This window comes from Myxocyprinus asiaticus, chromosome 50 (assembly GCF_019703515.2).
Source record: "Myxocyprinus asiaticus isolate MX2 ecotype Aquarium Trade chromosome 50, UBuf_Myxa_2, whole genome shotgun sequence".
Classification (NCBI taxonomy): domain Eukaryota; kingdom Metazoa; phylum Chordata; class Actinopteri; order Cypriniformes; family Catostomidae; genus Myxocyprinus; species Myxocyprinus asiaticus.
The window spans coordinates 11,640,511-11,784,689 of NC_059393.1; the positions used below are offsets into that span (position 1 = coordinate 11,640,511).

Consider the following 144,179-nt stretch of genomic DNA (forward strand, 5'->3'; position numbering starts at 1 on the left):
AAGAGCACCTATTATGGTTTTTTAAATATTACCTTTCATGTAGTGTGTTATATAGCTGTTTGTGAATGTTAAAATGTCTGCAAAGTTTCAAAAATCAAAGGGCATGACAAATGGAGTTATTGGCTATGTCTCGTTTGGAAGGATGCGTCCTCCGGAGGTCGCATTTGTCAGCCACATACGTCATCGAGGCTGTCTCATTTCAGAAAAACAAGTAGGAGGCTTCGAATGTGACCTTCTTTCATGGGAATTCGGAGGATGCATGAGATGTATCCTTCGTGGGCACTCAAAACCCACAATTCTTTGCTTCAACGGAAATGTCTAAAATAAAATGATGCCAATTTGCCCGTAAATATGATGTTCAAACGCAAGAAATGTTAATTCCCAAGTTGAAGTACCTCAGTAGATGGGTGCAGAGTATATAATATGTATAATTATATTAATATATAATTAAAATAAAGTATTAGACTAAAAGTACACCTGTAAAATCTATTTCCTTTTCTCTTTACATCATTATAAATCTCCTAAAATGTATCTCATGCATTCCCTTCTAAAGGGACTTTGTTCCCTTCTCACTCAAAGCGATCCCGCATGTTAAAGAGTGGCGTGCTGTCATAGCAACCATGTTCCGTTCCGTTTCCGTTTGTCCACTCCAGGACACTCGGTATACTGCAGCCTTCAAAGGACGCATCCTACCTAGCATGCAGCCTTCCAAACGAGACACAGCCATTGATTTCCAAAAGAAAGAACCGATTCTGAACACCTGAAACGAGTCGTTAGTAATTCCAGACTTACTTTCTATACTAACTTATGTAATTTGGTAACAAAAAACCTGCCTCTGGTCTTCATTGGCTGCTCGCGAACAGCTTTGACCCGCCATCAAACGCTACATTAATCGGTAGGCCAATCACAACAGACTGGGACATCTGACCAATCAGAGCAGAGTAGGCTCTCTGAAAGGAGGAGTTTAGAATGAATCCTTTAGAACGGATCATTGAACGAGTCGTTTTTGACACTGGGGAAAAAAGGTAATGCTGCAATTTAAATTATGAGCAAATTAAAGTGTTTTTTTGACATTGGTTGCATGTAAATCTATTGTATAAGACCTTTAAAACATAATTAGGCATGTTTAAAAACCATAATAGGTGCTCTTTAATGTTAAAAATCTCTGTTTTGGAGAAAACTGAACTCTCTTTTAGCACCACTCAGTGGGCATTTCACCTTAGAACCACGATGCGTGCAATGAACCATGTGTTATTGTGCTAAAATGTTGCACCAGTCATGTTTTTTTTTTTTTGTTGAGTTCAGGCTTCTTTTAATAGTCTCATCTGGATATCATTTATAAATAAATTTGCCATTAAACAAAAATTTTTTCTCGGAAAACATTCTTGAATGTACTGATTGAGAATCATAATGTGTAGATATCAGATTGTTGTACAAGTGGTCATGCTAATTATTTTAGGAAACTTTTGTTGCAATAGAAGGTTTTTGATATTTTTAGTATTTTTTATTTATCTGATTCATCAAAGTCTTTAAAATGAGAAAATTATTTCTCTCCTTTGTTTGTTGTGTTTTCAGTCTCAGTCGGAGTAAAGAGTGTTTGACATGCTGATGTATTGGCCCCCTTTGGGAACAGACACACAAAAATCCTGTTTCACGCAGTCCTTCAAAACTCCCCTGGTGGAATTGCTTTTTCATTTGAAATATACAATTAGTTTTTCTTGTTTGGCACAAACAGGAAAGACTTCATTGGCTACACACTCAAAAACAAGAAGCCTTTGGCAGTAGCATACGGCGGGTGGGATCCTTTCTCTCCACTTGTCCTTCCTATGCACATCCCTTGGGTACACCTATATGGTCCTGTTTAGATCCATCTCATTTTGGTTATTGCTGTGTAAATTGTGCATATATGCCAAATAAACATTTTCTATAAGCCCTACTCCATTTTGTGACAGTCAGTGGCTGTATAAGGGCACTTTATTAAATCGCTAGGGCTAGTGGTGCGCTGTAAACCCAGTCGTAAAAGCACGTTGTACAACCTGCTTATAGCAGTTACCCCTGCTGCACCCTCACCGTGTGTAATCTACAAAGACATAAGCATAGGCCAAGCAGACAGGCAAAACGGCTATTAGTGGGCCTTTTTTCATCTAGCTAAGTGTTCCGCTGGCAAATGGAAACGTCTTTTCTTTCATTATTTTCCTGCAAAAGGATTACATTTTTTTTGCTTGCTATGTTAAACAGGCTAAAATGAAACTAAACTCTGTGCCCTGAATTTGGGTTTATTGACTTAGCAATTGCCTTATTTTTGTCCCCTCAAATCCACAAGGATTAGCAAAAAAACAAGGGAGGAAAGACACGGCTGTGCTTGTTGGTTCACATGCTTCACTACCTTCCATCAATATGTTATCATCACTTTATAAACCTAAGGAACTAATCGAGTGAGAAGATAAATCAGTAATTAACATCAGCTGTGTCTGTTTTGTTTGTGCATTTTCTATTTTTATTTTTATTTACACGTATTTACATATGGGTGGTTGCCATGAATTTCAGTATTGTCAGTTTTTTCCCCCCACACAATTCTTCTATAATTATTATTTATATTATATTTACTACACTGCAGGACAGTGTAAACAGTGTTAAAATGAACAAGTGAAGGCAAAAATGGAGACGAACATGAAAAATGTATAATTCTGTTTAATGGACATGCTACATATCAGCTAGCCATGTGTCATTTAAATGTCTCATACAACAATACCAAATACATAAATATAAATGCAAAATATTTCGTATTCTCTCTTCTGTCCATACCACTACACTCATGACGTTATATATTTCTTGTGTACTGTTCTGTATGTTTATTGCATGCTGTGCGTCCTTGGAAGCAAATAGTCTTGGCATATAATCTTGATTCTGATAAAAGTGACCATCTCTGTACATCTTTTCGTTAGTGCAGTTTCATTGCCATAGCATGAAACACTATTTGCCTTTGCCTTTTGCCTGGCTATCTGGGACAAAGCCCAAACAACATAGTGTAGCACATTCACCAGCTGTGTTCTGTGCAGAAACTGCCGAACCAGTACTGCTAAAATCCAATGGCCCTGTTCCTTGTTTTGGTTGAAGTTATAGAGAGACAAGATGGTCTTGAGTGACACGGTTTCAACACCTCCATGCTGTATTCTCATAAGTTCCCTGATCATTTCAGCAGTTCCAGTAATATACAGCCTGATAGATAATACTTTATAGCATTGTTCGAAAGCTTCCATATATACTGAAAGGAACACAAAAATCAATTCGGTTTTATTGGATCATTTATTTGGTCTTTAGAGTGGCCATTTAAGAGTCTGGAGTCTTAAATGGATTTTGATGTTTTATGCCTGCTTGGACCGCAGTCTCTCAGCCAGTGTTGGGGAAACAACTTTCAAACAAAATGTATGTTTAAATGTTACAGATATTAACGTACAGTTAGCTACATATATAGACCTTTTTAATGGGAATGACAACGAGGCTGTGAGGGATAGACTTACAGTCTCTTCAATGGGCTGTACTGCAGTTTATAGTGTTTTTGGATCATTATGTGGACAAAACATTAATAAAATATCTGTCCAAGAACATTCAGTATACAAAGAACTCAGGACAACATGAGTTGTGGAAAATCAGATGTGATCAAGCTTTATACAGCTTTATACCATTCGTGCCATTGAAGAGACGGTAAGTATATCTCTCACAGCCTCATTGTCATTCCCATAAAAATCAAAGATGGCGCTAGTGTGAATAAGATATATTAATGAGATCAGGCTGAGATTCCAGTTACTTAATTTAAACTCATTCAACTACAGTCAAGCTACCCTTTGAAAAGATAGTTAGCTACACTTTTAGCCTACCAACAAAACACAGCTAACTACACTGAACCAAAAATTTCTTTAAATATATAACTCAGATGATATAATTTATTTAGCAATCAGAGCAGTACAGCAGCAAAGCCCAAGCAACCATCCAGAAAACCATAGCAACCACCTAGCAACACCCTAGCAACCACCATGGTGTCTGATTGATTGTCTTTATAACTGTAAAACTTTTTAAACTTTGAGGCAAGGCTTTGTCAAACCAACAGCAAATTTCAGCTTAATACATTTATTTTGCTAGTTTTGAATGTCGCTACAAAACTTATATGATGTAAAATACTGCACAGATGTCTGAGCATTGACTTAACGGGTTAGTTCACCCAAAAATAAAAATTCTCTGATCATTTACTCACCCTCGTGATATTCAAGGTGTGTATGACTTTCTTTCTTCAGCCGAACACGTTTGAAGAAAAATAAAAAAAATATCTCAGCTCAGTAGGACCTTAAAATGCAAGTTGATGCTGATCAGACATTTGAAGCTCCAAAAATCACAGACAGTCAGCATAAACATCATCCGTACGACTCCAGCTGTTAAATTAATGTCTTCTAAAGCGATACGAATGCTTTAGGTGCGAAAAAGATAAATATTTAGGTACTTTTTAACTCTAAATCATTCCTTCTTGTCAGCAGCAGTATGCGCGTGTGGCATAATCTCATTGGCACGTGAGACATGCAAGAACTGAGGCAAGTGCGTCTCAGCCGGAAGAGCAGCACTGTTTACAAGTGAGTAGGAGGAACACACAAAAGCTTCATTGGTTTTGGTTTAGATCTGTATTTGTATCTGTTTCTTTACTTACAATGGTGCATTTGTGTGCTTATTCTGGATGACTCAATCCAGTGAAGAATGAGAGATTATGTCTGTAACATGCCAACACGAATATGTCACACGAGAAACCGCTTGAACTCATCCCTCTCGTGAAGCTTACCAGAAGCATTGGCTTATAGTTAAAAAGTGCTTAAAGATTGATCTTTTTCGCACCAGAAGTGATCATTTAGCTTTAAAAGACATTAATTTAACCACTGGAGTCGTATGGATGACGTTTATGCTGGCTGTCTTCTTTTTGGAGCTTCAAAAGTCTTATCACCATCAACTTGCATTTTAAGAACCTACTGAGATGAGATATTTTACTATTTTTTCTACTAATGTGTTTGGCTGAAGAAAGAAAGTCATACACACCTGGAATATCATGAAGGTGAGTAAATAATGAGAGAATTTTCATTTTTGAGTAAACTAACCCTTTAATGAATCAGTTTTTTGAACTGGTTCATTTAAATGAACCACCTAAACTAACTGATTTGCTAAAATGAATCAGACTTCCTAACTGTTAATATGAGAGAGTGGATATTTTAAGTGAGCCTGTTTATGACTAGCTGTAACCAGCTGTAAATCTGTGTGCACAGTACGTGACAAAAAACATCAATGTAGCGTTTTATCATGCTACACAGCCATTCGTTGAAAAAAGTAGCTAGAAAAACTACTTTGTTTGAACAGAGCTACTGTCATGCTACTGAAAAAAGTCAATAAAGTTAGTAGGATACATTCCAACAACTTTGGATAATGTTACGTAAAGGTTAGAAACAAATGTTAAAGCAATGTTAATGAAATGAAGCAATGTTGATAAATGTTCTCACAATGTTAGGTGAAAATGTTATTAGTACAAAATTGTCCTAAAAAATCTACACAGTTTGAACAGAGCTATTAAAATTTGTAGTTAAGTTAGTAGCATCACTACTTTATTTAGTTCCCACCTAACTGAGAATGGTTCGCAAGTTTGTAAATTACGTTTTCAGGTAGTTTTTTCATTTTTAGGAAAGTTATGCTAACCTTTAAATGATGTTGTCCTCACATAAACAAATCTAGACATTTTCATGTTACCACAACCACAATGTATTGTTTGGAAACATACCAAGCTACTGTTGCATTACTGAAAATGAAGTTAGTAGCTTCACTACTTCATGTAGTTCCCACCTAATAGGGAACGTTCCAACAACTTTGGCTAACTTTATGTAAAGTTTCTTACAAATGTTGTTAAAATAATGTTAATTAAACATTTTAATGACAATATTAGCATTCGATTAAAGTTCTCACAATGTTAAACGCTTTTCTTACAACATTGTTATTATGTCCTTAAAACTAGATCTCTTTTTCCTCTGAAAGTGGAAACCTATGAATTTCACAAATTAAGTTTTCAAGAAGTTTTCAAATTTTTAGGAAAATTTATGCTAGTCGTTAAATAACGCTCTACTGTAGTTACTAAACATGACATCACCTTACCATACAAACAATGTAACATTTGTAAAACATTTTAAGAACATACAGTACTGTGCAAAAGTTTTAGGCACTTGTGAAAAATGTTGCATAGTGAGGATTTCTTCAAATATAATGCCATAAATAGTTTTCATTTATCAATTAACGTCATACAAAGTTTAGTAAACATAAAAAAGCTAAATCAATATTTGGTGTGGCCACCTTTGCCTTTAAAACAGCCCCAATTCACCACAGTTCTTCTATCTATTTAGGCTGTTTCAGTTGCTTCTGTCTCTTCATGTAATCCCAGACTGACTCGATGTTCAGTGGGGGGCTTTGTGGGGGCCATGACATCTGTTGCAGAGTGCCCTTTTCTTCTATTCTAATCTTTTCTATTTACAAAAATAATGTTTGGGAGTCTAAAATTTATTTTTCCTGTTGACTCACTAAAGCTGAAGATATAAATAACCATCTTAAGACAAATGTTTTAGTGAAACATCTTAAGTGCCTAAAACTTTTGCGCAGTACTGTATTTGTCAGATGGGTTACTGCACCACCGAATTCCGCCCCAGTGCTTTCACAATACGACTAGTCGAATGCTTCTGTCCACTGTCCTAGCTCCTTGCTAATACATCAAGAAACACTCAAGCCACCCCGTTTAGCATCAGTGATGTTTTTTTTGTTTTTTTTTATCTACTTTTTCTCCCCAATTTGGAATGCCCAATTCCCATTACTTAGTAGGTCCTTGTGGTGGCACAGTTACTCACCTCAATCCGGGTGGTGGAGGACAAGTCCTAGTTGCTTCCGCTTCTGAGACCGTCAATCCGCGCTCATGCTACTCTTCGCCATCCACGTACAACTTACCACGCACCTCATTGAGATCGAGAACCACTAACCGCGACCACAAGGAAGTTACCCCATGTGACTCTACCCTCCCTAGCAACCGGGACAATTTGGTTGCTTAGGAGACCTGGTTAGAGTCACTCAGCACGCCCTGGATTCGAACTTGTGACTCCAGGTGTGGTAATCAGTGTCAATACTCGCTGAGCTACCCAGGCACCCTTGCATCAGTTATGTTTAACAAGTTAAGATAAGGTCAATGTCTGGCCCAAAAATTTTCTGGGCCCTGTGATTTGCTCCAAGGACCATATGTCAGGGAGTAATAGTGATTTTTTTCTAGCATAATGAGCTTGCATAGCACGAAGAGCCACAGAGGGAAAACAGATACTGAAAGTCTCTCTTACAGCACAGTTACTTCTAGAAAGGCAGACAGCAAAGAGATCTACAGTTGGTGAGAGCTTGAAAGGGCACATGCTCTGAAGCTGCCACATGCCTCACATTAATGAATTAAAGATGAAAAAGGAGCCCATCTCTCTCTCTCTCAGTCTCTCTTACTCACGCTCGCTCATTTTTTCTAAAGGCATATTTTCTTAATTGGACCTTTTACAACCAGCAAGGGCTCCTCTCGTCTGCTTTCATTTTATCTGAGGTCTGTTCAGACTGACTGCACCAGCAGTGAAGACCAATCTAATTCAAGCATTTGTGTGGAAGTACAGTAATTCTGTGATCACTGTAATGCTATCAAAGGTGAGAGTCACATTCCCACATAGCAATTTTTGTCTGGCCCAGCTCCAGTTCACGTAATCTGTTTTCCCTCAGCCCACATACAACAATGAATGACGGCCCTGCAGTGGCCCAGATCTGGATTTTCAGACAAGGGCCATACATGGGCCATGACTGGCCCAAATCTCAGCTGATCAGTAGCCCATAACTGGCCCTGCACTGGGCCAGAACATGTATAATATCAGTACCAAATCTCAGCCGTATGTATACCAGCCTTATGTTATCAACACCAGCATTTAACCAGAAACCTCATAACTGAGCCACACCCAAGCCTCATCAAACCCAATTTCTGCACAGAATCTCTTCTCAGCCATAATATCCCCAAATCATATACATGTAGAATAAACCACAAAACAATTATTGCATGAAAATGTTTTATTTTTGTATATACACTACCGGTCAAAAATTTTGAAACACTTGACTGAAATGTTTCTCATGATCTTAAAAATCTTTTGATCTGAAGGCGTATGCTTAAATGTTTGAAATTAGTTTTGTAGACAAAAATATAATTGTGCCAACATATTAACTCCTTCAATACTGTTAAAAAGCATCCCAGGGTGATACCTCAAGAAGTTGGTTGAGAAAATGTCAACAGTACATGTCTGTAAATTCTAGGCAAAGGGTGACTACTTTGAAGATGCTAAAATATAGCACAGTTTTGGTTTATTTTGGATTTTGTTTAGTCACAACATAATTCCCATAGTTCCATTTATGTTATTCCATAGTTTTGATGACTTTACTATTATTCTAAAATGTGAAGAAAAAATTAATTTGTATATATATATATATATATATATATATATATATAAATTAGGTCCTTTTGACAAATTACAATTTTGTACATTTTTTTACAGTGCACATACAACACTTCCAATGAACTAAAAGTACAATAAAATAAACTAAATTGAACTAAAATAAATACAATTAACAATTAAAATGCAATTAATTCAATTTTTTCCAATTATCACAGTTATACATTTTGTAGAGGGGACAAAAGGAAGGCCTTGCATTAATGCAATATGCATGCATATTCTAAACAAATTAAATGGATCAAACAACAGATAAAAAACAACACATTTGTATGATCACAATAGTTATTTTATTGCACTACCCTAATAGCTGCATTTGTTTTTCTCTCTCTGTGTATGTGTGTGTGAGAGAGCGAGAGAGAGAGAGCCTAGTCAGAATTGTCCTAAACAAGTGAGTTAAGAGTGTCCTGCCCTTCTTTTCTCCTCAACCTCTTTCTCCTTCCTCAGTCTCTTTCAGGGGCAAACTGAAGCCATCTCTGTACATTAACTTCAGTCTCCTGGTCGGTGGGGTTGCATGTCAGGTGATTTTTTAACTCACAGCAGCTAAGGACACAAAATTAAAAAAGAAATATATACAAATCATTAAAACACAGGCATTGCTAAATACTACTTAGGAGTGCCTCAGCAGGGTCGAGTGCAGGACGAGCAAAGATCAGGATCTGCTGACCGACTGAACAAGAGAAGACGGCATGTCGTTCTTTTAGTTCGGCAATCTTGTTTAACAAGAGAAAGGGGCTGGATAAATTATGAGTAAAAGTAACTTATAACATTACAATGACATCAGGATGTAATTGAAACTTATAATAATTTTTGGGCAAATATTGTTGTCTTTTTTGTATAGCTTGACAGTCATGCACAGCAGTTCACAAAATGAAAGATATGCTTTGTTGTGATTTGTGGGGAAAACTTTTAATGCTTAAACACTGCTAAATTATCTTGGTAGATTTGTAGACAGGCAAATATAGATAAAATATAATTACACTTGTTTCGGTCATGAACAACTCGTTAAATGTTGTCAATGGTTTAAATGCATAGTTGGTTAGAAAAATGAAAATTCTCACATCATTTACTCACCCTAATGCCATCCCAGATGTGTGTGACTTTCTTCTGCTGAACACAAATGAAGGTTTTTGGAAGAATATTTAATCTCTGTAGGTCCATACAATGTAAGTGGATGGTGACCAGATCTCTGAAGGTCCAAAAAGTACATAAAGGCAGCATAAAAGTAATCCATATGACTCCAGTGGTTAAATCCATGTTTTCAGAAGCGATATGATAGGTGTGGGTGAGAAACAGATCAAAATGTAAGTTCTTTTTTACAATAAATCTCCACCTTTGACCAGCCCCGACCTGTATTTGGCTGAATGTGTGGAAGTCACTTCCACACAGAATGTGAAAGTGTAGATTTACAGTAAAAATTGACATAAATATTGATCTGTTTCTCACCCTCACATATCATATCGCTTCTGAAGACATGGATTTAACAACTGGAGTCATATAGATTACTTTTATGATGCCATTATGTCCTTTTTGGACCTTCAAGGTTCTCATCATCATTCACTTGCATTGTATGGACATACAGAAAGACATACACATCTGGGATGACATGAGGGTGAGTAAATGATGAGAGAATTTTCATTTTGGGTAACCATTCCCTTAAAGACTCTTTTTACAAAAACAGTCACATAACGAATCAGTGAATCAATGTTTTTGGTGAACAAATTCAAAAGAATAGAGTTGCGAGTTAATGACAGACAAATCGACATTATCTGAAGTTAATTCACACTAATAAATATATATGACTGGACTTGTTTGCAGAAAACAAAACAAAGAATATCAGAACATTTTACAGGTTGAATAAATTATTAATTGCAAATTAACAAATTCTTACGTTTTCCTTGGTTTTGCCAAGATGTTCTTCTCAGTGGTGACAGCCCCTTGAGAGTTAGGAAGAGATGAGTGAAAAATCTGCTGTCCACTAGGCAGTTCTTTTGGTCCACACACAAACAAGAGAGAGAGAGAGAGAGAGAGAGAGAGAGAAATTTATTTGACAGTTTATAAACTGATTATAGAAAAACAAACTTATAGCAACTGAAACTTACGCTTTTCTTAGCTTTGGTATCTTCTTAATGAAGAAATCACCTTGGAAGTCAGGAACCAATGTGTGTTAAATCATTGGTAATTAGAATACAGTTACATTCAAAAAGTATTTTGATTACTGAAGAGATTACTTTGCATTTTATTGTCATTTGTTTCATTTAATATTTAGTTCTTTCAGATGGAAAACATTTATACATATAAATGATGCGATCCAAAGTGCATTTGAACAGCAGTGAAACACTTTCTTATGATGTGTTACATTCATACGAGCAGACAGAGAAGTAAGTTTGAAGTAAGTTTGGAGCAGAAGAAATAGAAATAAACCTTGTGTAAATTGTCAGCTTTACACTAAGCTAAAATACAATTTCTTGCCATTTTACATGCACATGTTACCAGGCATGATCATATTTTTTTATCAAGAAAATTCACGTTGGATCATAATTTCTTTTTTTCTAGTAAGACCTTTGATATTAGGGCAAAAATCATATTCTTGATAATAATTTTTTTATTGTTTTCCTGTAAAAATATCTAAAAATCCTTAAAACAAGATCAATTTGATTTATCTTGTTTTAGAAACAACACTGCATAAGATATTTAGGTTTTTCAGAGAATGTATTTTTAACGTGTATTTTGTCTTACTGTACTTGGCAGAGTTTTTATAGTCAAAACAAGTGAAAAAATCTACCAGTGTTGAAGAAGTAATCCAAAGTATTTAGAATACGTTACTGACCTTGAGTAATCTAATGAAATATGTTACAAATTACATTTTACAGCATGTATTCTGTAATCTGTAGTGGAATATATTTCAAAAGTAACCCTCCCAACCCTGGTGATCTGTATACAGAGAGAGAGAGAGAGAGATAAGCAAATATAATATCAATGTTTTTATATTGTTTATAGAAAATTTAACCCAGAAAAGCTACTGAAATTTACATTTTAATTTGATTAGCTTTTGAGAAGTTATTTTCGACTTCATCTTCCCCAGGGAATAGGATGTTCTTTGGTCTAATGAAGCACTTTATTAAATTTTGGTTGGATATCATAACATTTCTTCTTTTTTGACTTCTAGTGGAGAATTCTCTGTCCCGGGGTCTGTGTGTTCAACATCTTCTGGTAGCTTTAACCTTGCTTCATAGTAATTATCTACAAAAAATAAATAAAAACAAAATAAAAATAAAAATGACAGTCCCCATTCAGTTCATTGTTTTGCACAAGCAACATTTCAGATTCATTAACTTGACTGAACTCTGACATAACATTTGAAATTATACAGTATGTCCTCATGATATGTCAAAGTAAAATATTATTCTACATGTGTGGGACATGACATGTTTGCTAATGAATACACAGATACTATATCACTTGATTCGCTCAACATAAACAGAATCTACAAGATTGCTCTAACCTGATGTGAATATTCTAGCATGGTGTGGGATCCATCCTTCTCCAGTTTCTTTGTTATTTAAAAAAAAAAAAAAAAAAAAAATATATATATATATATATATATATATATATATATATATATATATTTAGAAACATGGGTCATGCAGGTGGCTTACGAAAGACAAAACAATGAACTGTCTTGATTATTTTATTATCAATTATTCGAAGCACATTAAAATGTTTATTTCTAAGAAGAATTAAATCTAGGGATCCATTTGTTTGTTTTTTTTTTGTAAAAAAAATATATGTAACTTTTCAAATGTGGCCCATGATCACAGGCCTGACCTGGGACACACACCTCGCACCAGCATTCGGCCCCTATGTTGTTTGCCGTCAAGTATGCAGTGCTATCATTGCCACACTTGGCCTATCTTTGGCTGACAGGACGCATGCCATTGCCGACATGAGGCATCAGTGCCAGCTCGAGGCCACATTCGGGCCAAGATCACCTGCTATGTGGGATGCCCTTAGAGAGGTTCTCAAAAATAATCTATAAGAATAAATTATTCTTTGGAAATGTGAGGTAGACACCCTTTTTCTTTTGAATTGTAAAATTTTTTAAATGTCAAATTTTAAGCCTCTTTCACCGTGCAGACAAACAAAACCTTTGAATCTGCAGAAATTCCCTTTCGAAATTACTATAAGTACCATGCGAACACGAAGCATGTTTGAAATGCTGTTGATATTTCAATGTTGCTAGACATGATTTACACAAGACATGTTCCTGAATCAACATCCTCTGTTTGTTGTTCCTGTTTATTGTTCCCCTCTGACTTAAGGGGTGGGGTGAAGGTGAGGGCTAGAGCTATGATCGGTTGCAACAAATATTAAAGGGGTATTCACATCAAAATGAAAACTTTATTGTAATTTACTCACTGTCATGCTGTTCCAGACCTTGACTAACTTTCTTCTGCGGTATAAGGAGATTTTAGGCAGAATGACAGACTAAGTTACCATTCACTTTCATTGTATGGAAAAAATGCAATGAAAGCAAATGTTGATTGAGGCTGTCAATCTGTCTAATATCTCCTTTGGGAAGAAACAAAGAGATACAGTATGAGGGTGAGTAAATGTTGACAGTTTTATTTATTTTTGGGGGGTGAACAAACTCCTGCAGCTCAAGGATGCAATTCACTGGTTTTTTTTTTTTTTAAATGCATGTTCAATATATTCTCTTTTCAACAAAGGGAACATGAAGATGTTTGAAGTAAGCTCGAGGGCTTTAATCATGAATACATGCATGTGTGCAGCTTTACACGTCATGCCCCAGAAGCCATTGCTTGGCACTTTAATAAATACTGAAATAGCCTGAGACTCTGTAATGTTATCTAGAGATTCAAGAGTTTTTTGGGGCATCCACCCACAGTACACCATTAACTCCATAACACCATAAACTCCAAGTATGATGTGTTTGCTTGGCAAAAATGAACTCTAAAGGCCTTTAGTTTTACCATTGACTGTTATTTCTTGATGATGTGATTGCTCCAGATCATTCGATAACCAACCCAACCTGATTCGTATGCAACCTGGTCATATGGAAATTACGGCAAAAATTATATCACATGGTTCATTACTCATATTGTGGCAGTTCCGAGGTGAAATGTCCACTGTATGGAACTGAAAGAGAGTTACATTGCCCCCCAAAAGATGAGGTTTTTAAGGTTTATGGTCTATCGAGTTTTAAATCAACAAAACGTACCTCCTCAAACTAAACCTTAAACCTAACCGACAGAGTCATAAAAAGCAAATGTGACCTGAAAACGTGATTGTTCAATTAAAAGAATAGTTCACGCAAAAATGTAAATTCTCTCATCAATTACTCACCCTCATACCATCCCAGAAGTGTATGACTTTCTTTCATCTGCTAAACACAAACAAAGATTTTTAGAAGAATATATCAGCTCTGGAGGTCCATACAATGCAAGTGAATGGGTGCCAAAATTTTGAAGCTGCAAAATAAAAGTAACATAAAAGGGCAACATAAAAGTACTCCAGACGACTCTGGTGGTTAAATCCATATGTTCAGAAGCGATAAGATACGTGTGGTGAGAAACAGATCAAATCAATCTTCACTTTCACTTTTACATTCTCCTTCTTATGTTTTTGGTGATTCACATTCTTCATGCATATCGTCCCCCTACTGAGCAGGGAGGAGAATTTATTATAAAAACTGACTTACATATTGATCTGTTTCTCACCCACAGCTATCATATCGTGTCTGAACACATGGATTTAACCACTAGAGTCATATGGATTACTTTTATGCTCCCTTTATGTGGATTTTGGAGCTTCAAAATTTTGTCACACTTTCACTTGCATTGTGTGGACCTACAACTGTGTCATTTTGTGGCATTTCTGTGACACTTTTAGCTCACGTGTCCACTCAAGTGCTCTTCAAGACTCAAACCCCGATATCAGTTAAGCTACCTCACAATATGATCACAGTTAAACAAGCTTATAAATGTGGTTGGCTATGTAATGCAAATGTTTCAATATATCACCATACAAGTAATGCACTATTGTAAAGTGTTTAGATGTGATAAGATTGCATTGTGTGAGAAACAGGGTGAAAAGTAAGTGTTTATGAACTGAAAATAAGCCGTTTTACTCCTGATTTGGGTTCAAGTGAATACAAGTCATTGTTGTGGTGCCTCTAATGATCATTTCACCAGAAAACTGCCACAATACGAGTCACATAAAATAATTTTTAAAAAATGTAGGTAAAGTAATGTGATTTTATGAGACCAGGTTGTTCCTATGGGGAAATGGGAAACATTTAAAAGGCATGCTACTGTATTCTAAAGCCTCACTCATATAGCGGGGTTAGTGTCAGGGCACATGAAAGAACATTTAATGGAAGGGAAATTAGATGCCTTATTATGTGCTGCTCATTACTGCGTAATTGCAATGGCTATCACAAATGGAAAGAAAAACTAAGAGCTCCATAATCATTTAAATGTTTTGGGTAGAGACAGGACATTTTGAAAAGGTTCGAATTGCTTTAAAGTAAAAAAGTTTTTGTCAATAGGAAGCTATTAATCTGAAGCCACTCAAGGTGCAGGAAGGATTTTAGTATAATTTTAGCATGTTCACTTTTTCTATTTTGATGGTTTCACGTTTCATCCATTTGCTGCTCTGACACCAACGAGCATTGATTTTCATCAAGAATTAAGCAGCTTAAAAGGTATAACTCTGTACTGCAATTCTAGCCCACTCTGGCAAGACATCTACATGTCTGTTTGCTTAAAGCCATGCCAGTCTGACTGAAGTCAATTAGACCATTTATACTGTAATGATGACCACAGGCCTTCTTTTCAAATTGTGCAGTAGGAACTCTAAGTATTAGTGTGTTGAAAATTAAGATAAATCAAGCTTAATAAGTGCTGTAAAAGTATCAATTCATGATGTTTTCCAGTTTATGATGCAATGACATTTACCAGCATTTTCATTACTTGTGGTGTCCTTAGCACTAAAGATTCAAAAGGTTCCTTCCAAAAAATGTTTGGTAAAAAAAAAGACTTGTTAGCCAATCCAATACAAAAATCACAAACTGTTCGTAAAAAAATATAGAGAATTACAGATTACGAAATTATGAAAACTGTCCAGAAAGTTTTCTATTATCAGTCAAGACGTTTCATAAATCAAATTAAATTTTGCACGGGATTGCTACCATCTATGCAATGCTGCTATCTCAAATAATGGCAGACCGAAGTCACTGGGTACATTTGGCGAATTTCCACAGCCCAGCAAATACCAATTCATGGCTGCAGAATGGGGGGCTCTTTAGTGTGTTTCCTGGGTGGAAAGTCCACACTCTTGATGATTGAAGTGTGTGTGTTGGTTCTGCCCTTCGTTCTTGCACCACTGCCCTCTCATCCGGTTTATCCTGAACCATTGCCCTTATATCCTGCCTGATAATGAACCAGTATATTTGCCTATTTTATCAGCCCCCAACAATGTCCCTCACTGTGCTCCTCAAACAGAATTATACCACTGCTGCCCAAAATACCCCCATGACATACATAGCCAATGCAGATGTAATTTACAAATATCGGAAGTTTCGATCATTTTAAATGGCAGAACTCAAAACAGGCATGTAAATAACCTTATTACTTTGACTACTGTCAAATCCTGTGCTAGCTTGTTTCCTGTGTTGTGGAGTAACTAACTAAAAAGTGGTGTTGCTTTTAAATAAGTAGCAGTAGTTCAGCTGTTTTTCAAAAACCATGTGGCTTTTCCAATAACTAGCTACTTATTCCAAATGGTAGCATTGTAGCATGACAACGCTACTTCGATGTTTTTGCCACATTGTCTTGCACACGCTTTACAGTCAAGCAAACTGAAGCAATAATCAAACACGCTCTTAAACTGTCCTCCCTCTAATGTGTAGCATTGAGAACTCAAATTCAATCCAGTAAATTTGTTTGTTCAACCAATTCACATAAATAAAGCGGTTCTTCCCCGATAGCTTCCCCAAAACTCTTGGTGATAAATTTAATTCCAGAGCAAGTCTACAGCAGACTTTAATGTTCATTGGCCCTGTCCCAACTGGAACTGAGTCTATGGCATGAAACTACACTACACATGGACTGTTGTGGAATAGTCCATTGTGGAGTTGGCAAAAGGGCTCATTGAGTGTGCATAGCAGCTGCAAATGGGGCGCTTGTGAGCATGCTTTCAAATCATAAAATGACAAATAGGATAACCTACAGTCTCATGGACTTCAGATATGTGTGAGCAAAGGCCATGACATCAAGTGTACTATATATTTGGGAAAGGGACACTGTTTTAATGCAATTTTTGCTGTATATTGGGATACTGATCAAGGTGAAGTTACTAGAGGAACAAAACATATTTACACACACACACACAAAAAAATAAATAACAAGGTAACACTTTATTTTGATGGTCCCAAGTAGATATTTAACTGACTATAAGTGACTTATCAACTGGCTTGCTATAGCTAGTAAACAGTGTTTCAACAAACATTCAGTAGACTTTCAGTAGCCTGTATATAGATCTCTATTAATGACCTACTTACATTATTGTTGAGAACATCAGTTCATTAAAAGGTCATTAATAAAGATCTATATTCAGGCTACTGAAAGTGTACTGAATGTTTGTTGAAACACTGTTTACTAGCTATAGCAAGTCAGTCGATAAGCTGTTATTTTGCTGCTGTTATACAGGCTATTGAAAGTCTACTGAATGTTTGTTGAAACACTGTTTACTAGCTATAGAAAGCCAGTTGATAAGTCACTTATAGTCAGTTAAATGTCTATTTGGGACCATCAAAATAAAGTGTTACAAATAACAATTACTACTAATAAAAATAAAATTAATGACTTTTTTAACCAAATATAATGCCCATTGATCAGACAAAAAGATCGCCCCGTCCCAAACTAATGAAATTAGTTGTGTTAATGTTGATATGTCTGGCTAAACTGAACCAACATATCAACAAATGGAGCAATGTGCAGTAGTAGGGATGGCGATACCACTTATTTTCTTTTCGATCTGATACCAAGTTCTATCAAGGCCAATATTGCTGATATCGATACCAATGCCTCTATTTAATGTATTTATACACCACTTTTAAATGAAGTAGTATGTGGCAATGTTATGTCAAAGACAAATAGTGACTCAATATATCTGTGAAAGTTTGTGTATTTTAGGGTGGAACTGAAATGGGATTATAGAAGTCAGTGACTACCATACAAGTTTAAAATTCTCCTACACCCCTTAAATAAACATGACAATGTCACAAACAGCTATCATGCAAATACTATAATGCCATTATTATGCACTACAACTCCAGCTTTACAGAAACAGCATAAATCTCATTTAACCTTGGATAAAGCTCTGAAATAAAATATGAAACATAAAGAATGTTTCAGATCCTCAAGAACCCAGTCTACTAACTGACAGCTGGTAGATGACAAACCGCATTTGTTTAAGTGTGCCAAACATGGATGTTTGCCACAGGATTCCCTTGAGGATCTGAAGATATACACATCATAAACGTGACACAGTTGTGCCTTTGGGAAAATGGGGCGAGTGGGTTTTACTATGCAACGCATGCTCAAATTGAGCAAGACATGGGCTCTGTAAGCTCACGGATGTGCATTATCAGGGATTTAATGCTATTGCACCACACTTAATGGCACAGCTGAGGATTTCCTAATAAGTGCCATGGCAACCTATCCATTAAGACAAGATGAAAATGACCTCCTTTTCATAGAAATGCTACAGAAGTAAAGACAGTGCAGAATGTGACTGTAAATGGGTGCATTATGACATAAAGCAGTTAGATAAGGCCACATCTAACAAATATTTGTCCCAGAAATGCTTTGAATTTGCTTATTAAATATATGCAGAACAAATTAATAAAAGTAAAGCCTTCATATGTTCACACTGACATACAGCATGTCTTTAGAGTTTATTTTTTGATGGACAGTAAAATGTAGACAGCAGCTCATATGCAGACCAGATGGCTGACAAATGTCCTGGCTGGAAGGGATGTTCTACATAATTTAATAATCCTCTGTGCTGTTTTAGAACTGAGAGACACTGTTGGAGCTTATTGTAGCAGGATGGCAGTTATAACAAAATTAAGGATTGAGGGAACAAAAAAAGAAAAGTTGGATGAAGGACTGGAATTGGCCTTGAAAGAGAACAAGTTTTTAATTGGCCATTAAGTTTCCAAAAGCTTCATTAGATTTCTTGCTTCACAATTTGCAAGTATGAAAGCATTAAGACAGATGTTTTAATATGTCTTCTCATTGAAACTTACAGGGGTTAGTTCGCTCAAAAATGGAAATTCTCTCATTTACTTATTTTGTTCCAAATTTGACTTTTACTTCTGTGGAACACACAAGGAGAAATGTCGACACTGCTCTTTTTTTCCATACAATGAAAGTGAATGTGGACGAAGAATTTTAGTTCCTAAAATTCTGCAAAACATCTCCATTTCTGTTCCAAGCAAGAAAGTTGTACAGGTTTGGACCAACAATAATAGGTTTAGGGGTAGAGATTGGAAATAGAAAATATCATTAGCCTGATATGAAATCAATGGAAGTCAATAAGAGATCAATAATATAATCAAACAAACATGTGTGTATGTGTGGGTGCATGTGTTTTCTGCATTGTGGATGATTTATTGTCTCACCCCTTCATTTATGTGTGGTTGTGTTTTGCATTGTGTCTGATTTATTGATTTTTATTTGACAAATAATAATAAAAAATAAAAAAAATCTCTATTTAATTTTTTTCCCATTCATTTCCTATAGCGGGTAAATTTTTACCCGAAACACCAAGCACCAAACAAGTGTAATTTTTTTTTTTTTTTTTACGACCACATAGACTTATCGAATCAAGACCAGATTTTTTTTCTTTTGTGTGTGTTTAGATAGCTTGTGGAGGAAAAGTTACAAAAGTCTTGTACCACTCAGATGAAGGATACCATTTTATTTAAAGAAACAAAATCAAAATGGGTCAAAAATGACCCGAACACCACATGAGGATTAAATGTTATAATAAAAATGTTGGTACATATTGTTGTTTATTATTGTCATTCTGGGTGTCTCAGGAATCGTTGGATCTAAGTGCAGCTTTATTGAAGTAAAAAACAAGTATCCAAGACATGAGAACCACAATAAAACAGGAATCAAAACTCAAACACAACATCCAGACAAGGACAAGGACAGTGCTAAAATACACAAGGGCTAATGGGTTAGTCAGACTTATTAACAAGACACACCTGGAAACAATCAAGGGAATTGGAAACCGAAGACATGAAACAAGAGCTTTCAAAATACAAGACATGAACCACTGACAAAATATGACATACTTTAAAACAAAAGGCACAAAAACCCACCAAACTCATTACAAGTACTGTAGGCTTTTGTTATATAGGTGCAAATTAAATATATATATATATATATATATATTTATAGATGACTTTGCAATTTATTAAAAAGAACTGAAATATCACATTGACATAAGTATTCAGACCCTTAACTCAGTACTTATTTGAAGGACATTTGGCAGCGATTACAGCCTCTTTTAGTGTATGATGCGTCAAGCTTTGCACACCTGGACTTCGGGATTTTATGCCATTCCTCTCTGCAGATCCTCTCAAGCTCTATCAGATTTGATGGGGACAATCAGTGGGCAGCCATTTTCAGGTCTCTTCAGAGATGTTCGATTGGGTTCAAGTCTGGGCTCTGGCTGGGCCACTCAAGGACATTCACAGAGTTGTCCCTAAGCCACTCTTGCATTGTCTTGGCTGTGTGCTTAGGGTCATTGTCCTGTTGGAAGGTGAACCTTCAACCCAGTCTGAGGTCCTGAGCTCTGCAGGGGGGATGCGGGGGGGGGGCTCTGTAGCACCCCCTTCAAAATGGGCGTGTAAGACAGCCTCTGTAGCACCCCCATTTTCACCTACAGTCACCAAAATCGGTACATATATAGTTCTCACCAAGCTGGAGAACTTTCATACTCACAGTCATTAGCTCCACCCAATAGAAAGTCGGCATTTTGGATTTTCTGAAAATCGCAAGCCCTGAACTTTTAAATACTCCTAGGGGATTCATGTGACAGGCACCAAATTTGACTATTTTGGGTCACGGTCGTAGCACCACCACCTAGCAGCAGGAAGTGTGGCTCTTACAACAGACTTTAAAATAGTTATTTTATATTTACTCAAATTGCTTAAAATGTTTTTTGCCTGGTGTTGACACCAGCATCCAATACACAACACTCTACATTTTAAAAGTACCATTGCTAGTGGAATTAAATAAAGTAATAAAAATTAAACATTTTAAATAACGTGGCAAAATATTTTAAAAACAAGACAAGAGGAGGTTCTACATTGAAGTTAAATTACACTGCAAGCGCAATCACACATTGAAAAGATGTAGAGATAGAAAAACTCCTTTCCTCTGCCAGTAATGACTGTTTTATCACTGATAAAAGGCTCCAATCTTTAAAGGCTTCCTGTGAAGATGTCTTGTGTGCAGCACTCTGGCATTTAATCCATATTTAAAGCATCAAAATTTATACTTTGACACTAATTGCTCGAGTGTTGGCTGCGGTATTGAGCAGGCACAGGTTTATTTATAGGGAAACATATACATTAAGTTATTTGAGAAACTGTCAATTGAGAGAAATCTGGCTTTTGGAAGTCACATTACTTGTAAAAGTTCAGAGCCATGGCTTAGTGGTTAGCGGAGTGTGCTGTGATACTTTTTGGGCAATGCTAGTTAAAAGCTGGCTCATGACATTTTCTAAACCCGATCTCCTTTTTCAAAGTGCCAAAATCCTGATAACTGTATGCAATTCTGTTGCAAAATGTTGATATAATTCTACGATATAGCATCACATGTATCCTTTGCAATAAAGGCAATAAAAAAAATGCAAGTCGAAAAAAAGAATCGAAAAAATGGCAGACGAAGCATGAGAAATGTTGATTGTTAATATATGTCATTTAGCATTCATTGAATCTGAAAAGGAATCAATTATAATGATTTAATTTGATTGAAAATGAACATTTTATCCAATATTTGCATTTGGTGTTGTGTGTCGTTGTTATGCTTGTTAGAGTATGTTGTTAGCTTAGCAACATGCTAACAAAATACTTTATTCAAATCAATTGTGAGTCAGTCTCTTGGGCTCTTTTTGTATGATGCACAGAGCTGCAGGTAACTAAAAGGTTTTGTTTCAGTTAGGATGTTGCCTTAAATGAATAGTTCACCCAAAAATGAAAATTTGCTGATAATTTACTCACCCTCAGGCCATCCAAGATGTATCTGAGTTTCTTTCTTCATCAAAACAGAATTTAAGATTTTTAGGATTTCATTTCAGGCCTCCTCCTCTAAACAATGCAAGTGAATGTCCATTTTTTTGACGGTCCAAAATTCATATTTAGGGTGCATCAAAATAATCCACATGACTCCAGTCGACAAATAAAGCTTTTCTGAACCCAAACGATTGATTGTTTTGAGAAACAAAACAATACTTATATACTTTTTAACTACAAATATTCGCTTCTGTACATCTCTGTGATGTGCGCTCATGAGAGGGATGACATAAGCTCATTGGTAAGGTCACGCGTCACGTGGAGGAGGAGGCAGGAAGCGTGTCATTGTTTACAAGAGAAGGAGCACTGTACAACATTTTAACTGTCTTTGCTGTAGATTTGTATTTGTATAAGTGTATTGTTCAAAATGGATGTTTGGCATGATCCTGGAAACTTCAACCTTCAGAAACCCCAAAGAAAATGCATGCCGGGAAAAATATTAACTGTTCATCGATTGCCTATACATGATCATGAGTGACTGAAGCTCTGGCTTATCGTGCTGAATCTGGATATCAGTACACCCCTACGTTCTCTCAAATATTGGAGGGTGTGCAGTGAATATTTTACCCCTGAGGATTTTAGACCATCAAAAGAAACAAAGGGTCGATATCTGAATTCATTGGCTGTGCCCGTGCTGTTTTTCCAGTAAACTCCGGTATGTGTGAAAACTTTGTCATTGTCAAGCCTCCCTCGGGCTCTGCACCTCCCTCAGCGCTCTGCTCCTCATCACCCGATTTCTAATTCACTGCACCTGCACTCAATACACTCGCTCACCACTGCCTACATAAATAACTCACCTTCACGGCACTTCACTGTCAAGTCTCACACAAAGGACTTGCAGTGTTTATTTACCTGTCTGTATTTGCGCTTGATCTTCATCGATATCTGTTTAGTGCTTACCCTGCTGTTTTGCCTGTTACCTATTCTTCAGTTTTGTGGACATCAACCTTGTGAATCCCTCTTCAGTTTGTGAAGCTTCTCTTCTGTGTGATATCACCTGTACCACTGATCTCACTGTGTAAACCCTGTAAATCCTGTGAATCTCAGTAAACGCTCTCGTACTTGATTTCACTAACTACAACTTGTGTGGCTTGAATTCCTGACAGTCATATAGCCTATATATTTCTACTAAAATAAAGCACAAGTAGATAATGCAACGGCATTGCTTCAAAATAAAGGATGGTTATTTACTGCAGTAATTTTAGATTTTGTTGTTTTGAAATGGTTTAGGACTGTTTTGGATTTGTGAACGGCGCTTCCTGCCTCCTCCTCCACATGATGCGTGACCTTACCAACGAGCTTACGTCATCCCTATCATGAGCGCGTACATTTGTAATTAAAAAGTACAAAAGTATTGTTTTGTTTCTAAAAATAATAAATCATTTGGGTTCAGAAGAACTTTACAGTATTTGTCGACTGGAGTTGTGTGGATTATTTTGATGCACCATAAATACATTGACTTGCATTGTTTACAGGAGGAGGCCTGAAATGAAATCCTAAAAATCTTAAATTCTGTTTTGATGAAGAAAGAATCTCATACATCTTGGATTTCCTGAGGGTGATTAAATTATCAGCAAATTTTAATTTTTTGGCTAACTTCGGGGGAACTTGAGGGTGCTAAGCACCCTCAAACGAAATTTAGAGCACCCTCACTTGCAGACCAGGGCAAACTACTGCCCGCAGGTCGATTTATCATGAAAGTTTTTTTTACTAGATCTTTAATTTGTCTGGCTTTTGGACCTATCGTGAATCCACAAGCTTTTAATATGCTCAGGGTTGCCAGCTAATATATGCAACACCCGAATCAGAGATTTATACTTGCACAAATTGGAAATATTTCACCTTATGTCATACTTAATTTATGCAACCTGGCAATCATACATGCGAGTGCACGCGCCTTCTCTCCGCAACAAACAACAACTTAGCACTCAATAGTGCACGGAGGGGACATGCGAGTAAAACCAAATGAGAGAGGAATATATTTATTCTTTGAGTTATTTGTAAAAAGCTGAAGTCCCTCACAACTGTATGTGAATGTTACTCTGGCAGTAATCATTTATCAGTGTCACGCAGCCTGTTTTATTCAGTTGTGTGCTAAATGGGGTGCCAAACATCATGACCCATGAGCATGTAAACAGGTTGATAATGTTCTGAGAATAAAACAAGTAAACGGGTCCACTTTGCGGCCAAAATTAAAATAAGCTTTTTGAATCTCTTTCCCGAATATTTTATTTTACTTCTAAACCAGACTCCTGAGAGTGTTAAGTTAAGCACTCAAAAAAGTGACTTGATTTTTTAAGAAAGTTGAATACTAAATCACCATTGCATTGAAGTATAGTAAAATAATCAATGAATCATTTTATTCAAACTTTTTCAGTTTTACTAACACATGATAGAAAGTATAGCAGCAAAACTTAAAGCAGTCGCAGAATGGTCCCATCAATATACACTTCAGAATACTGTACATCATTCATTGAGTGCATGTCTAGGCTTAAAAGATAAAACTATGCAGAACTTTTTAACTGTTCCATGTTCTACTTAACAGCTGATGTTGCCCCAGTACCAAAATAATTGCACACCCCTGCTCAATTGAATATGTAAGACTAATACTATAAATTGGCAAGCAGATTTTCTTTTTTTGTAATTAACATTTTTATTGATTCATATATATATGACAGTAGAAAAAAACTCAACACATATATAAAGAATCAACATTTTACATTTATATCCTACTAATACAATCCCACCCTGACCCCTAACGAACACCCCTATGGTCCCACATAACACACACACAATCCAAAAAAAAAAGAAAAAAAAAAGATATATATATATATATATATATATATATATATATATATATATATATATATATATATATATATATATAGTTACTATACGTATACACATATACATACATACACATATACACATATTTATACATATACATATACATACATACATACACATCCACATACATAAAATAATATATATATATATATATATATATATATATATATATATATATATATATACACATACATACACAAATAAATAAATAAAATAATAATAAACATACATGATTAAACTAAACTACACTCTCCAAATCCCCTCCCCGGGAGTCCTCCAAAAAAACTAAATATTTGCCCCATTTTTTAGCAAATAAGTCCCTAAACCCCAGCCTTCTACTACTGCCTCTTCAAATGCAGCTACCCTCCCCATTTCCACACACCACTCCGAAAAAGAGGGTGCTCCACTTGACTTCCAACCCCTTAAAATTACTTGCCTGCCAATCATGAGACTGGTCATAACCCAATTTTTTATATGATTATCCCCTAAATGCATTACTGCCCCATCACCCAAAATACAGAGTCTGGGACAGAGCAAAACCTGAGTGTTCAAAATATCACACAAATACCTCTGAACCCTTAACCAAAACTCCTGGATCCTAACACACCCCCAAAAGACATGGGTAGTGTCTCCAACTTCTGACTGGCATTGCCAGCAAGTGGGTGTGTCTTTAAGACCAAGCCTATATAATCTAGAGGGGGTCCAATAAAATCTATGTAAAATCTTAAATTGCATATGGCGAACTCTTGCATCTCTAGATACAGACTTGACATTTTTAAGAATCTTATTCCACACTCCATCCTTCAATACCAAATTCAAATCTTTTCCCCATACTCTCTTGAGAGAGGTCAAGGCTCCATCCCCCAGACTCTGAATTAGTAGGGAGTAATACACTGATGCTTCATGGCCTTTTCCAAAAGCAGCAATCACCTCTCCCAAAGCACCTGCCGCTTTAGGGGGGTGCGTGCCACTCCCAAAAACAGTGCAGAGTAGGTGGCGAAGCTGTAAATACTTATAAAACTGAGATCTGGGAATGCCAAAATGTTGAACCAAATTTTCAAACGGTCTCAATACTCCACCCTCATACAGGTCACCAAGTGCATTAACCCCCCTCACAATCCAATCTGACCAACAAAAAGGGGACTTATTAATACATAGTTTAGGGTTCAGCCATATGCTCGAGGCTGCGTTTAAATAAATATCCGAATTAAACACTCTGGACACTTTTGTCCATAACGAGTGCAAATGCAAAATAACGGTGTGCGACTTAACCTCTCCGGCAAGTTTGATCGAAAGGCTTTGCAGTGGCGAGATAGGGGCAAGAACTTCCTTTTCAATACAAAACCAGGGATAGGCTCTCTCAGGTGGAAGCGACCAATGAGCCAAATGTCTAAGACCGAACGCATAATAATAAAACAAAATCTTGGGTAGGCCTAACCCACCTTTGTCAATTGGCCTATGTAACTTACTGAAATTTAACCTGGGGCGCTTACCATTCCAAATGAAGGACTTCGCTATGCTATCAAATTGCTTGAAATAAGAGAGGGGGACATCTACAGGGAGAGACTGAAGCAGGTAGTTGAATTTTGTAATACAATTCATTTTAATAACATTAACCTTCCCAATCATAGATAAATGTAATGAAGCCCACCTGCCCACATCGCTCGAAAACCTTTTTATTAAAGGGTCAAAATGAACTCTAACTAAATCAGACAAATTTGCTGGGAATAAAATCCCCAAATACTTAAAAAAAAATGCCCTGTTTGGGCCACTGGAAGGCACCCATCTGGAAAGCCGTTACTAGACAGTATGCTGTCAGCACCAAAGCTTCGGATTTAGACCAGTTGAATTTGTATCCTGAGAATTTGGAAAAGGAATGAATAATTCTGTGGAGGCAAGGCATAGATCTAGTGGGGTCAGAGACAAATAATAAAATATCATCTGCGTAAAGCAGAAGCTTATGTGCCACACTTCCCGCTGTCACCCCTGGAAAATCATCCTCCTTTCTTATCGCAGCTGCTAATGGTTCCAGGGCAAGACAGAACAATAATGGGGAAAGAGGGCAACCCTGCCGGGTGACCCTATTCAGAGTAAAATAATCTGAAATTAATCCATTTGTTTGTACCGCTGCTACAGGGTGTTTATAAAGTAACTTAATCCAACCAATAAATGTACTCCCGAACCCATACATTTCCAAAATCTTAAAAAGATAATCCCATTCTACCATATCAAACGCCTATTCGGCATCAAGTGAGATGGCAGCGACAGGAGATTGTTCATTCGCCACTGACCACATGATATTGATGAGACGACTGATGTTATCAGAAGAGCTGCGGCCCCGAATAAACCCCACCTGATCTATAGGTATAAGAGATAACTTTCTTACTAACTGTCATAACTTTACTTAATCGGTTAGCGAAAATTTTTGACAATATTTTTACATCTAGTTGGATCAGGGAGATTGGACGGTAACTTTTACACTCGCTTGGATCTTTGTCCTTTTTAAGAATCAGACTGATCTGGTCTTGTGTCATGGTTGGAGGAAGTTTTCCATTCTTTAATGATTCAGTATAAACTTCTAACAAAAGTGGAGCCAGTTCTGTAGCATAGGATCTAAAAAATTCTGCTGCAAAACCATCTGGCCCCGGAGCCTTGCCTGTAGGTAGGGACTTAATTACCTCGTCAAGCTCCTCCAAGGTTATCTCAGAATCAAGAGAGTTTTTTTGCTCAATCGTCAGTTTAGGGAGTTCTAATGGTTCCACAAAGTTTCTAATATCTTCATCAGTAGACGAAGGCGTGGAACTATATAGATCAAGATAGAATTCTTTAAAGGCATTATTAATATCAATGGCCAAGGTAAATATTTCCCCACCAGCAGATTTCACTGAGGGAATGATAGAAAGAGACTCTCTCTGCTTTATATATCTAGCCAAAAGCTTCCCTGCTTTGTCACCCAACTCAAAGTATGACTGTCTTGCCCTGAATAACCAAAACTCCACTTTCCGTGACAAAATAGTATTATATCTATATTTCAATCGGGTCAATTCTCTGAGGCCATCAGCTGACATACGGCGCTTTAGCTCTGCCTCGGCACTTTTAATATTCTCTTCCAACTCCACGAGTTCTCGAGCTTTGGATTTTTTAATGAATGAGGCATGCTGTATGATCCAACCCCTAAGAAACGCTTTAAGTGCCTCCCAAGCCACGCCCACAGAGGATACTGAGGACCAGTTGGTCTCCATAAAAACATTGATTTCTGTCTTTAACATTTGTTGGAAATCAGGATTTTGCAGAAGGGATACATTAAAGCGCCAACTATATGATTTCTTTTTCTCTATATGTGGCATCACCTCTAAACTCACCAGGGCATGATCTGAGACTAAAATGTTTCCAATTGAGCAATCAACAACAGATGAAATTAGGGATTTGGATATCAAAAAAAAAAAAAATCTATTCTAGAGTAAATCTTATGGACTGATGAAAAAATGTATAGTCCCTACCAGATGGTTTCAAAATATCCAATATCCATAAGACCAAGATTATGGATCTCTAGGGGGTTTACACACTTTTGCTTCACTGTGATCAAGGACTGAGTCCATCAATAGATTAAAGTCTCCTCCCAATATTACATCATGAGGGGTGCCAGCGGCTTGCAACATCCCTTCAAGATCTATAAAAAAGCTCTGATCATCAGCATTAGGTGCGTAAATATTAGCCAAAATCAGAATTTGCCCCTGACTTTCAGCTAAAACAATAATTACTCTTCCTAATTTATCTTTAATCTGTTTGAGAAATTTGAATTGTAGATGTTTATTTATCAATATAATGACTCCCTTGCTCTTACTTGAGCCAGCACTAAAGAAAACATGTCCACCCCAAATCTTCCCAAATTTTTCAGCTTCCTGCGGGGAGAGATGTGTTTCTTGAAGAAACACTATATCATATTTCTTATGTTTAAGAAAAGAAATAACCTTCCTTCTTTTTATGGGGTGCCCCAACCCATTTACATTCCATGTGGAGAGAGATAGTACACTCATATTAACAACTGACATATTGATATAATAAAAAAAATAAACTGTGTATTAAAAACAATATTATGCAGACCACATTCCCCATTAGTGAAACAATCAACCCCCAAACATCCCCCCGAAAAAAACAAACAGAAAAAAGAAAAACGTGCGCATTAACCCCGCACACGACAGCACCAACCGGCGACAATCCCTCTAAACTCAAAAGGTCCATGAACGCCCACGAGTCCCCACGACAACTTTACCATCGGATTGCTCAATTTTGCCTCACAAATTTGTGAGGCAAAATTACATAACAGAAAATCTTTGTGAAATAAACCCAGTCAATAGGAAGAATGAATATAAAGAATGTGTAGATTCATTCACAGAACAGTTTTAAAGATGTGATCTTCCACAAAACAAATTCCAGCTGATATAAAACCGTTCAGATTCCTCGGACAGACAAACGAATCTTCAGTGAGCCGGCTGTTATGAGTTCAGCGGATGACGTAATCATTCCAATGTCTCGTAAATATACTCAACAAAACAAACCACAGCCAGCAGGAGGAATAAGCACGAAGAACGAACAGATTAATCCACAGCTGTTCCAAAGGAGTGTTATTCGGTAGAACAAGCTCCAGCCGTTAGGCGGAACCAATACAAAAAGAAACAAAACCGGCATCCCTGTTCCCCGGATGATCGAGTCAATTCACTCGGAGGCTGCATAAAAGTATATACCATGACTTACACAATCCATCAACTTTAGAAAAGACATCCTTTGTGTGAGCATGTAGATATTTTGCGGTCATCCGTAGTGTCCACTCTCAATCTGTCCGGAAACTTCAATGCAAATGTAATCTTTCATCAATGCAAAAGTTTCTTTAAGGAAAAGTTTTATTCACAAAACAAGCTCCAGCCGCTAGGCGGAGCCAACGCAAAAAACCCAAAATGTCGCCCAGCTTCCTCAAGAGTAAGTACAGCGAGTCAGGCTCACTCACATGAGAAATAGCCAATGGTTTACTCAGACATTGATTCTATAAAAGACATTGCCAGATTTGGACATGTAAATACTTTGCGACCGTTTTTCGTTTCTATTCTCAGTTTTGCTGGAAACATCAAAGCGAATGAGATATTTTTCTGATGTAAGAGTTTCTTACATTCCTTGAACTGATAGCGTTTCTCTCTTGTTGAACTCGCAAAGTCCGGGGACAAGAAAATACTATGGCTCTTCCAAGAAAGCTTCCCTTTGCTCCTCGCCTGGCGCAACACAAGATCTTTATCGGATGATCTCAGAAATCTGGCCAGATCGATCTGGGCCTTTCTCCCTCAGCAGATCTCCAAGCTGGCACTCTGTGAGCTCGCTCGATTTCCAGCTTGTGGCCTGTTATGTCGAGCAGACTCAGGAAAAACTCGTCTAGGAATTTCACCATATCTCTGCCCTCATCATGCTCAGGAATTCCAAAAATTCTGACATTACTCCTGCGGCTTCTATTCTCAAGATCTTCAAGCTTTTCAAGGAGATGTTCCAAATCAACTTTGGTCGCGGGCTGATTAGCAGTTATTTCCCTCTCTGAAGATTCCAGAAAATCAATTCGTCTCTCAACATCAGTCACTCTTGTAGCTAACTCAGAGAATTTTATTTCCATCGCCGTAATTGATCGACGTATTACAGCGAGATCCTCCAAGTCAGCAAGAATCTTCGTCAACATAACCGACATGTTGGACAACTGACGCTGGATCTGCTGTCCCGCCGCGCCATCCAAATAGAGTCCCCGGTCTGTAGGCCTGTCGGGGCTTTCATCCTGAACACGTAAGTGTCTTTTAATGTCTCCAGAGCCCGAGGATTTTGACTTCTTTGCCATTTTTTTTTTTTGCAACAAAGGGCAAATGTGTAACTGGGTGTATCAAAATTAGTTTTGAAGAGCAGAGCTCGTCGCTCACACGTCTGCACCTAGCATGGCGTCACGTGACTCGGCAAGCAGATTTTCTTGAATACCAGCAAACACACAAAAATCCTTGCATATTGTGAATGCACAAAATGCTGCATTATAAATGTGTATGATTTTGCAAATCAGTATGTCTTAATCTGCAGATGCAGAATTTTGCTGTAATTTTCAGTGACAGATCATGGGGGGGGAACCCCAGAAGCAATAAATGTTTTGTACATTAAAAAAAACAAAACATTGTTTAAGTAACATTTAAACATGATTTAATCTATTAAAAAATTTGTAATTATGATACATCTCCACTTTATACAGAGCACCCCCACTATTTTCAGAAGCACCCTCAGTGATTTTGATCTGGAACCGGGCCTGTGTGTGACAAATTTTGTCATCAACACAGTCTGCACGCAGCCCAGTTTTTATAGCCTACTGTACCTAAGTGGAGCTACACGGTAGGAATGCTCCACCGTGCATGAGACATAATGGCATGTGGAAAAATTAAGCTCACAACATACTGGAACAGAGCCATAAAAATTAGCAAAAAACAAAACCTATGTTCACTGCAAAGATTTAACAAACCTCATTTTGTCGTATAAAATCTCCTTTGAAACAAACACTGGCCCTTCCTATGTAATTCTTACACAATTCAGCCACACAATCAAGATAACACTTGAGAGTATTTCAGTCTTTACCAGAGGAGAAGAGTCCAGATTGATTTTCTTTCTGTCTTTATCCCTCCCCACAGTGTTAAGGGCAAATTAAGTTCTTCCATTTAGCCCGCAGGCGACTTGCCATGTCACAGTGTGAATCTGGCAGTCTGCTTGTGCTTTTTCATTTTGTTTATTGAACTATTATCTGGTACAGTCTCATGTGGCAGTGACAGCCTTTTAGAATCCATTTAAATATATGAAGTAATGAAGTTTATTAAAAACATTGCTCCAGCTCTAAAATCTGATTTTATGAACCTTCGCCGCTCTTTATAAAATAGACAATATATGCACACCTGTGACTGCTTATAAATTACATTTGGTAACACTTTACAATAAGGTTCCATTTGTTAAAATTAGTTAGCCATATTTTAGTAGCCATATCACAGACTTTCTCGATTTAGATTGCTGTTCAGAAACAAGATAGAAAGCCAAAGAAAAGGAAGTCAGCTGATAACCCATTCATCAAAGGTTTAATAAACAGTATATATAGTTGAAAAGATAAGTTTGCATTCCGTTTTGTCTCATAAATGTTCACACCCCTCTCATAATTTATACAAATATAAAAGATAAAATCTTTTTTTTATTTAGTACTGCTCTTCAGAATCTACATTACAGATAATTACATAAAGTATAGTTGCCCTTTTGGCCGCGCATGCCGGCAGGCTTTTCCCACCTTCCTCAAGACCTGGGGGGGAGACAAGAGGAGGGAAAAGGAGAGAGGGAAAGAGTGAGGTGGAGCGACAGTGAGAGAGAGAGAGGAGAGAGAGAAAAACATTGCTCGCCGGTTCCCAGACATGCCGTCGCCTGGTCCTCGACCACTCCTCCACCCTCTGGCAGACGTCAGCCTCTCCTCCCCGGGTAGACAGCAGCGAGTCCTCCGACCCCTGGTGGATGGAACGCCCCTCCGTTCCACTCAGACACGTGGACAAGCTTCGTACATCTCTCTCTCTCTCCTCTGCTGCTGTGTCCTCTCCTTAAATACTCCCGCCTCCCCTCGCTCAGGTCAGGTGAACTCAGGTCAATGATTTCTCCGGCCTGTGACCTACACCCCCCCCCCCCCAATTTCTGGGGAGGGAGCATCGACGGGTCACACTGGTCTCCGGAGCCGACCTGTGTGTGCCTGGGATGGGGAACAGGGTGAAAGAGAGGAGAAAGGGAAGAGGGGGTGGGAATAACAAAAGGGAGAGAGAAAGCAGAGAGGGGAGTGAGAGAGGAGCTCTCCGGCCCCAGATACGCTGTCGAGTGGTCCTCGGCCCGCTGTCCTGCTTCCGTCCGTGACGCCGGGTGATGGCACTGGACCCCATAGCCGTTCCTTCCGGTTGCTGGTTGACGTGGGGCTCCAGCGCCACCGGATTGAACACTACCTCGGCATTGCAACCCCCAGTCAGCGGCGAGGACTCCTTGGATGGCGCATCCTTCCTCCTTCCTGGGTTTCGGCACCAATGTAACACATAAAGATGGGAAAGGAGGAAGCTGGGACAGGCTTGACAAACACATAGACATTTAATAACAATTTTCAGCATCCAAAGAAACAAAAACACACACTGCTGTTCAGCCAGCTGCGTCAAATCCTAAAGACATTCAGACACGCGGACAAGCTTCGTATCTCTCTTTCTCCTCTGCTGCTGTCTCCTCTCCTTAAATACTCCCGCCACCCCTCGCTGGAACGCGACATTTGCCACTTATCTTCCTAGCCTCGCTCTGCCCAGATGCCACTCAGCTCCGCCCTGCTCACCACAACAGAACATTCTCGAATGGTTATTTTAAATTTGATTCTTATATCTGTAACCTAACCTTCCCAGAATGCTGCAGGGAGATTTTTGTATAACAACCATAAGAACTTACACAGAATGTTATCTAATGGTTATTTTTAGATTAATTTTGTTCACATATTTCTTCAATTTTCATGATTGATTATTTGATTATTTTTCATAATCGTTACCCTGAGGCTATTGATAGACAACAATGACTGACATTAGTGCAGTACACTATTTAATTAAATGTAGAAATGAATATTACGAACTATGAGATTTGAGTGCATAATAGTAAGCAGATGAACTTTATAAAGTAAATTTAGAAGAAAAAAAAAGAAGTCCTTTTCTCTCTTTATCTGTTTCTTCTGCTCTAGCTTCTGCACTAGCTCTTGGAACTTGGCTGGCAGTGCAATTGTCACACCCTCATTGGTCTCCCCATCTTTAGCCATCATCTGCTACTCACTCGCTCTCTAATCAGACACCTGTTCCCAATTACCTCATCATCAAGGACTCTACATAAACTCACCTCATTCAGTCTGGAATGAGTCTCATTTCAGATTACCTTCTCTCATTACACTGCTAATATCCCCTATATGGCAGTAGTTGTTTTTCTTTGTGTTTGCAGTTGGCTATTATTCTTCATTGTTTTGCCTTTATATAGTGCTTTTTTTTCTTTTTTTTTAAGTTTTGTATATTGTTTTTGTCATTAAACGCACTGCATTTGGGTTCACTCTGACTCCTGTCTTAGTCCTCCTTCCATTCAAAGCGTGACAGCGTTACTGCAGATATAGTTGGCTTATGACAAATTGCTTGTTATGCTTGTGCACCCCTTTGAATATGTGTATTTTGAATGCAAAAAATAATAATTGTCTTTCATAATTAATTTGCATGATTATTGTTGGTTATGTGTTTGGATGATTTCTGTCACAGTGATTTATACATTCACATTTCTAAATTTGGTCAGTCCAATTGAGTTGCACATAATGCCAATCATTTGATTTAAACTGACAATTCTGTCTTTATCTACTCAGTGCTCAAAATATGTTTAACTTTTATCCCCTAGTGCAAAAATTAGTGATTTTCAAAATGTCAAAGCTTTTTTCCAAACAAACAAAAATATATTGCTATCACTAGCTGTCAAATTAAGTGGCATTTAAAAAAAAAAATTTTTTTTATACAATTATAGATTAGGTAAGGATTTGAATCCGGGTTTCCTTGCATCCTAAATTATACTTGCACATCTACATCACCACTGCATGTGAGCATCACTGTTTACAGGTGCATCTCAATCAATTAGAATGTCGTGGAAAAGTTCATTTATTTCAGTAATTCAACTCAAATTGTGAAACTCGTGTATTAAATAAATTCAATGCACACAGACTGAAGTAGTTTAAGTCTTTGGTTCTTTTAATTGTGATGATTTTGGCTCACATTTAACAAAAACCCACCAATTCACTATCTCAAAAAATTAGAATACATCATAAGACCAATAAAAAAAACATTTTTAGTGAATTGTTGGCCTTCTGGAAAGTATGTTCATTTACTGTATATGTACTCAATACTTGGTAGGGGCTCCTTTTGCTTTAATTACTGCCTCAATTCGGCGTGGCATGGAGGTGATCAGTTTGTGGCACTGCTGTGGTGGTATGGAAGCCCAGGTTTCTTTGACAGTGGCCTTCAGCTCATCTGCATTTTTTGGTCTCTTGTTTCTCATTTTCCTCTTGACAATACCCCATAGATTCTCTATGGGGTTCAGGTCTGGTGTGTTTGCTGGCCAGTCAAGCACACCAACACCATGGTCATTTAACCAACTTTTGGTGCTTTTGGCAGTGTAGGCAGGTGCCAAATCCTGCTGGAAAATGAAATCAGCATCTTTAAAAAGCTGTTCATCAGAAGGAAGCATGAAGTGCTCCAAAATTTCTTGGTAAACGGGTGCAGTGACTTTGCTTTTCAAAAAACACAATGGACCAACACCAGCAGATGACATTGCACCCCAAATCATCACAGACTGTGGAAACTTAACACTGGACTTCAAGCAACTTGGGCTATGAGCTTCTCCACCCTTCCTCCAGACTCTAGGACCTTGGTTTCCAAATGAAATATAAAACTTGCTCTCTTCTGAAAAGAGGACTTTGGAACACTGGGCAACAGTCCAGTTCTTCTTCTCCTTAGCCCAAGTAAGACGCCTCTGACGTTGTCTGTGGTTCAGGAGTGGCTTAACAAGAGGAATACGACAACTGTAGCCAAATTTCTTGACATGTCTGTGTGTGGTGGCTCTTGATGCCTTGATCCCAGCCTCAGTCCATTCCTTGTGAAGTTCACCCAAATTCTTGAATCGATTTTGCTTGACAATCATAAGGCTGCGGTTCTCTCGGTTGGTTGTGCATCTTTTTCTTCAACACTTTTTCCTTCCACTCAACTTTCTGTTAACATGCTTGGATACAGCACTCTGTGAACAGCCAGCTTCTTTGGCAATGAATGTTTGTGGCTTACCCTCCTTGTGATCAATGATTGTCTTCTGGACAACTGTCAGATCAGCAGTCTTCCCCATGATTGTGTAGCCTAGTGAACCAAACTGAGAGACCATTTTGAAGGCTCAGGAAACCTTTGCAGGTATTTTGAGTTGATTAGCTGATTGGCATATCAAAATATTCTAATTTTTTGAGATAGTGAATTGGTGGGTTTTTGTTAAATGTGAGCCAAAATCATCACAATTAAAAGAACAAAAGACTTAAACTACTTCAGTCTGTGTGCATTGAATTTATTTAATACACGAGTTTCACAATTTGAGTTGAATTACTGAAATAAATGAACTTTTCCACGACATTCTAATTTATTGAGATGCACCTGTATATGTTGAATCCCATCCACCAAGCCTGTGCCACAATAGCCGATTTTTCCAGTGATTTTCAGGTGAGCTTAATTTACAGGTGTGATCTTCATTTACATAATCGTTGTAAATGGGAGATGAAGCCTGATTAGCATCTGCAAACGGGAGGTCATTAATCACTTGTCCATCAGGACTGCCTGCTGAATTATTGGCCAGGGTTGGGGTCTTGTGTTCTCGTCAAGTAACCAATAAGCTTCTTGTTTTACTGAAGAACTGACAAGATGTCAAGCTGATATGAACATTTTCATCACACTCAGCTGCATATCATCACAAACACTGATTGTATTCCAAAGTGATTCTGTCACCAAGCATTTTTCCTGCATTTTTCTCAAAATTTCTTTAATCACTGAAAGCTGCATATGGACATACATGTTTGACTACAAGCCTCGATGAAATAAATATGCTATCACACACTTTCCTAAGGTAAAGTTCATTCATGAATCACTTCCTAAGGTTTTCACACCTTGCTCGTTTGCAGCATTTGTTTCAGAACCTGGTGCATTTTCTTTCTAGGTTTGGTTCATATAGGCATATATGAACATGGCAATTGCACTCGGAACCTCACCAAAACAATCATTCCGAGACCACCTGAATGGAGAAGAAATCTTTAAGTCAGCTCGTCACTGTTATTCATCATCAGAATGCACCAATAGCCTTTTGGTGGCTGTATAAGATACAGGTCGATATTCATGATCGCTTCACTCTTTTGGAAAGTGGAAGAACAGACAAAGGTAGGATGGCATCAGCAGATTTTTGACAGATAAGAACTTGGCTTTACCCTTTCTGTGTGTGTGTGTGTGTGTGTGTGTGTGTGCGCAAGTGTGCGGGCAAGAGAAAGGGAGAGAGAGAGAGAGAGAGCTCCTTTTGCTATTTTCAATAATGAAATAACGCAAAAGTAACTAATGATGGATAAAAATAACCACAATGTAAATTTTGCAGTTTTGGTCCATTTTAAACCATAACCTTGTGAAAGGGAACTGAACCATGAAGAAAATTCAACATTGCATTTTATCAGCTAGTGTATCATACCTCCGACTGAAGAGAGTGAGACCTCAGCAAAACTGAGTTGTTTGGAGCCTGCTAGTGTGGCGTTGGCTTGACCAGTAAGCCACAGCCCTGACTCTCCCTTGGTTACATACTTTGTCCTTCTAAACGAGAAAGGATAAGCTACAATAATGTAGGATAATGTGAGAGGCAGATATCTCTCCTTCATTTAACGCTTTCCGACATGCAATCCTCTGCAGATGTGCTTCATTGCCCCTAATCAAATAAATATGTAATTGTAGAAGGTCGAACAGCGTGACTGCCACCCATGGTTTGGAGGCTGTTTTGGTTTGAGCAGTAGCGGTTCTAGCTTGTATTGTGCTCTGGGTGAAACCCGCTTCAACCAACTCCCGGCAAGATGCCGCCTCTGGGTGGCTGCCCATGTCGCCCATGCCTAAATCCACCCCTGTGTTTGAACTGAATGTGCATTAACATATTTATTCTACAATCCAATGTCATTTAAAGGGGTGCAAACGTGGCAAATAAGGTGGTGTGATCTCTTATACTGTATTTCAGAATGATCAAGACAGTGATTAAAACCTTTCAGTGCTTTTAATGCAATGTCAGATTAAGTCCTTGAATTTCATGTAACATTACAGTAATTCTCATATTAAAAACTCACAGGGAATTATTCATGGCCGCTCACAGCTATTACAAGGCAATCTTCCTTACATGAGCTCACAGTAAAAGTGTTCCATTTCCTAGCACTTCCAAGTGCGAGAATATCATGACTCTGTTGGAGAAAAAACCACTACATTCAGTACCAGACAGTTGAACTATTTTTATAAATGTACAGCATATGCCATACAAAATAATACAAATAAGGAGAAATTCAGAAAACTTTATGAAAATGTGTTTATATATATATATATATATATATATATATATATATATATATATATATATATATATATATATATATAAAAAAATTGTTTTTATTAAATACTCCTAGTATTCCAATCCTAAATTATCTTCTGTCCATTGTTAATGAATTGTGTAATGTTTCCCCATCTTTTTTTAGGCTAATATACTTATATTTCCCTCTAAATGTCCTCCTGTTCAATTGCTCCCTGAGGAAATTTAGCTGGGACTTTATTAATCAAAGTCTCTGACTTCAAGAGAGTGACTGCTGACTCATAAAAGTGATGTTATGGCCCTGTTGTGTTGATCGCTGACATCAGCGGAGTATAATTCAGATAGAGCGCCCATTCATCGTCAGGATTTCATCACTCCTGCTTTTAGTCATTAAAATGAACTCTTTTACATTTTATTTTACAGTTCAGTTGGGAAATTGGGTTTAAGAGTATCTTCAAAATCAAGCCAGAAATCAAACTAACGATTTTCTTTCTCTTTCCTTGCAATGGCTGAGGCATCATACAGTACCTCCTCACAAGTCAGAAGTTGCTCAATAAATAAAACTAGATACTTACCGATGTAAAACTCATAATGGAGCTAAATAATAGGGTGTTGTAGGTGGCTACCAGGCAGTTGCTATACAGATGCACTCTTTTTTTTATTGTGTTATGCGATTACCAGGGTGTTTTGGATGGTTGCTGCAATGACAAACTGCAAATTGCTGTCTGATTTCATGTTTAATAAAAGGAGTGTAAATTGGTGCTTAAGACACTTAAAACTAGACTTTCATCAAAACAAGTAATCCAAAAGTAATCAGATTAGATTGCACTTAATAGTGTAATCAAAAATATTATGTTACTGCTTTTATTTGTTAATGTGTAATCAGTCCAAGAATAATTTTCAGAAGTAATTTGAGGAATAATTAAAGTCCATAGCATACAGTAAACTGTGCAAGACAAGTTTCGCAATTCGCACCAAAGTTTAATACTTCAAAGAAAAAAACCTATGTATTAGTTATTATAGTTTAAGATTTTACTAGTTTCATTTTGTACTGTGATTTTTCAGCTTAGTTTAGTTTTAATTATTCATAAATAGTTTTATTTTGCTACAAAGAGGATTTGACAATAAGAAATTAAAAACAAATTTATAAATATGACAAATCACAAATATATTTCAATCTGGATTATTATATTATATTGCATTATTGTGGCAGACGTGTAAAGCATTGATAAGACAATACAAAAAGTGTCTTAAGTCAAAATATTGGTTTTTTTATTCCTATATCATTGAACATAAGCCTACAGTTGACAGTAATCCATTTTGCAATTGAGTTTGTCAGTTTGTCCTGTTCATTCAGGACGCGTTCTGTCTTGTGATTCGTCTGTGGCATTTTAAATTACATTTTCAGTTTACTTTCATATGCATCAGACAGACACTTTTGGAGCGTCTCACTGGTTATTAGCACCACATACGCCACATTTAAAATCGCGCCTTGAGACCCCTGCAGTCTGTTGCACTTTGTCCAGCTGTTGTTGCATCCTGGCTCTCATTCTGTGCCTGCGCTGCTTGTGAGGATTGAGCTATGCTGACTGCCCCCTGCTGACGCGGCTCGTAATAAAACAAAGTTACATATACTTTAAGCTCGAAATGCTCCGATGGTAGGAAAATATATACTTTTATTTTGGAATTTATGTATGGGCCTCGAGGCATATTTAGTTTTTTTTTTTACATATTCGCACTAAATTAACATGTTTTTTTTAATGGATAATTTGGTGCAATTTTTATTATTTATAGAGCACCTTTCCAAAGCTCAAATTCGCTGTACAATCAGAAAACAATAAATAGGGAATGAGACGGCCAGTATTTCACACATACACTTCTCTACAAGTCTAAATCCATTGGTCGCTCCCAAGGGCCCACTGAAATTTCTTGCTCAATGTAAGCTCGACAGAGATCACACCTCGACAAGGCTGTGATTAAACAAGACTGCCAGGGTCATTAATATGGACTGCTCATTATATTGCACCCATTTCTCCAAGTCTGATGTGCTGTTTCTGATACTGGCTTGTGAGGTGTTTTCACAACCCGATGACACCTACCTTCTGTGCTCTGTGGCTCAGGAAGTGTCTGAAATGTGGGCAGTAACAGGTGGCGGTTGACAGGGTACTGTGTCTTCCTGTAGTTTATTCCTCCCCAGTCTGTCTGTCACACTGAGAAAAGCCTGAAAGCGATGAGTTTTCCATACACCATTGACTCTGTGTGTTATGGTGGGAGGTCCGTGAGACAAAGGACACCAAGACAATGGAGGCATGGGATGGGCAGAACAATCTGAATGATGTATGAATCCCCCTGAAGGCACAGGAAGTCCAACTTTGTGCAAGGGATAGAGGGAATTCTAGAACTTAGCTTTTATGAATTAGGCCGTGAAGTGTTTTCTAGGTGCACTTTAAAAACTAAGGAATAATTTTTTTTTCTTTCTTCAATGTAATAAATTAGGCTACTTGCAGTTTGGAGAAAGCAAACAAAGTGCTCTCACAAACCTCATGTTTGTTTGTAATTGGCAGCAGATGCCTTTTTATCTGGGAACAAAAGCATGTCAGGCAGTTCTGGGAGATACTGTGATATAGGTGCCAGTCAATTTGATGACCGGCTTTGGCTCTGACATTTCCGAATGACCAGAGGAACATTTGAGATGCTGCGCGATGATATTGATCCACTGGCTAGTTCAGTAGTGAGCAAATTAAGTCACATAATTTTTTTTTTTTTTTTTGATGCTCTAGAAATTAGGACCTAGGAAATAATTTGGTAAATGTGTTTTTATTGGAGTTCATTTGCATCTTTTCTTATTGAATAAAACCTTATCCACCAAGTGAGCATATGTTTTTATGCTCAATTTTGAGATTTTATTTGCATCTTGGTGTTTCCATTCAGCATTTTTATGTGATATTTGTGGATTTGAAACTTAGCTAATGTTGGTGGTGGAAGTCGGTTATATCCATAGGGAGTTGACTGGTCGTTACGTATTAGATTGGAACCAGGCAGTTTGAGGGGAGGGGCTAAAAAAAATGTGGATTTTTTGCGAAAAGGAATTTAGGAAATCATGATTTGAAGCACTGTTTTATTTCCTTGTGCTTGATGCATGTGCAGAGTGTCCCTCTGAAAATTTTGCCACAAATTCGGCACTCTTCTTTGTCGCCAAAGCTTTGCTGCAGGTTCACCACCACCGGTGAAGAGCTGCAAACGTCTGGCAAACATTTGCTGTGAATAGCAAGCTCATTTGCATGTGAAAATGAGTGGCAAATTTGAAGCAAGTTTGCAGCAAGTTTGCCAGAACTCTAGATTTTTTGTAAGGTGTGTGTGTGTACAGCCAAAATCGAATCGTAATGCTTCAGGAGACATGGATTAAACCACTTGAGTCGTATAGATTACCCTTACGGTGCCTTTTATGTTTTGTTTTTTTTGGGGGGGGGGGGGATTTGAAAGTGTTGGACCCCAATTGGCTTGGATTAGATATAAACAACGCCTATCTCCATCAAAATATCTTAATTTCTGTTCTGCAGTAGAAAAAGTTATGCAAGCATAAGGGTGAGTAATTTATGAGATAAAGGAATTTTTCACCTAAAAATTATAATTAAGTGGAATTAGAACCAAAACCATCCTTTCCTTATGAATCCCATCTGTATATATGTTACATACTGTATGTGTCACGAACTATTCCGTTTTTCCCTCGTCTTCAAGACTCTTATTTTGAAATCATCTTCACTACATTTCCCAAGGTGCACCGTTATCATCCTCACCTGTCTTCCCTTATCATTGTCTTCAGCTGTTTTGTGTTACCCATCATTTGTACCTTTTTTATTTCTACCATTCATGTTCAGTTATGAGTGGTCTAGTCTCGTCGATAGTAGCATTGAAGCTAAGTAGTCCCTTTGTTCTTCAAGCCTTGTGTTATTTGTATATTCATCATCTTCATTAAATACTGCGTTTGGGTTCACGAACTTCTCTCTCTCTCTCTCTCCCCACTCCCTCCCCTGGCACATTGCTGACAGTTTGTAGCCAGTGGGTAGCGAATAAACTACACAGAATACAAAAATATCTTTTGGGGTTTTATTCTGATGGCTGTTTATAAAAAAAATAAAAAGACAGCAGTCAATGGGGCCTTATTGTCTTTAAAAAATAAGGAAAATACAAAAAATGAAAAGGCACAATTAAATACAAAAATTGAATACTGTAGTGAAATACGGTTGAGGCTAATGTAAAATAAAAACACAAACATGGCATTAGCCTATGTCATTCACTTAAAGCATCTTATATTTAACACATGCTTAAATCACTTAAAGCATTCTATGCTTTTCTAACCAGGCTTTGAGAACACGTACAACTGTTTAAAACAATAGAATTCTCATTACACATGTTTTCAAATATAACACGTATTGCACTTATTCGCTAAACTGGAAAACACTGGGCTATAAATAATTTTCTATAAGAGACATAATTATAAGTTTACGTACCCAGTCCTTACATGTGCAGCAAACATGGTCAAACTCCACACATGCAATCCATATGCATCCTTCAAAAATGATCCATAACAAACACTAAATTTTAACATAGGATTCTTCTGAACACACATTTAATGCAATTTATAAGCATTTTGTGTAAAATTGTATATTTACTCAAAGAATTATCAACCAATTAAAAAAAAAAAAAAAAAAAAAAAAAAATACGGAGCTCTCTTGCGCAATACAGTGATTAAAAAAAAAGTTCTCATGTTTCTAACACGAGAGTGCCGGAAAGCGGGTGTCACAACTCTTAAAGTGGCCATGTCCAAGTTAAATTACATGAAATTTCTCCACTTGGCTACACATAAAGACTGTTCTTGATTGAAGACAATGTTCCAGCCTATTGCTTGAAAAATTCAGTCCAGTATAGCTCAAAGACTGTGTGCATGCATCATTTGTTGAACAACACTGATGTTGGACAGTTCAGGACCCTTTGGCCTGACTTAGCCTTTTGTTCTTACTGAGATCAACAGACCCAAAGAAACCGATAAAAGCAACTGAACTCTTCTAGAGCTCTGACTTCACTGAGACATTCTAAGAATTCAGAAAGGGATTTCATCACTCTAAGATTGTCTTTCTACTGTGAGTGAAGTCACAATAGCTTGGATTGAAGTTGGCTATTGTAATCATTTTCACATGCATATCATTGTACACCATGCACTCTCAGAAAGAACTGAATAAATATTGATTCAGACTCTGGCTACCTAGCTCAAATAATCGCCAAAAATAAAACAAAGAATATTACTGTTTGCAGGCTTACTGATGGTGGCCCGGATCTCCACAGTCCTATCTGTAAAGTAAAAATTCTTTGAAGAATAGGAGATTACCTTGAGCTCTCCAAACTGGAAAAACCAACAAAAGCACTTCATTCTTTTTTCCCCCAGACTTAAGCCTCTGTCCCGGCCACGGTGATTTATTGATTCTCACTTGTGCATCCTGAGCTAAGGAAGGCCTGTTTCCTTGTTTCCTTGGTTACTGTCATAACCTAACAATGTCAGATGCTTTGCCCATAAAAAGTGCAGCAACAAAGCCCGATGTCTAATGTGTATGCCAGTTATCACCCACAATGTGCATTTTTAAATTACTGTGCAGCATTAATTTAGTGTGTAAGGTTATGAAGTTGATTTGTACTTGAATGTGTTGGGCGTTGAACTGTAGGTACCGTTTTAGCTACTAGCATGATGCGCACACATACAGTGTTCAAAAAAAGAAAAATGCATTTAAAAGCAGTGATCTCAAATGACTTCGTCAATAGAACTGAAGTGCCTGACTGATTCACTGCTATTCTCAAGCGATGTAAAGTTAATTTGACACTCAACTTGTGTTGCAATTACCAGTCTGTAATTAGCCCGCTGCACCTAAGGCCATGATATGCTAATGATCAGGACATTATGGCGTCAAAAGAAATTGGCACATGGGAGTTGAATTACCACAAAATCCTGCTAATGTGTAATATATGAATTGAAATCAAAGAGCCTGATAAATAAGCTGCTAATGGCAAAATGACTTACACAGGTTTAACCTACTTGTGTACGAGAAATGTTCCGGTGCACAAGTGAATGAAATTTGACTTTAAATATTACTTTGGCTTTCTTCCTCCATTTTTTTTTCGATTGTTCTGCTGATAAGTTTTCAATTTTAAGAGGCTGAACAGCCATATCGCTGTAGTCAGATTGGCTTGTAAATGGCTAAGTTGTTTTGAACAGGAATAGTTTTGTATCTTCAAAATGGATATTAATCAGACATTCAGTAGTGCGTTAGGCTAAATAAATCCTCGTGTATATACTTCTTTACAAGTTGTGTCTGCGAAATCGTAATAGCAAAAATTTTTGGGCAAGCTTCGTTCAATATGACAATTTTCAATTTAAAAAAAGGATAAGCTGCATTTTGTTCTCGCTTTACATTATTTCATTTGATATCTTGTTATACTAATATACTCTATGTCCTCCTGACCTGCTCTTGAGGACCTTGTTTGTCCCTTGGCCTTCCCTGAGAGGTCTGGGTGACTCAGGCCTGGAGCATTTTTATCATCTTTTCAGTGCATTCTTTTAAAAACCCCCTCTGAGAGCTGTTGAGTGCATCTAGTAAACATGTTTCAGACAAGTCAATCAGCTTTTTATCCTGACTAATCAATTGAGTGGCCAGGGCTTAAAGCGCCCTGGAAATAGATTGAAGTTTTTCAAACAGGCCAGAGTGCACTTAAGCATGGGGATAAATCGGCTAACATTTCCATCCATAGCCCAGCAGGCATATTGATGACTGTTATTTGGTTTTGGTCACATCTGACCACCTAAGAATGCTTTTAAAGGCTCCACTCTACATGGTTACCCTGGCAAATGGTGACTACAACAGAGAAAGCTATTTGAATTTTCTGGGGTTTATGTATTTCAGCTGTCTCAGGAAACAGGTTGCTGCCCCCACACAAGATAAGATGCAGAAGATAAAAGAGGAGTGACATTTATGGCTTTCCAAATGCAAAACCTGAGGGTTTTAAAAGAGGAACTGGCTCAGCTATAGGTTTCCTGGATTTATGTTTAAAGGCCATGTAACTGACTTTACTCGCACAGTAGAGTGCAAATTCTGTGTGGTTGTAAATTAAAATATATTGAAATTACAACTTGTGCAGTTTCTCCCAGAAGTACTTACCATGGCTTTTGCAATGCATTTAACATCAGTAATGTGGCATATTGTAGAGTGTAACAAACTATTCAATAAGGGTTCTTAAGGTCATGAAAATCATGGAAATATCAGGGAATTTTAATGTTGTGTTTTCCAGGCTTGGAAAAGTCAAAGAAATAAGTCATAGAATCTTAAAAGATATGGAAAAATAATTTTTCTGTTCTAAAATATTTCATGAGCTTGTTATTGCTTTTGTGGAGATTAAAATTTTTGGCAAGTGAAAGTGATGTCCAATTAGTCAATGAATCATTCTTTTGAGTCAGTTCTTTTTAATGAATTAGTTGAAACAGTTCACAAATCTGTCTGAATCTAAATTATTTTTAAAAATCTGTATCCAGTCATCACAAACGACTGGAAAGGTAATGGAAAAGTCATGGAAATATATTGGTCAAAAAGAGTGAGAACCCTGCTCTGTGGAAAATAACATGGGGCAAGACTTGATTGCATCCATTGGAATTTGATTGGATTCATCTCATATCATTAGTTATTTTCCCGCCCACAAAGCCTTGGTTACGTCACCAGAAAAATCAAACAGTTTAAATTTTATAATTTGATGAAAGATGAAAATATATTTTTTTCTTTAGAATAATGGGCACAAATGCACAAAATGCGCCAAAGCACAATAAAGCCAAAGATATTTATTTAAAAATAAATGAATGAAATAATTTGTGTGTGTGTAATATTATTATTATTATTATTATTATTATTATTATTTCATGTCTTGGCCTCACAGTTTATAGTTTCAGACACACTGTCATATGGATGGATGGATGGATGGATGAATAAAGATTGAATAGTCTTGATCCATTTTCACACACACACACAAAAATTAACTCTGGCTGAACTTCAGTTCAATCATGGACAGTGGTTCTACATATTTGAAATTATTTTTCTTAAATTAAGATGACTATGCAATTTTAACAAATACTTCAAGTAGAGGGAACCTAAGTGAATCAAGTAAACCCAACAACAATTTTATAGTCAAAATAACTCAAATGAAACTATTTTACTGAATGCTAGCTAGGACAGGAAATGTTTGCATACCAAATGATGGGTTGTTCATGAACGATTTGTTCATTTTGAACGAATCTTTTATGTGACTCAGAAGAACGAGTGGTCTCAGAGAGTGATTTGTTCATTTTGCGTTGGCCGCGCAAGCGCATTGCACAGCCTCTGTTCATTTGTTACGTGAAAACCGCATAGGCGCTGTACAGGAAACAGAAATGATTAGTTCACCTTTCAACTCTTTTGGTCCAAGTCGTTCGTTCTTTTGTCACGTGACCTCTGTATACGCTACGCATTGCTCACACAGGAAACAGAAATTATTAGTTCACCTCTCGAGTCATCTGGTCCGAGTCGTTCGTTCTTTTGTCACGTGACCGCCATATATGCTTTCTGTTTCCTGTGTGTGTGCATAGCATATACGGCGGTCACGTGACAAAAAAAAAAGAACGACTCGGACCAGATGACTCTGTGAATTAATAATTTCTGTTTCCTGTGTGAGCAAAAGGAGGGCAGAGATAGAAGCCCTTTCTGGGATGGGGCGAGGCTGGGGGAGGATCTCTGTCATCACAGGACTCTGGTAATTAGAATGAAGAACATATGCAGTCGATGACTCTGGCCATTCCTACTGATAGTGAAGGCTCTGTAAGCTGTAAGAAATGACACTAGGGCTGGTATTCACATGTAATTGCTCACCCAGGGAGGAAGCAAAGAGACTAGTGGTCTGTTGCTCACCCGAGGTGTCAGGTTCTGTCAGAATGATGAAACTCCACACAGCCCAGAGACTTGCTCTGAGACTGCCGGATGCCAAGGGGGACGTCAATTTTGGACTTTATAAATCTAAAATTGATGAAATATGAGGACACTCTTCACTGGCTATGGCTTAGTTTTATATTTTAGAGATCCTTACTGCAGTCACTTGGGACTCACTCCCTGATTCATGTTACACCAAAGCCAAGCGCCTTTGAAATGTGAGAGTTTGTTCCAAGTACCACAACAACATAGTGTATGGCTGGTTTTATTTCAGCCGCTTATGATGTGGAAGAGGCCGATGGAAGTTTATCTGTGAATTCGTTATATGTGTAGTCCATTCTGAAATGGATTCAAAAGCACAAAAATATTTCATCGAATATTTTTCCCTGACCTCTCCAACAAACCAGAGCCTCATTATGCACAGAGCGTGTTCTGTATGCAGAGGCCCTGGACACACAAATCATCTTAAGTAGTCATAGATTTCCTTTCAGGAAGTGAAAAATGAGAGAACTGACAGGAGGACAGTTCCTCAAAGTCCAGAAATGACCTCAAATGACATGGGCTCCATGTCCAAAATAGGCTATACAATATGGTTTAGCAGGAGAAAAATGTCTCCACAATAAGGCACATTACTTCTGATGGGAACTGAAGTATGGTTCTTCCCTACTGGCAGTCTTTGAAAACATGTTTTGAAATTTTACTATACTATACAGCTGTAGCCACTATGAACTGTTGTTGAGCTCCTTGAAATTTCTTTTATTTTTGTGATCCCAAAATAATCTGTTAAAAAAAAATCACTGCATACGGGTTTGGAAGTGCATACAGTAGTGGTGAGTAAATCAGGACAGAATTTTCATTTTTGGCTGAATGATTCCTTTAATAGAATGATAATCTGCTTTAAGCTTCATCACATGTATGGGTTTGCAGGTGTACATGGTTCAGCAAATGCCTACTTAAGGTTGCACATCACTGTCCCCTTGTTTGTGATTAAAGTCATTGCCATCTTGGATTACACATAAAACTGTCAGCTTTTATATGCAGTAAATGATTGTTTGTTAACAGATGGTATAATTCTAGGATCACAGGTGGAATCAAACTGTCCGTTAGATGCCTGACAGCTAGCTGACAGTGAATGCCATGTTCAATAAAAAAGATAAACAGATGTGAGAGCTGTGACCCTGGTCCAGGCAAAGAGACATGAAGTCAGGCATCAAAATGATTTTCATAGCAGATTAAGCTGGCAGCCGGGCCGTTTCAGGGGTGGGCACAGCAAACATTCTGAATTAGGATCAGCGCTTATGTGCCTGTTAAGATGATTGCATTTCAGGGAAAGACGCTTTTCCTCACATTTATTGAACATGAGGATTGATTTGATCCTCTCGGTCGGCCTAGATAGTTTAATGCTACAGGCTTCCCATCAAATATGTTACCAATGTTAGACCAAAATCAATATAAATCAACTTTGAAATCTAATACGAAATAAAAGCAACAGATTCATTATCATGCTAAATTATGAATAGCGAGAGACGATAGCAAGCAAATGTATTCATTCAATAAAATAAAAAAAAACATAAGTAAATGCACAGCGAGTTGGTCATATTCACAAAATAAACCCAGACAGGGTGATCAGGACCACGACGCACTGATTTACCTATCAAATAAATAAATATACATACAGTATATTTGGTTGCCTCAATACAGTGATTCGCCTCAATCCGGGTGGCGGAGGATGAATCCCAGTTGCCTCTGCGTCTGAGACCATCAACCCGCACATCTTATCACGTGGCTTGTTGAGCACATTGCCACAGAGACATAGCATGTGTGGAGGCTTCACGCCATCCACCGCAGCAACCACGCTCAACTCATTACATGCCCCCACCGAGAACGAACCACATTATAGCGACCACGAGGAGGTTACCCCATGTGACTCTACCCTCCCTAGCAACCAGGCCAACTTGGTTGCTTAGGAGACCTGGCTGGAGTCACTCAGCACGCCCTGGGATTCGAACTAGCGAACTCCAGGGGTGGTAGCCAGTGTCTTTTACCACTGAGCTACCCAGTCCCCCTAGCGCTGTGTAATATTAAAGGAATAGTTCACCCAAAAATGAAAATTCTCTCATTGTTTACTCACCCTCATGCCATCCCAGATGTGTATGACTTTCTTCTGCAGAACACAAATTAAAATTTTTAAAAGTATATTTCAGCTCTGTAGTCCCATACAATGCAAGTGAATGGGTACCAAAATCAACATAAGGAGAACAAAAAAGTACTCCAAACGACTCCTGTGGTAAAATTAATGTCTTATGAAGCTACAGTATATGATAGGTGTGGGTGAGAAACAGATCAATATTTAAGTCCTTTTTTTTTTAACTATAAATTCTCCTCCTCCCTGCTCAGTCAATCTCCACTTCAGTTTCATTTTCCCATTCTTCTTCTGTTTTTTGGTGATTTCACTGTTTTGTCACTGTCAGTGCATATCGCCCCGTACTGGGCAGAAAGGAGGATTTATGATAAAAAATTACTTAAAGGAATAGTTCATCCCAAAAATGAAAATTCTCATTCACTTACCCTGATGCCATCCCAGATGTGTATGACTGTCTTTCTTCAGCAAAACAAAAATAACGATTTTTATAAGAAGATAGAGCTCTGTTAGGTCCATATAATGGATGTACACAGGTGCCAGCACTTTGATGGTCCAAAAGTCACAATTAGGCAGCATAAGAGTAATCCACACAACTCCAGTTGATCAATGTATGTCTTCTGAAGTGAATCGATAGGTTTATGTAAGAAACAAGTCCATAATAAAAAAATTGTAAAACTTTAAATCAGTGCTTCTGTCCAGGGCTCTGATGCTGTTTGAAATGTAGAACTCTCGCATGATGTTTGTTTTTCTGTTGTAAATAAGCGCCGCTTCCACATTCTCACGTGAACTCACAGACACACTTATGTCACGTGACAGCTATGTGATGCATCAACTGCTGGCAATAAGTGCATTTTGAAAGTTAGTTTTTACACAAATGTATTGATTTGCTTCAGAAGACATTCACAGATAGACTGTAGTCGCATGGATTACTTTTATGCTGCCCAAATGTGACTTTTGGACTGTCAAATTGCTGGCACCCATTTACTTGCATTGTAAGGACCTGACAGAGCTTTATCTTAAAAAATCTTCATTTGTTTTCTGCAGAAGAAAGTCATACAGATCTGGGATGGCATCAGGGTAAGTGAATAATGAGAGAATTTTAATTTTTTGGGTGAACTATTCCTTTACATTTTGATCTGTTTCTCACACCTTTCATATCATATCTGGACACATGGATTTAACCAGTGGAGTATGGACTACTTTTATGCTCCCTTTATGTGGATTTTGGAGCTTCAAAATTTTGGCACCCATTCACTTCCATTGTATGGACCTACAGAGCTGAGAAATTCTTTTAAAAATCTTAATTTGTGTTCTGCAGAAGAAAGAAAGTAATACATATCTGGGATGCCAGGAGGGTGAGTAAATCATGAGAATTTTCATATTTGGGTGAACTATCCCTATAATACACAAATAACAGAGATTTAACTCAATTTCTTCAGACGACACCAATACATTGAATTGCAAAGCAACCAGTTGCAGTTAGCAGTAGGTGAAATATCGTATTTGTATATTGCATAAATAGTTACCCATTCAAAACTCAGCTGGCCTTTTGTTTCAAGTGGATTGGAACAGGAGCAATCTGACACTGCTGCTTTAGATTTCTCAGTGGAAAACTGTAGCTGCTTTTTGAATGAAAATAAGGGCTATATATCTGCATAGTCAGCCAAACTATTTTAGCTTCCCCCACAAGTTCAATAACAGCTATCTAGGTTGCTGAAAAAGGAAAAAAAAAAAAAAGTAGCCCACACTTTTCTCATATGTAATAACCTATAAGACGGAACAATAAGGGAACAGAGGAATTTATTTATTTTAACTGACAAATAATGAGAGCGTTCACATTTAGAGGGGCTGGGTGTCCTGTTTTGTTTACTTTTATTTAAAAAGTACTAAAAATACTGTTAAATTATTGTCCTGACATAATTTAGATCATTTTTTTCTTTTATCCAACTTTTCATTAATGATTCTAAACTATTTTTTTAAACCCCTGCAGTTGCGACTTTATTTCTCAGAATTACAAAATATAAACTTGCAATTGCGATCTCAAAATTTGAGTTTGTACAGTATCTCGTGATCTCGCATTTAGAGTATAGAACTTGTAAGTGCAATATAACTCGTAATTTCATGTTTATCTCGCAATTACAGGTTTGTAATATTTATTTTTTTTTAAATATTTTTTTAATTGCAAGAAATTTACTCAGTGTAAGTGTAGCAGGATAAGATGTCACCTCCCTGTAAAAGTGATTAGTCACAACCATCATGTGACTGAGTATGATTAACCAATCAGCACCCATGCTCTTGTGTATAAAAAGTCTCAGACATGTCACCTGTGAGTGGGTCGCTCGGCTGCTTGATCAGCGGAGAGCTTGATGGCTGTGACAAGGTTCTTGGTTGTGTGGGAAGGAGGAAGCGGGAGCCGGGTAAACTATCCAAAATGTAAGACTTTTATTAACACTCTTCTTGTACACTTTACAGTGTCATCACATTCACACATGGCTTTTCAGCATCACACACCCTAGTGGCTTTTCAGCTCGCTGATCACACAATCACTCTGCTTTCCAGCAGTCTCTTAACCACACACACACACAGTCTTGCAGCTTTGTGCGTCTCTCTCTCCGTGCATCTCTCTTCCACTGCGGCTCTGGCTGTAGCTTTATCTCTCGCCTGCTAACACGGTATTCGCCAACAGTTGCGAGAGAGAATTCAACCCAGGTGTCCATCCCGGCCTCACTCTGCACCATCTTCCCTCAGCCACGCCCTGCTTACCACAACGGCTAACTGGCACTCATCAACGGATAGTTTTGCATTATTGACACTGACTGACTGTGGATTTACAGACATCGGGACTTGATAATTGTAAGATTGAGTATTGTGGGGAACTTTTAGTAGGAATATCGATCTGACGGACTGTATAGGTCTGGAATGATACATTGTTCTTTGCAAACTCGGACAGGATGGCAGGGTGGGAGAAGGATGATGACTGCAACAGCATGGAGTTTAGTGAGGAAGATGGGAGGAGGGAAAGTGAATGGGAAGAGGTAATGAGAGGACGTAAAGCCATGAAAGTGAAAAGTCATAAGAGAAAGAAAAAAGAGGCATCTAGCATAGGTGGGTTGGAAAGTGAGGGAAGAGAAGATGAGGAGTTGAGCCTAAAGGCAGGATTGCTTAATGTAGTGGTAAGATTCGAGGGGGAAGGGGGAGTAAAGAATTGATCCGCTTAAGTTAACAAAAATCATTAGAGGGCAAGTTGGGGACAGAAACTTGCTAATAGGATGTAATAATGAAGTGCAGGTGGAGAAGGCAAAGAAGATGACTAGTGTTGGGAAAGTCAAAGTGTCAAGGGTTGTAAGAGTTGGGGAAAAGAGGTTCAATGGTTGCAAGGGGGTGATATCTGGGGTTCCCCTCAGTTAATATGAAGGAATTAGTGGAGAACCTGAGGGTGAGGAATAGTACAGTGAAGAGTGTGAAATGAATGAAAAGGGGAGTAGAGAAAAGGGAGACTGAATCAAGGTTCCAAAGGAGTTTTATTTTGGATTTCTAAGACATAGTATAAGAGAATACTCGCCAAAACCTATGAGATGTTTCAATTGTCAGGAGTTTGGGCATGTAGCCAAAGTGTGCAAAGGAAAGAGAAGATGTTCCCCACCACACCTAGCACATGAATATGGGAAATGCGGAGAGGGAGTGAATCCAAAGTGTAATTGTGGAGGTAATCACAGCGTAGCTAATTGGGGATGTGAAGTGTTGAAAAAAAGAGGTGGAGGTGCATCAGATAAGGATGAAGGGAAAAAGTCTCATATGCTGAGGCAGTTAAGTTGGCAGGACAGGAAAAAAACAGAATAAGGAGGAAGTAACAAAGAGCAAGTGATAGAAAAAGAGCAGCAAGATAAGAATGCATGGATAGAGAAGAAATTGGTGACCTTTATTGCAGGAGTGATAAATGCAACATATGAGATCAAATCTAAAACAAAGAATTCAGGTTATTGTGAAAGTGGCAGAGAACCATTTGGATATGATAGGTTTAAAATGGGAAGAAGTAAATGATGAACTCAAGATACAGTCAAGTCAAGAGACGGCATGTATGGGTTGATTATACTTATCATTTTAATTCTTCAGTGGAATGCGAGAAGCCCGATTACTAATGGACAAGATTTCAAGCAGTTTATAGTTAATAGGAGAGAAAAACCAGACATTGTATGTATTCAAGAATCCTGGATAAAATAATTTGGATTTTGTTTTATATGGTTATGTGGCAGTGAGGCAAGATAGGAGAGAGGGGGAGGAGGATGTGTCACTTTTGTAAAGCAAGGCATACCATACAGAGTGTTAGGTAAAAGTATATGGTAGTGAAAGTATGGACTGAAAGGAAAGAGTTGGTGATTGTGAACTATTATAACCTGTGCAAAAGACTAGAGTTAAGGAAGTTAGAGTAGATAGAAGGCCAGAGTAGTAGTAACACTGTGTAGTGTGGTGATTTTAATGGACAAGTTATGGGGGAGTGACAGACATTAGTGGTCAGGTAACAGAAGAGTTGCTAGATGAGAAGAATTTAGTATGCGTAAATGATGGCAGTAACACAAGAATTTATGTTAATACAGGAAAAGTATCTCTGCTTAATCTTACACTTGTATCAAACACTAGTGTGTCAGGATGTGATTGGACAGTGTATCAAGAAGAAACCTATAGGGAGTGATCATTACCCAGTCTGGAGTAAGATAAATATTGCTACTTCACTGACCACAGAGAGAACAGGTGGGAAATGGAATTTTGAGAAAGCTAATTGGGAGAAATTTCTAGAAGTCAGGTTAATGATGAAATGAGCATAGAAACACTTGACAACAGAATAAAGCAAGGCATAAAATTGGCTGCATTAGAATTAAAAAAAAAAAAAAAAAATCTTCCCTTTTTGCCTCCGCGTCTGAGACCATCAATCCATGCGTCTAATCACGTGGCTTGTTGAGCACATTACCCTGGAGACGTAGCGTGTGTGGAGGCCCACACTATTCTCCGCGGTATCCACTCACAACTCGCCACGTGCCCCACCGAGAGCGAGAACCACACATTATAGCGACCTCTTCCCTCCCTAGCAACTGGGCCAATTTGGTTGCTTAGGAGACCTGGATGGAGTTGCTCAGCATGCCCTGGATTCGAACTCACGATTCCAGGTGTGGTAATCAGCGTCAATACGCGCTGAGCTACCCAGGCCCCCATTAGAATCCATTCTTAAGAGTAAAGACAGTATAAAGAAGAAATTAGCACCATGGTGCGATGAAAAGTGTAAGGAAGCAGTAAGAAATAGAAATAAGGCATTTAAACTGTATCACCAAGGACCCCTCTGTCAAGCTCCTGAAGTTTGCAGACGACACCACTGTCATCGGCCTCATCCGAGATGACGATGAGTCTGCATACAGAAGGGAGGTTGAACAGCTGGCGGTCTGGTGCAGTCAAAACAACCTTGAGCTGAACATGCTCAAAATGGTGGAGATCATTGTGGACTTTAGGAGGAACACCCCAACACTGACCCCCCTCACCACTGTAAACGGCACTGTGGCAGCAGTGGAGTCATTCAGGTTCCTGGGCACTACCATCTCACAGGACCTGAAGTGGGAAACCCACATTGACTCCATTGTGAAAAAGGCCCAGCAGAGGTTGTACTTCCTTCGTCAGCTGAAGAAGTTCAACCTGCCACAGGCGCTGCTGATACAGTTTTACTCAGCAGTCATTGAGTCTGTCCTCTGCACTTCAATAACTGTCTGGTTTGGTTCAGCTACGAAATCAGACATCAGAAGACTACAAAGGACAGTTCGGACTGCTGAGAGGATTATTGGTTGCCCCAAGCCCCCCCTTCAAGAACTATACACTTCCAGAGTGAGGAAAAAGGCTGGAAAAATCACTCTGGACCCCACTCACCCTGCCCACTACCTTTTTGAACTGTTGCCTTCTGGCCAACGCTTCAGAGCTCTGAGCACCAGAACCGTCAGGCACAGGAACAGTTTTTTTCCTCAGGCTATCCATCTCGTGAACAGTTAAATTGCCCCATTGAGCAATAACTATGTGCAATACACAGTTTAGTCTTTTTTATATTTATCCAACACCTCTAACCTCTTCTGCCATTCCATTCCTCTGAGAGAAAAAACAAAAAAACATTTGCACTGTAAATAACAGATTTGTATTAGATTTGGACTACCCATGTATGTAAGTATGTATGTATGTGTGTGTCTGTTTGTATGTGTATAATTATTTTTTATTATCTTGCTGCTGTTTTTGTTACAAAATTGTACTGTTGTACACTGGAAGCTCCTGTCACCAAGACAAATTCCTTGTATGTGTAAGCATACTTGGCAATAAAGCTGATTCTGATTCTAAACTAGTCAAAAGAACTCATAATTTTCAACATATGATTCAATACAAGCAAGCCCAGGCAGTAGTAAGGAGGGCAAAAAGGACTTATTGGAGGAAGTACAACCCAGGTAGGAGAGGTGTGGGGGATGATAAAAAAGATGGGAGGGGACAGAAGGGATTGGAGTTATCTGGTTTTGATTGATGGAAATGAGACTGCAGTAACAAATAAGGAAAAGGTAGAGATGATGGCAAACACTTTTGTTATGGTGAATAGTTCCAATAATTTGTCTGAAGAAGGAAGAAGCAGAGAGAGAGAGAACAAAATATGAAAACATGAAGGCATTATGTAGAAAAGATAAGTGATGGTGAGCAAGATGTCCCTTTCAGCATGGGAGAGTTAAGAAGGGCATGGATAAAACAGGAAAGACTGCACCTGGTAAAGATGTAAATATCACATTCATGTGGGTCCCAGCACATCCAGGTATCCTGGGAAACGAGAGAGCAGACAAATTGGCAAAGGAAGCAGTCATAAAAGAAATTGTTGAAATCAATATTAAATTATCAAACTCAGACGGGAATGGCATAATATGGAGAAAAGTAAATAAAAAAAAAAATAAAAAAAAAATGACAGTAGCACTGGGACAGTGCAATAAAAGGGAGACATTTACACTCAATCCAAAACAGAGTAGGTATGTTAAGAAGTAGGGGAACAAAACGGAAAGTGCAAGTAAGAATAAGCAGGCTGAGAATTGGGCACAGTAACCTTAACAGTTCACTTTACATCATAGGGAAACATCCAATATGTTTGTGATCAGTACCATGAGGATGAGACCGTTGAGCATATCCTTATGTCATACAGGAAATGTACACATGAAAGGCAAGAAATTATGACACAATAACGGGAAATAGGGTGGGTAGAGGACAATATCAAAAGTATATTAGAATGTGGAGACCGTTATCAAGGGAAGAAATGTTTTAGTTTAAGGATGACTGGAAAGATGGCTTTAAAATGAATGGACACTGAGGGAGAATAAAACTGAAGGTGGCAATAATGCAACTGATGATGCCAACTGCCGCAAAACCTCGAAGAAGACCTGTGAGTGTGTCACAGTCATGTGGCCGCCTGTTCTGGGGCTGGACCGCATTGCTTGAGTATGCGCCATTGTGAGAACTGCCCCATTTGGTCATCACTCGTCTCCCGTTTTGTATAAGGTATGTTGCGGTAGCTGTTTGGCTAGCTGACTACGGTGTATGCGTTAGCTAATGCCCGTTTACCTGTTTTAGCTGGGTTAGTGTTGGATCTGCTGCTGTCTGTCTGGCTGTGTGCTGGCTGAGTCTTCTCCAGGTATGTTGCTTTTAATGGGTAAATCGTTCGTTGTTTAGAGCCTGTGTTGTGCCTATTCATGCTGCTGTTATATTCCAGATTGTTCGCCTCGTTCACATGCTGATAACAGGCTACTGTTGTTTACACTTTGAGCAACCTTATATTATGGTTTTCAGCGACATGCTTCGGTATGTAATTTGACAGTCTTTATTATTGCTGGGGCTGGCTAAATTTGTTTTAATTATTTACTGTTTATGGTAGGTTGACTCGCATTTCTGATGGTGTTCTCTCCTTCCGGGCTGCAGGGTTTTGAGTGCTAATCTTGTCCAAGGATCCCACTGACGGACAGTGCTACTGTTTTGCCCCTGTTTTTGTTTCATGCTTTTCTTTTTTGTTTCTCTCTTGGTGTCCATGTGTCCTGCTGAATAGCTTTCACACCATCTCAAAGCTTTGCTTTGATGCATGTGTATATATTATATACATTTAGTGTGGTTTGTTGCATATCCATTGGATAACCTTTTTATTTTTTTGTTATTGTTTTCATTCTTTTTAGGAGCTGAAGGTCCCCAGGGTAGGGAGGCTAGCTGTCTCCGTCCCCTGGTGGTGGTGTTTACTCACTGAGTGCCGTGCCTTGCCACTTGCATCTAGTGTGTGTGTGTGTGTGTGTGTGTGTGTGTGTGTGTGTGTGTGTGTGTGTGTGGGAGAGTAAAGTGCTTTTTAGGGGATCAGATAAGCTCTCAGCTAGCCTACCCTGCTACCGGTAAGCCTCTACCTTGTGAAGTCTCTGTTTTTGTTTGTTTTAAGCTTTGTTCTGCATGGAGTAAATTGTGAAAATGTATCTGGTGCATTGGTGAGTAGCATCTGTTTAACCCAGTCAACCACAGGTTTTATGTATTTTGTTTTTTGTTCATTTTAATAAAGAAATCTATTTTTATACTGGTGCCCACGTCTCTCTGCCTCTTCTTGGTAACAAACCTGTGTGCCCTTTTTGGGTTATCATTTCCCTGGGTAAATCCCAGGGTGGCATAGTTGGTTTAATTCTACAATGTGAAGAATATGTAAGCAAGTTTGCAGTTTTTTTTTCTGCTTTGTCAATTCCCAGTTTGCCACAAGATTTAAACTTGAAATAACATTGCAATTGTGAGTCTAAATCATATTTACAAAAAATAGTCACAATTGTGAAAAACAGACACACTACGGTATGAAACTCACACTTCCATATGATTTGGTTCAAATTAAGCTGCAACAGAAAATGTTCTTCACCACTGTAAATGTAACTTCGCCAAATTAATCAATGCAGTCACTAACTAAATTGGAACCAAATGAGACCCTGCTCCTGTCATACACACACACACACACACACACACACACACAGTTTCAATTTTACTTGATTTATTAAAAATAATAAATTCATTTATTCCAGCATCGGAACTGAACGGGTCATTCTGCAAGAAGAATACTTCTCTTACCTCTGGCCCAACTGAATAGAACAGTGAATAATATAACTGTTTTCCAACATTTATTCTGCCAGAGCACTCTTTTTACAGGAAAAAACAAAATCCCATGGCACTGTCCCACAGTCTCACAACCATCGTTGATCGTTTTCTGTCTGTCTTAGTAGTGTTTACTCGTAATGTTTGAAATTCTGCTATGCAAAAAACACAAGTCACGTAGATACGCTATATAATGAGGACACAGGTGGCAAGAGCTCTAATTGAGTAATGAAAAAACAACAAATTTGTGTCTTTTCTAATTTGTAGATTTGTACTTGCAAATAATTTATTTCTTTTTATTTATGAATTTATTTTGTGGAATTTTATTGCACCTGACAATTTTTCACTGCAAACTAGTGGCCCGTGGCATAGTGGTTGGAAAACACTGCAATAGAACATGCTAACATATAAGTATGACATTTTTAACATATAAGAGTGGTTGAGGTTGTGTGTAAATGGAGTTCTTTTTTATTTATTTATTTTTTTTAATGATTTTTACTTGAACCATACATACAGTAGAAGTAAGTCACATGCTTTTTTTAGCAGCCAGTCTACTTCCAATATAAGGGGGAAGGGATTTGGGGGTGCTGGGGGGACCCCCAAGAGCTGTGACACAATTTGAACACTGGTTGGAAAAAATCAAGGAGCAATGATATTCTCAGTTACAAATAAAGTGCCACTTTGTCTTTGTTCACCTCTCCTTTATTTGATTACTGAAGAACAAAAACATCTCACTCTCGTGAGCACCTGCCAGGCAATTCTGAAAAAACTGAGAAAAAATATTCAGCAAGTAAGAGTTTTAGTGGCTGAAAGTGTAGTTAGAAAGTGCATTAACTTTGAGTGTTCTAAATGATTTCTTCAAAAATGGTTGCTAGCGTAAATGGTACAATCCCAATCCATCTCAGCAGGGATCATTCATGTTGGTTGTTTTCTTCAAGGCACAAACGACCAGGACCGATAAGCCCAATCATGCCAACAGTTTTCCCCAACAAGCTTTCCTAATCCAATTGTCAATGAAATTGGAAGTCTTTGAATTTCCATCAGAACAATTAGTTAGAGCCTGCACGACCTCAGTGGACCGGAGGCTTTCTGGCATACTGTAACTGCCCAGACAAAATCTACTCAGGGAGTTGTCAGCCTAATCAAACACAGGTGTTAACATTCTAATCAAACCTTTCACTAATGAAGCAGGCTAAAATAAGAAAAGGAAAAAAATTAGGTTAATGCCTGAATGTATAGCTTGAAATTTGAATTAGATATTAACATTTTCTTTAAAAAAAACAAAAAACAAAACTGTGCAAAGGTCGTTGTTGTGAGTGGTTGCCAGGGCGATCGATGCCATGTGTTTATTAAAGGGATAGGTCACCCAAAAATTTAAATTTGCTTACCCTCACCGTCCCAAATGTGTATTACTTTCTTTCAGCTGCTGAACACAAATTAAGATTTTTAGAAGAATATTTCAGCTCTGTAGAGACTTACAATGCAAGTGAATGGTGATCAGACCTTTTGTAGCTTCAAAAATCAAATAAAGGAAACAAGTAATCCATAAGGCTCCATGGTTAAATCCATATCTTCAGAAGTGATATAATAGGTGTGGGTGAGAAACAGATAAAAATGTAAGTCTTTTTTTTTTACTCTACATCTCCACTTTCACATCTGAAATTGAAAGTTAAAGTGGAGATTTAGAGTAGAAAAGGATTTAATTATTGTTCTGTTTCTCACCCACACCTTTTATATCACTTCTGAAGACAATGATTTAACCACTGGAGTCATATGGATTACTTCTATGTTTCCTTTATGTGATTTTTGGAGCTAAAAATGTCTGATCACCATTCACTTGCATTGTATGGAACTACAGAGCTGAGATATTCTAAAAATGTTTGTGTTCTGCTGAAGAAAGAAAGTTATACACATCTGGGATGGCATGAAGGTGAGTAAATGATGAGAGAATTTTCATTTTTGGGTGAACTATTCCTTTAAGGTGTACTGTGGTTGTTAGCACATTGCTACCAAGGTGTTCTTGGTGGTTGATTGTGCATTACTAGGTTGCTAACAAAGTCCCTTTAAGGCAAGTCACTTTTTTATAAGTAATTTTTTTTTTTCAAAGTTGTCAGGATTTCGTTCAATAACGTGTTCAATTAGCAAAACATCTGACATCAGTGGCATATAAAATTACATTACATGGTTTCTTACACGTATCGCTGCAGTTCCAAGGTGAAATGTCCACTTAAATTTTCTCCCAGACAGATGAGGTTTTTAAGGTTATTGGTCTATCGAGTTTAAAACCATCAAAATGTGCCTCCCTACCCTAAAACTTAAACCTAACCAGTATAGTGTCATAAAAAGCAATGTGACATGAAAAACATGACTGATGAATTCACCATGTCATTTTGTGGCGTTTCTATGACACTGTCTTCTCATGTGTCGACTCGTATGCTCTTCATTACCCTGGTCCAGTTGTTCTACCGCACAATTTGATTCGTGCTCGAACAAGTTTGTAAATGTAGTTGATTTTACAATGCAAACATTATATAATAAGATGTCACGCTATATAATAAGTGTTAAGATGTAGTAAGATGGCATTGTGTGAGAAATAGAAAGTGTGCACGAACTGATAAACAGCCGTTTTACTCATGATTTGTGTGAGACAGAATAAAAGTTGTTGTTGTAGAGCCTCTATTTTTTACCAGGAATCTGCCAAGATACATGTAATGACACACCTAAAAAGCATTTAGCCAAAATGTAGGTATTGTAACGGAATTCTATGAGACCAGGTTGCATTCATGTCAGTAGCATAAATGGTACAGGCATTGGAGTTATGCGCTGAAGTTTAATACTTTGGTTTAGGAATTTGAACAAACCCCAAATTATAAGAATTATAGAATCTACAACCCGATCTCTCAAAAATTCGTACATATTTTACGAGTTGCTATTTTGTATGATTTCATAAGATTTCGTTCATATAAATTAGTACGATTTCATCACGTGCAAATGCCTGTATGTCGAATGCAGAAGTAAGCGCGAGTTCCGTACACAGGAGTTAAGGAAATGCTTATTAATATTATGCCCTTACCCAAACCCTTATCTAAATCTAACCGATCAGTAGAGTGTGTAAACATGATAGGAAGCTGTTGTTTGTGACAGAAGCAAGTAATTGCCGTGTATTAGATGGAAATGATGTCCAGCGATGTCGTGCAATCGTACGATATCATACGAATTAGCCACATTTTGAAAAGTTGTACGAATCCTTACGATTTCGCCGTATGTTGGAATCTACAATACTAGCAGTGCTTGCTTTCGCAAACACCGCTAAATACATAGAAAATATTTCATTCTTAAATCAAACTGGATTTTGTGAATCTCATAAACCTCCTCCCTGCTTCAATTGACAGAAATCCTTTGGTTTGTGTCATAAGAGAATTGCTTTAATTATTCAGCTTGTTGTGCACCATGAATTCATGCTCGGGTAGGTTTGAAATCTCTTCTGTCTCACTCCACCTGTGCTGAAGGATTAAGAACACGATCTGCTCATTTGCATGGCTTGAAATGTGACCTGTTTTGTCAAAAATATTAGCCGCCCATTTTACCTCTGTACATCAAAGCAATAATGATGAATGAAATCCCGTCATTTTCCCCACCATTTTACTTCAGAGCCTGCGTAATATGTTGCTATAGCAATCATATGTTCCAATATTTCATACTTGCCTAGCAAGGGTTATAAAGCTGGTTAGTATCTGACATGCTACCTTTACATACACTCTAAGCACTAATGAAATTACACATCGTTTTCATATATAGTGGTGAATTAAGAATGGCATACTGTTAGTCGCTTGCACATCAAAGCACTGAACACTTCAAAGACATATTGGTCCATTTGCTATTCATTTCTGAAATATCCAATTTAGCACATCTTCAGTATTAGAGGTGAAAATAGCTGGTGAAGAGAATTAGCATTACTTATAATAAAGGTCCACCTGTGGAAATTTTTCGCATTCAATTTTGCATTTGTCAGTTTAAAAGTTTATTCCTTATGATATATTTTGAGCATAACAATTGACAAAAATATCATGAGCTGTATTAGAATAATTAATGAGGTAGGTCTGTGCAAGATGTAAGGACCATTTGGGAATGTTATTAGTTGTTATTTATAAGTAATTGGGTGTTATAATTCTGAGTTTCGAGTTCCGTTTTATGCAGTTGTATGTTAAGTTACAATCTTTTATTTAAAGTTAAGTTGTGTTCCTTTAAATGACATGTGATCCTGTTTAAGTTAGTTTAAGTTTCTCCAATGATTGATGAAGCAATCTTCAACAGAGAAAAACTATTTCTTGTCAGTATATGGAGAATGAAGATTCTATTTGGATGATCCAGTGTATAATCAAAACTTTCTATTGCCATTTCTTACTACACTATGTCTCCTTTTGTGTTATTGGCATTCCTGCTGGCATGGATTGCACATGTTAGTGCTAAATCTGATGATCCATACTATTTCAGCATAATGTTCCAATGAGCATCTTGTGTTCATTAAGCCATGGTCACACGGATTTGTTTCAACTTTTAAACTCTGTTTTCAATTTGCTAACATCGTCATTTTCCAAAGTATGTGACAATGGAATGCATTTTCAAAAGTCAAAATTTTTGGTGGAGGGAAAAGCCGTTTTAGTGTGAATGAGAGGCGTAAATGTAACGAAATGATGCATTTTCGAGTGAAAACGTATTAGTGTGGACATGGTCTTAGTGGAAGCTAGGAAATCTGACCTTTTGTATGTAGGACTTTTTGTTTAGTGGTCTAGAAATAGTGGAGAATCTTAAATATTTAAGATTCATTTTAAGTCCTTACGTCTTTTTTGTGAAAAGTTATATCCAATATTACAACTTCGTTACCATGATGAAGTAACACAATATACAGTTGAAGTCAGAAGTTTTCATACACCAAATACATTTAAACTCAGTTTTTCACAATTCCTGAAATTTAATCGTAGAAAACATTCCCTGTCTAAGGTCAGTTAGGATCACTATTTTAAGAATGTGAAATGTCAGAATAATAGTAGAGAGAATGATTTATTTCAGCTTTTATTTCTTTTATCACATTCCCAGTGGGTCAGAAGTTTATATACACTTTGATAGTATTTGGTAGCATTGCCTTTTAAATTGTTTAACTTGGGTCAAACGTTTTTGGTTGCCTTCCACAAGCTTATCACAATAAGTTGCTGGAATTTTGGCCCATTCCTCCAGACAGAGCTGGTGTAACTGAGTCAGGTTTGTAGGCCTCCTTTGGAGGTTTGCTTGGGGTCATTGTCCATTTGGAAGACCCATTTGCGACTGAGCTTTAAGTTCATGGCTGATGTCTTGAGATGTTGCATCAATGTATCCACATCATTTTCCTTCCTCATGATGCCATCTATTTTGTGAAGTGCACCAGTCCCTCCTGCAGCAAAGCACCCCCACAACATGATGCTGCCATGCCCATGCTTCACGGTTGGGATGGTGTTCTTCGGCTTGCAAGCCTCACCCTTTTTCCTCCAAACATAACGATGGTCATGATGGCCAAACAGTTCCATTTTTGTTTCATCAGACCAGAGGACATTTCTCCAAAAAGTAAGATCTTTGTCCCAATGTGCACTTGCAAACTGTAGTCTGCCTTTTTTGGCGTTTTTGGAGCACTGGCTTCTTCCTTGCTGAGCAGCCTTTCAGGTTATGTTGATATAGGACTCGTTTTACTGTGGATATAGATACTTGTCTACCTGTTTCCTCCAGCATCTTCACAAGGTCCTTTGCTGTTGTTCTGGGATTGATTTGCACTTTTTGTACCAAACAACGTTCATCTCAAGGAGACAGAATGCGTCTCCTTCCTGAGTGGTATGATGGCTGCGTGGTCCCATGGTGTTTACTTGTACTTACTATCGTTTGTTCAGATGAACGTCGTACCTTCAGGCATTTGGAAATTGCTCCCAAGGTTGAACCAGACTTGTGGAGGTCCACAGTTGTTTTTTTCTGAGGTCTTGGCTGATTTCTTTTGATTTTCCCATGATGTCAAGCAAATAGGCAGAGAGTTTGAATGTAGGCCTTAAAAACATACACAGGTACACCTCCGATTCAGTTCACCTCCTATCAGAAGCTAATTTGGCTAATTTTCTAAAGGCTTGACATAATTTTCTGGAATTTTCCAAGCTGCTTAAAGGCTGTTAACTTAGTGTATGTAAACTTCTGACCCACTGGAATTGTGATATAGTTAATTAAAAGTGAAACAATCTGTCTGTAAACAACTGTTGGAAAAATTACTGGTGTCATGCGCAAAGTAGATGTCCTAAAAGACTTGCCAAAACTATAGTTTGCTAATAAGAAATCTGTGGAGTGGTTAAAAAATGAGTTTTAATGACTTCAACCTAAGTGTATGTAAACTTCTGACTTCAAATGTATATGAAGAACGGCAGTGCGACAAACACCAATAAGTTTTATCCTGTATACGTTTATATGTTGCACCGTAAGTATATCATTTGACAGTTATAAATGTGCTAGCACCAAGTATTTAAACTTTAGTTGGCAATGTCATGCATTACAAAGCATTTGTAAAACATGGAAATGTTTCACTGTTGGAAAATGCCCCAACTATGTAACAATATAAACACCATTATGTTGCGTCTTTGTTTAAACGATAATATATACACAAATTGACAAGGAATAAATATAAATTAGTTTGATTACTTACCACGCTGTCACAGACTGCAGTATCTGTGTTGATTGTGGAGGGGGTTCATTTTCTTCAGATTTGGGATCAGACTCTAGCTCAAACATGAATGGCTGAATTCCTCAGGTTGCCATTTTTAACCATCCAAACTTTTCAAAACAATTCCACACATACAGGCGGGGGCATTGACACTTATTTCATATGCCAAGATGTTACCCAATCATAGCAGTGGGTGTTTACTTTGAAGTCTTAAAGGAGACACAACCTGAAAATTTAACTTTTTAATCAGAGGGCCAAAAACAGGATAGAAAATGGACAATTATTTCTAAATGATGACCATTTTTGATGAAAAAATCTTACTAACATTATAAGTGGACCTTGGTGAACATTATAAAATAAAAAATGCAATGCACGACACCTTTTAAAATGCCAAAACAACTTTAAAAACAATAATTTAAATGATGCAGCTCAAATAACACAGGTACACAAGTTTTAAAAGAATGAATGTGTTTTGTTTTATAAAATTACAGTATGAGCTTCACATTTCTGTCTTTAAACCCTCCAAAATTTTGGTTCCATTCACTTCCATTGTAAGTGCCTCACTGTAACCTCATTTTATGTTTTTTTTTTTTTTTTTAGAGAAAAGGAAGGACAACTCTAAATTAATTTTTGTGGAAATCAGTACAAATGCTGTTGAATGATCTTAACTTGTATTGAACCCGGAATATTCCTTTATTTTGCCAAGTTGCTTGGTAACAGTATACAGCCTTCCGTTCGGATAATGAACTATAATACTTGGCGGAAGAATTGTTTATTCTAATAACTATCAATATTAAATGTAACTATTCGATTTTGAATTCCAAAATTTCAGTGTGGACTGTCTTGAACCCCACTGTAGGTGTGAACCCAATATCTGCCAGCTAATCAGTTTGGTGTGGATGCCCATTAATGCATCTGGTGCTTTCAAAATGAGAAAAGCAAAAAATAACTAATGACTGAACATAATGACCCACTGATGTGCTGTGCTATTAAACACCTACATTCTGCTTGCTTTCGTGAGATGGGTTTCATTTTCTCCTATTTACGCTCTCGATCTTGTTATTGAGAGACACAGTGCATCGGGGTCAAGGATGATTTTTTTTTTTTCTCTCTCTGTTATGTGGTGAAGAGAGACAAACATCCGGCGCAGTATTGAATAAGCAATCGCCTCCATCCGTTCTGCCACATAACCCTGTTCATGTTATCAATAAACACCCAGTACTGATTACCTCTCACTGGGAGGCTCCTTCTGCCACTCTGCTTGATGAAACAAGGTACACCTTAAACACAGAGACCCACTTTCCTGTATTTGGGCTCAGATGTCTCTTTAACTTAATCTGGGCTGTCTACTGCATGTCAGAAAGGGAGCTCTTGTCTGGCTTAAGATATAGAGGGATCTACCCGAGAGCTGTAAATCAGCTTTTGGGGCTGAGTGCAGTTTGGGTCAAAATAAATGTGGATTTGTGCTGGTTGGCCCAGGCCTGCACTATTATGAAAAAATAGAGTGGAAAAAGAGATGTAGAAAGAGAGAAACCCTTCTGTGCAAGAGCCTCCCCCACTGACAGATGGAGAACAATCACTCAGCTCATGTATTAGGAATTTATTTTCTTAAGTCAAGAGGAATAACACTTATGCAAGACCGTGTTATGCATTAATTTCTTGCAGCGAAGCCTGATGCCAGTCATCTAATGTTTCCAATACACTATAATGGGTTTGCTTTAAAGTCAACATGAGAGGTGGGAATAAGCAGGACCTGCTGATAGAATATTGTATTGATACAATATCTGGGTCATGATATGATAATATTGTGATTCGTTATGTCTAGTGTATTGCAATTTGAAACCGTGATACATTGCAGTCTTGTATTTACTAGCAGTCTAGCAGATCTGTACGGACATCTCTACAAATGAAACAAGTGTTAAACATATTCTTAGCTGGTTCTGAGGTTGCACTTTTGTCGAATAGAAAGAATTGAGCATTTGCTGACCTAATGGCACAATACCTTTCGTTTTCAGACTTATTCTGAGTGGTCAATCTCTTTTCTCCTATAAATATGAGTGTTAAAAATGTAATGTAAAATATATGTAAAAAATGATTCTTAGCATTAACTGCCTGGCCCACTTCATACGAAATCGAAGAACGAATGGATGTGACATCATTTAAAACAGAGTCAGGCCAAAACGAAGGTGTTTTTTAAGTTTGTTTCAGTTGTTCGTAATAGCTCACCAGGGCGAACTTTAAAGGAAAAATTCGAACAGGCTGCTAAATACCTTCTTACTGCCATTGGTCCACGTCATCGGTAGGTGTGACCTGGAGATCCATGTACTTTGAAACTGACAACTAATTTATATTCAGTTGGTTAAGATCAGTCAACATGAACACACCGGCATGCAGTTATTAGGGAACTGGTACAAAATTACCTACATATGTACAATTGTACACGTAGAGACATTTTCCAAGAACATGTCATGCATTTTTTAATTTTTTTTTATTTTTATTAGTGAACAAAACAAATCAAATCTACACAAATACTCTTAAGTGTCCATTCACTTTGTTGTTTGATATGCTGCCTCACTCATGTGCAGACTCATGTCAGCAGCGAAAGCCATTGACACATCAGCCCAAAGTAAGATATGCCTCTCTTATTATAATTCTTTTGTCCATATTTTGCCCACTAACACTCTTTAATACATCCATCTTTGCAGTAGTATCAGTGTTATCATAAATTACAATAGCTAAGTGTAATCGCTGCATGTTATGGCCGTGTGTTAACGCATTAGCGTCATGAATGGAGAATGTAAACATGACAAATTACACATTATCTACTGCATATATATTACTTTAAATCATCATTGAGTGGTTAAAACAGCTTCCGCCGTTACAAAAAGCAAACATGATCATTTTCACATGAGCTTTGCGGCAAACTTGCAGCAATTTTTCCATTGTTGCAAAAGGTTTCCTACAGACTCACCGCTACTGGTGAAGAGCTGCAAACTTCTGGCAAACGTTTGCGGCAAATCACAAGCTCATTTGCATGTGAAAATAATAAGTGGCAAATTTTCAGCTAGTTTGCTGGAACTACAGATTTTGTTGTAAGGGTTTTACCGATCTCGTGTGAATTCTACTCCTGTTTCTAAAAAAAAAAAAGGAACATAAGAAATTAAATAGCTCAGTTTACCTGTTTTGCTATTGACTTTTTCATTGTGATAGTGGTTTTTTAAAAGCAACACTCATATCTTCCTTAATAGCAAAGTCATACAGCTAGTTAAATAGCTCCTTAATGTAATTATTATATAGACTGGCTCAGTACTCACCACACTCTATTTTATAAGTGGGGTTATACCCAAACACCGCAAGCCACCTCACCTTTCAATGCCTCAGAAATAACGTGACAAATGATGAAACATTTGTCTCATTTCCACTGTCAGTGATTGCTGGTGTCTTTAAGCCCTGGAGACTGTTTGATACGAATTTGATTACTGTTTCTTCTTGCAGAAATTGAACACCAATGGCTACGGGTTCTACAAATTCCTTATCAGGGATTCTGGCTGTGGTTGTCTGCCTATAATTCCCCCAAGGAATGGATGCTGGGAACAGTGCTTACAAAACAATCAAAAACAGATATCATTAATTTAAACAAGCATGTTCTGGGCAGGCAAGCAATGATACCCTTGAAATTAGATACTTGCCCCCAAAGTATAAGATGTTTGGTGTAAGATGTCATTTTATCTCATTTTCTCTTTCACACTGCAATATGGGTGGATTGAGAAGTGAATACTGTGGTTAATTAATGTTTTTAGCATTTTTTTTTTCTTTCTTGAAACACCAAATGCAGTTGTCACATTATTAAGGATATAGAAAATAATTGCCATAATTTGTTGTGTAGGCCTAAAGAATATTCTTCCTATAATTGGCTCATTCACTAATAATTGCGCACAGGAGTTCTTATAACTTTTCATCTCAAAGGCTGTCGAACTAACACATTAATTCAATGCTATTAATTATATAAAAGATATATGTGTCATGTTTATTCTGTTGGATCATGTTTTTCATGTCTTATTTTGAAAATCTAGTTCCTGTTTCATTTCATGTTTCCCAACATGTTCGTGTGTCTTGTTTTCATTGGTTTATTGTTTAGTTATCTTGTTATCAGTTCTGTCTTTTCATTGGTTAACTTGTTTGTCTTGTTACCCTTGTCCATGTATTTAAGCCTCATGTTTGCCATTGTCCATTTTCAGGTATTGTTTGTTAATGTAACTTTGTTGGACTGGTCAAGTTAAGCTATTGTCAAGTTCATGTTTTGTATTTTGTTCACGTTTGTAGTTAGGGTTTCTGGATATCACTTTTGTTAATAAAATTGCACTTGGGTTCTTCACTCCATCGTCATCGACTTTGTCATTGCCAGCGCCAGCCATCGTTACAATATGTGTTAAAAAGTTAAACAATTAATCATGTCCCCTGAAATTCGGTAATAACAATTTGTTTTCTTCCCTTCAGAGCAATTCAAGCTTGAAGTACCACCTTCATGTATTTGCGAGTTGCTGTCAGCAGGGAGCAGTCAGCACAACTCCAGATGTACAACCATAAGTAAATATGTATGTTGATTTCCCCATAAAGTGAAAACACGTGGCTCTTTGGCGTTTTCAGACTTTGTTTATGTGACCCTTCCAGCCACAGCAACACTGACTCAACAAATGGTGCAAGTTTGGGTCGGGACAATCTGTTTGTTCGACCAACTGGTAGACAGAGAGTGTATTCGGGAAAGCTGTTTAAAACAATATTTATTTTGCAGTTCTGTTAGGAGGAATTACACACTTCAGCTTTAACGTGCTCCACATTTTTAAGGTCACCTGGAGTCTGTGATTTTTGCACATGTGTGGTTTGAGGTGGTTCTAAATTTTATCAAAAGTGTAAAACTTAGTGATAAATCATGATTTCTGCACAAAAAGTCCGCACGGTTTTACGCAGAGATGTGCATACGCACAGTTAGTGAATGAGACAAATTTCTGTAATTTGTGAGGAAGTTTGTAAATTTGATCTTGCTTTTCTGTGTGTTGTCATCCATAACAACTCAAAATAGGATAGCAGGAGTATCAAGACTGCTTGTCTCTATTAGTGAGAAGAAGAAAAAACACAATCAGTCAGAACATGCCTGCTAGGCAGAGGGGATGTGTTGCTCTGTGGTAATAGGGTTGGACACAGTTGTGTGCACAGTACCAAACTCCTAAGCTTATCTTGGCTGAAAAGATTTGGTTTTGTAGGACACATACCATCCGTGGTTCAAGAGAGGGTTTGTGTGAATTTCGCCTGCTATGCAATGTTAAGTATTACAAGTGCCGAAAAGATTTAGCTTACAAATTTTTGGTAGTTCTTTGCTGAGGGTTCTGTTACGTCCCAGGACACATATGTTTGATTGTTTCTTTGTCAAATTGTTTGTTTAATTACATCTACGGATGTATGGCATTAGCCTTTTATTGTAATTGGAGATTTGTGCTGTTGTTTTCCTGTTTTGTTGTCTCTGGCTGAGTCTCATTTCGAAGGCTGTGTGCTAGGTAGGACGTGTCTTTTGAAGGCTGCAGTATCCTCCTTTAAACAAGTCTCGTTTAAACGAGACAGCATTCATAGGACAAACGGAAACGGAACGTAACATGGTTGCTATGACAGCATGCCACTCTTTAACGAACACGAGCGCTCTGAGTGAGAAGGGAACAAAGTCCCTTTGGAAGGGAATGTATGAGGTAAATTTTAGGAGATTTTTAATACTTTATTTTAATTATATATTAATATAATTATACATATTATATACTCTGCACCCATCTACTGAGGTACTTCAACTTGGTAATTAACATTACTTGCGTTTGAACATCATATTTACGGGCAAATTGGCGTTATTTTTTTAGACATTTCCGTTGAAGCAAAGAATTGTGGGCTGTGAGTGCCCACGAAGGATACACCTCATGCATCCTTCGAATTCCCATGAAAGAAGGTAGCATTCGAAGGCTGCATTCGAAGTGTCCTACTTGCTTTTATGAAACGAGACAGCCTCTATGACGTATGTGGCTGACAAATGTGACCTCCGGAGGACACAGCCTTCCAAACGATCCACGATCTCTCTCTTCCTCCTCACTCCCTTCCTCCTTGCAGGCTGATTAACAGCAGGTGTTTGCAATGAGGAGTACCAATCACTCCCCTGTCTGGACTGGTTGGTGAGGAGAGGGAAACAGGATAAATCCCAAACAGATCTTCACTGCAATGGAGCTTCCCTTTTCCCATCCCAGACAGTTGTTCTTGTAGTGTGTCTACATATTGCTGTAGTTGTAGTAATAGTAGTTGATGATTGTTGTAAGTGATTGGTGTGAAGGTAACTGTTGTTGAAGCTGACCTTAGCCATTTAAATATTGTTAATCCCTCGAGTTTTTGTTGCAAATAGTGTAAATATTAAACTAATACGGAAGTGTAGGGAGGTGGGTGCCATTTTGTTTAAACCTGTCTTTTCTTAGGGGTGTAACGATACATCAGTATGGATTGATGCATCGATCAAATGACTAATTATTTGATATATCGATGCAATGGGTAAAAATCTATATATATTTTTAAGATGCACCTTTATTTTGACAATCTCATGTTAGCCACATCTGCTTGTCCGTCGACCATTCTACGCATTTCCGTCAAAGCATTCATTCTCTTTTAAACTGTACAAGCGCCAGATGATCGCGATGCAGCAACCTAGCAGTACTGTCATCAGCAGCAGCCAAAAAACAAACACAGATGATGTATTATCTCCTGTTGGACTCAAGTCATGGGTATGGAAGTATTTTGGATTTAGAAAAAAAGATGGGCAGACAGACAAACCCATGTAATTTGCAAACATTGCAAGTACGAGCTGAAATACTCTGGAAATACGACAAACTTGCCAGTGCATCTGAAAAGGAAGCATGGAGTTGTTTTGGTTGACGAGAGAGTCTCTCTCACCTACCTTGATCAACTTTTTCCCACAAACATTGGCCCAAAACTCAAAAAGAGTGATTAGTATTACATCTGCGATCATTTTTATATTTTTATTTTTTATTATATGTAAGGATCAGAGGCCCTACAGTGTAGTTGAAAATCAAGGCTTTCGTGAGCCACTACATAGACTGGAGCCGAAATACAGCATTCCATCAAGACAGCACTTCAGTGAAAGTTGCATTCCAAAGCTGTACAGGCAAGTAAAAGATGATATATAACATACGCTAATGGATGTGGGATGAGTCGCAATCACAACAGATGGATGGACATCATGTACAACAGAAGCTTATGTAACCGTGACCTGCCATTATATTGACACCGACTAGCAAATGAAGAATTATGTTCTGCAGACACGTGTTTTGAACGACTCACACACTGAAGTAAATCTTGGGACAGTCTTGAGAGAAGCATATGAGGAGTGGAATATAAGTGACAAAAAACCTGCACTGGTCACCGATAATGCCAGCAACACTGCGATAGCCAGACAATAGGCAAATGTGTCACTGCACATTAAATGCTTTGCGCATACAGTTAACTTGGCAACACAAAAAGGCCTGAAATGTGCTGGTGCAATCCGTCTTTTGGGAAGAGTGAGAAATTTTGTAATTTTTTCAACACAGCTTGGTTGGTACCGCTGTTTTAAAAGCGAAGCAGAGGTTGCTCGGAATTCCAGAACACAAGCTTAAACAAGACGTGATCACTCACTGGAACAGCTCCTTTGATGGAGCTGGAGCGATTTTTGGAGCAACAAGCTGCAGTGTGTAGTTCACTTCTGGACAAGAACTAAGGAAAGTCACAAATGACATGCATACACTCGTACACTTGCATACAAATGACATGACAAAACAACATCGCTACAGCTGAAGAAAGGGTTAAGCTACTCGAACCAGTGAAAACAGCCACCACCATAATGTGCGAGGAAGAGCAGCCCACTGTATCTGTCACTGCACCTCTTCAAGCTAAATTGTTGGAGCATTTCTGTGTCGCAGATGAAGACTCCAATTTGATTACAGAGATGAAGCAGACAATGGCAAGGGAGCTTGAACATCGATATCTGGATGTGAGGCAAGTTCTATATAGAGCATCTTCCTTGGATACGAGATTTAAAAAGCTGCCTTTTGTAAGTGAGGAGAAGAGAGATGCAACTTTCCAGTGTCTCATCCATGAGGCTGCAGAGCTTATGGACCAGAAAGTAAGATAATATTTTTATGTCTGTTTGCAACAAAGTTGTATAAATAATATATTCTTTACTGCCTTTCCATTTGCTATAGTGTGTGTGTGTGTGTGTGTGTGTGTGTGTTTATTTTTGTCATACTCATCTACAGAATGGCACAGGCTGAGAATGCAACTGCTCACTCATTTGTTGATCAAACTTCTGTTGTTGATCCTACTTGATTCCAGTGTCCCAGGCTGAAACCACTGAAGAAGGTGTGTACATATTGTAGTTAAACATTTGGGTTTTCTATTTTTGGTTAACTGGCTCAAAATTTGATTGTGCTTTTATGTATCAGGTAACAACATTTTGGGGTACACAAGATATTTTGTTCTCTGTCATAACTAAGCCTTGCTTTCTGTGTCATTTTAGAATATGTTCCTACTTCCAAGAAGTAAAAAATATATGAAGATATCTTCAGTGACACCTTCTGCACTGTGGACCATAGCCAGATGGCCAAGACCTCTAAAGAGCTGGCCCATGCTGAAGTTGTTAAGACACTGCATCTTTGAACCTGGGAGGTAAGGTGTTGGAGTGATGAAAAAGTCATCGAACTGAGTTTCCCCTCCTGGCAAACCTTGCCAAAACATACCTTTCCATTCCTGGTACTAGTGTACCATCTGAGCATGTGTTTAGCACTGTAGGTGATATCGTCCATTCAGAACGCAGTGTCCTGTCTGCTGAGCATGTTGATCAGTTGATTTTCTAAAGAAAAACCTCTCGAAAGAGACCACTAGAAGATCTTGTTTGACGTTGTAAAAAGATGTCAAATTGTCACTGATAACTTTATTTTTGAAATTTATTTTTTTATATTTATTTTCTTGTATACATTTTTTCAACAACTGGAGTACCTCATTTTGTTGTGTATGTCCTAATGGGGATACTAGATTTGCACATTTTAGAGAGCACAGATGACTGAAAGACTTTCTTGACTGTTGTCATTTGCTTATCTCATTGCACAAGCCAATGAGCTGTCATCAGACGATTGATCTCATGTGACTTGATTTTTTTTTTTCATTATTTATTTTTCTATATTTTATTATTTAAAAAACTGAAGTGTATTTTTTGTTGTGGATGTCCCAGTTGGAATTCTGGATTTGCAATGTTCAGAGAGTTCAATTAAATGTTCATGTTATATTTTGGTTGCATTTGTGAGTTTATAAAAATTTTACTGGTTGTGTAAAAGAGGCACGTAATATCAATATATCGATCGCAGGCCCCTGAATTGAATCAAATATTGTATCGCTGGCTAAGAGAATCGATGTCAGATCGTATCGTGATGAAACGTCCGATTTACACCTATCTTTTCTCTTGTTCTTTGCTAATGAGGGAGTTAAGTTTATGTTGTTTGTTTTGCTTTTCACAGGTTAGTTAGATTTTACTCCCCATTAGGCAGAGGTTTTATGCTTGTTATTTTTGCCTTTGCTCCCTCCTGAAGCCTTTTAAACTTCCATTTTCTGTTTTGATTAAATACATTTTTTGTTGACTATGAAACTTGACTGACCATTGAGAGCTGGGACAGAAAAAGGGAACTCCCACATCTTGTTACTCCTCTCCAATCCCTAGACTGGAGCGGAACATAACAGTTCAAATTCACTAACTATCATAATCTTATATTCTATTTAATTTTTATTTTTTATTTTTTATTTAGTTTAATATTTTCTGACTTGAGGCTCTTGTTTAATCCATTGTAGTTTTCATTTTTGTAGTTCTGAATGACTTTTAATTATTTTAATTTTTTATTTGCCTTCTCAAATTCATCTGGGTTTCTACAGTCAAAAGCACAGTTGCTTGTTTACTTGAATTAACGTGGATTTTGGGTGAAATGCATGTGGACATCTCACCAAATACTGGGTGTATACATTTTTTATTTATTTATTTATTTTCTTTTAACAAACAAGTTTGCAGAGATTTTGCTGGGAGCAATGCCTGCTGAAGCTCTGTGGGGTTAAAGTTTTTGAACCTGAGAGAATGAAGAAGAAGAAAAACGATGCTCTTGACAATGAGAGGGGAAACTAGGGAGTGCTAAGGCCGCATACTATACTCGGGTATGAAAAAGAAGCCGTGCAGATGAGAGGATATCGCTGTAATTTGACATTTGCAGTGGGAGATGAGGTTCAATTTAGAGAGGGTTCTCGAGAAATCACAAATTACGCTGCCTCCTTTGAATGAGCTCCTGTGCTCTTTTTCCAATCCACTTCCAGTGGCTCATTGCTTGCCTCCGGAAAGGCTGGCTTTGGTTTTTCCTCAGCTGGGTAAGTTTTTCATGCAGTCCACACAGCTTTGCCGATGCTATCTAATTCCAGTATAGAGACAGCTATTTTATCCTCTGCACAGGGAGAAAATGTGGCCACTGCAAAGACCCGCATTCTCTTTACACTATATTTGCTTTTTTCATTCGACAAATATAATTGTGAATTATAAATACTTGTGTTTTTCCAGCTGTCTGTTTCATAGACTTAAAAAAATATATATAAAAATAAAAAAATAAAAAATGATATAGCTTGTTTCACAATGCTGGCAAGCCATTTAATTACTGTAATTAGTGGCTATGGCCACTAGAGATCCTAGAGCAAGATTTGATCTCTCTGCCTTCTTTACCGCAGCTGCAAACAACCTAGTTACAATAAGACCATCTCAAAGGGAAAATGGAGTGTTTATCGGCGCAAACAAACTAAACAAAAATTTTAGGACAAAACTGAAAGCACTGTCTGATGCTTTTTTTTTTTAAGGCACTAAAGTAATATTGAATGAAAAAGTTCTGTAAAGTGCTGTAAAGAGAATGTTTTGAATCATGTATGTCATGCATAAATACTGAAGATTGAATATTATAGTTAAGAGTTATTAAGAGTAGTTTTAAAGTGTTAAAGGAATTTTGTCACTTACTCACCTTTAGGTTGTTCCAATGTATTATTTTCTTGCTTTCATTAAAAGGAAAATGAGATTGTCTTTTGCATACTGTACAACAACAAAACTATCATAAGGCTCCAAAAAAAAAGTCTGAATATAGCACACTGAGTATAAGTAGTATTTTTTTTATTATTATTTGTTTTTTAATTTTGTTATAAATTTTTTATTAATTAGTGACACTAAATTGACATGCTAAATTAACAACCATACTTAGAACTAAACTAAAAATGTTAATAAACAGACACATGGTTTTAAATTGGAGGCAAAACCATTGACAAAGAAAATACTGCAAATCTGTCATGTTATGTAGCCTACTCAAAAGATGAAAAGTATTACAAAAAACTATAAAATAAATAAATAAAATAAAATAAAAAATAACTAGTGAGCCTACTTAGGCACATGACTGAATACATAAAATAACCACTTGTTGTAAAGAAAATAAGCTGTCTTCTTTAAATGAGCATCAGGGCATTTACGGTATCTTTCTTAGCTTTTCTCCTGGAGATTTGCTGACAGAAACTTGTCGTGTCCTTGCAACCAAGCTGTCTTATTCACTGCACAATAAATAAAGATGATCACTTATGGCATTTAATGTTAAACATTAAGAGGCATGTCAGTTAACCAAAAAAATGTAAGCTCCATCATAAAAACATCATAAAAACAGAATAAGCAAAACAGAAATTCAGCAGAGCTCAACTGGCATACGACCACATGTTTTGATGCAAGATGCTGATGACAGAGAAATATGTTGAGAACTAAATATCATTTTTGGCTAGTGTCCAAAAGAACATGATTTCATTAATTTAGCCATCAATAAAGTGTTTTAAACTTTTGGTTCACTCTTGCTTCAGATAATTGAGTTCCACGCACCAGATGTGCAATCTGCTAGCACACTTGCTTAGCATAGTTTGCTAGCAAGCTAGTTGCTCTCTTGTGTGCAATGTTGTGTTAACTGAAAAGAATCAGCACTTTTGGGGAGTTTTGATAAATGTTCTGTGAGGTGTGACATCTAAAATGTGAACAAAGTCTAAAGACCCTTAACAAAGCATGCAAACCAACAAGTAAAGAACCATGACTAGCAGGAGTAGTTTGAATATTTGCTTAAAGGTGATGTACTTTACAGTAAAGTAAGACTTTATGGGTTAATTTGTCCAAAAGGTGGCTCTGTGGCGTTTTCAACATTTTTTGTTTGAGCATCCCGACCAGTATGACATAGCAAATTAGCTCAAAGAATGATGGGAGTTTGTGGTGGGAGTACCTGCTTGGGCGTTCCATTCAAGTCATTCAAGCCTCATGTGGGCTATTCCTACTTTACTGTATATCTCTGATCATAAAGGCATTCCATTGCCAGATGCTCGGAAGATGTTGTGTAAGGAAACAAGAGAGCAAAGCTCCCTTTAGCTTAGCAGGTGTTTGACGGTCATATCTAGAAGGTGACCCTCATGTCAACATTTTCGCACATGCGCGTTCCTGTTGATGCTTTTGCCGCTCGCCTTCAGCTTATTAATGATGGAAAGCATTAAATACTTTAAGTCTCTTAAAGTATAAGTTGATGAATGGATTTGTGTGTGTAGCACTGTACCAAGTTCTCTTCTTTTTGTTGTGTTGTTTGTACAACTTGTAATGTTAATCCTGTTCAGTTGCATTAATGTTAGAATGTTAAAGTTGTAGCCTATAGCTTAGTAAGGCTACTGTTATGGTCTTTGTTGCTCTTCTTGTCTTTGTTACCTGTTTTAAATGGCTTTATTTTCTAGATGATGATAAAAACTATTATTATTAAGAGTCATGCAATCCCATATTTCTAGACAAAAGTGTTAAGGCACATATAACTTTAAACTGGGTGGTTGGGTGGATGGTACTTTCTGCATCGTGTTCAGGGGGGTTTGGGAACATTGCCAGTTCATAAGCATGAGTTTCCATTTTGTTCATGTGTGTTCAAATAAGTGGCGATCCGGCGCTATAATGTGTTTTGAGTGGTATGATGAGTGCTCGTGGCTTTTGGGTGACAGCTGTAATGTTCTCTTGTGCACATAGATGCTTGCTCTACTCGCTCCTTTCCAGTCGAATCACAAAGGAATATGCAAACACATGTCCCCACTCAAGATATACATCCACAGATGTGCGGATGCAATCTTGGTTTATTAAAATAAAAAATTACAAAAAGGCAGATTCAAACCAACAACCTTTTTCATCAATGACAGCAATACTACCACTACACCAACCAGCCAGCTCTTAGTAGTTGAGCTTATTGGTGTATATTAAAACAAGCTAACAGTATCCCACGACAGGTAGTTGCAGATTTAGAGCTGAATTTATCACTTTAATTGTGTGAAATATTTATTTGAGCCCTTGAATTTGTCATCAGGAATGACTATTTATCAAAACAGAACATTTTCAGTAATCTTTTACTGTGCATAACCTAATTAATATTTGTGAGTTTTGCCACTTCGCACCCCCGTTAGAGCAGCGAAAGCATCAACAGAAAGTGCATGTGTGAGAATCTTGACATGAGAGGGTTACCTTCTAGACACAACTGTGTTTGACTGTCACCTGAGATGTCTCCTAGCAACCCAACTGAAAAACAATGCTGAAACGCTAGTATGTGCTACAGGTGTACGTTAATAAAAAATAAAAGTATAATATACCATGTTTTATACACCTGTTTCTGCAGGCGTTTGTTAAACAAGTTTTAATATCATGTAATGTAGGAACTTTGAATCATTTATTGATATTACTTAAAGTGAATGTCACTTATTTTGTATATCTCCCCAGGTGCTGACATGTTTGTGTGACGTCACGCACCTGCATCTCGGCAAAATTGGAGTTGAAAATTTCCGCACGAGTTACCCAGTTGGAATTCCGGCTTCAAGTGGCGTTCCAATGGCTTATAGTGCCATTCTGTTGCACTTTTCCTAGTACAATGATGGAAAATCTGAGTTGAATGGAATGCAACATTAGTGTTTGGAGCCATTATTTTTACATTTTTAAACATTTACTTTCATTGTATGGAAAAAGATGCAATGGAAGTGAATAATGACTCTAATATTCTAACTCCTGTGTTCCTTTTGTGCTGATCTATCCCTTCACCAAGGTTCACCATGCTAAATTTTGTTCTTGACATTTGTATTATTATTATTACAAACTGGAGCCCACACAAGAATTTTAACCTTCTTCTGCAATCCGAATATAACCTTGAACAAATCAAGATGAGTTGTATATATGCTTGACTTGAGAACTAATATTTATTCGCCTACAGATCTATTGTGCTTATCCTGCAGTTTTGGGCACAGCACCACTTCTATTTTGAGGTAAATGAATTACATCAGTCCTAACACTCAATCTCAGTATATCACGCATTTCAGATTTGCAAACCTTGCAAACACCCACATATACTGATAGTCTCAAAAGTTTGAAGCAGTATTTATCTTCAGGACTCCAACCAAGGCTGAAGTGAAAAGGCGGCAGCAGGATACAGATATAAAAGAAGCCTCAGAAGAAGAACTAAGGAGTGGAAGCCAAAAAGAAAGAAACCTGTCAGTCTGGAGACTCTAGGGAGCAGTGTGTCATCTGAATCTGCTGCCAATACTTGGGGGAAAAAAGTGCTTCATCCTTTGACAGCTGTCTCATATCTGACTGACGGGCAGCCTCACACCAGAACAAGCAGTACCACAGATACTGCAAAGAAAGATGATTTTACACTGAGCGGTAAATTCCTAATCTTCGATGTGATGACATTTGATTTTTGCCTTTGCTTTCTTTTTTACCTGCTTCTACCTTCTTCAAAAGGCTTGCAGAAAACAAATGCTGCATTTGAAACCTCACAAATCTCTTTGTGGCTCAGTTTCAAAATAGCATGCTACAAAAGATTCCCTTGTGACAAAATATTAGTAAAAATCACAGTGCATGCATACGGCTGTAAATATTCTGAAAATAACATTTTCCATGGCAAAAAGTTTGAGCATCTGAAGAAACCTTAAAGAGAATACAGCAAGAATGAATTTAGTTGCATGAAATTTTTATTTGCAAGCAGTAACTAATTCCAATCTAGTAAGTCTATGCATTTGAGGTGACCTTCCCAACACTTTGTAATTTTGTTCCCTTTGTACAGTTTGTGATGATGGCATTGTGCTGGGAAATTTGAGTGGAGCCCATTATCGAATAAGGTCCGGTCTGCACCAATTACTTGGCAGCAGAGCTCAGTGGTGATTGGAGCCCCCTAAGAGATTGAACCACAGTCTTTACATAGTGAAAAGCTTGATGTTAGAATTACAGAGGCACTTAATGACATTGTAAATGCTGTCATCAAGCAAGCCGACTACCCCGAAAATGTATTAACCATCTGTAATTGGGTCATTAAATAATGGTCAGTTTACAAAGCTCATTTACAAAGACGTGACCTGGGAAACCCTCAAAAACATTCAATTATTAATATTATGACAACCAGTGCTGCATTTAGAGGGATGTGTGCTTTAGGGAGTTGCTGAAAATGGCATTTAAATGGACATGCCAGCCTCCCTTAATAAGGTTAATGGTTAGGTTAGACACAACAAATGTGGCTGAACATGACTCTAGTTGAATCGCAAAGAAATATGCAAACATGTGTCCTGACTCAAGATATACATCCACAGATGTGTGGATGCAATCTCTGTTTATTAAAATAAAAAGCTACAAAAGGGCAGATATAAACCCATAACCCACACTTACAACGACAATGCTACCATTAGACCAACCAGTCTGTCTCTTTACAGCAGAGCCAATTGATGTATTTTACCACTAGCTAACAATATCCCATGACAAATTTACAGCTAAATTTATCTTATTAATTATGTGCATTATGACGGGGGCCTGGATAGCTCAGTGGTAAAATACGCTGGCTACCACCCCTGGAGTTCACTAGTTCGCTAGTTCGAATCCAGGGTGTGCTGAGTGACTCCAGCCAGGTCTCCTAAGCAACCAAATTGGCCCAGTTGCTAGGGAGGGTAGAGTCACATGGGGTAACCTCCTCATGGTCGCTATAATGTGGTTTGTTCTCGGTGGGGCGCATGGTGAATTGAGCGTGGTTGCCGCGGTGGATGGCGTGAAGCCTCCACATGCACTATGTCTCCGTGGCAACGCGCTCAACAAGCCACGTGATAAGATGCGTGGGTTGACTGTCTCAGACATGGAGGCAACTGGGATTCGTCCTCCACCACCCAGACTGAGGTGAATCACTATGCGACCACAAGGACTTAGAGCGCATTGGGAATTGGGCATTCCAAATTGGGAGAAAAAGGGGAAGAATCCCCAAAAAAAAAAAAAATTATGTGCATTATTAATTTGAGTGCTTGAATTTGTCAGCAAGAATGAGTGTTTATCGAAACAGACCATTTAAAAGAATTTTTTACTGTGCAAAATGTGTGAGTTTCCCCACTTCGCATCCCCGTGAGAGCGGCAAAAGCATAAACGGAACACGCATGTTCCCTAGTCCAAGTGCCTGCCACATGCAACCTCTGTCAATGCGACTTTGCATCTGTGATGTGACTTATATATATTTATTTATTTTTCTATTTTTTTATTTTTTCTGAAAAAACAATTCGATTTTGACCAGGTGTGACTTATATTCAGGTGCCACTTTATTTCCAGAAAATACAGAAAACCCAAAACTCTGCTTTCGTGTCAGTCAGCTTTCTCACTACAAACATTTTATTGGTGTCCTTAAATTTAGATATTATAATTTAACATCCATTCGGATGTAGTTACTTAAGTTTTGGAAAACAGTTGTGTCTAGATGGTTCATTTCACCAATGATGCATCGTACTGTGGTGGATAAGCAGTGAGTTTCATCGTTATATGGAGACCTCACCCCTGTTTGTTTGAGAATCCTGACCAGGGGTGCATTTCCCATACAACGACGTAACTCACTGCTTAACCACCATAGTGCGATGCATCGTTGGAGAAATTAACAAGCTAGTCACGACTGTTTCCCGAAACCCTAGTAACTACAGTGTGTTGCACATCCATCGTTCGAACCATGTTGGTTCAACAACATTCAGCTGTCATTAATCACGTTATGCAGGGGGTGGAGTAATAACTTCAGTGAATATTAAATTATAAAAGCTCATTTACACGTACAACAGAAAACCGTTTAATGTGAGAAAGCTGCTGATGACAGGAAAGCTGCATGCACTTTGTAATGCAACAATTTCATACGCTGCAATAGTGGGGTTTTCCTTGAGCACATACGCACATGCGCACACTTCCAAAACATATAAACGGCACTTATGCGTTAACAAATACATAAAACCCGTGTTCTCCAACAGAAACTGTGTGTGATAAAGCGCTTTCTATTAACAGCCTTTAATCTCTTAAACAGCCGCCTTCGCTTGTACGTAATGTTTCCGAACCCCGCTTTCTGCAAAACCCCAGAATAAGTAATTTTCTTACATTTGAAAACAGTCATTATTTTTGCAATTCTGTTTGATGATGCTAGTTATGCAGGTTAAAAACTACACCCTTCACCTTTAATGTCACTAACAAATGGAGGTAAGAATAAAATAAATGGGGTTAAGTGTTCAAAGTTTAACAGTTCAAAAGGGGTTGGTTTTTAAAGCAGTTAAAAAAAAAAAAAAGTACAATCAAAGGAGCCACAAACTGTTAGTCTGTGCAATTCTACATTTCCCCCCCTTTTAGCTAATCTTGTCATCATTTTTCTCAAACTGTCTTGCTCTATTCAGTGTGCAGTATGTGTGGTGTATGCCTCCAGATATTTTGCCTCCCCAGGGAAATCCGGCTTCAACAACAAACATGAGACTTCCTCCCCGTTCCAGCTGAAATCCTTGCAAGTTAAACCTCAAACGGCTCAGCGCTAAGCACGCGTGCAGCCACACATGCAGTTTTCCAAGGTCAGCTCCTTCCTTCCGCTCGACTTCAACGACTCACGACTGGCAGAATTGAAAAGCTTTGTCAGGCTGATTAAACTTGGAAGGCGTTATGTAAAAAGCGCCTGATTCAGATTTGACAGACAGTTAAGAGTTTCTCCCTTTCTTCCCCCTTTCTTGCTCCACACTCTTATTTAACAAGATCAGATGTTATGTCACAGCAAGGTGCAATTTTCATTAACCTCCAGCTGTGCTATGATTTGAATGTGCCAGCCCTGCAATTAGTTGATTGTGATTGATTGATTGAAGTCAGCTGCTTTTTTATCCCCCCTTCATTGAGGGCTCAGGTAATTCATTCAGACCTCCTCCCCCTTAAGGCTTGTGCATTATTCTCTGACAAGCTCGGCTTGCCGGAACACTCTTAGGCAGATTTGAGGCCACGGCATGGGGCAAATGCAAACGCTCTCATCACAGCATGGCCGCGACATACTAACCAGTACTGAAAGGGGAACAGGTGAAACTGGACAAAATGCTGTTCACAGTTTGTCACTGTATTCCACTTTCATCTAGAAATTAAGGTGTGATACAATTTTAAGATACTGATACAATGTGTTTTATCACATTGAGCCACTTCAATCATTACAAGTGCATGATTGAAACTTACTGTCAATAATCAAATTAATTTTTATATTTAAAGGAATAGTTCACCCAAATTAAAATTATCATACGGTAGCTTTGTGCAACCAACAGAACGATTTAGTCATTAATTAAAAATTCTGCCCTGAGTAAAAAGGTGAGTAAACCATGACAGATTTTTTTTATTTTTATTTTTGGGTGAACTATTTCTTTAATTTTTATATTAATGTTATTTTTTTGTGTATTGATGGACTAAAGGTGAATGGTGTGTAATAATATATGAATTACTGTGATATTTTTCTGTGATATGCAAATGTGAAAATTACTGGCATAACATTTTGTTGTTGTAAAATAAATGTCTAGCCAGGTAAAAGGGAAAAAAAAAAAAAATATATATATATATATTTTTTTTTTTTTTTTTCAGTCTTTGCTACAACAGATAAAACATGTTCTTATAAAAAAGACTCGGCCAGTCAAGAGATTTTTAACCTTTGCCTCTAAAAAGGCTTCCTTCACAGTATGATTGTGTAACACTTCTCAGTAGAAGGAGGAGGCGAGAAGCAGATTTCCTGGTTCAGGTAAGCGTTTTATTCTCCTCACTGCAGCAAATACACTCGTTCAGGGCTTTTACACTGTTCAATAACTCACTCTAAAAATACACAAACTACTTCACAAAAATAAACTCTCAACTTTGCAATAATAAACTCTTGGCTTCACAATCGGATCTCTGGTGCCCAGGCTCTCTCTCCCGTCTACCTGTGGTGTGGCTCTATTTATGCCGCTCTCCCCGTGCTCACTGAAATTAGAGACAGGTGTTAGACATAATTTAACTCGGGTGTAAGCGCCCTTACCACTTTCTCTCTCTCCGGAGAGATGCTTGACCACACCCCCGCTGCCACAGTTTGTAAATGTTACGGCTGCATTCTTGTTTGAAAATGGATTATAAGATATTTGGGTACATCTAAGCAGACATCATATGTTTGGAGTGTCTATTTAAACTAAGTGCAAATAGCCCATCCTGTATGTTAGTATTTAAACAGGGGTGAAATAGTATCTGCCACTATTTGCACCAGAGTGCAAGAAAATGCTTTTGTTGCTATTTGCACTTAGTGTAAATAGTATCTGTCGATATTTGCACATAGTGTAAATAGCATCTATTGCTGTTTGCACTTCTTGCAAGTAACCTCTGCCTAATATGTCTCTATGGTTTGCAATAAAACTTCTATCATAAGCCATACATGAAAAATCCCAACAAACACTCATGACTGGTAGAACATGTCTAAAATCAACTATTCAATGCCTTTGACAACACATATCTTGGTTTTATTGTGTGTGAATGTATATGAATCCAAAACCTAGCGAACTTCCTTGCTGGCAGCTGCTTTCTAAAGAATGACTGATTTGGAACACCCTACAAAGACAGCAATTTTACATGCCACACTAATAGTGCTCCTCATGCGAAGCACACAGGAGACTCGAGTCTCATAATTGAATTCAACAGAGTTTCATATTAGCATGTTGCTAAGCTAATAATATATTATAACAAGCATAAACTTACAGTACATAGCTCACAAATATTGTGTAAAATCTGAAACTATTTTTATTGATACTTTTTTTTTTTTTGGTATTATAAGAAATATATTAACATTTCTCTTGCTTTGTCCATCATCTTGGATGGAATTTTACAGAGGGAGGCAGCATAATTATGCTAATTATGCCTACCTTTTGGAACAGCCTTCATGTCAGGATCATTCATATGATGTCTTACAATGCTGCCTAAAAAAACATTCACTAGGTTTTGGATCAGAGCATATATGTAAAAAAAGAAGCTCTTTTCCATAGAGAATACTGTGTTTAATCCCGCTGTCACAGCTTCTCATGGCGTAAGACAGGGGATGATTTTTGCTGACATTTGAATTACACCTTCAATTTCTGCCTCACAATCCAGTCTGGCTTGTGGAGAATCTGCACTGAGCTTGGCTACCTTTATCACTGCATTTCATCAATACATCATCACAGAGCTGTCAGATAAGAAATAGCTGCGACGTAGACTCAAGACAGCCTCATCTGTGTTCCTCCCCCTTGCTAACCTGGATTGTTTTCTTTGGCCCCTCTTAAAATTGGAAATCGCTTTGGTGCAATGTTTGAGCTGTTCTAACAAAAGGTGAACCTCATATAGGTAAAGGTTATCAGAGTCTGTGCCCTGCAAAGTTTCTGGCACCCATCCTGATCGCTGGCCAATTCTGGGCTGAATAAGGAACGCATAGATTGTCTCCTGCTGCAAATGCCAGACAATGCTCAAATGCCAATTAGTTTGACACTTTTTGATGGGCGATGTATCCTGGAAGCACTCTTCTTGCATCATGCGTCATGCATTGGTAATGACAAAAGAACTTAAATTGCCTTTCTCTGTTGCCCTTGAAATTTTAAATTGCTCACTCCATCTCCTCCTATTTGTCTTTCATGGTTCTTGATTCCTCTTGCAAGAGTCATACTCTGAACGATATAAAGTATTGTAAAAAATGGTTGGCTTCAGAAACCTTTGCAAGACTTATTTTAATTTGGATTTGATTTATCTTACAGTATGATGCTTTTTGCCTAGGTGAAAAAGATGAGTTTAACCAACTGCTATGGCAAACACGAAAGCAAGATATGTATATACTGTATGAACTAGATATTCTCTCTTTGTCTCTGTCTCTTTCACAGACACACTAAGAATGAATTGTGCCAACTGAAAGCATAATTTATTTGCAAATCAGGCAATAGCGCAAACACTCCCTAAAAATACAGTGCTGATAGCAATTCAGAATTTGTATATTTTTTTACTAAACTTTGTTCATATATATATACACAGTAAATATTAGGGCTGGGAAATTTAACACATTAATTTCTGCAATTATTTTTTGTTTAACAAATGTTTTAAGATAAATAAAATGTTGTAATTAATTTAAATATAACAATTGTTCCCATCATCCCTATTTGTAAGGACAAACACTTATGAATTGTCAATGAAGTGATGGACTGCTTGGTCATACAGCTGGTTTTCTGTAAAGATGAGGAATAATTTAAAATAATAAATCAAGTGGTTTTAGATTAAAAAAATTAAATGCTCAGCAATAACATTACTTTTAAGCCTAGGCAGTCTGATTTTCTGAGGACTTTGCTAAAGGGATAGTTCACCCAAAAATGAAAATTCTCATATAATTTACTCCCTCATGCCATCCCAGATGTATAACTTTATTTCTTCAGCAGAACACAAACAAGATTTTTAGGAGAATATCTCAGCTCTGTAGGTCCAAATAATGCAAGTGAATGGTGATCAGACTTTTGTAGCTCCACAAATCACATAAGGGAAACATAAAAGTAATCCATGAGACCCCATTGGTTAAATCCATATCTTCATAAGCAATAGAATAGATGTGGGTGATAAACAGAACAATATTAAGGTACATTTTTTACTCAATCTCCACATTAACTTTCACTTTTACATCTGAAAGTCACATGTGGTGCCTGTTTAGTTCCAACATTTTAAAGAAAAATATGATCAGGAAGTGAGTGCACCTCTGTCCATGATGTCTGTATGGTGGGTAGTTTGATCCCATCATTTTGAAGTAAATGTGCTGCAAAATCAGTGTGTAACTTTAAGAACTGTAACTACCGAAAACATATTCTCTGCAATTAACTTTTTGGGCTTTAATCAAAAATATTATGTTTTATGTATGCATAAATGCCATGATGGACATGGAGCAAAATTCTGAAATGTAGGATGGCAGGAGATGAGTAATTTCTGACAGAAAGTCTCAGAATAAATGAGAATTAATCACATTCATAGTGAGATATTAGTTTCCTTTGGCATTAGCCCCGTCCTACGGTTCAGCACTCAGATACTCACTCGAACCGACTGGTCTTACCCCTACGGCAGACCGGGACCTAAACTGGTGGTGGTGGGGGGTGAAAACAAATGGAGGTATAACAAGTGATAGAAGACAGCTGTACAGCTTATAAAGCAGAGGCTAGATTATGATTGGATGAGATACCTGAAGTGAATGAATGGTGTAATGATACAACGAGTTTTCCTGACAGAACTACTGCTTATGCTTACATTAACATTTGTGATAAAAGCGATACCAACCGGACTGAACGATGGGGGTTTGTCTACTGAGTCAGAATGCTGTGTCCTGCCAGACACAAGCGGAACTTTGTTATGGACCATGCGTGACACGGGCGGGTTAAGCCATCTCCAGGATGTGAGTGGGGTCCGAGTTGGGGTGGCAAGTGGGGTGGCAAAGCTCATTTTTAGGGTGGCAGCTGCCTGTCCTCCTTCTTTTGTTTTTGGTGGTTTGTATTCTTCATGCATATTGCCCCCTACTGGGCAGGGAGGAGAATTTATGGTAAAAACTGACTTAAATATTGATCTGTTTTTCACCCTCACCCATTATATCACTTCAGAAGATATGGATTTAACCACTGGAGTCTTAAAGATTACTTTTATGCTGACTTTGTGCATTTTGTAGCTTCAAAATTTTGGCACCCATTCACTTGCATTGTAAGGACCTCCAGAGCTGAAATATTCTTTTAAAAATCTTCATTTGTGTTCTGCAGAAGAAAGAAAGTCATACACATCTGGAATGGCATGAGGGTGAGAAATTGAAGAGAGAATTTTCATTTTTGGGTGAACCGTTCCTTTAAAAAAAAAAAAAAAAAAAAAAAAAAAAAACCTGATTACGTATTATTTTCATAAGTTGAAATGAAGGGGTTTGGATTTGGGACAGCCACTTCCTAATAGTAATTACATTATAAATTATTATTATTATTATTATTATTATTTAGCTTATTTTAACTCAATTAATGCCTTGAGTTTAAAAATATCATAACCTGTTCTTATAAATATCCAATTTAAATATATAAAAAATGTAATAGTTCTTTTTATAGTGGAACCACAATTTGAAATAATTTGGTAGGATGGCCCATTTATAAACTACTCTTCATAGTGCAAGAATTATTATTAGAAATAGTCATCATGAATTGATTATTTTACCAGGATGGAACAGACAATTTCTTACATTCTATTAGACTTATATTATATTATATTATGCTTTACACATCCTGTGTGTTTCCTGTTAGCAAACATTATTGGCCAGTACAATGTGTGGTTTCAGAATGAGTAAAATCAGAATATGTGGTCTATTACATTAACTGCACGAGTTAATTGAATATAGAGATAAAGATTTAATGTCTAAACTAATGTACACATACTGTATGTTCAAAGTATATACTGTATTTACAATTAGACCTATTCAGTTTTATATGGACCATGTTGCAAATTGTTTTATGAAATGGAAATTGTTTGAGGCAATAAATGCCAGTTTTTACCAATGAAAACAAGCTAGTTGTTTTTCAAAAGGCCCTCCTTTTTCAATAAAGACACATTTTTTTGCAAAATATCTTCTTATTTGGTCCAACTTTAAATCAAATGCTCAACTTTCAAGATTTACGCAATTCATTTAATGACAGCACCAAACCTCCATGACTCTAGCAATCTTTGAAATCTCACCTCACAGAACCCTTGCTTGTGTGAGGTGAATTGTCTGCTTTTTGTGCTGGGTCAGGCTACCCTTGCGGTTGTAATGCTAGAGGTAAGGCAACACAATATAATGTAAAACACCAGGAGGAAAAGTTCCAGGAGATGAGGAGTCTGATTCTGAACCGGCATTTTTGTTTGGTGTTGCCAACGAATGTAAGGTCAATGCCTTTCCAATCAACATTTATGGACGGTGAAGAGTGTTAATAATTTAATATATGTTGAAGCAATTATATACTGTAAATAAATTACAGGTGCTGAAGTCCAGGCAAAAGAGAAAAAGATGAACCAAGTCAAGTCTACTGCCTAAAATCATTTAAAAACCTTGTTCAAACATTAAATGAATGGTGCATCCCAAAAAAAAAAAAAAAAATTACAAACACTATACATGATACTGCCTGAAGAAAAAAAAAAAAAAAAAGAAAGTCGCAGTTTAGATTTAAATAAGCAGATACTTAAGAGCCTATGATTGGATCATTATTGCAGTGATTAATATGTTTCAGCTGGCAACAATTCTTAAGTTAACCCTAACTGATGCAATGATCTGAGATCACTAAAACACTTGAAGTCACATCGTAAAAAATCGACAGTAGAACTCATGGCTATGTTTAATATTGAAAGTAAGAGCATTTCCACTTGTCATGCGTAGTGCCCACTATATACAAGCCTCTGGAGGCAGTGTTATGATCTGGGGTTGCTTCAGTTGGTCAGGTCTAGGCTCAGCAACATTATGCAGCAATAAAATGAAGTCAGCTGACTACCTGAATATATTGAATGACCAGGTTATCCCATCAATGGATTTTTTTCTTCCCTGATGGCACGGGCATATTCCAGGACGACAATGCCAAGACTCAAATTGTGAATGAGTGGTTCAGGGAGCATGAGACATGTGAATTGGCCACCACAGAGTCCTGACTTTAACCCCATTGAAAGTCTTTGGGGTGTGTTGGAGAAGACTTTATGGAGTGGTTTGAGTCTCCAGTCATCAATAAAAGATCTCGGACAAAAATTAATGCAACTCTGGATGGAAATAAATGTTGTGACGTTGCATAAGGTTGTTGAAACAGTGCCACAACGAATGTGTACCATAATCAAAGCTAAAGGTGGTCCAATGAAATATTAGAGTATGCAAAGTTTTTTTGGCCAGGCAGTATATGTATAGTGCAGCACCCTGTCTACTGGTGTGAATGCCCTCCTTAAATATGATAATTTCCATGCCAATATGGTTTGCTGATAAAATATTCCATTCTCCCTGCTATTTGCACCACTACATTACAATGCACAATAACATATTCTCCATATAAAAGATGTTTTAAAGGAATTTGTACACTGCATTCTGCACAGCCACTTATATTGGTGCATATGGACCATAAACCCTGCACTCTTTAATGATTAAAAACCCCAGAAAAGAGGCAGATGGTGTCAAAAAACAGGTGGCTAATTATCTTACCACAGCTTTGCACCTCAGCCGCAGACAGTAAAATGCAAGCACCATTTAGACACAGTTAAGAGTAAGTCAGCTTCCACTTCCTATGTGCAGTAATGAGGAAAGCAGTGAAGTGAGAGGAGCCTTAAAGATAATGAGACGATAAAAAAAAATGTCAACACACAATGTAGACCAATGAAATTTCTTGAAATCTGGTGAAACCGGAGAGGTGATACTCAATTATATGTACATTTATTATTTTTTGTGGGACTTACCATCATTAGCTCAATCCAAAATGTAAAGCCTATTACAAAAAATAAAGAAATTAAAATGGGGAAATAAATATCGGAGTGACTATTTGAGCCGCATCTGCCACACAGTGCAGCTATTTGCACCCAAAATGTAGAGAAGATTATAGCTGCAGACAGACCTCCAAAAAGGGGTGGGAGCTCCAAACTGCCAGATATAGGGAGCCCCTTACCTAACCCTATCCCTAACCATAACCTTCTGTGGGGGTGTCACCCCCTTTTGGAGTTGGCGCAACCCTATTTTGGAGAAACCACACTATACTTTGGAGGTTCCGTCCCCATTAGGAGATCTCCAGCCTGCAGCTATACCTACTTGCAATAGTCTGGTGGTATCACAGAAATATATGACAAACTAGACAGAATACGTGCCACTGCAGTGGCGTGAGGTGTAAAGACGGTGTGAATGTGTAGTGTCGTCCTAGGAGCACTGATTGGATTCTGCCTTTCGTCCCAGTTTTCTTTTTTTTTTGTTTTTTTTAACCATCCGATTTCTTGTTTCCACTCTTAATATTTCCTTTAATACTAGTTACAATAATAAATAATTAACATAAACGTTGGCTTCATCGCAGTGATTTGGTCACGGTGAATGTCAGGGAGTGCAGAGAAGGGTCTGATCTGGAGGCGGGGTCTGTCCATTGCACTAGATCCCTCCCTTTTACTCCCACGGCTCGGCGTCACTTGTGTGTAGATTGCATCACTGTATTACTATGGTAATATTAAAGAAACCATGTTTTTTGGCAGAAACCATAGTTTTAATGCAAATGAACATGGTGTTACCACAGTAATATGGTGGTAATATAGTAACCATGGTTCATTTTGTGATTACTGTAAATTTACAAAAAATACCATCGTGAAACTATGGTTACTTTAGAAAAACCATGGTTCATTTTTGTAAAGGAAGGTTAGGGTTAGGTTTTGGGGTAGGGGTTAATGTAGTGTGTCTGTGGAACTCTAAATAAACACAGTAAACATGCTGCAGTGATGCCCATTACTGTATGTTAGTATTTAAATATGGGTGCAAATAGCATCTGCCAATAAATATTGTACTCAACAGATGCTGGCCCTTATAGCATTACTGAACTGTTATTATCTTATCAAAGTATTTTGAATGAGTAGATAGCAGTCATCTGTGATAGGGATAATTGCTATAATGAAAATGTATTTAGCATATTTCAGGGATTTTTATTATTATTATTTTTTTTTATCTTAGAGCCACTTTAGATCTTCTTTAGAGTGAAGCCAGTGATTGTTACATATTCATGGAATATGTGAGTTTTTTCTACATACTTCCGCACTGATTTTGGGGAAAAATCTGAATTCCATTGAATGTATTTTTAATATGATAGAATGTATTAAAAAGTATTGAGGCCACGTCCACACTAATGTTAGTCCACACTAATAATCCACATGTTTTAGTTTGAAATGCATTGATACTGCTACGTTTAAGCCTCTCATCCACACTACAACGGTGTTTTCCTCCAATGAAAATGGAGTGCTTTGAAAACACTCTTCATTACTGTATGCTATGGAAAACAATGACTAAAGTTCCATTACCTTGTTACATAGGTCTTTTGACAGTTCTTTTCTGCTCTCCATGGCTCAGAATCTAGCCTGCTCAGTGCATCCACGTGAGAGCTAACAAACTCATTGATATTTTACTCATTTTCATATTTATACACAGACACTAATTGCAATTTAAAAAGCCTCAGGTGTGGGAAATTAACCTTTAATTGCCATTTAAACCTGTGTGTGTCACCTTGTGTGTCTGTAACAAGGCCAAACATTCAAGGGTATGTAAAATTTTGATCAGGGCCATTTGGGTGATTTCTGTTACCATTATGATTTAAAAAGGAGCCAAACAACTATGTGATAATAAATGGCTTCATATGACCACTATCCTTAAATAAAAGACAGTTTGTTTTTTGCATGATCAATCATATTTTCAAAATCAATGCCAAAATTTCACAATTTCTGCCAGGGTATGCAAACTTTTGAGCACAACTGTACTTAGAAAAAAATAAAAATGGCATTAGAAACTGAAAACAGAGTTTTCAAACAAAAACGGATTTGTGTGGACATGGCCTTAAGGGTCCATTCCGATTCCTTTTTGCAATGTAAAGCATGCAAACCGAGGCTGACAAAACAGCGGAGTACACAATTTCAGCAGAAGGATTTAAAGGTTTAAAGGCCATTTCCGATCCCTGGGTTACATCTCCATAATGGCCTCATTATTCATGACTATAGCCTGAAACACTGGGGTTGAGGTAATGAGCTCCTCCCTAGTTGCTGAGTATCACCTTTTCAGAGGCACTGCGTTAAGAATTCACATTGCTTGTGAGTACTGCTCAAGAATTCAGGTCGAGGGAGACAAGCATCACACTTCGCAGGAAGGCTTTAATACCAAATATTTTGCCGCAACAGTGTTGACGCCGAATCCATATTTGTTTAGATTTGACAAGTACAATTTACAGTGTGCTGTGGATCTACTTCAGTGCTGTCTTGCTAATGGTTTTTGATATTTAACAATGATCAGGAGCATTTACATTTTCACACAATAATGTCACTGGGACTCAACCAGACGGTAGAACACATTTGTTATGTAATTATTTTTGGAAAATTTTGCAACATCTTAAGCTGAAACGAGCTCAAGGTGGTTTGCTGGTCTTAGCAGCTGGTCTCCCAGCCTGACCAAGTTGGTGTTTTGCTGGTTTATATGGCTATAAGGTTTTCCATCATGAGCAGCTGAGGTGTGCCCAACCCCCCTCTAAAATCATTAAATCAGACCTGCCAAACTAGCTTCTTGTTGCCTAACCAGATTAGAAGACCACCACCTTTGGCTCTTTTTTTCAGCAAGGCAGTTTAATGTTATTCAGGTTTGAATTATACAGTACATGGGTGGCACAACACAAAACAGATAGAAGAATGTATGTCTTCCATATAATGCCCTCTTGTCAGCCAAAGACTGTACATTTTTTAAAAACGGCTCTGGTGTGTGCCTAAGGCTAGGTGGTGAAGGTGATGTACTAGCCTATTTATTTCAATATTTCCATCTGCACTGTGACTTGATACTGTTAAAAAATGGTTTTACATTCTAGCTATGTGGCTACCTGTACTATTATTATTGAAAGTTTTGTCATGCCTGAACCAGTGTTTCCTGCACTGCTTTTCAGTGATCGACCTGTGCCGCTGCAGACTGTTTCCATTGTGAATCTGGCAAGAGTAGGTTGAAAGTTCTTCAGCTGAAATAGGTCTATGATTACAGAAATGTTACAAAATACGTAACATCCAGGCTAATATTGGACAATTCCCTGCTGAAAAGACCAGCTTATGTTGTGTTTTGGGTGCTGGTCCCCTAGCATGGGATGCTGCTGTCCTCAACAGGCTTTTGAACTAGCTTAACTGGCTTCATCAGAATGACCATGCTGGTCAACCAGGGAAAAGCATGGCTATGCTGGTCCACCAGTTAGACCAGGACCAAACCAGCACTAACCAGCATTAACCAGCCTAGAGCATCATGGAAATTGCATGCTGGTCAAGCTGGCCTTTTTTTTAGCAGGGTTAGCAAACCTATTTGCAAGACTTAAAGGGATAGTTCAACCAAAAATGAAAATTCTCTCATTATTTACTCTCCCTCATACCATCCCAGATGTGTATGACTTTCTTTCTTCAGCAGAACACAAATGAAGATTTTTAGAAGAGTATCTCAGCTCTGTTGGTCCTCACAATGCAAGTGAATGGTGACCATGAACTCAGAAGGACCAAATATGACATAAAGGAGGCATAAAAGTAATCCATATGACTCCAATGGTTAAATCCATATCTTCTGAAACAATATAATATGTGGGGGTGAGAAACAGATCAAAATTTTAGTCCTTTTTTCCTTTAAATCTTCACCTTCTACCAGCCCTAACATAGTAGATGGCTGAATGTGAACGTAAAAGTTACTTCCACACCAGAATGTGGAAGTGAAAGTGTAGATTTACATTAGAGCTGCACGATTCTGGATAAACTGTGAATCACAATATTTTTGCTTAGAATAAAGATCACGGTTCTCTCACGATTCTGAAGAAAAATGCTTATTTCAGTGATTTATAAAACCTGGACATAAGGGTACTAAACAAAGTAACATGTAATTTACTAGAGGTTCTGCCAAAATGCTCTCTGCTTTAATCTATGCAAAAATGCAATAAAGTTGTAAATCAAATATATAAATTTAAAATGTCCCAAGTCCACAAGAGGGTACAACAAATACATTATAAACCAAAGTGCATAAAAATAAAATAAAATGATTTAGCCTGTTTCTCACATGCTAAGTAAAAAGCAAAACAAGCTGAAAAAAAGCTTCATTAACAGTTCTATGTTATCTTGGTGTTGCACTGGTAAGCAAATATGCCAAAAAAATAAAAAATAAATAAAATAAAAAAATATATATATATTAACAATTTAAATGTAAACAATGAGGCCTTTAGTGTCTCTTGTAAAAATGTTACAAGCTTTTAATATATTTTTTCAAGAGCCAGCTGTCATGTGTATTTTGTTGATTCATGTTTTTCATGTCTTTTATTTTGAAAGTTATTTCCTGTTTCATGTCATGTGGTTCCCTTGTCAAGTGATTTCATGTTTTCCCTCCATGTTCATATGTCTTGTTTTCATTGGTTTATTGGTTTATTATCTTATCAGTTCTGTCTGTTTATTGGTTATCTTTGTCATGTGTTCTCCCATGTCCATGTATTGAAACCCTCATGTTTTTCATTGTCCTTTGTCAAGTATTGTGTGTGTTTGGTGTAACGTTGTCATGCTAAGTCAGGTCAAGTCAAGTTTATGTCAAGTCATGTTATAGTCAAGTTCATGTTTTGTTTATGTTTCATTCATGTTTATAGTTAGGGTTTATTGGTTCTCACTTTAGTTAATAAAATTGCACTTGGGTTCTTCATTCCATCGTCATCGTCTTTATCATTGCCAGTGCCAGCAGCTACGTTACACCAGCATTTAAATAGGAAACAGGGTAAACGGTGCTTTAAGTTTTTCAGCAACAGTAGCAATTAAACATTAAAAAAGTAATTTAATGCAAAATGAAACTACTTAAATATTTGACACTCTTTACTCTGTGATTATTATATGTATGTACATTAATACTGATTTGATTCAGTAAGAATGCCTGAATGCCTATAACAGACAGCATGCAGCTTATACATTTATACATCGTACAGATCTAACATTTTGAAGAATTTGTCCTGTCTGCTTATACATTAACGGCTGTGTTTGCTTTAATATCTCGTCAAGACAGTGCAGATTTAATCCTGTCTGTTTACACTCTAATTCATTAACAGCTGTGATTACATTAATCTTGCCTAATAAGGGGCATTTTGATTAAAAACAGCGAAGTGTCGTGCAGGAGCGCTGCATTCATTACGAGACACAAGTGCACCGGAAGGCACTCGCATGTGAGTGTTTCAAAGCAGTGTGATCAAACAGCGCATGGGTAGATAATTTAGTTAGATCTTTGTAATGCCAGTATTTCTTTTAGCACCTTTGGCTATGAAAATATTGAACTGAGCAGAGATTCTGTCATACTCCTAGCTTATCGTGGCTGCACACTGCAGTTTGTAAACCACTGTACTGGACAAACGTCTTTGGCAGCTGCATTTTAGTTTATTCAGCATCTTGTGCAGAAGCGCTGTGTTGTGAAGATACCATATAAAGTTTAAAAGATCAACAATTAAAAACACGTGAAGTGAATTTGACCACTGGAGTCTTATGGATTACTTTTATACTGCCTTTTGGGCCTTCAAAGTTCTGGTCACTCTTCACTTGCATTGTAAGGACCATCAGAGCTGAAATATTCTTTTAAAAATCTTTGTTTGTGTTTTACAGAAGAAAGAAAGTCATACACATCTAGGATGACATGAGGTTAAGTAAATGAAGAGAGAATTTTCATTTTTGGGTGAACCATCTCTTTAAATCAATATAATTACTGGCTGGTTTTTGATCAAACAATTGTAGGCGTCGTTACAGTTACTTATTCACAGCAGATTTTTGAGTAATTAATGGAATTTAAATATACAAAACATTAAAATATACCACAAAAACAATATTGTCTTGTTTAGTAGGCCTACTGCAAGTAGTTAAGACCAAATATTTTGGGGAAAAAACAGAATTCTTTAGGAAACACTGGCTTGCACACCAAAGAAATATTTTCGCAAATAAGAATACAAAATTAAACCCACACCAACCACCTATAGTACATAACGATAAACTACCATGACACCTGTGTCAAATTGGCAAGCCTGCCAGCCCGCAGCTCCATCTGTGGTTATGATAAATATCCCAATAAACAGATAATTCTCGCGCCCTCTGAAGACGCAAAATCTGAAGTCACCCTAATTAGGCAGAAGAACCCCAACTGAACCTATGATCAATAGAGCATTTCTGTGCACTGTCACGTCCCATTTTCGGTGTGGCTCGTCGTTTACAGCTGTTTTTACCCCTTTTCTTTACCACTGTGGTGCTCTACACCTGGGGTCAGAAACCTGTGGAGGGGTAATCACTGGCTCGACATCAATGGCGAGAGAGGAGTTCACTATTTTATTCATATAAATTCCGCGCCTGCATTCCGATCTACATCTTGATGTAATCATTCCTCATGATCATGTTTTCATGAGCTGAATGGGAGGATAAACAAAAAGTTAAAATGTGATGAGACTGCAGTATATTCAACAGACTTGTGCAGCGTGTGCAAGCCATTCACGTATTACGAGCCGGCAGTGCTTCACTTTTGGTTAATCACGCGAGTAAACGCCCGCTTTGCTTCGGTCAGGCTGCACAGATGACAGCCTATATTCCGTGTTTCATTTGTTTCTTTTTGCTTTCAGAACAACACATGATGTAATAAGGAAAATTATTACTATTAATCCTTGAGATTTCGCATACAGGTACATTCACCGAAAAGGGCTAAATAGTTGATCGGCTTGTGATGCATGAATGGCTTGCAAGCGCAGCATGATTCTTGTCACACTTTAATAGTGTTTAGTCTCCCATTCAGCTGATGAAAACACACTGCGTGATAATGAGGAAGGATTACATCAAGATGTAGATTGGAATGCAGGTGCGAAAAAAGTCATATAAATAAAATAGCCTGCTCCTCTCTCGCTGTTGCTTGTGTGCTAGTGATTACATGATTCCACAAAATTTTGTGATCACTGATAAAATAAGCAAATTTGTGACATTACAGTAACTGTGTTCACTCATTTTGTTCAAAAGGACAGGTTTTCTTTCAATTTTCACTCAAACTGTTATGCTGATAATATCATTTGTAATTAAAAATAAATTATTAAATTAGAAAAATGCAAAATACAAACATTTTCACAAGTGGACTCATACTTCAGAAAATCGCATACACCTGCATGTTTTGGCACAGCCATTGACCAGGAAAAAAAAAAAAATGTCACTCCATGTCAGAAAAGGTTGCCAACCCCTGTTCTACACTGTCATTAGTGGTAAATCAGAGCCTGAATGTATTGCGAGTGTAATCAGGTGAAAAATGGCATGATACTTAAATGTATAACTGATTCTTAAAGCCCCATTTTAACAATAATAAGACAGTGAGCACAGATGTCTTTCTCATCCAGTTATATAATGTGGCGCTGGCCCTTTAAGAGAAGTGCATGTGTGTTACCGGTGCGCTCAGAAGAGTCGTGAAAGTTTAGGCGAGTGCAACGTTTCACACTGTGCTCACGCGGTAAGAAATTATAAAGTGTAAAATTGATAAAACATTAAAATGGTGAAAAATATCAGCTGATAGTGATGTATTAACTCTTTCTCTGTGTGTTGGTTTAGCCGATGGCTGTGTGTTTTGCCGATTGATGCTGAATTGTAATGAGCACATGTGAGAGACACTTCTCGTGTTGAGAGCAAATTTCACCTATATACGTCAAAGAGCATGAGTGTTGATTTATTACTTAAATACCAAGTAATATTGAAAATATTTTGTGCACTTTTGTATTAGAATGTACAGTGTTAAATTGTGTTTTTCTTGTTAAATCCAGAGGGGAGATAAAGCACTCAATGAGCCCTCTTGTAGCCCTTTTCCATGTTTCGGGTGGGGGTTCCTGGGCCTGTGCGAATTCTTGAACTGTTCCATGCATTTCCATTGCAGAAAAGGCCGTTCCTGGGCCGAAAACCTGGTTCCGCACCGGCCCCAAAAGCTTGATTGTCTCTACGCAGGAACTGATTACATCAGGGGACGGAGGGCGTGATAATGTTTCATCACCATGGTAAAGTTTCCCCAAACAACAACAGTAGCTACCATCTGCAGCAAGGAGTACTTCTTCCCTCTATAACAACAATAAAAAACCCACAAAATTATCAGACATCAAAAACTTTCAGGTAAGGGGGCCTGGGTAGCTCACTGAGTAAAGATGCTGACTACCACCCCTGGGGCTCGTGAGTTCGAATCCCAGGGCAAGCTGAGTGACTCTAGCCAGGTCTCCTAAGCAACCAGTTTGGCCCAGCTGCTAGGGAGGGTAGAGTCACATGGGGTAACCTCCTCGTGGTCACTATAATGTGGTTCGCTCTCAGTGGGGCAACATTATTGGCTGCAACAGGGCAGGTGGTGAGTTGTGCGTGGATACCATGGAGAATAGCGTGAAGCCTCCACACGCGCTATGTCTCCGCGGTAATGCGCTCAACAAGCCACGTGATTAGATGCGCAGATTGATGGTCTCAGAGGCGGAGGCAACTGAGATTCGTCCTCCGCCACCCGGAGTGAGGCGAGTCACTACGCCACCACGAAGATTTAGAGTGCATTGGGAATTGGGTATTCCAAATTGGGGAGAAAAAGGGGAGAAAATAAAAAATAAATAAATAAACGTTCAGGTAACACGACGAAACCTGTGCTCTACTTGCGATATGGTATTTACAAAGATCCAAGATAAACTAGAGAGATCGCAAAGGAAAAAAATACTCTACAAGAATGAAGATACAGCACAAAATGACGCACGACACCTTCAATCGGACAATTGACCAAATCATAAACAAATTTAAAAACACTTAAGGGAGTTCAGGGACCATAAGAAGGACATAAGCAAAAGTGACAGTGAACGGAGCAACTATGTTTTGGACTCGGACACCGACCAGCCTGCTAACTAACCGGGGCATTGAATTCAGCCAGTAACGCTCGTGATAAACAGTGAATCGATGGTGTCCTCTGCAGCTGATCTCAGAAAGTTGTTATATTTGCCAACTTTGTTATCTTTTCTTACACTGTTGTCATCTTATTGTACATTGTTTTGTTTTTTTGACCAGCTACTCACTAAGTCTGGAAGATCGTGGCTATCTGTTAAGTAAAATGGTGGGATTCTCAGTCAATAATATTATATGCTATGGCAAAAATCCAAATACAATCATCTCCTACACCAATGTTAATAATGATTCCACTGTAACAGTTTACAGAACTTAGCAAGTTAAGCCATAGTTCATACAATATATTGTAATAACATTACCTGTCATCTTTAGCGTAGATCTTGCTGAGCAATGTACACTAACTATGGATTGCATTACTCCGTATGTTTAAATATGTCCTCAAAAACAAGAGTAAAAGCTGTATACAAACACACTGTGACGTGCCATGTTTGTTATGTTTGAGGTAGTCACATGAAATTACCACATAGACAGTAACTCGTTATGTCACCGTTCGGCTCTCAGGTCAGTGGAAAAGCGCAGCCGGTTTACGATAGGCTTCAGATTGCCCCAGCTGTGAACCAGCGGAGCACAGGCTCGGCATGAGAACCATCGCAATTTTGGTGGAAAAGGGCCATTTGTGAACTCCAGAGTGAGTTTTGTTCACTTATCTAATTTTTAGGAGTATTTATGCTCTTATACAGGTGTATTACATAACACTGATGAAAAGTTAATGTTCATTTAATTTCATGTGTGCTTTATACCACAATATATTGTATTTTATGGTGGTTGCTGTGATGTGTATACGAATGAGGAATGTTTATGAAACCTGTGTGGCCTTATGTATGCATTTTTCTGTGTTTTACTACATTTTCAGGGGTTAGACAGGCGACTACTGTTGTTTATGTGTTTATTTTTTGGGTTTAGTACAATTCATGTACAATTCATTTTTATTCTAAGTGCCGTTGTTTTCATCCAGCTTTAATATTGTTATGATAAAAACACCACAAGAGTTTTAAGTGGGAAAAAGTAAAACAAATGTCACAATCTACCTTTTTTAAAATTTGTGTATTTATTTTATTTTTTTACTCCCATAAAGCTTTTCTTAATGCTGATTCCCTTTGAATTCAGTCAGGAATAAAAGACCCCAAAATTCAGTTTGCCTTAATTGTTTCAAGCAATTTTTTTTTTTTTTTTTTTAAATCAGCAGGCCATGAGCACGGCAAAATGAGTTTGGGCGACGCTTTAATTATGGCAGCTGCAAAAGCCATTTCGACCCCTGCTCACCTCGTGCCCTGCTTGTCGGGACCCACATCACAGCATCGCCTTAGCCGTCCGTCGGCAAGTGCTTTTAATCCCACATGCGCAGTAGGAGCGAGTGATGACCCGTACCACATAAACAATCTTGGTTTCTCTCTAAACAAATAATGAGCACATTTCTCAGACTCCTTTCTCTCTTTCCACTCAGAGTTTGAACAATTCTATTAACTGCTTTTTTCACAGACCCTCTGTCAGGTGTGGGAGAAAATGAGGAACAGATGAAGGGAGATACAGTCTGTTGCTGGATTGTAAGCCATTGGGAAAATTAGGTCTTGTCCTCTCTCAAATGGGTGCAGAGGGAGGTTGTCACACCTTTAATGTGATTAATTAATGTTTGCTTCTCGATGCAAGCTAGGTCCAAGGAAGGAAAGTGAATGCTTCTTCATTTGTGTTGTCAGGATTACAAAGAGGAAGAGTAATCCAAATCAGCTTCCTCAACGACAGCAGCTTTATCATCATTACAATGGGTTCACTAGTGTCAGTTTGGTGTGTTTTGAAACAGTCTACAAAAAATAAATCTATAACTCAAGTTCCTGGTTGTTTTTCTCTTTCCAAAGACCACTGTGGCCTGTCTCACAAAGCAGGATTTAGCAGCTAGCTAGATAAGTTTAAACTTAAAACTAACTCTGAATTTGTGGTACCAGTAAAGCGGATAGGCTTTCATCGGGGTTCCTCGCCATAGTAACATACGCTAATCCACTAACTTGCTCTGGGGCAGGTTATGTTGACGATCAGAGATCTCATCCAGATTCTGGACCAATCATCTGTGAGCAAAATTACAGTCACTCACCCCAGTATCTCTCACTCCAATTTAAAGTGCACTTCAATGAGACAATTGTATAAATTTACAAAATAACCTATTTATGATCATTATTTATTGCAAGAAATATATTTTTTGGCAGTCTTGTATTTGTTTCAATATACTTTTTTTTTTTCCCCAATCATTTTCCCACATTGGCCATAAAATACGTATGAATAAATAAACCTAAAATAATTATATAATTTCAAGTAAGATATTAATACAGTATCAATAATGATCGAATGACTTTAAAATATTAAAACTTAATCACTCCACAGTATACTGTAGATATATCAGAAAAGAGTGAATGCCACCCAAACCCCTTCTGATTTGCTGGCAGAGATGCTATGAACATACAGTATTTCACTTGAAGTTCAATAAAAGCACACTAGCACACAAATATGTCTTTATTGTGTCTTATGCTGCTAGAAAGAAAGAACAAATAAGTCTTTATTAGTGCATACCATCTACTCATTTTCCAGTTGCTCACATTTTTATTATTCGATAGTGTATTAATGTCTAATAGTATTAAAATATATTAAGTTAGTAATTTAAATTCATACTAAAGCTTTTAATTTAAAAAAAAAAAAAAAAAAAAGAAAAATTCAAATTAAGATATTAAACTTTTAAAATTACAAGCCTGAATGTTCTTGTTGTGGACCTATATAAAGTTACATTCACATCGATATATTATCTATTTTAATATTTTCATCACATTTAGATTTTTTTCGTGCTCTAGCAGCAGCAGCAATGTTTCTTCTTGCTGTGTAAATGGCTTTAAATTCTTTATCATTTACTAGTGATCCTTTGTGCTGTGTGAATGTATTATAATTGTTCATGATTTCATTGTGATTATTCGTGTTGTGTAAATGTGATTTGATTGATCATATTTTTTTAAAGTCCTCTTGTGCTGTGTTATAACTGCGTTTAATTTTCTTAAAAATCTTCAGCGGAGAAGTAAATCTCGCCGACACTCTCGTGAGATGTGACTTGCATGCGATTGGCTGTTCACTTCATTCATGTGTGAACATGTATGTGAACTAATCATAACCTCGGGATCAAACTCTGAATTGACAGAGAAAGTTGGTAACGAGGGTCTTGATACCACTTAATCCTAATGAAGCCTGATTGGATTTGGTGAGTTTTGTCAAACTAAAACCAATCCTGAAATCCAGAATTTGTTCAGCTTTTTTTGTGATACATGGCACTGGAAAGCTACAAGTTACACAGTGTAAAAATAGCAAAGCTGGAATAGATGGGCTAGAGCAGTGGTTCTCAACTGGTAAAAGAGCAATGCTAAATGGGAATGATAACATGCAACAAGATATATGTTCAATTTAGGTAGGATAGCAAAATAAATATAGGCTTATTAACTTGTAAAAGTGAGGATGAAACACTTCCCATATTTATTGTTGTTGATGTCAAAGGTGGTGTAGGATGCCACTTGTCAGTATTTCAGCTGACTAGGGTTGATTTCAGAGTACATGAACTTTCGGAAGCAACATGTTGATTTCCCATGTGATCATGTTGGTTGTTTCACCACTTGAAGTCCAATGCAAAATCTGGGACCTAAAGCAAAACCAGTTAATGACCTCTGGGCTAGAAAGGCTTTTTTATTGTCTCTATATTCATAGATATCAGAAATCCTTTGCAAACCAGAGTGTTTGTTTTTTAATGTGTGGCTCGCCAAAATCCAGCACCTTTAAAAAGCCTCACAGTGATTGTCTTTTTGTCTGTTCGCTTGTGAAATTAAATCTCTTTAATCTGTGATCTGCACACCAGGGAAAGGAACAACTAAAACCATGCATCATCCTATTTTTGGCTTTCAATACAAACAGCAATAAAGCGTAGATCCTGAGAGAATTGCACTGGAGAATTTCAAAGCAATATATGCACCTCTTTCTTTGTAAACATTTGTATAGTATCTCAAAAAGAAAAACAAATACACACATACAGTGGTCCCAAAAAGTATTTGGACATTTAAAAATGTATGAATGTCTTTCAAACCAAGTGCCATTTATTTTTTAAGTAATATAGCATAAACACACTTTTCAAGCAACACATTTAAAGGGATAGGAAAACTGACTTCATACATTCAGTAAAAATCACCTTGGGACTGGATGGTTAAAAGCCATTGCAAAAATAGATAAATAAATAAATAAAAATAATAATAACATATATTGGGACTGTCAAACAATTACAACTTTTAACATATGTCAATTGATAAATCGCAATTAATAGCATATACAAATGTTTGTTAAGAAAGGCCATAAAATAAAATAAAAATATTTAATATATAATGATTTCATGATTATAAAAAGATTTATTTACATAATTGTAAATATAATGTATATTATAAATATAATAATTCATATAATTCATACGCAATTAGGGCTGTCAATCAATAAAAAATATAATCAAATTAATTACATGATATGCAGAGAGTCCTCCAGCCACTGGGGGTTGTATCAGGAAGGGCATTTATGAATTGCATATATAAATATTTGCTGAGAGAGGCTTTTACAGTTAATAAAAATAATTCAATGTATAATGAATAAATAATTATACATATATTTAAATAATTATAAATGTAATATATATTATATACATAATAATTCAGATAAATAAAATGCAACACATTATTGTGGCAGATGAGTAAAAGCATTGATAAGCTAATATGAAAAGTGTCGTCAGAATGCAATATATTGTTTATTTCCATGTAATTGAACATAAGCCTATCATTGGCCTTTAGTCCACAGCAATCTTTTAGGTCGCACTTTCAAATTAAACGCAATTTAAAACTTAGAAAAACATCTCTCGAAATCCCTGCATTCGATATTGCACTTCTTCCAGCTGTGTTTTAACACAAGAACGTGTCCTCATCTTGTGCTGTCGCAGGTGTCAAGCAAGCCTGAGTGTGGTTTGTTGTCTGTACAGCTGTGTGTTGCGTAAACAGCTGGAGTTTTGCTTACTGCCCCTTGCTGAAAACTGGTGGTACTTCAAATTTGAATTGCTCTGATGGTAGGAATATTCCTTATTATGGTCCAGGGACATAAATTTGTAAAAACAAACAAACAAAAAAAACATATCACGTTATTTCGATATAATTGTTTGCACTGAATTAATGCATTCAATTGACAGCCTTAATATACTGGCCAGTGCAACTTCATTCACCAACCTTATCCAACACCAACAATATAGTTTGACAGCTTTGCAAATATTCCAGTGCTGGTTTCAGTCTGTCTATAATGGGTCTTGGATTAAATTTACACTCTTTAATAAAGCTGTCAAAATGTACTTTGCTACCTCATATGACTGACCTTTTCCACGTCTGCGGTATTTACGTCAGAGAGCCGACACAACACATAACCGACGACCACGTGCCCTTTGAGACACCCCGTGGTGGTTTATAACCAGTTTTTGTCTGGCAGTGAGAATAATAAAGCACTGATAAATGCTCTCTAGTTCCCTTCAGGAGATTTGTTAATACTAAGAGGTCACAGCGGTGAGGGATCATTTGCTCTGTTGCCTTGTCTTGTCTTTCCTCATTAAATATGTCACCCTTGTTTAGCTTAGTGGATGGGTATAGAAGAGGAAAGAGTCTTTTCCTGATGAATATGAATTATGTTCCAGAAAGAAACCACAGAGGCACCAGGAAGGATTCTGTGAGTAAACATTTCTTAAAGGGATAGTTCACCTAAAAATGAAAATGTTGTCATTATTTACTCCCTCATGATGTTCCAAGCTTAATGTTTTTCTTTTTTTCTGTAAAACACTAAAGGACAAATTTTGTAAGAATATACTGGTCTCTCTTTTTTGTGCAATTACAATGGGGACTGGAGTGTTCAAGCTTAAAAAAGGATACAGAAGCACCACAGAGGGCTGCACGATTATGATAAAAATAATTGTTATTATTTCCCTTGAGATTGTAATGACGATTAATTTGGATTAAAATAACACTTATTTTGGGTGGGATATATGCATGCCATATTGTCAGCTACACATCTCAAACAAACCTGTTTTTAATTGCTGTTTTATACTGTACATCATTAAATCAAGACTAGTTACCTAAACAGTCAGTTGTACATTGGCCTTAAAAGTAGAAAAACAAATATGTTATTCAAATTTTGAATAAATTATACACAGAATTGAGCAACCGAATGAGCACAAATTAGTAGGCAGTACACAGTCGCAATCGCAATCTTCATTTGAACAAACTCAATATCGATTCTTAAATCCCAAGATCAATCTTTCACTCAATGCGCAACCCTCTACTACAATATGAGGAACTCACTAGCATTTGCAACCAAATTTCACAATATGCAACTAAAGTGAAAATATTTGGCTTGTTTACATTTCACTCACCAGTAATTGTGTAGTTTAGTTGTGAAATGTTCAGCAGCGAGATCCTTTCACAGCATGCTGAGAGTAAAAGTTGTTCCATGTAATGTGTGTCCAAGACGAGATCCACGCAACCCATTTGCCATTGAATACAATCTCTTTTAATACCCTACCTGTTCTCTACAGTCAGTTGATGATCAAAACAACTACAAAAAACATTTAATTCTAATCATGCATCGCACAGATGAGGTAAAGCCATTCGAGTCCTCTTTAGTTAACGTGCTCATTTAAAAGTGCTGATTACAGAAATGCAGTTTTTTGTTAAAGACACAGTACCAGTTTTAGTAGGTGTTCAACAGATCAATGCAAATACTTGTAAATAGTACAAATTATGCAATTTAATAATAAATATGAAAAATATATAAAATATTTATTGATTGAATACATTTATTTGTTCATTTTTAAAAAGCCAAAATGTGACAAAAATGATGAAAAAGTAATAAAATATAATTAGTAAAATTAATATTTTCCTAATGTACCTAGTTAAAAGGTCCCCTGTATAATTAACAGCATTAGCTGGGAGATAATTTCTTTTATATGTAATAAAAATGGACATTATAACTGAAATAAACCCATATGAATCGAATTGGAATTTAATCGAATCGAGAGCTTGTGAATCGGAATCGAATTGAATCGAGAAATCTTTATCAATACCCAGCCCTAGTACACAGTCCCTGCGTTCCAAGCAGCACAAAAGATGCCTTGGAAGGGCACTTCGAAGGGAGACCGATCTGGATAGTTATGTTGCAAGGTCATTCCAAACAGAATTTCCAATAAAAATTACTTAACAATCATACGGAACTAAATTTTTATTTCCGAGCCATCCCCCATCAGACAATTTTGCATCAGTTCATAAGTCATCAACGGGTCCCTCAGAAACCAAGAAGTAATCACACTCACAGTTCCATGTCCGCCCTAAAATAAAATTTTTGCTGCACTTACGGTTAGGTTTAGGGTTGGGATTTGGGTGTAGGGCTAATAAAATATGCATTTCTGTTGACTGTATCGCAACATTTAAAACTAAAAATACGACTCGCTTTTGGCGTCTCTCTGTGGACATTTCACACAAAAAAGTGGTGCTCACACATGTCCATATATTCAACAACATTTTAAGGTTTGACCACTGGGGTCCAATATTCTAATTTTGATAAACACAGACCAATTTCTGCAGCAGAACGTTCTACCTATTGTCGCCGAATTCACAGTGCAATCAGACTGTCCGAACATACCCATGTCTTGCTTTTCAAGGACATTCTGATAATAGTACTAAAGTTTTCCAAGATTAATGTTTTAAATATTAAGACTGCTCTTCATTTTTTACTGCTGCTCTTCATATTTACAACCCTGAATAATGTTCCCATGGCGTTGTGAAACTGTGGTTGTTTATTCAGATAAAGCCATCATTATTTTAATGATTCGGCCAATAGCGAGGTAACTATGTCCTCATTAGGGCATTTCTTTTTCACCTGTGTAAATGTAGAACTTCTGCAACACAGAAATGGAATATGCACACAAACTCTTTCCATTTTATTTATTTTGTTAAGAGTACTTTCTATCATAATGTCCCTTTTGTAACCTATTCTGAGTTACAATGCTTTGAATAAAAGCAACAGGGAACAGAAATTTCAAGAAAGATCTGTAATTCAGTAAAATATATAAAAAAATAAAAATAAAACAAAAATCTCCAAAAACACTGCAGAGATTAATGACATGCTTCAACAGAAAAGACAAGATGCAATCAAATGGCTGAGATATCCACAGTATCCATATATTTCAGTGAGGAGAGCGAGGTATTTGTGATGTCTAGTGCAGTTGGAAGAAAACTAGAGGAAGAGGCAACGCTGGCCGAAGGCTCCTGAACACCTTGACAGAATTTAACTTGGCAGTGGTGTGCAGGGGAGAAATTTGATGATACACCATGTGCGTCACTGTCACTGTGGTGCTAGACTCTAGGGATATTTATAGAGAGCTGTAAAAAAAAATGGTGTGAGACAAAAAAATCACTGCACTACACGTCGATTTGTGTGAGAAACGTCTCTTAGTTGAGAACTGAATTGGAATTGCCAGGGGGTTACAAGTTCACATGTTTGAATTTTTTTTCACCTACCTCTAGTTTTCAGATTTTCATCCACAACAGTTTTGCAGGTCTGCTTCAAAGATCTATACTATAGATTTGTTCATATTTGCTTGCGTTACATTCACAACCATTAGGCAAGCCTGAAACGATCTTATGCCCAAAGCATTAAATAATTTATGACCATAAATAATGAAGCAATCACGGAGGCAGCAGAGATGAAAATTCCCATGCTAAGCCAACAAAATTAAGAGATGATTTTAACTGAAGTGTTTATTAAATTTAGGTATCAAATTGGATAGTTTATTGTGATATCTCATTTAGCCTATGCAATGGTCACACAATTTTGTATAAAGGAGGGGCCTGACGAATTCAGTTGATTTTAACTTTTGTGTTTATTAAAATAAGTTATATATTTGGACTATCTGAGATATCACAATCAACCATATTTATATAATGGTCATAGAATTTATAAAGTAGAGGCCTGAAAATCAATTGTCGTGTTACTTTTTTAACTCAATGGCTCTGTTCCAAATCCTTGTGAGCTGCCTCACTGTCTATGCTTTTTATGCATATTTTGGAAACTTATTTCATATCTTGGTTCCATCCAGCGTGATATCCCAAAATGTGCATAAAATTATGTGGATAGAAACCCAGGTTTCCACCAGCAATAACTCAATAATCAATACTCTAACCCTCTGATGCACTGACCATTCATATACTGAAAGTTACATTACCATTTGAATGCATTCTCCCCATGGAGTCTTCAACTAGAGATGACTTTAATGTAAAAAAACAAGCAATTTAAAAAAAGAAATGTGCCCAGAGGCAATTATGAAAGGTTGGGCATCTGTGAACCATGTGCGTAGCCCAGTGCTGGCTATCCACCTTGTCAACACAAACTTGCAGCGAGACATGACATTCTCTGTCATACTGTATCTTCAAGCGCAGGCCGCTCCAGAGGAAGACCAATGGTGAGGATCTGACAGTCCTGCGTCAGTGCCTCAGACAAGGGACGGGTCGAGCTTCAACATGGTGCTATTCCTGGAGGACGGGCTATCTCTCTCTTTCTTTTCTCTTGGCAGGCTGTGGGGTGCAGAAGCAGGGAGATGAGTGGCAGGTGGACTCTGCCATGTTTTAGATGATTGGAGGAGGCCTGACCCTGTGGCCCACTCCCTGCTGTTGTTTTCCGAGATAGAAAAACAAGCAGAGGGAGTGTTGAAGCAGAGAACGCTTACTAACTTGTCAAAGCAAGGCAGTCTGCTGGGCTTGTGTGAACAAAACGTAGAGTTGTGCAGCTATAGTTACACTGGACCTCACAGTGATTGACAGGAAGCACCTCAGAGGCAATTAGTGAATACACAAAAGATTACAATGCAACATGACTGGCCTTGATTTAACACAGAGTATTAAGCAACTAAAGCCTGAAATATAACATTTAAGCTGAAAAATGTACTGATGTTCAGGAATGAAACTCTACATGGCACAAGCTGATAGGATTTAAACTTTTTATCTGTTAGCCAACCGGCTAGCTCATATGTGATATGTTAAGCCAATCGTCTCGCATGGTGTAAGCTTTGACATGTAATCATCGAGTCACCTCGGACATTTAATTTGCCCAGTTTTGCAGAAAATCTGGTTTCACTGCAGTGCGCTGTGCATGTTTTTCTCCGAAACCCTCCTCCACCCTAGCTTCACCGGTCAAGATCTGGAACAAGGGGATTTTAAGCATATCTAATTTTGCAGCAGCATGTCCTATATGCTTGGTTCAGCATGTCATTACTTTTGTCAAATCGTGCAGCAGCTTTTCACTTGCTCAACTCATTATGGTTGTGTATGTTCTAGCAGTAGCAAGTCTCCGTACTGGTCTCTAGCATTAGCTTAGCAGACCTAGTCCACCAAGACCAATTTACTATCAATATGTCACACCCACATTAACATGCTAAATCTTTCAGAGAGTGGTCATGACTGAATTAAAGTAAATCTTTGCACCATTTGCACACGCAATCCATTTTGCAATTGAATTTGTCAATCTCTCCTGTTCTCACAGGAAACGTTCTTGTGTTCCATCTGCATTATTTTTAATTGTCGTTCTTTGTCCAGTACATGTGCATCAGCCGGGCGCTTTTGGGGCATCTCACTGGGTTTCAGCATCATTAGAGGCTTTCTTTACAAAATGTTAAAATGTGGTTAATAATCTAATGTTTACAATGAATGACTAATTTCTTATACATCATGCAATGTTTCATAACTGGCCATATAATGATGAATTGTAACAGATCACCAGCTGATGACATTTTCATGGAGCTTAAAAATCGACATAATCCCTCTTCCTCCAAAAGCAGAATAAACCGGTATAGTTCTCCTACAATAAGCTTCAATATGGCACTGAAATCAGCCATTAGAAACTGTCATTAATACCCCTCCATTTCCATACTCGCAGTACTTTGACCATGAATAGCGAACAGTGCTTTTCGTAAATGTCAAACCGCATTACCAGGAGGAGCACTCCTGATGTGAATTCAGACAAGATCACATTCAGATAAGTCAGATTCAATCTCTTGTTCTTACCTAATGATAGTAATTACTGTCTGATGCACCTTTCAGGGAAAGTTCTCTGCAGAGTGTTTTAATATCGTGTCTCTGATTAAAAAAGCATACCTCCATGTCAAAAAATGTGACCCCTTTGCTTGCTCGTCTCAGCCTGACATGACACGACCACGGAGCTTCGTCTACAGTCCGTTAACGGGCAGTTTCATAATCATAAGCTCTGGTTGACATTATGGCCTCTATTCCCAAGTTAGGTGCAGCGTTATGCGGTATGGCCATGCACTTCATCTTATCCAATTTTCCAGTGGTAGCACTATAAGTGCAATTTTTGTGCCTCTGTAACCTGTAACTGGATGTCAGTGGGAGTGTTTGCACTATCAGTGGGCATATATGTGTAAACAGTGGGTGTATTGCAAAAATATACTGTATGAGAGGTCCACATACATGAAGTGGCACAAGCCTAATTTGCTGTTTTTGTTCTCTGATATCTTAAGTCAGATCACACAGTACTGCACTTAAGATGTAACGGTCTTAAAATAGGGCCCTATGACTGAGAAAGAACTGGATTAGTTGAACTTTGCATGGTTTATGGCTTGAAATCTTACAAAGATTTTCAGAGTTTTTTTTTTTTTGTGTGTATTCAGCTTAGTTCTCTGTCTGTGTGAAATAATTGTTACTTTTAGATGAACAGAAATTCTGTGCAACTCTTTAGACATTTTTTGCTAATTATTTCTGTTTTTCTGATTTTTTTATCTGCCGGTCTTATATTTTAATATCATCTATTTCAGATTTACCCACCCCTAAATGGTATGTGAAAAAAAAAAAAAAAAAAAAAAAAAAAAAAACTGTTGTAGGTCAGTCAGCTGGGGGGTTCTTGATCAAAATAAGCTACAAGGTGGACCAGACTGTATGCTGCAAGTCAAAAGTCTACTTACATGAGACTTGATTTGCTTGCTGGCTCTGAAAATTGAGGAATAACAGTGCTACCCAGCCAACAATCCATATTTATACAGCTGCTGAAAACTGAAATAGTAATTGCCAGCCATCTGCTGGCTAGTACTCCAACTTTTCAACCTAAATGATGAGAACTTCTCGTTCATCCAAATATTTCCCACTATGACTTACAAAGGGGGGAGGAAAACAATTCCCGTAAAACAGATTTTTCTGATTTTCATCCAACAATGTTCTATACTTTAAGCTCACAGTAATCCACTGGTTGTCTGTCCAATGGTTATTTTTTTCACATTAATCTGTGTTCTGCCATGGATTGCCCAAGGAGCCCTCTCAAAGAGGATTCAGTTTTATAACTGCCCTTAAGATAGAGGTCAGGGAGCCATTTCCAAAAATATTTAACCTTATTTTTAGATGGTATCTTATCCCATAGATCCACTGACCACTACAATTCCACGCTTTCTGCTAAATAAAAGGATTGCCTCTTTAAGATGACCTGTAAGTGCCTTCTGAAAAATATCGAATTACTTGAACATCATCCACAAATACTGTTAGCACTTACGTTGACACTTCAAAACATGGGCTACATTCAGAATAACATACTAGCATACTACTTCTATTATTGCTGCAGCATAATACAGCTTGAATAAATAAGTGAAGAAAAGCCTTACTTTTATGAAAACCAATTAAACGAAACCAATATTGTATTCCTCAAACAGGCTATATTATTTGAATTCCCAGAACTCTAAATGAAAGTGCTTTTACATAGCTTCTATGCAAGAGAATATTTCAATAGAGGTATAAAGTCATTCTCAGTAAGGCTATTATGTTGTTGGGTAACAATCCTACCAAGACAGACAAGTTTGCCATTGTCCTGTTAAATTCTATGTACACTTAATATGGGAAAAGCTTGCTCAATAATGCATGCTTCCTCTTTGGCTGAATTCTAGCCATTGAAAGTTCCACAAATGTTAGCCTAATGATTCATTATCATTTGATATTTCCACCGTGTTTGCATGCCAGAAATCAAAGCAACAGACCTCAGTAATCACATATAGACATCTGGCAGCACAGTAGAAAATGCCAAACAAAATCTGAGCAACCATGTGAGAAGACCTTCAATACTCCAGAGCTGTCCTGCTCTAAACATCTATCTATCTATCTATCTATCTATCTATCTATCTATCTATCTATCTGTCTGTCTGTCTGTCTGTCTGTCTCATTTTTCAAGAAGTTTTCAGCTTCTGTGTAAGATTGCCAGTATTTATAATGGTTAGTATTTTCCTCTAATGGCTCTGTGCACCCTCATGTCACACAGTAAAAGACCATAATGAGTGGTTGTAAGCACACATGGTAGAGCATTTGCACATATGTGGTCTGTCAGCTTGCACACTGATTTCAAGATAAATGCTTTTACGTACATGGTATATATTTCATGACTTCACAGTAGACGCTGTATATTATGTGTGTGTGTGTGTGTATGTGTGTGTGTGTGGGTGTGTAAATACGTGTAGCCTACTCACGTAGCCTAATCATTTCTAAGGGATTTGATCTGAGTCAAATGTTTACAGAACTCAATTCAAGTTTCAATAAGGCCTTCAAATTTTGTACTTTTTTATTTTATTATTGTGGGCTGACCATACAGGAAAATGTTTTCATTGGCTAATGAGTTTTGAAGCAAGGCTTTTTGACCTGGAAGTAAATACTTCATTTTCTACCCACAATAGTACCAGAGTTGTGTAAAGTCAGTTTTGTACAAATGTAATCCAGTACTTTTCACTATTAACTGAAGCCTTGCATTAAAGGGGTCATAACATGCCTTTTTTATTATTCTCTGAGGTTCAGTTATAATATTACTAGTTTTTTTTATTTATTTTTTTTGTTGCACAAAATAATAATAATTTTCCACCCACATTCTGACCCTCTGTCAGAAACACTCAGTTTTGGTGCTGCTTCTCCTTTAAGACTTGACAGTACACGCCCACTGTTATGATTGGCTCTCTGCCCTTGACTGACCTGCACTCTCCTTGTCATCTCACTGCTCACCGCTTCTGGGCGGGGCTACGGAAGTGATAAGATAATGTAGGTGTTGATGTGTTTTAGAGGCGGTCAGATGCAAATGTCTACCACAGTGTGAAATCACAATGTGGAGGAAGTAGAGAACGAGTCGTTTTGGCAGCTTGGTTTCAACAAATGCTCTTTTTGCGGTGAGAAAGACATTTTGAGTTCTGAAACTTACAGTATGTTTTTATAGTACAATTACCTCTTATATGTCAAAAGATCGAAGGAAATTTGATTCCTCATTTCATGACCTCTTTAAGGGACACACATGGTTGCATTGTCAGCTGGTGATCACAAAACAAATTTTAAATGCTTTATGGACATTATTCAGAGTAGTGCCATTTTAAATTTTTGACAGGTATGTCAACGAGGCTGTGAGGGAAATATTTAAATAGTTGTACTTTTTTTTAAACTTAAGTGTTTTATATCATTCCACTGAAGAAACATTGAAAAAAAAAAAAAAAAAAAAAAAAAAACAATCTTCCAAGAAATGTCATTAGACAAATAAACTCCAGAAAACATGAGTTGTGGGAAATTAGATGTGATCTAGGAGCTTTATACAGCTTTGTTTTTGTGTATACCCATCATAGTAGATTCCAGCACCATTCTCACACCCCTCTCACCAGCATTACTGAGCATAGACCTCCTCTGATCTCAAAATCTGTAATGTGTCTGGAAGTGATGAATGGCAACAGGGCCAAAATGCTCACTCTACAGGGCAGATGGCTGATCCTGCAACCCCTCATTTCCTAATAAATCAATCCAGGAGAAAACTGAGATTTGTAGGTTTTCAGCACACATAATTTAGCACACGATGACACAGTCGCAGAGAGCAGTAGTCATGGGTGAATGCAAATATCAAAACGATTAATCTATTCTGACCTGGGCAGCGTAATCTAGTCAAATACTATAGGTAAGTAAATAAAGTGCAACATTATTAACGATTACAGTGCTTGCAAGATGGCACAGGGGTTTGTTCTAAGCCCCAAGTATTAAACTTCTGCAATCAATTCAGCCCGAACTGCTGAATGCTGAAGTGGTTAAAGTTGCACCTCTCCTGTCTTTGAATTTTTTGAATTGTGCATAGTCAATGCTGGTTGATCATGGGCCCTGTCATTGGTGCTTGCAGCTAAATTTGTATGTTATTTTTCATCATAGGCCTCATCTTTGAGGAATGACTATATGACAATGCATGACACCTCAACCATATCTTGTCATGACTAGACTGTCGGTGGTTGGTCTTCGGAAGTTATTTTTAGAGGTTACCCTCATTATGCCACGGTCAAAGCTATACTTTAAGTTTGCAAAATCACGGGGTATTAAATCCAGTCCTCACTGTTTTGAAAAATCTGTTTTGTTTTTTGTTTTTTTGTTTTTTGTCTCTTGATTAATTATTCATGCTATGCTGAATAAGGCCTGATGATTTTTTAAAAGAAAGAAAGTAAGACTTCTTGCATCAGCAGTGAAATTGTCCTTTAAAAAATCTTTTTTAACATCTTTTTTTGTTTGTTTGTTTTCTGGTTGGTACTTGCAGCATTCTCACTTATCAGATATTTTGCATTTTGACTGTGTGATGACACCTCCAAACAAGTGCTAAGACGAGAAAAGACTCAAGCATGTCACAGGCTTTTCCCCAAGATGCCAGGTGTCTCTTCACATTGGAAAGTGCCAAGACTGCATGTACAAATGAACAAAGCAATACAATTAGACAATTAATTTTCTTACAAATTACTCAGATTTTGTCTGATTTTGTAGTGGTGAAGTGTCTCATTTTCATACTAGTGCTGGCAAGTGGAATTTTAAAAATAATTACCATTTTCAAGCAGGATTCACAGACACTGCCCCTGTCTGCTGTTCGGTGGACAAACGGGTAGTCTCAGCCCAAACTCAAACCATTAGTAGAGCCAGTTTTGCTGTATTGGGCTGGTCGAGATTCAGTGGTTCAGTGTACACTGGGGAAAATCAATCTTTGAATAACTTACTGATAGGTGTTGCTGCATATTAAAGGAATGTTCAGAGTGTATTAATAGTTAAGCTCAATCGATAGCATTTGTAGCAATTGTTGATTACCACAGTGAATAAATTCGTCTAATTCCTCATTTAGTCATTTACAATGGATGTGAATGAGGCCCGTACATAAACATTAAAATACACCCTGTTGCAAAAGTATAGCCACAAGATGTAAACAGTATGTGTGTTAACATGTTTTTAATGTGATAAAATCTCTGTTCTTCATGATTTTTGTGAGATAAAACCTCTGTTATACATGATTTTAGTGTGATATAATCACTTACAGAGATTGCAGGGTTTAGCAGCATTATGTAATCATAGTGAAAAGTTGCAAAATTGGATATAGCTTTTCACAGGTTTTACAAAGTTTAATAAGCGATTAACTTAGCTATATATTAAGCTATAATTTAGAAACAGTGTGCATTTTAATGTTTCTGGACTGGACCTATTCACTACCATTGTAAGTGCCTTTTTGTTACTGAGATTTCTGCTTCTTTTCTTTTTTCTTTTTAAGACACGACAGGTGAGTCTGAATATTATTCTTTATTTATTTTTTGTAATCAACATTATGCCACAAATGCTGTTGATTTAGATTAACATTTATTGAAACTGTAATATTCCTTTAAGCTGGGATAGGAGAAAATATTTTAACATTAAAAAAGTTTTTCAAGAGACATTTAAATTTCATTTAAGATCATTTTTGTCTGAAATGTTTCTCCTAAAGTTCCTTAGGAGAAATACAAATACTGTATGCACAAATGAGACAGGTGTTGGCATAAGTGTACGGAACTATAGAATTAATATGGATTGCAAAGCTCAGATAATTTAGTTATGGAAGAATATGATGTAAACTATTTGAGTTCATGTTCAAATCCCTGAGCATGACTTTGGTATCTTGGCAAATCTGAGCACAGTTTAAGACATTGTTGAGATCTCTTCTAAAATTCTGGATTATGTACTGTAGGTATGTTGGTAGAGAAGCATGGATTAGAGCATGTAGGTATGTACTGTATATCTGAGAAGCAGGAAACCTAAAAAGTTAAAAGGAGTGCAGTTTTTGGGCCATTTGCATCACCAAATGGAATTGCAAAAATAATTAGTTTTTCCAAATTAGCCTTCTCTGCAACACAAAAGAAACACACAAGTAAATTTGGCAGTAAATTAACCATATTCATTATGTGCAGTGACTGACTTTTGCTGGTTATATTGCAAGGGCACAGAACAAAGCTATACATCCATGCTTCCAGTCTAGAGCCAGAGTGATTTATTGCAATGTCTATTTTTGAATAATGTCTTCTGACATCTGCTCCAGTCCTGCCATTTAAATGGAGGTATGGATCTGTCCCACTCTGTGATTAATTATGAGAAAGCCATGGGCTAACACTGTCAGGCAGCTCTGAGTTGAGCTTAATTCGTACTGACAGAACTTATCTACAGTGAGATAGTAACCCCAACCCAGCCCCCCAACCTCAAACCCTTAAACACACTCATATATGCATAGAGCCATGGGGTGAGACCAAAGCTCACAGAAAATTTAATTAGTATTGCTTGCTAAGGCAAGCATCACTATTACTACTGGATATATTCCGGTTACTGATTTGAACAAACCCTTAATCCTAAGTATTAGCTATGAGACTTGACCCATCCTGCACTGTTTGTGCTAAGGACATGAATGATGCGTAAAATCCTGACTAATCTCACTGTGACTTCTTTGAATTCAGCAGGTTGAAATTTCTGCTGCTGAAATTGGTCTGTTCTTACTGAAATTCAAATCAATGCCCCTAGTGGCTGAAGCTGGAAGTGTTGTTGAATGTATGGGCATGTGTGAGCTTTAGTCTATGTGAAATATCAACAGACTGGCACCAAAATCGAGCTGTATTTTTTTGTTGGAAATTATATAATTCAGCCAAAAGGAAAGCATAATTTATTAACTCTACCCCTCAACCCAAACCCCAGCCCAAAACCTAACAATCAATGGAGTAAAAATATAATTTTAGAGCAAAAATGCAACCTCTGAATCGTGCTTACCATTGTTTATGTCAACGCAATTACTTCCTGGTTTCCATGGGATGAGAACCTGTGTCATGGAGGTTGCTTGTAAAATGTGATATCAGTAGTGCCACAGGAAAAGGTAAGCACATTAGAGTTGATGCAAAAATGTCTGATGGAAGATGGCGATTGAGAGTAACTAGAGATGTGTCGATTTCAGGGTACAGGAACATTCAGTGGCAACATGTCAATTTCCTGTGTGATCATGCTGGACTTTTGATTGCAGACATGAACCATTCACTTTTTTTTTTTTTTTTTTCTGAAAATGTAAAAATCTAGGGTCTTCACAAGTGTCATCTCGTGAGATGGCAGCTGATTATTTGGTTGAAGGACCCTGGTTCCTCTTGCAGATATTTGACTTGTCAGTAACACTAAGAATGAAGACCCCCAAAAAATTCTTGAGTTTTTGTTTTTTACATGAAAACAAGTAGACAAACATATATTTCAACTGCCTCATAGCAATATAGATGTTTTCTTTTATAAAAATCCAGACCGTCAGGAAAAGTTCAAGGGTCGAGAACATAGTTGATGAAAAGCATAAATGAGTCTGACAGTATGAAATCTTCCATGTCTTTCATGCCATATTTATAATAATCATCTGAAACAAGTCTTTGAAGTAGCCTCAGTTGCGTTTGATGTGAGCAACCTCCATTATTTAAAGGCTTTTTAAAGTTAGCTTTCTCCCAAACACAGTGAAAAACACAGCAGGAACGTAATCTGAATGAAAAATGGCTAGCTGAGTCTTAAAAATGGTTTATTTATGAAAAGACATATTCAGTCTCTGGAAGATATGCTCATTGAGAAAGCACTCTCCAGTTATTTTAATGAGACTCCACAGCGAGACGTTTTTTTTTTTTTTTTGGAATGCCCAATTCCCTCTACTTAGTAGGTCCTCGTGGTGGCGCGGTTACTCACCTCAATCTGGGTGGCGGAGGACAAGTCTCAGTTGCCTGCCCTTCTGAGACAGTCAATCCACACATCTTATCTGAAAAGGTTTCAGTGGAACCACATGCCTTCAGACAGTTCAACACTGACTGTGTGTGCTCGTTCGTAAGGCGCGCCATCATCGAGACTGAGTCCAACTCCAAGCTGAGAAAAGAGATGCTCTGAACCGGGGAGGTCTTGCTCTTTTCCCAGTTGACCCGAAGCCCCAGTCGGCTGAGATGCGTGAGCACCAGGTCCCTGTGCGCACACAACACATCCCGAGAGTGAGCTAGGATTAGCCAGTCATCGAGATAATTGAGGATGTGGACACCCACTTCCCTTAGCGGGGCAAGGGCTGCCTCTGCGACCTTCGTGAAGACACGAGGGGACAAGGACAGGACGAAGGGGAGGACTTTGTACTGGTATGCCCGGCCCTTGAAAGCAAACCGCAGGAAGGGTCTGTGTCGAGGTAAGACCAAGACATGGAAGTACGCATCCTTCAGATCTACCGCCGCGAACCAATCTTGATGCCGGACGCTCGCTAAAATGCGTTATTGCGTCAGCATCTTGAACGGGAGTCTGTGCAAGGCAAGGTTCAGTACTCGCAGATCCAAGATTGGCCGCAACCCATCGCCTTTCTTCGGTACGATGAAGAAGGGGCTGTAAAACCCTTTCTTCATCTCGGCTAGAGGGACAGGCTCTATCGCACCCTTCCGTTGAAGGGTAGCGATCACCACATGCAAGGTAGCGGCTTTTCACCTGATGAACTGAATCGCGTAGCCGAGTCGGACGGTCCGGGTCAGCCATCGCGACAGGTTGGAAAGCTCAAGCCACGCGTCCAAACTCTGGGTGAGGGGGACCAAGGGGATAATCACATTGGAAGTACCGGCGGGTGGGGCCTCACAGGGGGCGGAGCCTGAGGCGCCACATTGAGGGGGCTCGAACCCTGTAGCCGTGCTGAGTCCAGAGATATCGAAGCACTTACTTGGCTCCTGACGCCCACCATAAGATTGGTCGAGGTGGGGGGAGGAGGAACATCATCCCCGCAGTCTATCGGAACCAACCCAGTGTGGGCATGTTTGTGCCACAGCTGGGTGCGCAGGAGCGGACCTGACATGTGACCCAGAGTACAAGGAAACCACTCTTTTGTTGAAGTTTTGGGTACCGCACCCTCTTGGGCATGCAGCAAAAGATGAAACAAAAGATTCTCCTCCCAGCCCTCCACCGGGGGACGGAGTGGTCTGTTTACCAGCTCCGTAGAAGCGGGTCTCCTTGTCCCTGGGTCGCCCATCTCAGGGGCTCTTCGAAGCCTTCCTAGGATTCTTGGTGGCCGGCCGTGAGACGGGTGGCATCTGCTTCCTGCAGTGGGCTCCACGCCGGGGCCGGGCTGTTGCTGCAAGAGGACGCCCTTGGTGACAAGCAGACGGGGTGCGGGGTCTTGAGCCGCACCGGGGCAGGATGTGTTGAATGGCCTCCTTCTGCTGCTTTGCCGCCGAGAACTGCTGGGCAAAGTCCTCGACGGTGTCGCCGAACAGGCCAACCTGGGAGATGTCAGCCTCTCTCATGTTGACCGGGTTGAGCCAAAGGTGGCATTCCTGGATCACCAGGGTGGACATCGCCTGTCCGAGAGACCGCGCCTTGACCTTTGTCACCCGGAGAGCAAGGTCGGTTGCTGAGTGCAGTTCCTGCATCAATCCTGGGTCAGAACTACCCTCGTGCAGCTATTTTAGTGCCTTGGCTTGGTGTACCTGCAGGAGAGCCATGGCGTGCAGGGCAGAGGTGGCTTGTCCAGCGGCACCATAGGCCTTAGCCATCAGAGACATCATAAACCTACAGGCCCTGGACGGGAGCTTCAGGTGCCAGGTGGTGGCGCTCTGCAGACACAAGTGCACCGCGAGCACCTTATCCACCTGGGGGATCACCGAATACCCCTTGGCCGCCCCACCATCGAGGGTAATGAGAGCGGGGCAGCTGAAAGATCAGGACCGGGTAGTAAAAGGTGCCCCCCACCATCTTGTCAGCTCCTCATGCACTTCTGGGAAGAAAGGAACTGGGGCGGGGCACGGCCGTGAGCGGTGTTCTGGGCCCAGGAACCAATCATCGGGCCGCGAGGGTTCAGGGGAGAGTGGAGTGTTCCACTCTAGCCCGACGCTTGCGGCTGCCTGGGAAAGCATGTCTGTTATCTCCGCGTCTGCCTGAGACTGGGCGACCACGCCCGAAGGAAAGACCAGCCGAAGCCTCCGCGTCAGAGTGGACGAGCCCGCTCTCCGATGCTGTGCTCGATAGCTCATCGTCTTCCCGGGCCCCGAATAAGAGGTCGAACTCGCCCTGAGACGAGCTGGTGGTCTCATCTGAGAGCCCAACCGGGGCAAGCGAGCATGCTGAGGAATGAGAGGTCCGTGGGGGGTTATCCGGCGGAGGTGGTCCCATTGGAGTCCCCAAATTGCCCCCAGTGCTAACCAACGTGGCCTCATACCCATAGGTAGAAGGACCGAGGCGGGGAGCCGCTGGGGTGGCTTGCTTTCTTATGAAGGAAAGCCAGGACCGCAACGTTGCCATGGTCATGTTCTCGCAATGAGGACAAGACCCATTCACGAATGAAGTCTCCACGTTGGCAGCGCCCAGACACGTAAGACAGCGATTGTGCCGTCAGAAGCAGAAAGATAACGACCGCAACCAGGAATAACACACAAATGGAAAGTCATCTTTAAAAAGACGTTCTGTGTGTGCCGCTCTTTTAGATATATACTTAGATAAATATACTCTTTTTTTTTTTTTTTTTTTTTTTTTGAATATACTCTTTGATGTTCTGCCGAAGCGCCCAGGGACGTTCTCTGCACTGCACGGGTGCAGAGGGGGAGAAGCCACTGAAATGCACCGTAAATTCCAGCAGATGAGGTGAATGAACTCGGCGGACGAATTCAGCTTAATGAATAGAACCGCTCAGCTCCGAAGAGAAATTCTGAATGAGTGTTTGCATATCAGCTCCTTTTATACCCGAATGTCTGGGGGAGTGGCATGCAAATTCCACTCGCCAATTCCCATTGGCCTTTTTGGGGCTCCCAAGAGTGACCCCTAGTGTCACTACATCGACACAACGTCGAGTGAGTGACAGATAGGGAATCGATTCTTTTTGGAATCGATTCCCAGCCCTAACGGAGAGTGAGTTAGAAAAAGTAGGAGAGAGATAGTAATGGGAAAATCAGATCATTTTACTGACTTGGATCTTTGAGTCTCGTTCAGCAAAATGTCTTTATTCAAGTAATTTCATTCATTTGAGCAGAATTCAATTAAAATGTTAAATTTTCAATGGCCAAATCCCATCCAACACGCCTACTTACGCAAACTTTGATTATAGTCCCAGTAAGGAAAAAATTATAATGCAGCCAAGGACAAATTATGAGAAACAGAAAGATTAGTTCACCTCTGGATTGAATCTTCTTGTCTGAGTCGTTCATTTTTTTGTCACGTGACAGCCGTATATGCTATGCACACACACAGGAAATAGAAATTATTAGTTCACCTCTGGAGTCATCTGGTCCGAGTCATTCATTTTTTTGTCACGTGACAGCCTGCATAGCGTATACGGCTGTCACATGACAAAAGAATGAACGACTCGGACCAGATGACTCGAGAGGTGAACTAATAATTTCTGTTTCCTGTGTGAGTAATGCGTAGCATATACGGATGTCACGTGACAAAAGAATGAACGACTTGGACAATAGAAGACTCGAGAGGTGAACTAATAATTTCTGTTTCCTGTTTGAGCAATACATAGTGTATACAGCTGTCACATGACAAAAGAACGAACTACTCGGACCAAAAGAGTTGAAAGGTCAACTAATCATTTCTGTTTCCTGTACAGCGCCTATGTGGTTTTCACGTAGCAAATGAACGGAGGTTGCGCAATGCACTTGAGCGGCCAATACAAAATGAACTAATCACTCTCTGAGACTACTCGTTCTTCTGAGTCATATAAAAGGTCCATTCAAAATGAACAAATCGATCATGAATGACCCATCCCTAGAGAGAGATGTGCCATGTCTTTGCTCTGTGTTGTTTTCTTCCTGCAAAAATGTAATAAATAAGGACCTAATCTTCATATCACGTTCGTCTATGGCCTCATTCTTAATGTGTAACAAATTGGTGAGCATAGCCCGGAGGAGTTAAAAAGTTGTAATTTGAGATGGATTGGGAGCCACCGGAGCGGCGCGAGTTAAAGATGTGGAGCTGAAGTGCGAGTGAGACACGATCAGAAAGCATGGATTTAGAGCAGCTGCAGGACCAATTTGCGGAGTGTCTAGTCCAGCTGGATTTAGACCAACTGAAGGAGGTATGCATCTTCATGAAAATTCCTGCAGAAAGAGAAAAAAAGAGACATCATTAATTAGACTGATGAGTGAATCATTGGATAAAACTGTTGTAGATGAGGAGGAAGATGTAGCACAGCACTATCTGGTGGAGTTATTAGCTCTGTGCAGTCAACAGAGTTCTGAAAGTGGCATGACTGAACTACAACGTCTGCAAAAGCAATACTCAAAGATGCAAATTAACTTTTAAACTGCCACCAAGCTTTTGGAATAAGAGATGAGACGTCTGAGTGACAAAGTAAGCAGAAAGGAAAATAATCAGACACAGCCAAAACAAAATGTCTCTCCCAGCTAAGTGTGCACATACAACCACCAGAAGTGACAATACGTCATGAATTTAGAATTTGTGGCCAGATTGGTGAACAAATTATCCTACACCTCATGCATCAAATAGATGTGGGCCTCAAAAAGGGACACAGTGAAACTGAAATCATAGAGGCAGTAGTGAAAGCTATTAGCCCTGGTTTGAGTCTGATAGACATGTTGGAAATAAAAAGTGGATTAATTCTCTCACAGCTAAAGACAATCTTGAGAAGCCACTTTAAGGAAGACAGTTTAACTGATCTGTACCATAGGTTGGTCAATATCACCCAAGATGCTTGAGAGACCCTCAGATCTTCCCTTTTAGAGTAATTGAGCTAAAAGAAAGGCTGCTTGTTGCTGCCAGAGAAGTGGTCAGATGAGCCCCCATACATACTATCCCTACAACTCAAGATAAGTTTAGCTGATAACACCCCAGTCCAATGCATGTACACATCTGTGCCAAAGCCCCTATACAAAGAGGTTAAAGAGTACTTGAAGGATTTACTGAATCGGGGATGAATTAGAAAATCCGAATCACACTATTCCTCAACAATAGTGTGCATCTCTCTTGTGACTATAGAGAACTAAATAAAGTTAATTCCTGACAGACACCCCATCCCTCACATACAGGATATGCTCAACAGCTTATATGGCAGTGCATGGTTTTCAGTGCTTGACCAGGGCAAGACATATCACCAGGGTTTTCTGGAGGAAAGTGGTCAACCCCTCACCACCTTTATTACAACTTGGGGCTATGTGAGTGGGTGAGGATACCCTTCAGCTTGTCCTCAGCCCCATCTGAGTTCCAAAGAATGGAGGAGTGCCTTGCAGGGTTGTGTGATGAGATTAGCCTCCCTTATATGGATGACAACTTGGTGCATAGCCATACGTTCGATCAGAACATTCAAAGACATTTGCAAAGTACTGCAATGCTATCAATAGCACAGAGTGAAATTAACAGTGGAAAAATGTGAACTGTTCAAAAACAAGGTGAGGTTCATAAGAAAAATTGTCTCAAAAGAGGGCCACACAATGGATCATGCCTAAATCGCACCTGTTCAAGCCCTAAAAGAAAGAAACCTGCTGCAGTAGGAGAGCTAAGAAAAGTACTAGGGTTTATCTAATACTATTGGCCCTATATTCCCAACTTCTCAAGCATTGCTAAGCCACAATACAACCTGCTCTTTCCCGAAAAGTTAACAGAAGAAAGAACTGTCAAGTCGAAAACAAAACAAAAAGCTGCAAAGAAAAGTAAGAAACAAAACCAACTTCCCTCTTACCACTTAATAACATGGACTGATGAACAACAGTCAGTACTCTGCCAACTCATTGATTACCTCTCTAGTCCTCCAGTGTTAGGATACCCAAACTTCAATTATCCGTTTGTTCTTCACTGTGATGCTTCAAATGATGGGTTGGGTGCCATCCTCTATCAGAGACAAGAAGGAAGGTTAGTAGTCATCGCTTACGGCTCGAGAACCCTATCCACTGCAGAAAAGAACTACCACCTCCACTCTGGCAAGTTAGAGTTCTTGGCCATGAAGTGGGCAATCTGTGAGAGGTTTGGTGATTACCTTTATTATGCCCCTTCATTTATTGTATACACTGTCAATAACCCCCTGACATATGTTCTCACCACAGCCAAGTTAAACGGCATCACACACAGATGGGTAGCAGAGTTAGCAGACTTTCGGTTCTCAATCAGGTACAGACCTGGAAAGACAAATGCTGATGCCCATGTGTTGTCCAGGATGCCCCTGGACATGGACAAGTACATGCAGAACTGAACCCAGGAGGTCCAGTCAGAGATAATTTCCAGCATAATTAAAGCACTGTCTGTACAAGGGGTAGAGAAAGAGTCATGGATGTGTCTGGCACTCAAAGAGGAGGAAAAAGAAAAACCTGTCAAACAAATATCCAGTGATGCACTGAAAACCACTCAGGAGGAAGTCCCGATAATCTCTAAGATTCTGCAGTATCTGACAACAAACCAGTGACCTAAGGTGAACAACAGTGATGAAGCCACCAAGACATTTCTGAGAGACAGAAGCAAGATGTATCAGGATGAAAATGGTGTCCTGTGCCAAAAGACCACCACACGCTCTCAGCTGGTGCTGCCAAAAAGGTTCCAGAGTTTAGTTCTCCAGGAGATGGGCCATTTGGGAGTGGAGCAGACACTTCACCTGATCAGAAACCGCTTTTATTGGCCTCACATGCAGCAAAATGTGGAGCATCATGTCACCAAAAAGTGCTTCTGCCTAAAAAGAGACCAAACAAACCGACAAGAGACCCACTTACTAACATTGTGATTACATATCCCTTTAAGATTGGGTCCAGCAATTTCCTGCATTTAGAGAGATGCAAGGGAGGCTATGAGTATATCCTTGTTGTGATTGACCACTTTACCCGGTTTGCACAGGCTTATGCATGCACCAACAAAGACAGAAATGAAAATACCTTTTCAGAGGATGAGGATGATTTGAAATACATCTCTGGAATGCCAATGGAGTCAAATAAAAAGTATGCGGGAAGCAACCTGAGAGGAGATGCAGAGGAGTTCCAGCCGCGGTCTGTGATGACAGCCCAGGAGCAAAATGACTGGGATGGAGAACAGTTCCAGCCAACATCAGAGGAGGGGGCTGAAGAGGAGCATCATGAGAGGGAAGAAGAGGAACCACAGGAGGATGCTCTATGAACGGAATAAGTTGAAAAGGACATGCTGTTGAACACTGCATTGGACATAGAGGAAAGAAAGAATGCAGAGATTGAGGAGGTTACAAGTGATGATGATCAAAATGAGGACATTCAGCATTCATCTGCCACTGAGCGGAAGTATCCTTTGAGAAGCCACAAAGACATTTACATATGATATCTTAGGTCAGCCAAAATATACATAAAGTCAATATGAAGTACTTCAAGTTATGAGATATCAATGTGTTTAAATGTGTTAAGTGTTCCAAATTAGTTCTTATCAGATGTTAAATGGTTATTAAATATTCATGTATTTGTATTTCTGTAGGGGAAATCCAGACACAAATCAGTTGCTGAATGAAATTGTAGTAAACAGACATTTAAAATAATTAGGCACATATTGGTCAGCTCCACAGGAAGTTTTGGGGTCCTTGTAACAAGTATGGAGGGTGAGTTAATAAAAGTATGAGAGCGATGCGCCATGTCTGTGCTCCACGTTGTTGTTTTCTTCCTGCAAAAATAAAATAAATACAGACCTAATCTTCCCCACATCATGCTTGTCTACGGCCTTGTACTTCAAGTATGTAACAATATATTTGTGAAACATGATAATTTTCCAACCTCATTCTGACCTTCTGTCAGAAACATTCGGTTTTGGTGCTGCTTCTCCTTTAAGACTTGACGGTAAACGGCCACTGTTCTGATTACTCTCTGCTCTTGACTGACCTGCTCTCTCCTTGCCATCTCACTGCTTACCCTTACTGGGTGGGTCTACGGAAGTGATAAGTGCTGCGAGGACGGCAGGTAAAACAGTACGTTCTTTTAGGTATGCACGCGAGTAGTATGAAGAGCCGTTTACCTTTACGGCAGGTAAAACAGTACGTTCTTTTAGGTATGCATGCGAGTAGTATGAATAGATTTCGGACACACTGCATCTGGGGAAGTGGGCATTTTCTAGGAATTTTATAGGAACAAGGAACAATTATCTTGGTATATGTAGCACTTGCAGTTGAGAAGAGCTGTCTGACTTGCAATTGACTACGATTCCTTTAAATCCAGTATTTTGAATGTTATGTCGCGGCAGCTCCCGAGGGATTATGGGTTCGTAAAGTGTACAGTCAATCCGCACTTCAGAATCTCAACGGAAAAAGTAGGTATTTCTTGCTTACTGCTTCATGAATACTGTGGATTCGGACATACTACTCCACTGGCACACTGTTTTTGGCATACTACATTGTAGGGAAGTATGGATATTCAGACGCAGCAAAGGTAAAATAGTGTTCAGACGCAAATGTCTAACACAGTGTGACGTCACAATGTGGAGGAAGTAGACAACGAGTCATTTTGGCAGCTTGGTTTCAACAAATGATATTTTTGCAGTGAGGAGGAAGTTTTGAGTTCTGAAACGTACAGTATGATTTTAAAGTAAAATGATGTGGCAGCGGGGGCGTGGTCAAGCATCTCTCCGGAGAGAGAGAAAGCGGTAAGGGCGCTTACACTTGAGCTAAATTATGTCTAACACCTGTCTCCAATTTCAGTGAGCACGGGGAGAGCGGCATAAATAGAGCCACACAGCACTTAGTCGGGGAGAGAGGCTGGACACGACAGAGCCGAGCCAGAGCAAAGATTTTTAGTAATGAAAGTTTATTTGTGAAGCAGTGTGTGATAGTTGTTTAACTTAGTGCTTAAAGGAAAACTGTAAAGTTGTGTTGCGCAGAGGGAAAAATAAATCCTCACCTTAACAAGGAAAGCTGCTTCTCGCCTCCTCTTTTACACTGCTGCCGAAACCCGGGATTGAAGTTTGGGTCGAAGATGGATGGAGGTCGTCCCGTAGAGTCCTCCCAGTTGGCAGAAATCCTCCAAACCCTCGCCGGCCTACATCAGAGCCACCAACAGATGCTGCTTGAGTTCCGACAAGATCAAGACCGCCGGTTTGTCGAGCTCCTGCATGCTCAAGCCGAGGACCGGCAGGCGATCTGGAGCCTCCTCAGCCAGGAGGCGTCCTCAGCCGTGACCCCGGACACTCCCACGCTGTTACCCTCGCCAGCATTACAGAAAATGGGGGCGGCGGACGACCCTGAGGCCTTCCTGGATTTGTTTGAGCGGACCGCCGAGATCTGGGGCTGGCCGCTCGACCAATGGTCAGCCCGACTGATCCCACTATTGTCCGGGGAAGCCCAGCTCGCGGCTCAACAACTGCCAACGTCGAGCCTCCTGGCCTACGGAGATTTAAAAAGAGCCATCTTGCAACAGGTTGGTCACACTCCGGAGGAAAGTCGTCAACTCTTCCGGAGCTTGAAGTTGGAGAGCTCCGACCACCCATTTGTCTTTGCCCAGCGGCTCCGTGACGCCTGCCGAAGATGGCTGCTAGCGGGGGATTGCGACGTCCAGGGAATTATCGACCAGGTGGTACTGGAACAGTTCACAGATCAACTGCCAAAAGGGATGGCGGAGTGGGTCCAGTGCCACCGCCCGGCATCGTTGGAGGAAGCTATCTGACTTGCGGAGGACCACATGGCGGCGATCCCGAGGGCGGAAGAGCCCTCCTACATTTTCTCTCCTCCCTCTGTTTCTTCCCCCTCCCCTCTCTCCTCTCGTTCTGCTCTCTCTCCAGGTCCCGTTCCTGCCCCACGCAGACGAGGAGGACCTCAGCCCCTGAGACCAGTACCCCAGGTGTGGGAGGCGACACCTTCCCCTACTCCAATGCCCCACCGCTCTCCCCCTCAGGGGGGGGGGCACCCGCCGACGCAAGTGCGGGCGTAGCGCCTGGGCCGGCCTGCTGGAGGTGCGGAGACCCGAGCCACTTCAGAGATCAGTGCCCTCTGATGGAGCTGGGGATGATGGTGCAGGTCTCTGACCTCCCACAGGCTGCCCCCGACCGGGCCGGAGCGTACCGGATACCGGTAAGTGTCAAGGGGGGTACTCACCAAGCGTTGGTGGACATCGGTTGTAATCAAACCACTATCCACCAACGCCTGGTTCAACCCGAGGCATTGGTCACAACTAAAACGGTGAAGGTGAAATGTGTACACGGGGATATTCACAAGTATCCGGTGGTGACCCTGACAATTAAATTTTGGGGGAAAAAGCATAGAGTGGAGGCCGCGGTTAGTTCCCGCCTCACCCATCCACTGATTTTGGGGACTGATTGGCCTGATTTTAGAGTTTTATTAAAGGGAATTTGCGCGGATGGGTCCTGTATGAAAATAGGGAGATGTGTGATGTGCGATGCTCTGGCAGGGGAGGCGGAGCCGGGGCCGTCCTCGACAGCTCCACGTCATGATGACGAGAGAGGGGGAGAGGCTGCAGCCCCTCCCCTTCTCAGGGAATTCCCTGACGGGGATTTCCCTTTGGAGCAGTCGTGAGATGAAACCCTCAAACACGCCTTTGACCAAGTGAGAGTCATCGATGGTCAACGACTCCAGCCTGACATCGCCCTTTCGCCAGTGACACAGGACACTCGGACCAAAGAGGATACAACCCAACTTTTGATTCCAAGGAGCCGTCGGGAAATGGTATTCCAGGCGGCTCATTATAATCCCATGGCGGGTCACCTAGGAGAAAGGAAAACACTGAACCGTCTAATAGCCCGTTTCTATTGGCCGGGCATTGGCGGCGATGTCCGCAGGTGGTGTGAGGCATGCCACGAATGCCAGCTGGTTAACCCACCGGCCACCCCAAAAGCACCATTGCGTCCTCTCCCTCTGATCGAGGTTCCCTTTGAGAGAATTGGGATGGACCTCGTCGGGCCATTAGAACGGTCAGCACACGGACATCGCTTTGTATTGGTCCTAGTGGACTATGCAACGTGATATCCGGAAGCAGTGCCTCTTCGCAACATTTCAGCACGCAGTGTTGCAGAGGCACTCTTCAAAATAATCTCCCGGGTGGGGATTCCGAAAGAAATCCTCACCGATCAGGGCACAACATTTATGTCACGGACACTACACGAACTGTACGAGTTGTTAAATATTAAATCGATTCACACCAGTATATACCATCCTCAAACGGATGGCCTGGTGGAACGATTTAATAAAACCCTCAAAAACATGATTCGTAAGTTCGTGCACGATGATTCTAGAAATTGGGAAAAATGGCTCGACCCCCTGTTATTTGCAGTACGAGAGGTCCCGCAAGCCTCCACTGCTTCTCCCCATTCGAGCTGCTGTATGGGCGACGCCCACGTGGCGTGCTTGATGTATTGCGAGAGGCCTGGGAGGAAGGACCTTCAAACAGTAAAAATGAAATTCAATACGTTCTTGATCTTCGGGCAAAACTCCACACTTTGGGGCAACTAACACAGGAGACTTTGCTCCAAGCTCAAGAACGACAGCGCCGACTGTATAACAGGGGAACTCAGCTAAAGGAATTTGCACCGGGAGATAAGGTACTTGTATTGCTTCCCACATCGAGCTCTAAATTACTCGGCAAGTGGCAAGGACCCTTTGAGTTCACACGACGAGTGGGGGATCTCGATTATGAGGTTAAACGAACCGATAGAGGGGACGCTCGACAAATATACCACCTCAATCTCCTGAAATTGTGGAGGGAGGCGGTTCCCGTGACGTTGGCTACGGTAGTTCCCGAGAAGGCGGAGCTCGGACCGGAGGTGAGTTCAAAACATAAACAGTTCACCCCAGTCATTTGCGGCGACCACCTCTCACCGAGCCAACTCGCGGAGGTTGCTAGGTTGCAACAGGAGTTTGCAGATGTGTTCTCCCCTCTACCGGGACGTACAAACCTCATCCATCACCACATCGAGACCAAGCCGGGGTGGTGGTATGTAGCCGCCCCTATCAACTACCCGAACACAAAAAGAAAATTGTTCGGGAAGAATTGGATGCGATGCTTGATATGGGGGTAATAGAAGAATCCCACAGTGATTAGTCCAGCCCAGTTGTTCTAGTGCCTAAGAGCGACGGGTCTGAGCGATTCTGTGTGGATTATAGGAAAGTCAACGCGGTGTCTAAATTTGATGCATATCCAATGCCTCGCGTTGATGAGTTGCTCGATTGGTTGGGCACTGCTCGTTTTTATTCGACATTGGATTTGACGAAGGGTTATTGGCAGATCCCCTTGACACCAATTTCCCGTGAGAAAACCGCCTTCTCCACACCGTTTGGATTACACCAATTTGTGACACTTCCGTTCGGTTTGTTTGGGGCCCCGGCTACGTTTCAGCGTCTCATGGACCGAATCCTCAGGCCGCATTCAGCTTACGCCGCTGCCTATTTAGATGACATCATCATTTATAGCAATGATTGGCAGTGGCATATGCAACATCTGAGGGCGGTTCTGAGATCGCTGCGCCGAGCGGGACTCACAGCGAATCCGAAGAAGTGCGCGATTGGACGGGTGGAGGTACGGTAACTGGGGTTCCACTTGGGCCACGGGCAGGTGCGTCCCCAAATTGACAAGACAGCGGCGATTGCGACCTGCCCGAGACCCTAGACCAAAAAGGGGGTGAAACAGTTCCTGGGGCTGGCTAGCTATTATAGAAGGTTCGTACCTAATTATTCGGATGTCACCAGCCCGCTGACTGATCTCACTAAAAAGGGAGCTCCAGATCCGGTCCAGTGGACGGAGCAGTGTCAACGGGCGTTCACGCAAGTTAAAGCTGCACTTTGCGGGGGGCCGCTTTTACACTCACCTGACTTCTCTCTCCCTTTTATTTTACAGACAGATGCTTCAGACAGGGGGCTGGGGGCCGTACTCTTGCAGGTGGTGGAGGGGGAGGAGCGCCTGGTGCAAAACATCACATTATGTCCTAATGAGATTATATATATATATATATATATATATATATATATATATATATATATACATATATATAAATCTCATGGATTTTTGTGGTGCTTGATATAACCCTAAACTATAGAAGTTGTTGATGAAATTATTTATTGTGTATTTGTTGATTGAATTCTAATTAATAATTGTTGTCCGTGGTTCACATAGTCATGGAAATCCATATATATATATATATATATATATATATATATATATATATATATATATATATATATATATATATATTTATTCACTACAGAAATATCCATGACTTTTTAGTTTTTATTAATTTCCATGACTTTTCCAGGCCTGGGAAACACAATTTTCAAATTCCCTTGTATTTCCAGGATTTCCATGACTATGTGAACCGTGGACAACAATTATTAATTATAATTCAATCAATAAATACACAATAAATAATTTCATCAACAACTTCTATAGTTTAAGGTTATATCAAGCACCACAAAAATCCATTACCATATAATAATTTCACATTTACAGTAGATTTAGATTTACAGAAGATTAACTCAAGATGACTCAAGATGGCGCCGAGTATGGCTGCTGCGTTGCGAGCTCCGACACAACATGGTAGTGCTTTGTTTGTTTTGTTTACAATTCTTATGAGCTTCCCTCCCTCCAGGACATATATACCAGGCGGTGTGTGAAAAAAAGCTCGAAGGATCATCAGAGACTCCAGCCACCCGAGCCACGGGCTGTTCTCACTGCTACCATCAGGCAGGTGGTATCGCAGCATCAGGACCCGCACCAGCCGACTTCATGATAGCTTCTTCTCCCAAGCAATCAGACTTTTGAACTCTTGATCTCCCATGATCAAATACATCACACAGCATTTTATTACTCTTACTCTTATATCTCACACCGGACTGTCATAAATTACATTATTATTATTATATTATGTTCTCTCTTAACAACTGACTATCAACCGACAGCCTGAATGTCAATACAGTACAATACAACCTACTGTACATTCTATATATACTATATATACTTTTTTATTGTATTGTGTGTATTGTATACTGTACAGTGTATGTTATTATTTGTATATTGTGTTATGTGTAAATATGTGTATATTACACTTTAATTGTGTTGTGTTAATCTGATGTTTATTGTAAACTGGTATATGTCTCATCACTTTCACGACTGCTATGTTGCTCGAAACTGCACCCAAGAATTTCACACACTATTGCACTTGTGTATATCGTTGTGTGACAATAAAAGTGATTTGATTTGATTTTTTTGATTTGATTATTTAGTGAAGAAACTACTACAGTACTACACTCCTATCTACTGTATGTTTCAAAGAATAATTGCTAACAAAGTTATTTTTTTCCACTCCAAATTTACAAATGTATTTTTATGCTAAATAAATCATAAAAAATATTATCAAAAACACTTAGAATCGATATTTTTGTATGAGGATCAATCCTCTTATGCAAAACAACAAATCTCAATACAAATATAAGTATCGGAAGCATAGGTGTAGTTTAGGTAGGGATGACAGCGACATGTCCCCACCAACTTTCAGAAAATCAGAAATGTCCCGACCAACATCTGGACAATTTTACCAAACAGAAAATACTTTAACTTTGTACTATGTTTTTATTTTTATTTTAACAACTATTAAAAGTCCTTAGTATATTTATTAATGTGTAAATTATTGTCCTACCTCTTCTGAAACAGCTCATAAATGGTGTTGTCATGTGTCACCTGTTACTTTTCTCAGCGCTGTGCAGGACGCACCAATCACGGCCGTTCGTAAGATTTAAAAAAAAATTATTGGTTTCCATTGGTTTATTATGTCCAATCCTTGAAATTAATTGATTCAAGATAACATTTAGACATCCTTGCAATATGTCTCTAGCAACTGTCAAACCAAACCTACGCCCTTGATCGGAAGTATTGATATTTCAATAGAAGATATGATAAAAGATTTGTACATCCCTATGCACTGTTACCACATTTCAACAAAGATGCAAAGACTTACTAAACTCCATTGAATAAGAATGTGTGAATGTGTTCCCTATCTGTCACTCATTCGACGTTGTGTCGATGTAGTGACACTAGGGGTCACTTGGGAGCCCAAGACACCTCTGGTCTTTGATAAAAGGCCAATGAAAATTGGCGAGTGGTATTTGCATGCCACTCCCCCGGACATACGGGTATAAAAGGAGCTGGTATGCAACCACTCATTCAGATTTTCTCTTTGGAGCCGAACGGTCATGCTCATTGAGCTGAATCCTACTGTTCATTCACCTCTGCTGGATCTGATGGCGCATTACAGCGGCTTCTCCCTCCTCTGCACTGGTACACAGCAGAGAACGCCCCTAGGTGCTTTGGCAGAAAAACAAGAGAGAATATTTTCTGAAAGAGCCTTTTCCTCTAAAAGAGTATATATTTCTCTAAAAGAGCGGCACACACGGAATGTCTTTTTAAAGACGCGTCTTTTTAAAGATGCCTTTCCGATTGTGTGTTATTCCTGGTTGCGGTCGTTATCTCTCAACTTCGGATGGTCATGATCGCTGTCTTTCGTGTCTGGGCGTGACCCACGTGGAGGCAGCGTTTGTGGATGGTTCATGTTCTCATTGTGAGAACATGACCATGGCAACGTTGCGGTCATGGCTTGCTTTCGTGAAAAAGCAAGCCACTCCAGCGGCTACCCGCCTTGGTACTTCTACCTACGGGTATGAGTCCAGTGCGGCTAGCACTGGGGGTGATTCAGGTAGTATAGCATTGTGGCAGGAGGGACACAACATCTCGTTCCCTCCATCAGGGAATGGAGGTTACGCAAGTAACCAGGACATTCCCTATCTGTCACTCAACGTTGTGTCAATGTAGTGACACTAGGGGTCCCTATATGAAACGCCACAACTGGCTGAACTATGTTAAGTGAACTGGCGGTGTGTGATGGGCAGACCACTGTGTGCCTCATAGCCAGCACACCAGGCCAACACGTAACCTCCCCCAACGCTGTTATGAGTGTTGAACGGCCCTTCGGGGACAAGTCGACTGCCCAAAAGATAGAGACAGGCTAGCCCAGTCGTGGCCTCTTATCCTCTCTATTTTTCCTCTCCCCCAAAAAAGAGTTAACCAAGTGGGGCCACCAGGTCTACGTCAGGGGGGTGTCCCTCCCAATGGGAAGACACCGCAGAGACCACACCCCGCTCAGAGGGGGGGGTTTGAGTGGAAATACGTCACATGGTCTTGCCGAGCTTTGTCGGAAGTATGTCATGTGGAGAAGTCCCATGGTAGGTCCTACCCTATGGTGGAGGAGTTTCTACAAACATGGTGACTGGGGCAGAGGGGCCTCTGCCCAAGGAAGATGCAGTTTACCAACAAGGAAACTAATTAGTGGAAGATATATGTTGCATGGGGTTACCTATGGGTGAACCAACACATGCGGAGCACATACCCCAGTACAGGGCTTAGTTAGCACATGTACTGAGCTGGCAGCAAGTTTCTCCGCAAACTCGTCTGCTACAGGGCTCGGAGGAAATCATCCAGGGAACACAGTTGTGAACACTACATCTTCAGCTCAGGGGAGGTGAAAGGTGCTATGCACAAGCGATACACCTGGCCAGCTGTCCCAGACTTACCTGCTTGTGCCTGCCACTACACAGGACGAAACCGGTTCCACCCGGAGATAGTAGAACCTCGCAAAGGTGTTGGGTGTTGCCCAGCTTGCTGCTCTGCAAATGTCTGTTAGAGAGGCACCACTGGTCAAGGCCCAGGAGGCCGCCGCACTCCTGGTAGAATGGGCTCATAGCCCTGCCGGGGGCGGCACATCCTGGGCATAATATGCCATTGTTATGGCGTCAATGACCCAGTGGGCGATCCTCTACTTGGAGACAGCGCTTCCTTTCCGCTGTCCACTAAAGCAGACAAAGAGCTGCTCAGAAACTCTAAAGCTCTGCGTGTGATCCAAAAAGATAAAGCACGCACCGGGCACAGCAATGTCAGGGCTGGGTTTGCCTCCTCCTGGGGCAGCTCTTGCAGGTTCACCACCTGATTCCTAAAAGGGGTCATGGGAATCTTGGGCACATAGCCCGGTCGGGGTCTCAGGATCACGTGAGAGTAGCCCGGCCCGAACTCCAGGCACGTTTCGCTGACAGAGAACGCTTGCAGGTCTCCTACCCTCTTGATAGAAGTGAGCGCAGTCAGAAGGGCAGTCTTTAAAGAGAGTGCCTTAAGCTCAGCTGACTGCAGGGGCTCAAAGGCGGCTCCCCATAGACCCTAAAGAACTACAGAGAGGTCCCATGAGGGAATGAGGTATGGTCTGAAGGGATTCAACCTCCTGGCACCTCTCAGGAACCTGATGATCAGGTCGTGCTTCCCTAAGGACTTACCGTCCACTGTGTCAAGGTGTGCTGCTATAGCAGCTACATACACCTTCAAGGTGGAAGGGGACAGCCGCCCTTCCAACCTCTCCTGCAGGGAGGAAAGCACCGATCCGACTGTGCATCTCTGGGGGTCTTTGCGTTGGGAAGAACACCACTTAGCGAACAGACGCCACTTCAAGGCATACAGGCGCCTTGTAGAGGGGGCCCTAGCCTGAGTGATCGTGTCTACCACTGCGGGTGGTAGGCCACTTAAGTCTTCCGCATCCCGTCCAGGGGCCAGACATGGAGATTCCAGAGGTCTGGTTGTGGGTGCCAGACGGTGCCCCGTCCCTGAGAAAGAAGGTCCTTATAATAATAATAATTCTCGAGGAGCATGAGGTCCGAGAACCACGTCTGGGTGGACCAGTAGGGTGCTACCAGGATGACCTGCTCCTCGTCCTCCCTGACCTTGCACAGGGTCTGTGCAAGTAGGCTCACTGGGGGAAACGCATGTGCCAGTGCATCTATACTGAGAGGTGCCTCGGTCAGGGCGTACCAGAGCAGGCAGTGGGAGGATTCTTGGGAAGTGAACAGGTCTACCTGTACCTGCCCGAATCAACTCCAAATCAGCTGGACCACCTGAGGGTGGAGTCTCCACTCTCCCCTGAGGGTAACCTGCCATGACAGTGCGTCCGCTGCAGTGTTGAGGTCGCCTGGGATGTGAGTGGCTCGCAGTGACTTTAGGTGCTGTTGACTCCAGAGGAGGAGACAGCGGGCGAGTTGTGACATACAACGGGAGCGTAAACCGCCTTGACGGTTGATATATGCTACCGTTGCCGTGTTGTCTGTCCGAACTAACACATGCTTGTCCTGGGTCAACAGCCAAAACCTCCGCAGGGTGAGCAGAATTGCCAGCAACTCGAGGCAGTTGATGTGCCAACGTAGCCGCGGGCCCGTCCAGGAGCCGGCGGCTGCATGCCCATTGCATACAGCGCCCCAGCCCATTTTGGAGGCGTCTGTCGTAACCACGACACACCTGGAGACCTGCTCTAGGGGAACGCCTGCCTGGAGAAATGTGAGGTCGGTCCAAGGGCTGAAGAGGCAGTGACAGACTGGTGAGATGGCCACACGATATGTCCCGCAGTGCCATGCCCATCTCGGGACTCGAGTCTGGAGCCAGTGCTGAAGTGGTCTCATATACATCAACCCGAGCGGAGTGGCCACCGCTAAGGATGCCATATGCCCCAGGAGCCTCTGAAACAGTTTCAGAACCACTATCTTCTGTCTGAACGCCTTCAAGCAGGTCAGCACTGACTGTGCATGCTCGTTTGTGAGGCTCGCCATCATCAAGACTGAGTCCAACTCCAAGCCGAGAAAAGAGATGCTCTGAACTGGTAGGAGCTTGCTCTCAGCCCTAGTCGGCTGAGGTGCGAGAGCACCAGGTCCCTGTGTGCACACAACACATCCCGAGAGTGAGCTAGGATTAGCCAATCGTCGAGATAGTTGATGATGCGAATGCCCACTTCCCTTAACGGGGCAAGGGCTGCCTCTGCGACCTTCATGAAGATGCGAGGGAACAAGGACAGGCCGAAAGGGAGGACCTTGTATGATACGCCCGACCCTTGAATACAAACCGCAGGAAGGGTCTGTGTCGAGGTAGAATCAAGATGTGGAAGTACGCGTCCTTCAGGTCTACCGCCACAAACCAATCTTGATGCCGGACACTCGCTAGAATGTGTTTTTGCGTCAGCATCTTGAATTGGAGTCTGTGTAAAGCCCGGTTCAGTACTCGCAGGTCCAAGAGGTGAAGTGGACGCCGCTGAACCTGGGCGGATGCCTGGCGAACTGAATCGCGTAGCCGAGTCAGACGGTCCAGACCAGCCATCGCGACGGGTTGGAAAGCGCAAGCCACGCATCCAAGCTTCGGGCGAGGGGGACCAATGGGACAATCTCATCTGACGTACCGGCGGGTGGGGTCTCGCGGCGGGGCGGAGCCTGAGGTGCCACGCCGTGTCGTGGCCGTGCTGAGTTCAGGGACATCAAAGCACTTACCTGGCTCCTTGTGACCACCCCCGGAACAGCCTGGGATGGGGGAGGAAGAGGCCTGTCCTCGTGACCTGTGGAGACCGTCACATCAGGGGCGGATTTGAGCCACAGCTGGGTGCGCAGGGGCGGGGAGACCGCCGCTGGAGCGCCAAACCTGCCAAAATGGAATGGTGGACGGTGGTCGTGATGACGGCCGTACGCACCGGGTATGTGTGACCCAGGGAACAAGGAAACCGCTGTTTTTATGAACTCTTGGGTACTGCAGCCACTTGGGCATGCGGCAAAATTAAATGAAAAGGTAACAAAAGATTATCCTCTCGGCCCTCCACCGGGGGATGGAGTGGTCTGCTTACCAGCTCCAGAGCAGTAGGTTTTGTCATCCCTGGGTCGCCCGTCTCAGGGGCGCTTTGAAGCCTTTCGTGGGTTCTTGGCAGCCGGCCGTAAGACGGGTGGCGTCTGCTTCCTGCGGTGGGCTCCACGCCGGGGCGGGCTGCAGCGGAGCCTGTGCAGTCACCGCAGGGGGACGCCCTTGGTGGTGAGCAGACGGGGTGCAGGATCTTGAGCCGTGCCGGGGCAGGATGTGCTGGATAACCCTCCGTCTGCTGCTTCACCGCCGAGAACTGCTGGGTAAAGTCCTCGACGGTGTCACCGAACAGGCCAACCTGGGAAATGGGGGTGCCAAGGAACCATGCCTTGTCGGCCTCTCCCACCTCGACCAGGTTGAGACAAAGGTGGCGCTCCTGGACCACCAAGGTGGACATTGCCCGCCCGGAGAGCGAGGTCGGTCACTGAGGGCAGCTCCTGCATCAGTACCGGGGCGGAACTACCCTCGTGCAGTTCCTTTAGCGCCTTGGCTTGGTGGACTTGCAGGAGAGCCATGGCATGCAGGGCAGAGGCGGCTTGACCAGCGGCGTCATAGGCTTTGGCCATCAGGGATGACGTAAATCTACAGGCCTTGGACGGGAGCTTTGGGCACCTGCGCCAGGTGGTGGTGCTCTGTGGGCATAGGTGCACCGCTAGTGCCTTATCCACCGGGGGATCACCGAATAGCCCTTGCCCGCCCCACCATCGAGGGTAGTGAGGGCGGGGGAGCTGAAAGATCAGGACCGGGCAGTAAAAGGTGCCTCCCACGACCTTGTCAGCTCCTCGTGCACTTCCGGGAAGAAAGGAACTGGGGCGGGGCGTGGCTGTGAGCGGTGCTGCGAGCCCAGGAACCAATCATCGAGCTGCGAGGGTTCAGGAGAGAGCGGAGGGTTCCACTCTAGCCCGACGCTCACGGCCGCCTGGGAAAGCATGTCCGTCATCTCCGCGTCAGCCTGTGACTGGGCTATCGTACCCGTGGGGGGGAGCCCAGCTGAGGTTTCTGCGTCCGATTGGACGAGCCCGCTCTCCGATGCTGCGCTCGAGAGCTCATCACCTTCGCGGGCTCCGAACAAGAGGTCGAACTCACTGTGAGACGAGCCAGCAGACGAGCGTGCTGGGGAATGGGAGATCCATGGGGGGATACCCGGCGGAGGTGGTCCCTTTGGGGTCCCCAAATTGCCCCCAGTGCTAGCCGCGCTGGCCTCATACCAGTAGGTAGAAGGACTGGGGCGTGGGAGCCGCTGGGGCGGCTTGCTTTCTTACGAGGGTAAGCCGTGACCTCATTGTTGCCATGGACATGTTCTCGCAATGTGTACATGACCCATCCACGAACGCTGTCTCCGTGTGGACAGCGCCCAGACACGAAAGACAGCGATCGTGACCATCAAAAGGCGAGCGATAACGACCGCAACCAGGAATAACACACAAACAGAAAGGCATCTTTAAAAAGACGCATCTTTAAAAAGACGTTCCGTGTGTGCCGCTCTTTTAGAGAAATATACTCTTTTTAGAAAATACCCTTTTATTTCTGCCGAAGAGCCCAGGGGCATTCTCTGCAGTGCACCAGTGCAGAGGGGGGAGAAGCCACTGAAATGCGCTGTCAGATCCAGCAGAGTTGAATGAACAGCCGTGGGAATTCATCTCAGTGAGCATCGACCGTTCGCTCCTTTTATACCCGTATGTTCAGGGGAGTGGTATGTAAATACCACTCGCCAATTTTCATTGGCCTTTTATCAAAGACCAGAGGTGTTTCGGGCTCCCAAGAGTGACCCCTAGTGTCACTACATCGACACAACGTCGAGTGAGTGACAGACAGGGAACTGGATTTTTTAAATATACATAAAATTATCAAACTCCAGTTTATTCTATACAATGCCAATGGCAAAACGTAAATGCTCATTTTAAACAAGAACAACTGATTAGCAGCAACCGGTATTTTCACAGTGTAGGAGGAAACATGGTGCATCTGTATAGTTTGATATTGAAATGTTCCTACCAGTGTTAAAACCAAACCTACGCTCTTGGGTTGCACTCATAACACAGTAGGTTCACTGGTTCCAGGACTGAAATCACAACCTGGTATGAAACTAACTCTAACCATGACATGACATAAGAGCAATCAGTTTAAGACAACAGGGAACTTAACAGCTTAAAAACTGAAAATATTTCACTTTTCATGATAGGTATAGCATTAATGCTATATTTAGGGGGTATAACAATAGTCTTACTTTTTTGATCACATGCCCAAAATTACAAGATTTTCCAGTCATAATTAATTCAGTATTCTTAAAATAGGAAGAAAAAAAAAACACTCTTTGAAAATTTCATTATTAAAAAAAAAAACTTACTTTGTTGAATAAATAAATAAATCCAAGCTCATTTGCAAATCAAAAAATGTAATTACTTTCAAAGAGGCTTTGAATGGAGCAAAAAAATTTCTGAGCAGACACTGTTTGGTCCTGATAGAAGCAGAAGTTAATTTAAAACTAAAACACTTTGATCGCTGATGCATGCTCAGTCGACATATAAGTTCTGGTCCATAAAATGGCTTAGTTTCTTTTACTGCAAGAATTTTGTTAGTATTTCACAAATGGCAAAATTAGTATACAGTACATTAACTAGTGAATGTCTTGAGCTAGTTAGTGGTGTTTGCCAAGGCAAGCATCACTATTACTATTGTATACACTTATGGGTAAATATTAAACTTCTGTGTGTATCTTATCCTACACCATTTGTGCTACAGGTATGAATGATACCTTAAATCGTATGGCTTGTTGAGGAGCGGTGTGTTATTACCTTTCTAAGTGATCAGACATTCCAATGACCTGCATTTAAGGAGGAACACAAGCCATTAGGGGTGTGCAGTGGAGCCATTATCTGTATTTGTAGCTGTATCTGTTCATATGAAAAAACCATCTGTCTCTGTATTCGTATAGAACCAAGTGTGGGCAGGGCTTAAACCAGAAGTGGATCCAAACTAAATGAAATGCCCATTTTTAAGTATTAATCTTACATTTATAGTTTCTATTATGCCTTTTCATAAAAATAGCCTAATAATAATATTAATATACCATTATTATTTAAAAAAAATAATATATATATATGTTCTTACCAGATGAAGCTGAATTTGTAGGCTACATTAACTGTGGAATATGTTGTGGTTTCTCCCGGTATTTCAGATATTAATATCTGCATGAAACAGAATTTTCATTTGTCTGTGCATGTATAACAACATTATTCCCGAGGCAAGAAGTGTCAAGCAAAATGTGTAATGTCAAGCACACATTTTTGCAGTTAATAATAAATACAAATTCAAACATTAAAAGAAATTAAAATAAAATCAATATAGCCTACAAACAGGTGAAAGTCCCATAAGTCTATCAGGTCCTACGATAGGACACCATTATTTAGTTAAATAATAATAATAATAATAATAATAATAATAATAATGTTACATTCATGTACAGCCTTACCAGAGTTCAAGAACACTTAACATTTTAACATTACAACTTAACATTAGCACAGTTTAAAGAAGTAGAAAATCATGTTTCAGTTTCTTTGTTTTACATAAGGAATATTCCGAAAAGATGAATACTTTATGGAGAATTTAAACTTTTTTTTGGAATAAAGTCTTAACCAGATGTGAATATAAATGTGGTCAACTTTTTTTTTTTTTTTTTCATTTGGTATGCCCAATTCCCACTACTCACTAGGTCCTCATTGTGGTGCGGTTACTCACCTCAATCTGGGTGCCGGAGGACAAGTCTCAGTTGCCTCCGCTTCTGAGACAGTCAATCCGCGCATCTTATCACGTGGCTCACTGTGCATGACACTGCGGCGACTCATAGCATGTGAAGGCTCATGCTATTCTCTGTGATCCATGCACAACTTACCATGCACCCCATTCAGAGCAAGAACCACTAATCACGACCACGATGAGGTTACCCCATGTGACTCTACCCTCCCTAGCAACCGGGCCAATTTGGTTGCTTAGGAGACCTGGCTGGAGTCACTCAGCACACTCAGATTCGAACTTGCGACTCCAGGGGTGGTAGTCAGCATCAACACAAATATGGTCAAATTTAAGAGACGACTAGATGAGCTCCGACATGAAATCATCACTTCAGGTCAGGAATTTAACATTGCGCTCATGTTTAGGCTATAAATAAATACATGAGAATCACGTGTGAATCGTGTGATACATTAACATAGACATTTAAAGAAGTGGAAAGTGTATATGATATTGTATCTTAGTTAATATTACACTTGATAAGATCCAGACACACACAATTTACAGAGACTGCAAACGGAGTCAAGACCGCAGCCATCTGATCTGAAATCACAACGTGCGCATTTTCATTTATAAGGTTTACACTTTCGAAATATTGGCTGCACAGATTCATAAATTCATTGTAATTTTGGATATGTTTATTTAAAATGTCGCTTTATCCTTGTGATTTTTGGATAATCAGTCCAAAAAATATTTTCTATATTATGCTGATGAATCCGTTATTTGTTTTGAAGTCATTATCCGTGCCTTTCCGAATAAGGTATTCGGCTTCGGGCACATCCCTACAAGCCATATACTGTATAGGGACAGACTGATCAGACTGTGAATTCGGCAACAGTTCTGTCTGGTCTGTTCTGACCAAAATATGAACCACTGCCCCAAATGGCCAAAGCTGTAAATGCTGTTGAATGCATGGGCACGTTTGAGCTCCAGTTTCCGGGTGAAATGTCCACAGAGTGGTGCTAAAAGTTATATTTTTAGTTGTAAATGATGTAATACACTCAATAGGAATGCATATTTTATTAACCATACACCCCAACCCAAACCCTAAACCTTACCATCAGTGGAGTAAAAATTTTATTTTAGAGTGAAAATGCAACCTCCGAATTGCACTCACCATTGTTTAAAAAACACAATTACTTCCTGGTTCCCATGGGACTAGAACCCGTGTCTTGGAAGTTGTGCAGTAG

The 144,179-nt window shown here is 39.3% G+C and overlaps 2 long non-coding RNA genes across 7 annotated transcripts; one reads left to right on the forward strand and one right to left on the reverse strand.

Annotated features, from left to right (window-relative positions):
• Positions 1-8,139: 8,139 nt before the first annotated feature.
• On the reverse strand, positions 8,140-65,162 carry LOC127438639 (uncharacterized). Of its 3 annotated transcripts, XR_007896779.1 has the most exons (7): positions 65,030-65,162; positions 55,937-55,989; positions 11,613-11,822; positions 11,410-11,513; positions 10,682-10,721; positions 10,471-10,567; positions 8,140-9,122 (listed from the first exon to the last, which is right to left on the reverse strand). It is a non-coding gene; the product is annotated as an uncharacterized LOC127438639 (long non-coding RNA). The 3 variants fall into 3 exon arrangements; XR_007896780.1 differs by lacking the exons at positions 55,937-55,989; positions 65,030-65,162 and adding an exon at positions 12,085-12,143; XR_007896778.1 differs by lacking the exons at positions 55,937-55,989; positions 65,030-65,162 and having other exon boundaries at positions 11,613-12,130.
• A 7,211-nt stretch (positions 65,163-72,373) lies between these two features.
• Positions 72,374-84,086, forward strand: LOC127438637 (uncharacterized). 4 transcript variants are annotated; one of them, XR_007896777.1, is made up of 5 exons: positions 72,383-73,247; positions 73,381-73,483; positions 73,641-73,789; positions 79,435-79,486; positions 79,610-84,086. It is a non-coding gene; the product is annotated as an uncharacterized LOC127438637 (long non-coding RNA). The 4 variants fall into 4 exon arrangements; XR_007896776.1 differs by having other exon boundaries at positions 72,374-73,247; positions 73,641-79,883; positions 80,287-84,086; XR_007896775.1 differs by having other exon boundaries at positions 72,374-73,247; positions 73,641-79,486.
• The last annotated feature ends 60,093 nt before the right edge of the window (positions 84,087-144,179 follow it).